This window comes from Nomascus leucogenys, chromosome 17 (assembly GCF_006542625.1).
Source record: "Nomascus leucogenys isolate Asia chromosome 17, Asia_NLE_v1, whole genome shotgun sequence".
NCBI classification, from domain to species: Eukaryota; Metazoa; Chordata; class Mammalia; order Primates; family Hylobatidae; genus Nomascus; species Nomascus leucogenys.
The window spans coordinates 65797814-65919709 of record NC_044397.1 but is presented as its reverse complement, the minus strand read 5'-3'; the positions used below and the strand labels follow the sequence as shown (position 1 = coordinate 65919709).

Here is a 121896-nt window from a genome sequence, read left to right as displayed (position 1 = left end):
CGGGGTTTCACCATGTTGCCCAGGCTAGGCTTGAACTCCTGACCTCAGGTGATCCACCCGCCTGATCCACAAGCGTGAGCCACTGCATGTAGCCTGTAAAGCATATATATAATATATGTGTATATATATATATTATATATATTTTATATATATTTTTTATATATATATATGTAGTAGAGATGGAGTCTTACTCTGTCACCAGGCTGGAGTGCAGTGGCACGATCTTGGCTCACTGCAACCTCCGCCTCCCAGGTTCAAGCAATTCTCCTGCCTCAGCCTCCCAAGTAGCTGGGATTACAGGCATGTGCCACCATGCCCAGCTAATTTCTTTTGTATTTTAGTAGAGATAGGGTTTCAGCATGTTGAAGCACATATTGTTAAAAAGAAACATTCAGACAAGTTTGCCTCTAAAATTTCTACTCTTTTCTGTAAATATTAAAGAGTGAAGCTCCCACCAAGTTCTCAGTCAGGTAGAGAGATTTTCAACTCACTCCTTCACTCAATAAATGTTTATTGAGGGCCTACTGGATGCCTGGCACTGTTGAAAGAGTCAAAGATACAGCAGTGAACCAAAATGCACTTTTAGAGAGAGGGAGAAAGAGGATAAACAAGTAAGTGAATAATATAATATCAGACTCTAATAAGTTGTGAAATAAACAAGACTAGATGGAGAACTGAAGGATTTCTTAAAAACTTTTATGATGGAAAATTGTGAGCATATATAAAAGTAAAAAAAAAAAAAAAGTCTAATGAGCCATATAGATCCACTATCCAGTTCCTACAATGATCAAATCAAGACCTGTCTTCCGTATCCCCACCCACCCTCCCACTGTAGACTATTTTACAGCAGATCCTAGACATCATATCATTTGCTTATAAATCTTTTGGCATGAATCTCTAAAAGAAAGGGAATGCTATGTAGGTAAGGTAGTCAAGGAAGGTGGCTCTAAGGAGGTGATCTGGGAGAATGGGAAAAAGAGTTCTGGTGGAAACAGCAAAGCAAACAGCTGAGGTAGTTGAGGATCTGCAAAAAGGCCAGTCGGAATACCCTAGAGGGAATGAGGAGGAGAGGGGACTCAATCCTAAAACAGCAATATGACCAGAAGTTCCTGGAAGGAATACAATTATTACAGCAAAACTTATATGGGGCTTATTATATGGCAGGAGCTCTTCTAGTATTTTGCCTATATTAACTCATACATTCTTCACAACCACGCTACAATGTCATTACCACTATTATAATCCCATTTTACTACAACTAAAGAAACAGACACAGAGATGTGCAGCTAACTACGGGCAGCCTCAGAATTGGCACCGAGACAATCTAGTTCCATATTTCAAGTTCTTAATCGTTTCACTGTGCTGCTTCCACTTTCAATGTAGAATGGTGCATTAATTGCAAGACACATTTCTGAGCAGCTCTGCGCTGCCTCTTCCAGATCTCTCTAAACCATCACCCCTTCTCCCACTGACCCCTAACCCCAGGTTGCCGCCCCCTCCAGGTCTGGATACTGCTTCCTGGCCAGCTTATTTTTTCCTACTTCCCTTCTCTTCCCAGCCAAATCTTTTTCCCTGCTAACTATACTCCCTATGAGGGTGGAGAACATGTCAGCCTGTCATTCGCACTGTATCCCCTCACACAAGGCCCAAAACATAGTGGGTACTGAATAAATGCTTGGTCCCACAAGACTGACCCCCACTTCAGCTGCCTGTTGCAAGTAGGGGGTCCCCAGATTACCCACACTTCTGTCCAACTTGGCTACAAATTGGAGATTCCCACCATTCCCTCCTCATGCACAATAATTTGCTATAATGGGTCACAGAATACAAGGAAACATGATTATCAGTTTATTATAAAGGATACAAATGAGTGATCAAATGAAGAGACACATAAAGCAGGGTCTGGGTTGGGCCCAGTGGCTCACACCTATAATCCCAGCACTTCAGAAGGCTGAGACAGGAGGATCACTGGAGCCCAGGAGTTTGAGACCAGGCTGGGCAATGTAGCAAGACCCTATGGCTACAAAATCAGAAAAAGGCAGGAGGGGTGGCATGAACCTATAGTCCCACGTACTCGGGAGGCTGAGGTGGGAGGATGGCTTCAGCCCCAGAGTTCGAGGCCGCAGTGAATTATGACTGGAGCACAGGACTCCAGCCTGGGCAACAAAGGGAGACCCTGTCTCAAGAATGTAAAAAAGAAAGAAAGAGAGAGAGAGAGAGAGAAAGAGAAGAAAGAAAGAGAAGAAAGAAAGAAGAAAGAAAGAAGAAAGAAAGAAAGAAAGAAAGAAAGAAAGAAAGAAAGAAAGAAAGAAAGAAAGAGAAAGAGAGAAAGAAAGAAAGAGAAAAGAAAGGTCTCAAGGGGTCCAGAGTGCAGGAGCTTCTGTCACCAGGGAGTTTGGTGTGTACCACCCTCCCAGCCCATGGATACATTTACCAACCAGAAACTCTCCAAATCTGTTGTATAGGGTTCCATTATGAAGGCATGATTGCTGAAATCATTGGCCATTGGTGATTAGCTCAATCCCCAGCCTCTCTTCCCTCTCCTTCGTTCGGGAGTGGGGCTGCAAGTTCTATCCCCGTAGTCATAGGGTTTGGCTACTCTACCAGCCAGGTTGAATTCTCCTAGAGCCACCTCATTAGCATAAACTTGGGTGTGGTTGAAAGAGGGCTTCTTAAGAATAATAAAAGATGTTTTTCTTACCCCTATTACTCAGAAATTCCAAGGGTTTAGGAGTTCTGTGTCAGGAACCAAGGATGAAGACAAAAATATATATTTCTTATTATGTCACAAAATGATATGTTCCACCCAGATCCCCTGGAATCCCTCTTTTTCCATGAGTTGCCCCCACACCTTGGGCTTTCAATGACCTGCATCTGAAGGCTTTCTTCCAAGGACTCCCTCGGGCTCCAGGATCCATTTGACCCCAAGAGCAAAGGGCCAGCAGTGCCTGAGCATTGCCAACCCTCATCTTCACCCCACAGGCTGTTAACCAAGGACTGTCAGGTATAGGGTATGACAGCCCAGCTTCCTTCCCATAGGATGGGACAACGCTGAGACCCTACAAACACTCCAGAGCCTCGCGCTGGGTCAGGTTTCCTCTCTTCCCTTTTCTGTTTCTGGGAAAACTGACCAAAAACCTTAGGTTACCTTAAAAATTCCTCTGTTAGCCAATATGGCTGTATATTGGAACACTCATAGAAAATTACTATACTTCCAATTTTACCATTAAATAAAAATAAAATATAATTAATTCTGAAACTATACCAAAATCATGGAATTTTACATTGGTGAGTCAAAGTGTTGTAGGACTATCTCCTTAGTTCAGCTAAAGATGGGGTCTTTGTCATACAGCCATGAAAAATTAGGACCACAGACAATTTGAAGGGTGAGATAAATAGGATTTATTGGGCAAAAGGGGAAACAGGGACTCTCTGCAATGCCAGAGTCCCTGCTGGTGCACTTCCCGAATGAATCCCAGCTTCCACCCAGGAAGAGGAGGGGCCAGGCTCCTCCCTGCTGCAAACAGCGTGGATTTCTGTGGCTCCACCCCAGTGCACATTCTTCCCAGTGCGCAGGCTGGTTGGTGTTTCTCTGAGGACCCCTTTCCACCTGGCTGTCTCAAAAGGTATTTTAGGATGTTGCAGTGCCTCAGAGGCATCTCTCAATCTCAAGCTCCCCAGCCCCAAAAATCTCTCAGCAATGGTCAATGGTCAGACCTCCAGTCGGTTGGCAGAGAGTGGGAAGGTCAGCATCTAGCACACTGCCACCACTACAGGGAAGGGTGGGCAGACAGTGAGCAGCAAATCCTGGCTCAATACTGGAACTCACAAAACTGGTTTTCTGACTGTTAGGAGGGTATTGTTATAACACAACAATAATGATGAGACCCGGGGGAAAAATTTAGTAGGATAAAACACACATCAAGCATGTTGTTGAGATAAATATGGTCACTCTTCCAATATTTGTCTACTGATAATTTCTTGACCTTTTAAGAGAACACTTGAGGGTAAGATGTGGAAGTACTGATTTGGTTAGAAGAATCCCAAGGAACCAAGAGACACTTTTTCATACATATAGGAAAAGTCGAGGTCCTAATGCATGTAAATGAACTCAAAAACTGTATTTGCCCTGCTGTTTCTAGGCATCCACGGCCAAGTCATTTCAAACCTTAAATGAGGAGTGAATAGTGATGAATGCGTTTATGAATATCCTCATTTGGAAACAAATGGCACCACAGTTCCAGGGTTCTAAATTGAAAAGTTAGTAGCAAAAAAGAGCTGCTCCAAAATCCATACTCTATAAAATCCACATAGTTCATGAGGAGAATGATAGAACTATAGATCATGGGCAATTATGCTCCAAAGAAAGGTTTTGAGGCAGCTGCATTCATAAGTCCCTCTTAGAATAAAGACATAAACATAGCAATATAATATCATAGCTAAATTGCCTCATCATGCTGCCGTATTTTTGTAAATGAGATTTATAATAATAGAATCATATAATCAGCCCATTTGCATGAAAAGTATTATGACTACTAATGTTCAGATTTAAGGAAACTGAATTCTTTCCAGGATGCAAACTATGCATCTTTCAGAGAAAGAGAATATGCGACATGGCTTAGAGAAAAACTTTCTTCCATCATATGATATTATCTATGGTGACATCCATATGACATCATCTAAGGCTGCTCCCTGGGGAGACTTCATCAAAGCTTTTTTTTTCATCACCATTTGGTGTACACAGACAGCAAGGAGATGCACAAAGTATATAGATTTGGAAATATGGATTTATTCTCATTATGAGATGAGCACCAAATACCCACATTGATATGTAGTCATAGAAATAAATCACTGTAAATCTTAAAGGAATTTTTTTTTTTTTGCAAATCTTTTTCCTGCATTCCCTCACTGTCAAATCAGCAACTGTGAGATGGACTCATTCACGATATTTTGACCTGAGGCAGGAATTAAACTCCAAAATGGGTGCCCTTATGGAAACCTAACCAATGTTGCAAACTAAAGATGAGGAAAACATACTATAAATAAGGTAATGTCTTCTCTTGCTGTCACCCACTGACCCTGGCTTCAGACTCTAAGCACTACTTTCTCTATAGATGAGCTAATCCCATCAAATAGGACAGGCCCAAGACAAGCAGATGAAGCCCTGTTTTAAATACTTTTTGCTTATGCTCTCTACTCTAAAATACTTTTACACATTCTTCAAGCTGATATTTTAAGAAAAAAAGTAAAATAAAATTGCCCTAAAAATAGGGAATAGTTACACTTGTTCATATTATTTTCAAAGAAAAAAGATATTTATAGAGGTGAGTTCTAATTCTAAGTTGATTAATTCAAAATCTTCATGCACAGTATAAACCATCAGAACATTAGCTAGCATTTATTAAGAAAATAATGTATGCTACGTATTATTCTAAAACTTTTGAATGCATTATCTCATTTAATTCTCATCCTAACCCTGTGTGTGATATTCTTTTTGTACCCATTTTACCCATAAGAAAATGAAGTGTGGTTTACTTAAAGTCACAAACCAAGGCAGTCTGTTTTCAGAGCTGATGCCCTCAGCTGCATTAATGGGTGAGCAGAGAATGTGAGGCTTGGAGCCTTTCCTCACTGGCATAAAACTACTTTAAAAAATTATTCTGTTGTTGTATTCTCTAAAATTCCAGGGAGGAGAAAACTGTCTTAAGATATCAATGCTTCTCCTAGTGGGTTTTTAGACTCCAGGAGTAGAACTTGATGTATTCAAGACCCAGAATCCATTTGTGTATAACATAAGAACTCTAGCCCTCTGCAAATCCTTCCTTTAGAAAGCTTCCACATTTATCAACAAGCATACACCAGAATTCATCATGTCTTTTAAGCTAGTCTGTTGAAAACAAGACCATGTATTACAGTCAGACTTCATTTGGGCCATCCTTTGCTGGTTAGGTACATTGGCAATGAAAGATCTGAAGGCATAAACTTGGCAGCAGCTTCAAAATATCCAGTTGGTCCCGGAACAATAACATGCTCATTATGTGCATTTATTGTTCCTGGGTTCCCTGCTGTCCAAATCTACCCGGAGTCTCCAATCGAGAAATATTGATATGAGCAGTGCTAACATGATATGACTGGGGACAATACAGAGTGACATGACCTGAGGTGATGAGAAGAACATGTGTGGTTTCCTGACCACCCCCTCCACTTCCCTGCACATATTTTCATGCATATTACATCCCTGCCTTGGCAGTCACAGAGAGAGAAGCCAAAAGATATGTATGTATAAGGGTTGCATCCATCAACACCACCAATGGTCCTCCTGGAATGCTGTCAGCTTACAGATTGGCTTGCACCCACTGTCTGTGCACACCACACTCCGTGACTGTGGTTCTAGCTCTAGTTCTACAGGGACAGCAGGGCATCTCCCCAGAACCCAGACAACTTCCACAAAGACCTACTGGAATGCCGGTAGGAAGTAAAAGAGTCATCTGAGTTGGCATTTGCTTCATTAAGAGGGAAAGGCAGCAAAAAGAGGACCAAATTAGATTTTAAGCTAGGACTAGAATACAGAGGAAATAAACATTGAAAATAAGCCAAACCTATATATTTGTGGTTGCCAAGGCAGCCATCCAAAGCAGTTGAAATATACCCATTTCTGACCCGAAAACACAAAAGCTCAGGAGCCCACTTTTAAGTAGAGACTTTGTTTTGTATTCAGAATAATTGTTTATCCTTTATGCAATACCTGATTTTGCAGCAAACTGCATGGGACTATATCTGAACAACACACTAGTGTCCTAAATGTAGGAAATTCTCAATCTAAGCTATTTTGTATCCAGAGGATAATTCTATAATTTCCTATATGAATTTTTGATCAACATAGTATTAGGGAAATGCCTTGCAATTAATAAAAATATTTTCTTTTCATTAAATATAAACAATTGCCTATCTTGTTCAGAGAGCATTCTGTATGTAGATACTTAAATTGTTCACCCAGAATTGATGGACCAAATCCATAGTCAACACTAATATCCAACTGAACATAATTTAATCATTTGTTGAGGATGAAGAAGCTTATTTTGAGATATTCCTGAAACTCAAGAATTTCATTATGATTTCAACTTGTATTGCATGAAAGAAATGCAAACATGGCAATTGATAGATGGCCTAAAAATATTGTGCCAATGGGCAGTGTCTGTACCGGCAGTTTGGAGACAGTACTTCCCAAGCAGTCTTCTCACTTCAGAAGTTAAAAAAAAAAAAAAAAAAAAAAAAAAAGAACACATTATGAACTCTTCACACTTCAGGTAGCCTACAAACAAGGAGGGTTATGTCTGGATGCATAGTTACCCCATCTATCCTTTAAAGACATACTCCAAAAATCAAAATCAAGACCAACCTGAATTTTAAATCCCATGGTGGTAATCTGGGATAAGACAGGGTTTCTCTTTAGGCTGATGAGTGAGAATTTTTTTCTCCTTAAAAAGAAAATCATTATTGTCTTTTAGGAGAGAGATAAAGGCAAAAGACATAAAGTAATCAACTTAAAATGGATTCTCATTTTAAAAACAAATGTGCTGGGTCAGCAGAATTACTAAAGAACAGTTATGTGAAATTTAGTTATAAATGAATAAAGAAACCGATAAGATAAAGATATCACATAAATGAAAAAATAATTATTAAATTCCTGTCCTTTTTGATGTTTTCTCTGATAATTAATATTTCCTTCTTCATAAGATAGTATAATCTCTAGGCAAATTTCCAAAGAAATTAAGAAATAAAATATGATTTGAAGGGAAGAAGGAAAAGAGAGAGAGAAGAGAGACTGAGACAGAAAATGAAGAAAGGAAAGTTTTAAAAGTGGCATTTTTAGAAGAGCTTCCAAGACTTGAATTAGGTATGGCATTAATTTTTTTCCACCAAATCTTAGTCTTGGCAGGTTTCTGAAAAAATGCAGGAATTTCATGGATGTGGGAACTGGTGATGGAAAATGCATTATTTCCAACACAACAATTGTTGTACTTGAGAGAAACTATATGGGAAAAAAATAACACCCTAGAATAAATACAAATGAAATTCATGTATCAAAACCAATACTGTGAAAATAGTTTAAATGTTTCTTGAATTTATATCTAGTCATTAGCCTAAATGCAGATTTTAGTTGAAGCCACACTTCTGCCTCATGGTCAGAAGGCCTGAAAACCTGTGGCGTGGAAAATTGGCAGGAAGGAGAATATTGAATTGGTCTCCATGGAAAAACAGATTTTGGCAGCCATAACCTCCTCCCCGGCAGGTCTCTCTCCCCCTCTCTCTTTCTTCCTCCCTGTTTCACTCTTGTCCAGGAAAGAGGCTGAGGAAAGACCATATATCAGCTACAACAGCAAGCAGTTGTCAATCTGACCATTCATCGAACAACCTTTCTCATTGGCCTTGAATCCTGTGGTTAGGTTAAAGCCCCAAAATTGTCGCAGCCCTAGACTCACCCTCTGAGAGCACAGAGGCCATAAATTTCCATTTCTACTGGCTTTGGTTTCCTTCTCCCCTCAAACAAGAAAGTGGGGTGGAACACCTGCCTCGCTCGATGTCCCTGAAAGAAACTGCAATTCACAAATGGAAATGATAACTTCATTCGCAGAAATCCTAAAAATCTATTCCTCTCTTTCCCCGACCCCATCCTGTTTACTCCCCTATTCTGTCTGGTTACCTCAGGGAAAGCAGATATTTCCTGAGTTTTATTTAGTCTAGAGGGCTTCTGCGAAATCATTTCTCCACCCCAGAAGGTCCTAACAGCCCACCTCACCCCTGAAGTTCAGGCTCGTTCCCTCCTGGGCTAGCCCTAAACCCAGGCTCCATCAAGCTGCCCAACATTTTCCTTCCAGCCTCGTTTCCGTCATCCCCCTACCCCAGAGCTTCCGGGGGAATGTTCGCCACGCCCCTCCAGTGGGTTCCAGGCCCCTTTGCATGAGCCAGTTGAGGCGAGAACTACCTCCCCACAGTCAATGTTGTGTCCGTGTGCTGTGCCTGTGCCTCTCGGTGGTTTTCACGGTGATCTTTTCTCTCTTTGCAGCTGGTTAATAATCCACTAGCAAGTCAGGCTGCAGCGGCTGCAGCAGCCATGAGCTCCATAGCAAGCTCACAGGCCTTTGGCAATGCCCTCTCCAGTCTTCAGGGGGTCACAGGTCAACTAGTTACTAATGCACAAGGACAGGTGAGTGGGAGATGGGAACAAGAGTGCATTTTTATGGCAGATTGAACTCGGAAAGGAAATGAATTTCTTTTGCATGACAGCGATATGTAACCGCATCTATTCGAGGCAAATAAATAATGTTTACTAGCAATATCAAGAATAGGAGAAGGGTTGGGAGGTGTTTCTATATTTTAGAAGCAAGATTTTTTTCCTACCTCTAGTTTGTCAAAGTTTTATTTTGTTTTTATCTCTGTACTATGACTCATGTCACCTTATATGAAGAAGTTACTTTGCATTACAGGGGCATTCTTTCAAAAAAAAAAAAAAGTTACATCTTAAAAATAAAATGTCAGTTTTGCTTTTTTTTACTTTTCACTTAAGGAAAAACTTGGATAATGAGGGAAACTGATCAGTTTCCTTCCATAATTGCTGTGAGATATCAAAATTAGTCTTAACAAAGCCAATTTTTGAATGTATGGGAAGGTGATGAAGAAGTCTTATAAAAGCAACAAAGAAAAGGGGTGAGTTAGAATGAAGCCAATTGCAAGTCAGCCCCATGGCCCCCAGCCTCCTGACAATTCCCATGGAAGCCAGGCAACCTCTGGCATGCTTGTTGATTTATTTCAGTATGTCAGGTGTAGTAAACCTTCCTCATGTCATGAGAGAGGGTCTGTCCCCTCACTGCTAATGTGCCACGTAATGTTCATACAAGATCCTAGAAGATCTTCAGATGACCCAATAAACCCAAAAGCTGCAAAAAAAGCAAATGAGATGAAGCTGATAATGTCGGGGTACCCTCCATCCGAAGGCCTGTCTCAGAGCCCAGTGGTTAGGACACTTGGTTCTCCAGTGTAACCGATCATGAAATCCAAGGGAGAAGAAGCTAGCATTCTCACAAAGACTTTTCCCCCCAGCCTTATTTATTTGCCCGGCAATGTGTTTGCATATTCCCTGCTTGGCCTGTTCTGTGGAGAGCAGGCATTTCGATGTCTTGAACCCTGTTTTTATTTTACATAAAGAGTAAACAAAGATGCATTATAAGCTAAATCGTCTCTGTCTACGTCCCATGGAAAAAAAGCTGACCTTGTTTTATTTCCTGGGCGGGTGCAGGATTGTCCCGTCAGAACCCCGAGGGCTGAACGATGGAGCTTGTCAAAGAGAGGCCCCATGTAATGAATCATCTTATCACAGGTGCACACCGCACATATTAAAGGAGGGTTGTATGAACACTGTGCCCTCTACAGTAACCTTTCAATGTCTGCTTTAACCCTTGTTCCAATCCCTTTTCATCAAAGGATCATTTTATGCAGCTGGCTCTAAATGGAGGCTCTCAAAAGCCTATTAAGATTTCTGGAGGGACGGGGTATTGGTGTAGAGGAAAAGTTGGTTTTAATATCTATAACTCGTACTTACATCAGGTCACTGCTTCCTAGAGCTGTGCCCAGAAATAGGACTCCCTGCCTCACTACTGCCAGGGAGCTGGCCCTTGAGATGTAAATTTTAGGAGTTCAAGATAGAAACCATATCCACCGACAGATATTTCCTCTGATTTTTTTGTTCCTACATCTAAGTAAAATACACTGATATCCTCCATCACTTGAATACTTGTGATGCAGAAAATCCATTATTGTTTAGAAGGAATTATTAGGAGTTTATTCTTCTGATGATTTAAGGGCTGATTACTTTGCCAGTTATATATTCTCAGGGGCTGGAGTTACTACCTTTGCTTTTTTAGGCCTTTGCCAAACCCCAGGGATAGCTTTCCCAGTCCATAAGTACCCATTAGAAAATGATCTTCCAAGTAGAAGATTGATTGGTACTGTGCATACATTGAATAAGAGTTGACTTTAAAATATCTTATTTTAGAAACTGTGGTATGATCGTTTATTTGATGTGGTACACAAACCTCCTAAAGTGGAAAAAAAAATTACATTCACAGAGAAATCAATAATGCCTACTCACGAAATCTCAAGTTTTAACACATGTGCCCAATGGGGTCATGTCTTCCACCTAGTGCAGAAGGAGTTCAAGAGTTAAAATACTCAAACTTCCAGTGGATAATTGGCCATATTCATGTAGCGATATGGTTGGTTTTGTTTGTTTGTTTTTTGTTGTTTTTCTGATGTTTAGAATATAAACCCGGTTATCTTCCCAGGAAAAGGTGCATGTCCTACAACTGTTGGCACAGAGATACTTGTGTGGCCCTGTGAAGTGAGGTGAACAGCCTATGGTCAAATTACACCAAAAGAGATAGGCAAAAATTATGTGTTTTTTGTTTGTGTGTGTGCGTATTCCTTTGGCTTATGTTAACGTGGCACAAGAGGTAGCAATACATTGGAACCAGATTCTTACAATTAGCCTTGCTCAAAATACCATGTAAAGTAGGGTTACTCCACCCAGCCCATTTTCAATTTCTTAAAAATCTCCATAGCACTTTCCCAGAAAAGGTACAAAGAGAAAACTCTGAATATATTTGAAGATTCTTTCACTTGAGTTCTTGGCATCAACTATTGTTTACATTTGGAAGTTCACCCAGGAGTAATCACATTAAAACCTAAACCTAAGTGTGGAAAGCATGTTTTACTCTACTGATAGTTTGGTGAGGTTAGGTCTGTTGAGAAAGGGTGGGGTGAGGTGGGGGTTCTATTATCAAAAATGTTCTGATCCTCCCCTCCTGCTAGATTCTTTGGGCTACCCGGAAACAAAAGACAAGATTCAGTAGTTAAGACTTTGAATTTAGACCTACCTGGGATTGAGTTTAGGCTCCACCTCTTTCTAGTTTTATGATCTTGGAGCCATGACTTAACCTACCTAAGCCATAGTTTCATTCTTAACATTCAAATGGAACCTATATGAGGCAGCTGTGAGACATACCCAGTGTCTCACAGGGCCCATAGCCTATGCCAGTGGTGCACTTTTGCAGGGCAAGCAGTCCCAAGGCTGCCTCCTCGGCTGGGCAGATGCCCACCCCACGTGGGGAGACATGCCAGAATCTTCTGTCAGGCTCTTGGCTCTCAACTCTCAACAGAAAGAAATCCCCCCACCTGGGACTTGGCAGTTTTGCTTCCCTATCTTGGCATCTGAGTCTGTTTCTATTAACTGGATATCAGTAAATTTAAAGAGATAGGAAATCTCCATATATTGAAGAATTTTATTCCTGCTCCTTTTTTCCCCTGACCAGTAGCTATTATGAGCAAACATGGAGGAAAAACTTCGGTTGTTTTTATAACTTTCTAACCCCACCCATTCGTGTGTCATTAATTCAAAGAACAGACACTATTCAATAGAGTTATGAATTTGAACAGAAATACTGCATTCTAAAGTCATAGAGTAGAGGCCAGGCATGGTGGCTAATGCCTATAATCCCAGCACTGTGGGAGGCCAAGGCAGGTGGATCGCTTGAGTGCAGGAGTTTGAGATCAGCTTGGACAACATGATGAAACTGTGTCTCTACAAAAAAATTAGCTGAGTCTGGTGGCAGGCACCTGTAGTCCCAGCTACTTAGGAGGCAGAGGTTGCAGTGAGCCAAGATTGTGCCACTGCACTCCAGCCTGGGTGACAGAGTGAGACCCTGTTTCCAAAATAAATAAATAAAATCATAAAGTACATATCTTACCCAGGGATGTTAAAGGCTCTAGAGTTACATCATACCCAACTTCACTCTGAGGTGGGAAGGTAGCATGTGTCCTCCTGAAATTAGTAGTCGTGAAATTGAGCATGACTATGGCATTGCTGAGAAAAACATCCTAGTTCTCTTTGTTTACTCGATCTGGAAATCACGCAAGTGTGGCAGGTGGGCAATGGAATGGGTGCTAGCTATGGACTTGTTTGAATTCCAGGTTGGCCCATAACTGGCTCTGTGACCTTGGGCAAATTACTTGAGCTCTCTGAGCCTCAGTTTTGCCAATTATAAAGTAAGGATAATAAAACTAAGCTCCTAGGTTGTGAAGATTAAATGAGATAATGTGTGGGGAAAGCCTACCACAATGACTGAGTACACAGGTATTCTCAATAAATGATTGCATAATTATTACCATCATCATTGTTAAGAGTTTTGTCTCATAGTTTCTGGAAACCTATATTTGATCTGGACATGCAGCAAGAGGCAGTACAGTGTACAAGCAAAAAGAAAGGGTTCTGGAGCCAGACTGCCATCCACCAGCTGTGAGACTGGGCAGTTTCCCTATGCTGTGCTTCAATTTCTTCATCTGAAAAATGGAGATAATAATAACACCAGGTCCTAGGATTAAAGTCCTGAGAATGGCATCAGACACATAATCATCACTCAATAATGCTATCGCCCAATAAATGCTACCTATTAATCAAGATGGCATGTGTTTTCAGTTCATAACTGTGCACAAAAACCCATGCTGAAGTCTGTATATGTGTGAGGAGTTTGAGAATGTGAAAATCTTAGTAGTAGGATCTTAAGTTATTTTAAGGAAATCTTACCCTTCTCTTGGATAGTTCAGTAGGGAGGAGGGAATGTGTGAGTGTATATACGTGCTCTCAACACTTATTCAGTGGGTATGTTCAAGATTTGGCAAGTAGATTTACTATCGATTTGTTCAGCTATAGAATTGGCTTCCCTGGTGCCCCTGGCAATATCTCCTTATTGGCGTTATTGCAGAAAAGTAAAAGCAAATGAAATTTTATTTTATACTGGAGCTAAAGAAAGCATTCTACATTTTAACTGAAGCTCAGAATGTTTCCTGATGAAATTAAGTCCTAGACCACTGTGAAATTTTCTTAAGTGGCAGCAAGTAAAGTCAAACACATTGGTTCTTAAGAAGCAAATCAAGGGGGGGAAATCAACTAAACATTACTATTTCAATGTATTAAAAAGAAGGAAAAGTAAAGGACTTACCTAGTCAGGTTACTCAAGAATGCACATACTACTGTATGACAGCTGAGCAGAGTTGGTTTGGTGAGATTTGGAAGGATTTGCTGGATCAGTGTAGGATGGGGGCTGCCTCCTAAAATGACCACAAGGCCGTGATGAAAGAAAAGCAATCAAATGGTTCTAACGGTAGCCTATGCATTATGACTTAGAGGATATGCCTTTGATTCTACAAAACCATTGATTGCCACTCAACTCTATTCAAAAGCTCTGGGCTGCAGAGGGGTGGATGGAGAGGCAGGAACACCACCACCATCATGGATGTACGCATCAACTGGAAGGCCATCCCAATGTCATCACTTTCAAACATGGTTAAAAATACGTATCTTAGAATTGAAGCAACATGATGTTCAGATGGGGATGTTGCTCTGAGTTGTAATAAGATAAATAACATCTCCAGAGAGCAAGAGAGTAGCTAAAAGCATGGACTTTTATTGGAACCCAAACACTCTTAGTTGTGTGGACCTTGGATAAGTTATAAAACTTTTTTCCGGCCGTCTGTTTCCTCATCAGTAAAACAGGAATGATAGGCTTCTCACATATATTTGTTGTAGGGTTAAATGTGGTAGAAAAAGTGCTTGGCACAGGGCCTGATATATGCCATAAGCATTTAATAAATCATGGCTATTCTCTTAGGATGAAAAACCAGCAATTGACCCTGAACTGTGGGTTGCTAAAGTAATTAGCCCATCATTTAAATACATGAGAATCTTTTAAAGCAAAACACTACAAAATAAATGAAAATAAAGTTGCAGTAAATGCAAGTCTCAGCCAAAGGATTGAGATATAATGAATTTATTCAGTGAGTGTTGAGTCCCTCTCTAGGTTTTATTAGATCTACCAAGAAGAACTAACAAAGCCATAGCTGAACACATTTGTAAAATTATTTTCAAACCCTGTGGAAAAGAAATATGTGTAATTCTGACCATGTGACTAAATAAATGAGGTGCATTAGAAATATCCTGCCAAAGCCAGTTGATCAGGAGTTTAGGGAGATTCACAAATATTACTTTATTTCATTTTAAACAATCAAACATGTTAAATGTATAGAAAATAATTTTTGCAAAACAATGCAAAAGGCACTCTTGCTTAACCACCTAGTTATTAACATTTTTTCCGTATTAGTTTCAGTTTTCTTGCTTTTTTTTTTTTTTTTTTGAGATGGAGTCTTGCTTGTTGCCCAGGCTGGAGTGCAGTGACATGATCTCGGCTCACTGCAAGCTCCGCCTCCCAGGTGCACGCCATTCTCCTGCCTCAGCCTCCCGAGTAGCTGGGACTACAAGTGCCCACCACCACACCCGGCTAATTTTTTTTTGTATTTTTTAGTAGAGACAGGGTTTCACCGTGTTAGCCAGGATGGTCTCAATCTCCTGACTTCATGATCCGCCTGCCTCGACCTCCCAAAGTGCTGGGATTACAGGCGTGAGCCACCGCGCCCGGACTTCTTGCTTATTTTTAAAAGAAACAGAGGGGTAGGAGTGGTGGGAAGCAGCCACAAAAAAAAAATAATAATAATTAATTAATTTAAAAAAATTTTAAGAAAAAATAAGAAACAAAACATGACAGACACAGCTGAAACCATGGCACCTTCTTCTCCCATTTCCAAGGTGATTACCATGATAAAATGAACACTTTCCATGCACGTTCTGCGTTTTTACTCCAAAATATTCATTGAAGAAGCAAGATACGAAATAATATGTACAGAATAATACCATTTTTAAATACAAAAAAGACAAAAGAATATATTGTTTCTATATTTTGCATAAATAAGAATCAAACATGTTTTGTTGAAAATTCAGAGTTGGTGTCTGTATGTTTTCTCACAAATATTATGAACAGAGCAATCTATTCATATTACATTGCTTAACTAATGGTTTTGGCCATCTTTTATAAACCAAAAAAAAATCTGAAAAAAGCTTGTATTTTGGCCATCTTTTATAAACCAAAAAAAAACTGAAAAAAGCTCATTTGCAATGTCATTATAGGAAATTTTATTTTAAAAGGTGTAAAAATTAAGTCATATTATGTGAACTATATTTCAAGTTGCATTTTTTTAAATCGAATAAGATTTCTTAAATCAGCTCTTTCTAGAGACTGGGAAATATATATGTTCATGGGATTAGTAACATTATAGGAATTTTACCCTGACTTCATCTGAGTTATAAAGATAAAACAATAAACAACCTCAATCTTTCTACTAACATATCAAATTTCCCCTTAGAGCCCAGTTGAGAGCTTCAGTTCCTCATTTCAGAGGCAGTTGCATTAATGCCGTTTTTCCCTAAATGTGCGCTTCGGGAAAATAACGAGCCCCTCAAGATGCCCCACAAACTAGGGTCCCCTGGTCCGCGGAGCCGGGCAGCGCCGCGCAGCCGTCTCGCGTGGGACCCACCCGCGGGCGGAGCCAGGCGGCAGGGCTGCCCCACCGAGCTTCACCCCAGCAACCCTTTTAACTTTCTTAGCCCTGTTTTCCCCAACCGAACACTTCCTAGAGTTCACGCTGGCAGAGCCCACTTCAAAAAATGCTGCAGGAAGCCATTCACACTCATTCCTATCCACGTTTTTAAAAATGCGAAATAGTGATTTAAATCAGAAAAGAACCTCTTCCAATGGGTATTTCCTTTGCAGCCGGGGTTTCGCGGTGATTTCTGTGCTGTTTTGAGGGCACACGCATACATAACACGTTTGCAGAGATAAGGGATCTCAAACTGTTCCCCAAAATCCCAAGGAGTCGTAATATGCAAACCGAAGGCAAATGAACGTGGGATGATCCGAGGCGCTCGCCGAAGGGGCTCTCCTGAAGTGCCCAGGCAGAGGGGGAGTGGAGGGGGCGGCAGTGGAGTGAAGGGCGGAAGTGTCCTCGCTGTCCTGAGGCCTGGGACCCTGTTGATGGTAAATGGCGCTGTTGAGCCCCGATGCGCAGGGACTCCGCGGGTGGCGGACTTGACAGGAAGCTTTGCTGCGGGGAGGCCCAGCTGCCGACACGCGGGACGTCAGGACCCCAGCAGAAGCGCCAGGCTGTGCCTCCTTAGGACTGCGGGTGCGGCCCCGCCCAAGGTTGCCCCGCCCTCCATCCTTCTACCCCCCCCCCCCCCACCATATTTCTGAAATGAAAGAGTTATCAATCGCTTTAGGGTTAACTTAAAGAACTGAAAGGAAAGCCCTCTCTGAACTCTTTCTAACTTCCTTCCCCAGCAAAACTCAGCAGTGCAAGCTGCCATGTACCATAAAAGGGGTGTGCAGGAATGCACAGTGAGAAATCTAGTTTGCAGGATTCTCTCTGAAGATTGAGCTAGAGAGGACCAAGGTCTCTCTCACCTAAAGCAGAACTGGGGTGCTGTCACTTTTCCCACTTCTGGCTGCTGCAGCGTTTTATCTTTTTAATTTTTTTGTTTGTTTTTGTTTTTTGAGAGGGAGCTTAACTCTTGTTGCCTAGGCTGGAGTGCAATGGCATAATCTCGGCTCACTGCAACGTCCACCTCCTGGGTTCGAGCTATTCTCCTGCTTCAGCCTCCCGAGTAGCTGGGATTACAGGCACACACCACCACGCCCAGCTAATTTTTGTATTTTTAGTAGAGACGGGGTTCACCATGTTGGCCAGGGTGGCCTCGAACTTCTGACCTCAGGAGATCCACCTGCCTCAGCCTCCCAAAATGCTGCGATTACAGGCGTGAGCCATCGCTCCTGCCCCATCCTTTTAATTTTTATCCATGAGTATTTCGTTTTTCTGGGAATTGGGAAATGTTTTCTTGTGGAGGCTCCTAAATCTAGTCTGTTGGCACATCCTGTCTGTCTAAAGGATAGGAGAGGACCAATTAACTAATGAAGGAACCTAAATAACAGCTATAATTCTAAACAGGTACTACGTTACAAGATGCCATTTACAAACAGCTCCCTCAGAGCTAGTCTGACATATTAGATCTTTCTTTCATGAGCATAGTTTACATTCCAATTAGTGCCCCCTTATGGCAAAATACTATAACGAATGTTCACATGACTTCTTACTGTGTGCAAAGCTCTTTATCTGGCTTAATTCTTAGAGGAGTGCTAGGCTTTAGCTGAATGTTCCTTTGGGCCAAGTGACTTCTAGAAAAGAACAATGAAAATAATATCTCCCATGCATTAAGCCTTCACCCTGGGGCTGGTATAATCTATAATCCTAACAGAGCAGTTCATGGTAGGTTTGATTATCTCAGCTGCACAAATGAGCAAACTCTCAAGACATCAAGGATTAAGTGACTCCCTGGGATAACATCTTTTGGAAGTGGCAGAACTGAGATTTGTGTTCCAAGTCCATTCCCGTCCTTCCATATCACCCTGATTTTCTCGGGTTCAGAGATCTGGTTCATTTCCTGGCTGTTCCGTAGACATGTCACAAACTCCAGAACCTTCATTTCTCCATCTGCAAATGGGAATTGTAATTCTTGCTCTGTCAACCTCACAGAGTTCTCTTGAAGGCATACAGACACACACACACACACACACACACACACACACACACACTAGAAAACTGTAAAGAGATGTAAATCTCACCGAATAAATACAGAGTATTTTAACTGGTATTCTTACTATGATTATTTTTGCTAATCAAAGAAACTGGACAGGTAGTGTCAGGGAATTGTCTAAAGCAATGAGACATTCTTGAAAAGTCTGTATCAGATCTTCACTTCTTGCCAGAGAAAATCGCCTTAAGGTGTCCGTAGGTGTCCTGCCTTCCAGTGAGGCAACCTAGCAATGAGGAAAGAAATGCATGGTGAGTGCTTCGTATCGGCACTCATCAAATGAGCCTTTCAGAGCTCAGTAGAAAACCCTATCCCAGTGAATCTTCTGTTGGGCTGAAGATTGCAGCTGAAGATTGTTGTCCCACGCAGCACAGTGATGTTAGAATTGATTGAGCTCCTAATGTGGCAAGACCCCACACATTTCTAGATCCACCCAGAATGAGGTAAACCCTTCCAAAGAAAAAGAGAAATATCGAATGCTGTATTTTGAGTCTTCTTACTCTGTGAGATTGATAGAGCAAGCATTACAAGAATTGTTTTCAGTCTAAGACACCACTGATTTTAAATTACACTTAAAGTCATACCACTGATTTTTGGAGAAGAGGAAAGAAAATACCACATTTAACAAATACATCGATTGTTAGAGGTAGCCTAATTTCAAAAATGTTAAAAATGTAAAAAAAAAAAAAAAGAAGTGATCATTGAAATGTTATAATTGAGGGGGATACTATAATTAAGGAAATATGTTATTGATATCCTGAACCAATTCCAGTATCAGTAAGACCATACAATGGGCTGTTGATGATGGCTCCTTTTTAGTATTTAACAAAAAGTCAGGGATGGGAGTGGAAGCCATTTATATCTCAGCTTTTCCAACTATAGAATGAAAATTAAACTTGATTTGAGTAGAAGGAGGGCAGACAAGAAAAGGAAGAACTGCTGAATTTTGATTTGGCATCCTAGAACAACATCAGCTCCATCTGCAAACTATGTTTATAGTTAAGATGAGCATTATCAGAGAGGAGAAAACATTAAATTCACATGTGAGCAACATTAAACTTTCAAATAAACATTCAGTATATCATTTACCACACCATACGCCCAATAATGCACCCAACTTTCTTGTTGGTCTGTGAGTTGTTGACATGATGAATACTCTTAAAGATGTCATCAACCCACAGAGCCAATAAGAAAGAAATGAGAAATAAATCAGAGTTAGGTAAGAATGGAAAAGTCACAACTCACAACAGTGAGAGGAGCCAGATTAAGTTCAAATGTAGGCCTTTGAATGACCCAACTGAATTTAGTGCACTAGCCATTACTCCAAATTGCCATTTATCTCATCAACTAAGCTTTCCTACCTGTATAACTAACAATATAAATAGATCCTGAGAAGATGTTATCAGGTGGAGGGTTCAGAATACTACAGTGAAGTCAAGATGTGATGCAGCTTTATATTTGTAAGTAAATGCTATTAATCAAACAACACACAGATACACAAACAGGAAAAAAAAATGTTGCACACTCCCTAGATGAGATACTTGCCAATAGATACAATAAACCAATCTCCTTAGAGTAACAGAGATGAACAGTGCAAATGTCCATGTACTCACATGAAAGGTGGCCCAGGATAAAGAACATGGACTTTCAAATCAGACAAATCTGAATCCTGACTTCATCTGCAAGCAGCTCTGCACCCCCTGGCAAGATATTTAATCTTCCTCAGCTAAAGTTATCTCTTCCATGAAATGACACCAATATATTCCTCTCAAGTTTGTTAGGAGGATTAGTATTAATAGCAATAATTAATGTTTTGCTGCCACTAATTGAGCACTATTTATGTGCCAAGCAGCTATTTATGTGCCAAGCACTTGATATATTACTTTGTCTTTACTACCACACACAATATGGTTTATTCCCATTATACAGGTTAAGAAACTTCCAATATCACCCAACTAGAAATGGCTGGATTCAAACTCAGTTATGTCTAATAGAGATTGCTTTTAATCACTGTACTGTAATAATAATTTAAAGCATTTTGTTTTGTTCACTGCAGCTAGAACCAAGTGGCTAGAATGGCATCTGGCACATAAAGACCATAAATACAGTAATAAAATCTGTGGCCTGAATGGAGTATTTCATATATGCTAATATGCTATTCAATAAGCATTTTTGCATAAATTCATCATTTCATTCTCACAGTGGTTTTTGCACTATCGTCTCTAATTTACAGCTGAGGAACTGAAGGCTCAGAAAAGTTAAACAGGTCAGGCACGGTGGCTCACGCCTGTAATGCCACCATTTTGAGAGGCTGAGGCAGGCAGATCACTTCAGGTCAGGAATTCGAGACCAGCCTGGCCAACGTTGTGAAACTGTGTCTCTACTAAAAACACAAAAATCAGCCAGGTATAGAGGCAGGCACCTGTAGTCCCAGCTACTTGGGAGGCTGAGGCAAGAGAATCGCTTGAACCCAGGAGGCAGAGGTTGCAGTGAGCTGAGATTGCACCATTGCACTCCAGCCTGGGTGACAGAGTGAGACTCTGTTTCAGAAAAAAAAAAAAAAAGAAAGAAAAAGAAAGAAAAGTTAACCAACTTTCCAGAGCCATACAGTAAATTATAGAGCCTGGATTTGAGCCCAGATCTGGCTGCTTTGAAGCCCAGCTTTCCTCTGAAGCAAAGCTGCTTTCAGCATAACATATATAAGTGCCTAATACAGTGCCTGCCATATAGTAGTCATTTCATAAATATACTGCTCTCTTCATGTATATATATGTATATTTTTAACCTACTCAGGGTGGCTGATCTAAAGTACAGTCTGTTTGGGTTTTTTGTTTGTTTTTTGGGAGTGAATCTCACTTTGTCGCCCAGGTTGGAGTGTAGTGTCACCATCTCTGCTCGCTGCAACCTCTGCCTCCTGGGTTCAAGCGATTCTCCTACCTCAGTCTCCTGAGTAGCTGGGATTACAGGCACGCACCATCATGGCCCACTAATTTTCGTATTTTTTAGTAGAGGTGGAGTTTCACCATGTTGGCTAGGCTGGTGTCAAATGCCTGACCTCAAGTGATCTGCCCACCTCAGCCTCTCAAAGTGCTGGGGTTACGGGAGTGAGCCATCGTGCCTGGCCTAAAGTAGGGTCTGCTTAATATATCGAAGTTTTATGTGGATATGCTTTTAAGTGGGTCATCCAGCATTACTATATCTGATGAAAATGGCAATTGTTTATTTAATTAACTCACTTCAATTGTTTTAACAGCTAACATTTTGGGGTTGTTGTAAAAAGTAAAAGTAACAAAGGATGTTAAATCCTTGGCACTCACATCTGTCTTGAGGTCCCACCAGCATGCAGAGAAGACCAGTTTGATGGTTTTGAGTCAGCTGCCCACACATTAGTGACCGGGTAGGCTGGACAACTTGTTTTCTTCAGATTAGCAGCAGCAGCAACAGGCTAGGCGATGCCTAGCTTGCCTCTATGACATGACTATATGGCTGCTAGATATAATAGCATTCACTTTTCTCCATAACAAAATGTTGTACTTTATTTAATCAAAAGTCAGGGCCACAAGAGATATTACCTGCTAGGCTCATTTAACAACTGTTAATTTCCTCTGATGGTCTAGAATGAAAACATTCCCATCTGCCTTCAGTAAATCTGCAAGTAATGTCAGCAAACTATCCTAGATAACCAAAAGGAAGGAGCAAATAACATGGACAAAACCAAAAATCTGTTTTAAATTCACATGGAATTTGAAGATTTTCTTGCAAGTTTAGAATGGAAGCCTTCTTAATATGAGGATCTTCTCAGTATTATTGGGTTATAAAAGAACTATTTAGGATTTTTAATACAAAGGGTAACATTAGTGAAAGAAAGAATGTTTATGTTTAAAAGGTGATACACAAATTCCTTAAATGAACACAAAAGGAAATGACATAGTGTGCTACTCCAGACTCTGAGAATTCATTTTGATTTCTGAGACTACAAAATCATACACATTTCTAAATATTTGAAAAGTGGAGTTTCTGCCCCTCTAGGCTCACATGGAAATAAGGCAGTAGAAATGGGAATAGTATCTGTGGTTTTGCACATCTAGACTGGTTCCCGAATCCAGAACATAGGTGAATCAGAAAGTACTAAAAACTTACCTTCTCAGAAACCAAATATGATACTACAAACATTGCTTAAAATGCTCCAATTTTTTTTAGCAAAGTTAAATAGATTTTTTTTTAATTCTGAGTTATGGATTAAGTTAATGGTTTTGTAGCTAAACATGTCAATGGATCTTTGATGTAAGTATCACTATTCCAGCTTTTCCATTACTTAATAATATATATGGCTAGTCTGTGAATGACATCTTCTGGCAAGGCTGTGAGACATGTTCCTGACAAGGCTGTACTTCAAAACTAACTTTTGAAATTAAAAATGCCAAAATTCATGCTATCAGCACAAATTATAAATTATCGAGCTTAAAACAGGACAGTCAGAAAATCATTACATTTATTGATTGGTTTATTAGCAATAATAAATCATATTTCACCAGGACCAAATTTGAAGTGCCTTCCAAATACTCTTTTTCTGAGGGACATTTAAAGTAGGAATTAGAAAACTACGAGAAACCACAATTGGAAGAGTATATCCAGCCCTCTTTGCATACATCTATCAACAACTGCCTAATCATTAGGGATAAGGCTGCAGATTGGTCACCTATGAAAATGGGGATGCAATTTTACGAGAAAAACTCATCAGCATAATTCTAATGAGTTATGGTCTTTGTTGTGAGAAATGAGAAATTCTGTGGTCTCATCCTAAAGAATATTTAAAAAAATTACTAACAGGAAATTGAAAAAGTAATATATGTTTGAGTGATGAGGACAACTTTTTTCTGATTGAATAGATAGATAAATATTGCATGCAAGTATCAAAATACATTTAATTTTGCCACAACAATGGATATTCTCTTCACAGAAAGCATATGAATCATCTTGGACTCATGAAACTGAGTGGTGATAAACAGATGCATCTTTAATGGCACTTGGCATGCTTCGTTCCCCACCCTCTTTTTTTCCTAGAGGCTTGTTTTGTTGTTTATCGTAATTTAAACTCAGCTTTACAGCTTGTGTGTGCTCACTGAGTATAAACACAGCACAAAGGGATGCTAAATTTGTACAGTGTTTTCTTAAAGCAATTGCCAAACATTTTCTTCACCAATTCCTATTGCTCCAAAAAACCTGGAATATTGGAGATCGCTGGTCCAAATTTAGGGTTTTGTTGTTGTTGTTTGTTTATTTGTTTGCTACCACTGCTGTAGCTCTTTTTTTTTCTCATTTGGGAAGAAAAATAATATAAACATTTCATAGGTCCAGTGGTTTATTTAGGAATGTTTACTAAAGCTTCTAAGGACTAAAGCTGAGTGAAACTAACAGGTGTTCTCCCAAGCAATAAATAACTTTAATCTGATTTGGTCACTTAATCTGGCATCAACAGGCAGAAGCAGAAATACTTCTGTAAATTCTAGATATTTTTGCTGGTATTAAAACTCAAAGTTTTAGGCAAAGCCATATAAAGGCTCATAAAGTTGGCCTTTCTGCAAAATGATGGCTTCACCACAGTTGTGCTTCTCTTTTAAGGGGGAAAAAATGTTTTAGCAATTTGACAGTGTTGGCAGCTACCAAGAAAATGAAAAGAAACCATAGTTTAATTTGTAGTCACTGGGGAAAAAGGGAAAGAATGATGAAAAGAAATGTTTCCAGTTTATCCATAAAAATTTGTCTTTGTTTTCTAGTACCTGGAACATTCTTAAACCTTCTAGTGGACAAATATAATCAAAATGTAAAACCACTAAGAAGAATTGGAAATTGAAGCATTAGATCATATTTACAAATATATCCATTTCCTCCCACTGAATAAGTAATATTCAAATAAATAAATAAGTGAGGAAAAAAGAATAAGTAATGTAAGATGCTAGAAATGGAAACCAAGGCCACAGGGGCTTGAAGGAATTCATTTTTATGCGATATCTCATGTGCCCTTGTTACAAATAACTGTGGGTGGAAATGTCCATTCACTTTTATTCAAATTAGAATTCTACAGATAGGAAAATTAAAATATATCCATAGATGGGAATTTTGGGGAGCATGATGGAGCTGTGCCATTGTTTACAAGTGAGAAATGCATAGGATCCTTGTGATGGACTCAAGATGTGCAGAGGTTATGACTGTGGTGTGGCCACTGAGGAGGAGCATTGTGCTATGCAAAGTTGAGGTCATTTTCCACCGTGTGCCTGCCATGTCTACTCTCCAGTGGGAAATCAGTGGCTTCAATTTATGTCCTTAGAGACCAGAAGTCCCAGTAGATTGACTTCCCACCTACCCCCCATAAAGTAACTCAGTCCGGATTGTTACCTGACTTACATAGGCATTTTGGTCATTTTCCTACCTACAGAGTGGCTTTAAAATGAAATTTAGAATAGTCAGATATTTCTCGGACTCTCAAGATCTAGAAAACTGCCTGACAGTGCCATCAACAATGGTGCAGCACCATCATCTTCCCAAAAAGTTCCCATCTATGGATATATTTTAATTTCCATATCTGTAGAATTCTAATTGGAATAAAAATGAATAGACATTTCAATCCACAGAATAAGGTCATATTTCAACAAAGGGTGAACTCGGCTGTCCAGCAACAAACACATCTGAGTATGTAATTGGTCTTCAAAAAGAGAAACTTTGGGAGATCACCTAAAGTCATTGACAGTTGCAGCAGTTTCCAGGAAAAAGAACCTATTGAACTCTTGTCAACAGTGTGAGTTTCAGTTTTATGTAAATTGCTGCCATCTTGACTGTCCCGCCTACAGGGAGCCTAGGTTTTCTTCTCCACCGGTGGGTTGCTGGTGTCTTAAGAGAGGATTTACAGAATACTCCTACTAATCCAAAAGAGTGTTTACACAAATTCAGATGGCTGGGTAACATCCTGGTCTTCTATAGTGGGAACTAGTACAATGTGGTATGCCCTGCTCCCATGCCAGGCACACAGGAGGCCCTCAGAAAGGATTTGCTGAGTGAGTGAGTGAGTGAGTGAGTGAGTGAGTGATGAATTTATACATGAGCAAATGCATGAATAAAACAGCCTCTTAGTTTTGAAGCCATCACAGAATAAAGCAGAGGGGTTCTGCCAATGAAAATGCTGCCACTGTCTATATTGGCATATGTTTTATATGTAATTATTAATATTTGTACAAACATAACCAAGCTTATATACTTAAAGCTTCGAGTATATGTCAACCATAAGCAATACATTTCCCAGGAGAAGACAGGCATGAAACACAATGGCAAGTTCTCTGTCCATTTCCAAAAAGATGCCTGAAATTCCACTTCCCTTGCCCAAACAGAATTGCATATAGTGCTGAGCATCTTGCTTATCTGGGCCCTTCTGGGAGAACTACTTTGTATCCCTAAGTATTTCCCCTTAGTTACAGAGAAGGCCAGTTAACTTTGATTCCAACGTCATGCCTGTCTTGGTCTGTTCTGGCTGCTATAACAGAATATGGTAGACTGGATGGCTTACAAACAACAGAAATATATTTTTCATAGTTCTAGAGGCTGAGAAATTCAAGATCACAGTGCCAGCAGATTCAGTGTTCAGTGAGGACCCGCTCCCTGGTCACAGACAGCTATCTTCTTGCTGTGTCCTTACATAGTGGAAGGGACCAGGGAACTCTCTGGGGTCTCTTTTATATGGACACTAATCCCATTTGACCTAATCACTTTCCAAAGGCCTCACTTCAAATACCATCACACTGGACTTGAGGTTTCAACATGTGAAGTTGGGGGGAACATAAATCCTCAGTGCATAGCAATGCCCAGCTGAACCTTGACAATAGCTGGAGGAACATTTTGCACAATCGACTCCCCCACCTCCTGTTTTCATCGTCCTACTTTCTAGTTGAGTAAAAAGTATTCGGAGCAGTAGAAGGAAGAAAGTACCGTAGAGAAATCAATTAGCCTTAAGTAATCCAGAACTTTCCAGTATGCTTTTCATTATGCTGATATATAATTCAGATATAATTTTAAAACGTGTTCGTGGCAGGCACCTATACTGTGTTCGAAAAAAGGATACATTTCCTAGACACCGATTGCTGCCCACCAATCACTCCAGGAACAGACCACGAAGGTGGTTACAATGACTCCTCACTTAATTCTCATCTCAATGTAATATAATCTTGTGTAAATTTAATTTACTCTTTTGATTATATTCAGGATCAAATCCTTTTTCTATCAATGTTTCCTAAAGCTCGAATGGAAACCCAGGTAAAAGAGAACAGGGCAAATCTCATAATTACAGTAAAATATGTAACCCCAGATATTATGCTGCATCTTAAAATTAAAAATTTGAGGAAAAACAAGCACACACACACACACAAAAACACACCTGCCTCCAGAGTGTGGAGTGTGCCAGATTCAGTTGTAATATTATTGTAGTAGGAACTGTCAACTGTTCAGAATGGGGCCGAGGCTGCTAACTTTATTTTGCCAAAGGACCCGAGAAATGTTCAAGTCCAATAAGAATGATCATTGTATCCACTGAGTTGACTCCTACCTAGGAGACCTGTCAGTTCCCTGAGATGTGGACTTTCTTCTGCGAGGTTTGCTGCTCATGGGCTGCATAACTAGGGCTCAGGCCACACTCTGTATGCAAATTTTTCCCGTAAAGCACTTTTGGAATTGGCATTATTAATCCTGTCTTACATCATTAAGATCTAATAGAATCTCTTCTCCCTGCTTCATCATTTGTGATTGGAAAACACAGGCAGACATACCAGATTTCTTCTTCCCCGATAACTACACAAACAAAAGACTGTTCAAGAGCGTGTTTGGGAGTTTGGTGTTTAATTAAACATAACAGAGGAAATGAAGAGCCACAAAAGCACATCCTTGTTATACATTGTAAATATTTCTGGTTACTAATGGGAATAACCTTGCTAACCTAACTGTCAATGACCATGTCAAAACTTCTCCTGACTCTTCTGATCTTTTTTTAGATATCGTAACTATTGTCCCTGTTGGTAGGCATTGACTGTTCCTGTTATAAGTTTAAGGTTTCAAAATCTTCAGAGGAACTTCAGCAACTAATGCATTCGAATAGTATACATGTTTAAGTCAGCTGAAACTTCAACAATCAGTATTATAAATAGCAGCCGCTACCTCTCAGAAATAAACCAAATTCATAGTTTATGGGAAAATATATTCTGCTCACAATTTAAAATGATATACCTCTGCTAGCTTCTTAAATTTTCTCTTCTCTTTTCCCTTGTCTCCTTCTTGCCTTCATTTCTCCTCTGTTTTTCAAGCATTCTTAGTTGACAAAGTCCTGATGTTCATTATGACTCATAAAATGTCTTTTCTGTGTATTATTGACCTTAATATTTGAGAGCAAGGCAGCCCCTTTCAGCCTTCTCAGTGGTGATGTTCCTCTGCCCCAGAACAAAAGCTCAGTGGCTTCTTGCTTCTTGACTTCTCTGGGCATCTCAGGTAACACAATCTTGTATAGCCATTTTAAATTGCAAATAAGATGTCAAGTTCCCTGACAACAGTCCCAACTGCAACCCTAACTTAAAACGCCATTAGCAGCCCCACTGGGGCCTCCTTCCTGCTTCCTGCTGCTGTGGGAAAGGGTAGCTGGCCCCTCCTGCTCTCCCTGTTGGAATGGTTCCCATCCTGCTCCAGCTTGCTAGTGATGCTCTCAACCAGTCAGGTTGAGGTGAGGAAAGGAGAGACCAGCGGATAAGAACAGCAGAAGGCTTCCTGCTCTCTGGACCAGCCAATGGCTCAGGCCAACTCTTGGGGGCACTTTCATGAGTTCTTTTGAGGCCCAGCTGGGACCTTTCATTGTTATGGGCACCATGTTTTCTTCCAGCTGCCCCCTTCCTGCTCAGAGCTTGGTTTTCTCCAGATCTACTCTTCAAAGCCCTCTCTGGTTTTGTCCCAGTGCCCATTCCCCAAGGGGTCCTCTGGGACAGGATTTTAAATCATTCAGACCCATGATATTGAGCCCAGAGAAACACTCACACATCCTTACTCCTGCTATCACGGGAGAGTAGCTAGGGTCAATGGCAGGCAGTGATCTTTCTCACTCTCTTTGTCTCTCCCTCCCTCTTCTTCTCCTCCCTCTTCTTCTCTCTCCCTCTCTCTCACCCTCCCTTTTTCTCTCTCCTCCCTCCTCAGCTCAAAAGCCATAGCTTCTCAGCTTTTCATTCCTCAAGAATGTTTCCCCCAAATTTGAGAGCACAATATTTATTCAGCCACTTTCATTATCCTTGAGGTAAGGAAAAAGCTCCCCATGCTCCACCTCTGGAAGTGAGGAAGACACAGATTTTTCAAAAATTCTGTGTCTATCCTCGTTGTCAAGGTCTGAGTTCCAGAACTGTCTAGCTGGTTTTCAGTAACCTCCTCTAAATCCAGCACATAGTCTAGTCCCTCCGCTGGAATGCAGCACCAATTGGGTCTTGGTGCCCCCATGGAAACTTCCAATGTAGCATTCTATTATAAAACAGGGAAGATTAAATTATATTTCATAATAAGTTATTATCTTCTATTCATCATGGTAAACAATTTCCACTGTAAAAAATATAACATTCAGAAGAATTCAAAAGAGCTTTTGCAATTTAGTGTAAATGCCCAGGAGTTACCACACAAGCATGTAAATAAAATTAAGCTACAAATGACCATTTATTATTGAACACTTATTTGGCTGGTAAACCACAGTGTTGAGTGCTTTGCATAGATTATCTTAGTTCTCACAGTAAACTTATGAAGTGGACATTACTATTCCTGTTTTACAGATGAGTAGACTGAGATCCTAAGCCGTAAAGTAATTCACCAATGATCTCCTACTAGTTAGTGGCAAAGCCTGGTCTTAAATCCAGCCAGTGGGGAATATTTTTTTCCTTGGTACACATCGTAAACTCTGTTAAGGAGAATTACCTTTAATGGCTTTTAAGAAGCTTCTAGGGGAGGGGATTGTTTTTATTATTGTTATTGCTGTTTAAATAACATCAGTTTTCCTGCAAATTATTCCTCTCTTAGTGTGACAGAAAGTGCCATTTTAAGGATCCTGACACCTCCAGTTCTTTACTCTTGTCTGTGAGTGTGTTTCTAAAGTTGATACCAAACAGTAGAGCACCAAGCAAGGATTCTAATTCTAACTGACAAGGAAAAGCATCAAGTAGGTGGGTATTCCCAGGGGTAGAGTACCTATTGGTACCCCTAATAAAAGCATTAAAGAGAGAAATCCTTTCTCACAGTTGCTCATCAAACAAATACATGTCATCCATTTCTTGCAGGTTGGTCTAAGGTAATTTGTCTCATATCCCAGGCTGTAGTGATACCATCTTGGAATACACTGCCATTCCTATTCCCATACCCATGCCAGACATTGTCAATCAGTCATGGGAATGAAGAAACTGTTTCTTCCCAAACCCTGGAACCTCCAAAGCTCCAGAAAGCCATGGCCAGAGGATTGGCATTTCCTGCAAGATTAAACCCATTTGCTCTTTGGCTAGTGTCTTCCTCTGATTAGATGCCTTCATCTGCTTGTCTTTATGCCTTTACATTCTCTGATTTAGATTCTCTGCTAAATCCTCTCTCTATATTCATGCTTCTCTTTTTCCCCATCTTGGACATAGCCAAATGCAATAAGGCACTAGTTTGCATCTTGGAAAAATTCCTTTTGTTTGAGAAATAATAGTATTTTCCTACCTTTCCAGAACCACCATCCTAATCAGAGTTGCCAAAATAATTCTAAGAGAGTTTAACCTTAACTTTGGGAGTACAGTGAGCCTAGGATGAATATACTATATAAGGAAGACAAAATCATCACTTAGAGGAAGAGAGAATAGTTGTGGCCAGACCAGAAAGAAAGGAGAAGGTAATTGGCTGCTTCAGTTTGGAAATCACTCACCACCATCTCCCTGGCTCTCAAATGTTATAAGCTCTTTGTTCAAGAATGGACAGAATGATGCTAGTGTTAACAAAAATCTCTTGACCAAAATGTGCTGAGATTGTACAAATATTTGGGAAAGAATTGTCTCTGCTGATGGATTGAAAGACCTGAGGAAGTCACTGATTTACAGCATTGATAGGTCTCCTTTTCTTACATATATGGGCAACAAGATTACTTGTCAATTTGGCAATCACATTCTCCATAACAGAGTTTAACAACATATCATTGGCTATAATAATATGTGGTCTATCAGATGACTTGTCTGAATGCCCTGGGCTTCTGTGACAGAACCCTCAGACTGCTGCTGATGACATGAACCCATCAGCAGGGAAAACATTCAGGACACTTTACCCACCATCAGTCATGATTCATCTCTATTGACTACCTCAACTAGACTGATGCACATGAGGGCAGTGTAAGGATAACCTCATGACCCAAAGGTGCTCCAGAGCCCTGAATTGCTGGGGTTTGCTACAATTGCAAGCTAATCTTCATTATGGCTTAAGTTATAATAGCTGCTGAATTAGTGATAGTCACATTTGGGCATAAGTCACTCAAGTTCTTATGGAAGTGGGGATCTTTCAAATTCGTGTGCTAGCAAACAGTACTATTTGAATGATTTTTTTTAGTTGCTCTTACAATATGAACTTTATTCCTCTTTTGTGACTTATGCTCTTAACTCATTTAAGGAAAGAGATAGATGGACATTGACAGCAACAATCAAGTAAGTCCTGTTTCAGAGAAGCCAGAACCCTTTTAGGTCACAAATTATTACTACAATACTGGTATGGGCCTTGGCCTGGTTAAAGCATTTTTCAGAGATGAATCATTACTGGTGGAGAATCGGGGCAAAGACATAGAGGATCATTGCAAACAATGCCTGAGCTATTTGCTGTGAGATTTACAGGGCAATAACTTAACTGAAAAATTTCTAATGTTGCAACCTAGGCATAGAGTAGGCCATGCTTTTTGAATTGAAGCAAAAGTTAGTGAATCAAGAAAATCCTATGCCAAGGAGTCACTGAGGCATTTTGCTTCACACTTGGACACTACAGCAGCATCCTAGGTCTACAACTGATTTCCAGATCTGTAGTCCCTCACCACTTGAGTCCATTCTGTCTATACAGTGACATTCACACAGAATAGCCCCATTTCAGCACTCCCCTACACTCCCGTCAAAACTCACTCATCAAGTTCATGTCCTTTGTAGGGACATGGATGAAGCTGGAAACCATCATTCTCAGCAAACTATGGCAAGGACAGAAAACCAAACACCGCATGTTCTCAGTCATAGGTGGGAATTGAACAATGAGAACACTTAGACACAGGGTGGCGAACATCACACACCCAGGGCCTGTCGTAAGGTCGGGGGAGGGAGGAGGGATAGCATTAGGAGATATACCTAACGTAAATGATGAGTTAATGGGTGCAGCACACCAACATGGCAGATGTACACAATGTTAGAAACCTGTACATTGTGCACATGTACCCTAGAACTTAAAGTATAATAATAATAATTTAAAAACTCACTCATCGGAACCCCTTGGCTGGATGGAATTTGACCCTCCCAGGCTAACCTGTCTCAACCTTTTCTTGCATCCAACTCCCCATCCCCCATGTTTCTCACCTTTAGGCTGATCTCTTGTTTAGAATGGTTTCTCTGCCTTCCCCAAATCGTACCCAACCTCCACACCCTGCTTGGCCCCCATTTCTTCTGCGAAGGCGTCTTGGACCATCCCCACGCTTCTTCCTCCGAAGTAACTCATTCATTCCCAATAGTCTTTTGTACACTCACCACGTGGGTATAGAGATTTTTCTCAAAGAGTACTTGCTACTCATTTGGTGCTCATCATTTCCACCCTTGGATTGTTGGAATCTCTGCATTCAAGGTACCTGTCTTGTTTATCCCTCCCCTGCCCCAGTTGCATCTTCTTGGCATCCTTCATGGCACCTGACACAGTGTTTATAGAGAGAAGGATCTACAGGTGTTAGGCTGCTCTGCAGGAATCCTTGGCATTTCAGGAGAACATAAATCTGTCTGATACATTGAGTGGCTTGAACAGGAGTCACAGCCTAGTTGTCCGTGTGCTCAGTGGCAAATCCTTCCATCAGGACTTCTCCTAGCAGTAAATCTTAGCTTCTGGGAGCTAGGAAGTCAAACTCCAAAAGCTAGTTTTAGGACTGCAAGTGTCCCAAAAGCATTCTCTTTCTACCTTTACTCTCAAATAAGAGATTCCCCTGCAGCCTTGTCAAACCTCCATTTTCATTTCCCAATTTAGTTGAAACATATGTAGATGCAAATACTTCCCTTGAATATCAAAAGGCCTTTAATTTAAAATATGATTTCCACAGGTGAAATGGACAACTTCTCGTGAGTACAGAGAGTCTCAGATCTTTGCCATCTCAGCTCTCCCGGTTCCCTTCTTGCGACCTCTGTAAAGTCAAAGTCCATGGAGAAGTTCTGATTAGATCTGTGGCCGTGCTAAGAGGAATCAGAGACAGCCTAGGCAAAATAGGCACATCAGAGAATATTTAGATGACACAGTGTGTGACCATCTTTACCCTTCAATGAATGGGAGCCAATTGAAACCAACATATTGTGATACATTCGGGAATATGACGAAATTCCCCATAATGCACTACTGAGTTTTTGACATATTGAGATGGTGACCCCAATGCCCCTGAAAGGGGAACAAAAATAAGAAACGCATAGTGTCACCAAAGGCTTCCTGACTTTAGAACTGCTCCTGACTCCCCACCTCCACCTCGAAGGCAGACTCTCTTTGTTAAAGGCACCAATAGTCAGGTCATTACAGATTCCTCTGGCTCTGACACTACTGTTATCCTATCCTTGATAAGTGATGCTCAGGCCTAGAAAAGAAGAGTGGACAGGGTGGGGAGGAACATAGGCAGCGCCATGTTTTAGTAATGTGCTGGCACACAGTTGAAAATGAGGTTGTGCTTAAGGAAGAGGCTGATGACTTGTTTGCATTTGCCTTTCTTCTTCTTTCCACCCAGGAAGCAGGCAGAGTATTTCATTACTGCAGAGGCAAGCACAGGCTGGTGTCAATCTTCCCAGGACAGAACACCTCTCTCTTCATCACAGTGTGTTCTGTAACTGTCGTGTGCTGTGCTCACCCTGAACCATTCTCTCAGGCTACTTGCTCCTACTGGCTCTTAATCGCACCCACACCCTGCCCCAAACAGGACCCACAGCCCTGCCCCATAGATGCATCCAGCTTCCACAGGCTTTCAGCTCAGGCCAGTAGGATGAAACAAGGCTGCAAAGGCCTAAGACACTGGAGAAGGCTAGAGTGGGTAGGTCAGTCGCTGAGTTTTCATTGTGCATGTGTGGAAAGGGGAGTTATCCAACATAGGCTGAAGATGGGAGGCCTATTTCTGGGCCTCTCTTACGTTGCCTGTGGGGTCACAGGAGCCAGCCTTTGAATCCTGGCTGTTTAATGCAAGACCACTCATCAATAAAGTACTTATGCGCTATGATCTATTGATGTGGACGCCTCCTGACCTTGCCCACACTGATGGGATGTGCTCACTGCTGATGCTGCGGGCCAGGCATTGCGGGCTTGCTCAGTGAGACTGCAGCCCTGCCACACTCCCTAGGGGACAGCTGACCACTCTCACAGTAATTACTTGACCTTTATCGGCCTCCATTGACAAATGCCATTGATACTTGATATCCGCACAGGTCCTCCATTAGTGCCATCCCACAGGGGCTTTTGTGGTGGAAGCAATGGCCTAGGGATGAGGAGGCTTTCTCCAGCACGATCTGTCACTGAATGGCATGGTCTTGCAGTTCTCCTGTGGTTCCAGCTGCATCTGGAGTCCCAGTGACAGCTGAATCTAGAAATCACTCAGTCAAAAAACATTTACTGAGAAACTATGTTCAAAGCACTGCTCAGGGTATTGTGTGGGTAGAAAGCAGTATCATTTACAAACCCAGCCCACCGGCAGCCTTTCATGTAGTGGGAAATTGCAAACAAGACACACAGTGTGTTTTCTAAGAGCTGGCACCCTCCAAGGTCCTCCATGCTGTGGGAGCTAGGGGGAAGGATGGAAAAGCGAGCGCTTGGGGTCAGCCGGACCTGGACTGTAGCCCCAGATTGTCCCTTACAAATGCCTCTGCGAAGAGACTCAGCTGAGTTGCTTGGCCTTCCTGTGCCCCTGTGTCTTGTCTAGTAAGCAGAGGCATGACAAATATTACTTCACAGAGGTGTTGTAAGAATATAGAATGCAGAAGAATCATATGTGTGAAAACACTTCCTGAGATCTTATTACTGTGTCCTGGTGGCCCCCAGGCCAGGTCACCAGATTTCACCTCTGGGAGCCGGAGCCCTTGAAGGCGACCGGAAAGCAGAGCTAGGTAACCATCCTAACGTGTGTGGAGGCAGAAAAGCATCCAAACTGCCAGTGCCACGTCGCTTCTCAGGAGATGCCACCACAGTTGGAAATAGAGATCATGTTTTAGGTTTTTACAGATTACATCTGTCACTAACAGTGTGTCCCTAACAATATAGTCTCTATGTCCAGATTCTATGGACACCCAGTCTGTCCATTTGCTGTTTCTATTCATGGTGCCTTTCTCCTTGGCACAGTAATTGGATCTGGCCAGGCCCCTCCTACAGTCAGTCCCCACGGTCCCTCGTTGAAGCCAGAAGCCACTGGATTTAGAGAAAAGTCTCCCCTGCCACCTGCCACAGAAGCCCCAAGCTTCTCACCTTTAGGCCCTGGCTTTAAAACACATCATTGAAAAGGCACTTTCTTTCTGATTTCAGTCCTCAGTAGTCATTTCACCTTTATTTTAAGAGTTTCAGAAGCTTGTTTGTAATCTCAATTCTCTCAATCCTTCAGAAAGCTTAGGTCCCTTGACAAATGTGCCACAGTCCGTAAGTGGCACAACTGGGAATGGAATCCTGTCACTCTGTCTCCAGAGCCCAGACTCTCCACCACTGTGAACACCAGGGTGTGTGAGGCCCCTAATCCTGCGGGGGGTATTGGGGAGCCCCTTCCCCGACCTTGGGAGAGGAGCTGGATATCGGTGGAGGGAAGGAGGCAGAGGAAAGAATGTCAGAGGATCCCCTTTAGTTCAGGAAGTGTGGAGCCCCCCAGGGTTGGGGGGTGGTGGGGATGCAGCTTCCCAGGTGGAAGAGGGCCTTGAGTGCTGTGAGAAGCCCATCCTCCCTCTGGTTCTGAGAAAAAGCAGATGTCAGACCTGCCCTGGCAAAAACTGCATGTTTATACCTTAACAGATGCTTGATTTTATTTTTAAATAAGATGTTTCTCCCTTCCATCCCATAAACTCAGTTCGTGTGTACTTATCTCTTCTTTAGATGCCTGCCCCTGCCCCTTTCTTCCACCGTGCGCCCCCTCCAGAGCTGCTTGCAGATTCTGAGTTGGCTCCCAGGGAGCATCCTACAGAGACTAGGCACTGCGTGGTCTTCAGTTGCATGTGCAGACCCTTCACGGAGCCAGCTCCTCACCTTTGGGCCTGTCTCTTGCAGATTATCGGGACCATTCCACTGATGCCTAATCCGGGGCCATCGAGCCAAGCAGCGAGCGGCACTCAGGGCTTGCAAGTGCAGCCAGTCACCCCCCAGCTCCTAACAAACGCCCAGGGCCAGATCATCGCCACAGTCATTGGGAACCAGATCCTGCCCGTGATCAACACCCAGGGCATCACGCTGTCACCCATCAAGCCCGGCCAGCAGGTAAATGTTCCAGGCCAAGGCAGCCATGGCTCAGGACACTCTCCTTACCCAGCTTCTCCTCTTTGGTCTCAGTCAATGAAAAGTAATTTTCACATTACAAAATATTTGATCTCACTCATCTGAACATATCAATACTTATAAAATGGCATGTAACTCTTGTTTTTCATTCTTAATGAATATGGGTGATAACTAAATGCCTCTTTAATGTAAAAATAAGAATATATTAAATTACAAACAGAGAGAGTGCCCTAAAATTCAATAGGGATGTATTCTTATTAATCTGTGCTCAAGATACTTAATTTTCAGATTTTCAAAATGAGGTCAAAAAGAAACCAAGAACACTCATGCCTTAACTGTGAATGAAAAAATTATTAAATATTAAGAGATCCCAAGGTGCTGCTGCTGAAACCACTGCCTACAAATGAGGAAATGAAAACTAGGAAGTTCTGCTTGGTTGAATTTCACAAAACCATGACGATCCAGTTAATTTTTCCATTCAAATATCAATTGAGAGCTTCCTATGTGTTTGTGCTAGAGATTGGGTCCACAGCACAGAAGAAAGTTGTGGTCCCTGACCTCAGGGAGTGTCTGTTTAATTGGCTCTTTCAACAAACATTTTTTGATAATCTACTGTATAGCAGGCCCCTGATAAATGTGAAGAAACAGAAATAAAGGAGAGATGCTTTCTGATTTTAGGGAGCTCATCACCCTGTAGAGGACACAGATATATAAGCAGAATCTGTTGTGTAGTAAAGCAGAGACTGTCCTGTGACAGGGCAGGTGTCACCAGAGTTGGAAGTGACCAACTCTGCCCGGAAAGTTTTTAGTCCTCCCAGAGGTAATGGCTTGGGAATGGCGTCTGGACAGTTGGGTATGAGTTAATAAAGTAAACGAAGGGTTAACAACATTCCAAGCAGAGGGAACAGCAGGCACAAAGGCAGGGAAATGGGAAAGAGGATGCAGTGTTGAGAAACAGGAGAAAGGCTCATGTGATTGGAGCAGAGAGGAGGCGGAGGACATTCATGGAAGGGCTCTATAAACAATCTAAAAAGGATGGACTTTTTCTCTGTGTGATCTTGAACACACTACATATCATCTTTGTGCCCCCGTTACCTCATTTGTAAAGTGGGGATACACCAGTAGCTACCTCACAGGGTGGTTATGAGGATTAAATGAGATAATATACATATGAAGTGGTCAGAATTGTGCCTGGCATACAGTAAGCACTAACATAGTCGTGATGACAGTGATGATGATGGTGATGGTGATGATGATGGTGATGGTGATGATGATGGTGATGATTTACTCTGCAGCCAAGCCCTGGAGATCTATGAGAGGTTTGTTTTGGGTTTTTTTTTTTAACTCCTTCTAAAAAAAAGCAAAAACAAAAACAAAAAACACAAAACACAAAAAAACACACACAAAAAAACGAGATTCATGTGCAGAACATGCAGGTTTGTTACATAAGTATATGTGTGCCATGGTGTTTGCTGCATTTATTGACCCGTCCTCTAAGTTCCCTCCTCACACCCCACCCCCAACAGGCCCTGGTGTGTGTTGTTCCCCTCTCTGTGTCCATCTGTTCTCAATGTTCAACTCCCCATTATGAGTGAGAACATGAAGTCTTTGGTTTTCTGTTCCTGTGTTAGATTGCTGAGGATGATGGCTTCCAGCTTCATCCATATCCCTGCAAAGGACATGACCTGATTCCTTTTTATGGCAGCATAGTATTCCATGGTGTATATGTACCACATTTTCCTTATCCAGTCTATCATTGATGGGCATTTGGGTTGGTTACATGTCTTTGCTATTGTAAATAGTGCTGCAATAAATATACATGTGCATATGTCTTTACAGTAGAAAGATTTATATTCTTTTGGGTATATACCCAGTAATGGGATTGCGGGGTCAAATGATATTGCAGGTTCTAGATCCTTGAGGAATCGCCATACTGTCTTCCACAATGGTTGAACTAATTTACATTCCCACCAACAGTGTAAATGTGTTCTTATTTTCTCCACAGTCTCTCCAGCATCTATTGTTTCCTGACTTTTTAATAATCACCATTCTGATTGGCATGAGATGGTATCTCATTGTGGTTTTCATTTGCATTTCTCTGATGATCAGTGTTGTTGAGCTTTTTTTCATATGTTTGTTGGCTGTGTAAATGTCTTCTTTTGAGAAGTCTATTCATATCCTTTGCCCACTTTTTGATGGGATTTTTTTTCTTGTAAATTTGTTTAAGTTCCTCGTAAATTCTGGATATTAGACCTTTGTCAGATGGATAGATTGCAAAAATGTTCTCCCATTCTGTAGGTTGCCTGTTTACTCTGATGCTAGTTTCTTTTGCTGTGCAGAAGCTCTTTAGTTTAATTAGATCTCATTTGTCAATTTTGGCATTTCTTGCCATTGCTTTTGGCATTTTTGTCATGAAGTCTTTGCCCATGCCTATGTCCTGAGTGGTATTGCCTAGGTTTTCTTCTAGGGTTTTTATGGTTTGGGGTTTTACATTTAAGTCTAATCCATCTTGAGTTAATTTTTGTATAAGGTGTAAGGAAGGGGTTCAGTTGTAGTTTTCTGCATATGGCTAGCCAGTTTTCCCAGCACCATTTATTAAATAGGGAATCCTTTCCCCATTGTTTTTGTCAGGTTTGTCCAAGATCAGATAGTTTTAGATGTGTGGTGTTATTTCTGAGGTCTCTATTATGCTCCATTGGTCTATATATCTGTTTTGGTGCCAGTACCACCCTATTTTGTTTACTGTAGCCTTGTAGTATAGTTTGAAGTCAGGCAGAGTGATGCCTCCAGCTTTGTTCTTTTTGCTTAGGATTGTCTTGGCTATATGGGGTCTTCTTTGATTCCATATGAAATTTAAAATAGTTTTTTCTAATTCTGTGAAGAATGTCAGTGGTAGTTTGATGGGTATAACATTGAATCTATAAATTACTCTGGGCAGTATGGCCATTTTCACAATATTGACTCTTCCTATCCAAAAGGATGGAATGTTTTTCCATTTGTTTGCATCCTCTCTTATTTCCTTGAGCAGAGGTTTGTAGTTCTCCTTGAAAAGATCCTTCACATCCCATGTTAGCTGTATTCCTAGGTATTTTATTCTCTTTGTAGTGATTGTGAATGGGAGTTCATCATGATTTGGCTCTCTGCTTGTCTATTGTTTGTGTAAAAGAATGCTTGTGATTTTTGCACATTGATTTTGTATCCTGAGACTTTGCTGAACTTGCTTATCAGTTAAAGGAGTTTTTGGGCCGAGGTGATGGGGTTTTCTAAATATAAAATCATGTTGTCTGCAAACAGAGACAATTTGACTTCCTTTTTTCCCATATGAATACCCTTTATTTTCCTCTCTCACCTGATTGCCCTGGCCAGAACTTCCAATACTATGTTGAATAGGAGTGGTGAGAGAGGGCATCCTTGTCTTGTACCAGTTTTCAAAGGGAATGCTTCCAGCTTTTGCCCATTCAATATGATATTGGCTGTGGGTTTGTCATAAATAGGTCTTAATATTTTGAGATGTGTTCCATCAGTACCTAGTTTATTGAGAGCTTTTAACATGAAGGGATGTTGAATTTTATCAAGGCTTTTTGTGCATCTATTGAGATAATCATGTGGTTTTTTTCTTTGATTCTGTTTATATGATGGATTACTCTTATTGATTTGCATATGTTGAACCAGCCTTGTATCCCAGGGATGAAGCCGACTTGATCATGGTGGATAAGTTTTGATCTGCTGCTGGATTTGGTTTGCCAGTATTTTATTGAGGATTTTTGCAACTACGTTCATCAGGAATATTGGCCTGAAGTTTTCTTTTTTTGTTGTGTCTCTTCCCGGTTGTGGTATCAGGATGATGCTGGCTTCATAAAATTAGTTATGGAGGAGTGCCTCCTTTTCAATTGTTTGGAATAGTTCCAGAAGCAATGATACCAGCTCCTTTTTGTATTTCTGGTAGAATTCAGCTGTGACTCCATCTGGTCCTGGGCTTTTTTTTTGGTTGGTAGGCTATTAATTACTGCCTCAATTTCAGAATTTGTTATTGGTCTATTCAGGGATTTGACTTCTTCCTGGTTTAGTCTTGGGAGGGTGTATGTGTCCAGGAATTTATTCATTTCTTCGAGATTTTCTAGTTTATTTGTGTAGAGATGTTTATAGTGTTACCTGGTGGTAGTTTGTATTTCTGTGAGATCAGTGGTGATATCCCCTTTATCACACTTTTTATTGTGTCTATTTGATTCTTCTCTCTTTTCTTCTTTGTTAGTCTAGCTAGTGGTCTATCTATTTTGTTAATTTTTTTCAAAAAACCAGCTCCTGGATTCATTAATTTTTTGGAGGGTTTTTCTTCTCTCTATCTCCTTCAATTCTTCTCTGATCTTAGTTATTTCTTGTCTTCTGCTAGCTTTTGGATTAGTTTGCTCTTGCCTCTCTAGTTCTTAATTGTGATGTTAGGGTGTCGATTTGAGAACTTTCTAGCTTTCTGATGTGAGCATTTAGTGGTATAAATTTCCCTCTTAACACTGCCTTAGCTGTGTCCCAGAGATTCTGGTAAGTTGTGTCTTTGTTCTCATTAGTTTCAAAGAACTTCTTAATTTCCGCCTTAATTTCATTATTTACCCAGGAGTCATCTAGGAGCCAGTTGTTCAATTTCCATGTAATCATATGGTTTTGAGTGAGTTTCTTTTTTTTATTATTATTATACTTTAAGTTCTAGGGTACGTGTGCACAACGTGCAGGTCTGTTCCATATGTATACATGTGCCATGTTGGTGTGCTGCACCCATTAACTCGTCATTTACATTAGGTATATCTCCTAATGCTATCCCTCCCCCCTCCCCCCACCCCATGACAGGCCCTGGTGTGTGATGTTCCCCTTTCTGTGTCCAAGTGTTCTCATTGTTCAATTCCCACCTATGAGTGAGAACATGCGATGTTTGGTTTTTTGTCCTTGTGATAATTTGCTGAGAATGATGGTTTCCAGCTTCATCCATGTCCCTACAAAGGACATGAACTCATCCTTTTTATGGCTGCATAGTATTCCATGGTGTATATGTGCCACATTTTCTTAATCCAGTCTATCATTGATGGACATTTGGGTTGGTTCCAAGTATTTGCTATTGTGAGTAGTGCCACAATAAACATACGTGTGCATGTGTCTTTATAGCAGCATGATTATAATCCTTTGGGTATATACACAGTAATGGGATGGCTGGGCTGAAATGCAAATCAAAACCACAGTGAAGATACCATCTCACACCAGTTAGAATGGCGATCATTAAAAAATCAGGAAACAACAGGTGCTGGAGAGGATGTGGAGAAATAGGAACACTTTTACACTGCTGGTGGGACTGTAAACTAGTTCAACCATTGTGGAAGACAGTGTGGCGATTCCTCAAGGATGTAGAACTAGAATGAGCTTCTTAATCCTGAGTTCTAATTTGGTCACACTGTGGTCTGAGAGACTGGTATGATTTCAGTTCTTTCACATTTGATGAGGAGTGTTTTACTTCTAATTATGTGGTTGATTTTAGAATAAGTGCCATGTGGCACAGAGAAGAATGTATGTTCTGTTGATTTGGGGTGGAGAGTTTTGTTAGGTCTATTAGGTCCACTTGATCCAGAGCTGAGTTCAAGTTCTGAATATCCTTGTTAATCTTATGTCTCATTGATCTGTCTAATACCGACATTAGGGTGTTAAAGTCTCCCACTATTATTGTATGGGAGTCTAAGTCTCTTTATAGGTCTCTAAGAGCTTGTTTTATGAATCTGGGTGCTCCTGTATTGGGTACATATATGTTTAGAATAGTTAGCTCTTCTCGTTGAATTGTTCCCTTTACCATTGCGTCATCCCCTTTTTTGTCTTTTTTGATCTTTGCTGGTTTAAAGTCTATTTTATCAGAGACTAGGATTGCAACCCCTGCTTTTTTTTGCTTTCCATTTGCTTGGTAAATTTTCCTCCATCCCTTTATTTTGAGCCTACGTGTGTCTTTGCATATGAGCTGGGTCTCCTGAATACAACACACCAATGGGTCTTGACTCTTTATCCAATCTGCCAGTCTGTGTCTTTTAATTGGGGCATTTAGCCCATTTACATTTAAGGTCAGTATTGTTATGTATGAATTTGATTCTGTCATCATGCTGCTATTTTGTTATTTTGCACACTAGTTGATGCGGTTTCTTCATAGTGTCATTGGTCTTTATATTTTGGTGTTTTTTGTTTTTGTTTTGTTTTTTGAAATGGATTTTCACTCTTGTCGCCCAGGCTGGTGTGCAATGGCACTATCTCAGCTCACTGTAACCTCCGCCTCCTAGGTTCAACTGATTGTCCTGCCTCAGCCTCCCAAGTAGCTGGGATTACAGGTGTGCACCACCACGCCCGGCTATTTTTTGTATTTTTAGTAGAGACAGAGTTTTGCCATGTTGGCCAGGCTGGTCTCAAACCCTGACCTTAGATGATCCACTCACCTAGGCCTCCCAAAGTGCTGGGATTACAGGCATGAGCCACCACACCCGGGCTTTTCGGTGTGTTTTTGCAGTGGCTGGTGCCAGTTTTTCCTTTCCATATTTAGTGCTTCTCTCAGGAACTCTTGCAGGGCAGGTATGGTGGTAACAAAATCCCTCAGCATTTGCTTGTCTGGAAATGATTTTATTTCTCCTTCACTTATGAAGCTTAGTTTGGCTGGATATGAAATTCTAGATTGAAAATTCTTTTCTTTAAGAATGTTAAATATTGGCCCCCAATCTCTTCTGGCTTGTAGAGTTTCTGCTGAGAGGTCCACTGTTAGTCTGATGGGCTTCCCTTTGTAGGTGACCTGGCCTTTCTCTCGGGCTGCCCTTAACAGCTTTTCCTTCATTTTGCCCTCGGAGAATCTAATGATTGTGTGTCTTGGGGTTGATCTTCTCATGGAATATCTTAATGGTATTCTCTGTATTTCCTGAATTTGCATGTTGGCCTTTCTTGCTAGGTTGGGGAAGTTCTCCTGGATAACATCCTGAAGTGTGTTTTCCAGCTTGTTTCCATTCTCCCTATCACATTTTGGTACTCCAATCAATCATAGGTTTGGTCTTTTGATGAAGTCCCATATTTCTTGGAGGCTTTGTTCATTCCTTTTCTTTCTTTTTTTCTCTAGTCTTGTCTGCATGCCTTATTTCAGCATAATGGTCTTCAAATTCTGATATCCTTTCTTCCACTTGATCGATTTGGCTATTGATACTTGTGTATGCTTCACGAAGTTCTTGTGCAGTGTTTTTCAGTTCCATGAGGTCATGTATCTTCCTCTCTAAACTGGTTATGCTAGTTAGCAATTCCTCAAACCTTTTATCAAGTTTCTTAGCTTCTTTGCATTGGGTTAGAACATGCTCCTTTAGCTCATCATAGTTTTTATTGCTTATCTTCTGATACTTCTGTCAATTAGTTCATCTGATCCTCCATCCAGTTCTGTGCCCTTGTTGGAGAGACGTTGTGATCATTTGGAGGAGAAGAGGCACTCTGGTCTTTTGGGTTTTCAGCATTTTTTCGTTGATTCTTTCTCATCTTTGTGAGTTTATCTAGTTTCAGTCTTTGAGGCTGCTGATCCTTGGATGGGGTTTTTGTAGGGGCTTGTTGTTTTTGTTGATGATGATGCTGTTGTTGTTGCTTTCTGCTTGTTTTCCTTTCAGTGGTCAAGTCCCTCTTCTGTAGGGCTGCTGCAGTTTGCTGGGAGTTCACTTCAGGCCCTCCTCATCTGATTCGCTCCTGTGCCTGGATATGTCATCCAAGGAGGCTGGAGAACAGCAAAGATGGGTGCCTCTTCCTTCTTCTGGGACCTCTGACCTCAAGGGGCACCAACCTGATGCCAGTAGGATCACTCCTATATAGGGTGTCTGACAACCCCTGTTGGAGGGACTCACCCAGTTGGGTGGCATGGGAAACAGGACCTGTTAAACGTGTAAAAGGTATTTTAAAAGCTTAGCTTTTTTTTTTTTTCGAGAAAATAACTCTGATAGCACTACAGAGGTTGGACTGAAGTAAACCATCTACTGTGAGCAAACCATTTAGGAGTCTATAGCAAAACATAAAGAAGAATTAATGAGAGCATGTACTTGGAGTTGAGTCATGAGTACATGGGAGTCAAGTCATGAGTACATTTGTTGTAGCTGAAAACAAATGAGACACCAGAGAAAGCAAGAGGAGCAAGGGAAGAAAAAAAATCAGAAAAAATATAAGAAGCAAGGGAAGGAAGACCAAGAGTCCCTCTTGGGAAACATCAGCATTTAAGAATGGAAGAGGAAAAATGAGAGAAGAAATCGTTGGGTAACTAAAAGAGAAACCCAGAGTGTGGTGATCTAGCATCCAAGTGTTTCAAAAAAGTAGGAAGTGGACGAGCATCAAATGCTGCAGAAATAAAATTAGGTAAAGCAATGAAGAAACATCAATTCCTCTGTTTCTCTGTTACAACGTTTTAAAGTCTGGATTGTGCCTGTTTGAAACATGTTGAAATGAGCTCCTTAACTGAGTTAAGAAGTAAGAGGTGGGCAAGGCTAAGACCCAGAGTTAAAGCTGGAGCATACACTAACAAAAGAAAGATGGTGGACAGGAATGATGAAGACTAAGAGTGAGTGTATGACCGAGCACATGGCTTTATGTGAAGTCAGAAGGCTGTATAATGTAAAGCAGTTAGCAAGGAAATAAAATATAAAGAGAAGGGAAGAAGAAAGTCCCAGTATTATCGTTTATCTACAACAATGCAGAAATATCTTTCCAGATACCTCAGCCATTGCCTCCATTTGGCTCCTGATCCAACCATGAAAACAAGCCGATTCTTGGTGGCTCTCAGAGACTATGCTTGGAAAATCCAGTTGCTTGTTCAATGAGTACAAAAAAATCTACTTAATGGAAATATTTATTGACCACCTGCCGCGTGTCTGGCATTGGTACCAGGAAGCTAGGCTGTGTTGGTGGGCAAGACAGATGCCATGAGCTCTTCCTTCATGGAGCTTATGGTGTAGTGAGGAAGATGTACATTCACCAAAGACTTATACAAATATTTCGCTAAGGCAGCAGTAAGTGCCATGAGGGAGAAGTGAAGGGATCTATTAGAGTGTTCAGCAAGGGAACTTCACCCAGCGAGGGAGCCAACACCAGGAGAATCCCAGTGAGATCTGAATCCGTACACTTTCTGGAGATAGAGACTTTGTCTTCTCACTCAAAATCTAAAATCTGTAGCCTGGGGAGCCATCTCTTCTTCCTCAGCTTTATTCCAAGCAGTCTCTGCCAGTCTTATCATTAACAACTTTTCTTCCCCCCATCTCTCAGCTGGTTTATTTATTTCACTATTTACTATTTACACTATTTCCATTTGATTCTCTACCTTCTAAGTGGTTCCTCAAATAAGGCAAGGTTCTCTATCTTTCATTAGCCTTTTAAACCCTAGTTTCATCTGTTCCAACTATGTTCAAAATTATCTCTGGGGGAAAAGATGGAGAAATTGGCCTCTTTTTCTACAATCTGCTAAAAACCTTTTTTGTCAGCAAAGCCACTTGTAAATTGCCAAAAAGGTGATGAATTAGTTAGAAATCATTAACATTTAATATAAAGTAGCTCTCACTCTCACCTTGAATTTCAAAGGTGAGTGTGGGTGATAGACTACAGCTCTGACACAAAATTGCGGCTCTAGATTGGGAGTAGTACAGTTCTGATCTAGGAGAAAGGCCTAACCAAGGAATGGCAAATAAGAGACAGGAATGGTGCCACTCCTAACCCCTTGCTCACAGCAGATATCGGTAATCCATTTCCACAGTCTCTCTCACAGGCCCAGACACACCTCAGGAGCCTTCTCATGCAGCATCTGTCAGCCCCGGAATGAAACCTTGTTCCTACTGCGGCAACATATCGTCAGTCCTCTGCTAGTCTAACCACCACCACTGTCCTCTTCACTGCAGGATTGGAGATTAGCAACTGGAAAAAACAGCCAGCTTCTTGGGGATGTACCTTGCAAATCCAACAAAGTACACCCCAACCAACATGTCAGCTACAGCCAGCATCCCAAAGAGCGGGCTCCCTTCACCAGTACACATATGTGCACCTCTCAGGTATGTGCACGCTGAGAGAACATGTGAGCACAGCTGAAAAGAGCAATGCGGGAACCATCTCAAATACCCAAGTCACAGCAGGCACCGATGGGCCTGCCTCTCTTGCTCAAGGCATGTGCCGGTGGTCTGTCCTAGTCCTGGGAATATCCAGAAAACTGATGGTGAACCTGGTCAGAAATACCAGGGAAATGGTAGAAATAAATGAATGACTTTATTTCTTGGCATTGGCTCCAGTTGAGACACCGTGAGAACATGCAATCAAGCTAACAAGTTGGGCAAATTGACAGGAGACGCACAAGTGTGAGTCCCAGATGTAAAAGCTGCGATTCTGAGGCTCGCCAATCATAAAAGCCCCTGAGTCAAAAAGTTAAAAGCTCAAAAGATATAAGGATAGTGGTCTTCAATGTTTTTCTTTAAATATTACCCTTTACATTGAAGAAATATAATATGGACAACCACTAAAAAAGAAAGGATTTCTGTCATACAGTAGAGAAGTTTCTCAATTTATTTTTTCATGTGATTTATGACAAACGTGTGATCTCACAAGAGCATAGTTCTGATGGTAAAATATGTCATAAATTACAGGAACAGAGAGTTCCCTAATTCATACTCAGAAGGAAGTCCACTTTCATGAAGTAAAGTATAGGACTGTTAGACCAGATGACCTGGAATGATTTGTTTTAATTTAATAAAAGTAATGACATCTTTAATTTAATTTTCACATCTGCCTACCATTAATTAAAAGAGCCTGAATCTAAGAATGTAGTATCCAACACACTGATGATTATTCATTCCAATGATGAGAGAAGAACATGCGAAGTTATCATCTGAAATATAAACAGTATTTTTTTAAAAAAACACCAGTATTTGACAGCCCTAAATATAACTTCCACAGTATTACATCAGAAATCCTTGGTGAGCAATACCAGAAAATAAAAGTCAGAAAAAAAACAGATGAAGGCCGGGTGCAGTGGCTCGCACCTGTAATCCCAGCCCTTTGGGAGGCCGAGGCAGGCAGATCGCCTGAGCTCAGGAGTTCGAGACCACCCTGGGTAACATGGTGAAACCCCGTCTCTACTAAAATACAAAAAGTTAGCTGCACATGGTGGCGCATGCCCGTAGTCCCAGCTACTTGGGAGGCTGAGGCACGAGAATCACTTGAGCCCGGGAGGCAGAGGTTGCAGTGACCTGAGATCACACCACTGCACTCCAGCTTGGGCTACAGCGTGAGACTCTGTCTCAAACAAACAACCAGATGAAAATAAGAGAGTGATGAGAATCTTTGCGTGCATGAAAAAAAAAGTTATAATACAAAAATATTTAGTGGAGCTCAGAAGCAAACTTTTGCTTCCTCCAGGGGATTCTACAGCTGCTGTGGCATATGGTGAACACCTCCCAAAGTCAGGGTCCAGAGGGCCCTGGTTTTCTTTCCCCTGATTGCCCCATGCCTATGAATTAGTAGTTTCTTCATAAGCCACACAGACATTATTTTTGTGTAGATTTGTTCTCCTTTTGACTAAATCCAGACAAAAGTTAACAGGACTTTTTAGTATCATTAAGGTGGGGAGAGACGAATGAAAGGACAAAAAATCTGCAACTTGAAAAATCAAAGCATCAAGATTTTTCAAAAATTAAATACCATAGCTATAATACTTGAAGACTACCATCCATGAAGGCACTCAATTTTTCCTCAAAAGGTAATCTTGGTACTAACAGAAAACCAATGAGAGACAGCCTATTCAAATTAGCTCTCTTAAAATGCCATGCAATTGTCAAAATCCATCCATTATTTTTCAAGTAAATAAAAAAATGTATTCACTGACTGATTTTCAAAAAAATCAACGTTCCTTCCTAGCCCTGGCCTGAATCACTGATTCTCAATTTTTTCTCAAGCCACCCAGAATGAGATAGAAATGAGGCATTCCCACTCACAAGGGATCTAAAATAGAGTAAGGGTTTGCCTAGATGGGTGAAATCTATATGGGTGGTCCCAATGCAGAGCAGCCCTTTGACCTTCCGGTCATGTATCTGGATAGCTAACTTCTCTGGTCTCACCTTCTCACTCCCTGTCAGGTTCGGCTGACACAGTTCATTCATACTTTCTGTGCATTCTGTGCCCCTGGCCTGGAACTTCTTCCCACCTTCCCTGTCTGGCAATCTCCTGCTCATCCATTCTTTGGGATCTGGATCCACTCTCCCTCCTCTGTCCTAAATCCCTCCCTCCTCTGTAAAGCCTCTCTGAATGCCAAAAGGATGACTTCCTCCTCTTTTCAAATTTTCCACAAAGATAGCTAAAATCTCCCTTGTATCATGTTCCAGGTCCTCCAAATGTTTTAAGGTAGCTCATCCTCATGTCAACTCTAAATCTCTCAGCAAATTTAATTTGTGCTCTTGTCCTGTCCACAGTAGAATGAACTCCTCAGTAAGGCTCAGGCATTCATTATACCCTCCTAGTTAATCAAAGTTCTTATTATGTCTGGGCTCTGGCTTCTTTTATCTAGACATAACAGGTCCACTTGCTCTAACTCTTTTTCCAAGAGAAGCTCCTTCCAAAATCTGTGTGGTCCTCCAACCCACAGTAGCAGCATCACCTGAAAACTTGTTAGATATGCAAATTCTTGAGCCCCAACCCAGGCTTACTAAATTAGAAAGTCAGGGTGGAGCCCAGTGATCTGTGCTCCAACAGCCCTCCAGGTGATTCTGATGCAACTAAATCTTGAGAACCACTGATTTAATTTCTCTTCAAGCTATTCCAAGGTACACATTATTCAGAAAAATGCCAACTAGGGCAGGCAGGGAGGGCAAGTAACGATGCCCTTCCCACATACTCTGGCTTCTGCGAGACCCCTCTGGGTTGTATTCACTGCCTCCACTGTAGCACAGGGAGGGTTCAGCCTGCGGTTCACTATGGCTCTCTGACATCTTTGTAGAAGGCCAGCCCTCCTTCATTTTGCCTTTGCAGATTTAGAGAGATTTTTCCTCCCCAAGTGAGTTTCTTTATATTTAATCCCATTTGAATTTTCTGTTTATATGCATTCACTTTTCCAACTTGCCTAGTACATTCTGCATTTTATTCCGTTTTCCAAGACACTTGCCACCCCACTTATTTTAATATCAATGACACATTTAATTAGAAGATGATTTATTCCAGAAACTAAAACATTATTAAGGATATACCACATAACACACAGAGGATACCTGGGGATCAGTGGCACAGAAAATCAAGAAAGCCTTTACAGTGTGCTATTATTTCAATCTATTTTTGGTGAATATATTAAACACCCTGGCAGTGTCAACCAATAAAAACAAACCAAGAGAGCAAGCCTGTGAGAGCCAGCAGGACGTAGAAAGCTTCTCAGACACTGCATCCTGTGCTCCATTTGTCATTCTGTGTGGGATGGACATCCAGTCCTCCTCCTCTGGAAAATGCACAGCCACAGGCTCATATGAGCTGTTCCTTTGCTCTTCTTTCTTGCAGATTCTCCATGATCTCAGCCTATTTACACCTGCCTCACAGCTCAAAAAGGGCAAGAAAGTGATTATGTAAACTCAGACGGAGAGAAACTCAAGCTCCTTTAGGCAGTCTACTAACAATATGGTGAATAAATAGAAAATATGATCATATAAACAGGATACAGTACTGAGAGGAGTAAGTTTGGGGGTAGTACAGATAACCAAAATTATACCAAGCAAAGAACAATCTGTAGGCAACTGCATCTGAGATGTGTCCCCAAACTGCACTAAAATCATAACATTATTTTTGGATAATCTTCTAGCCACCTGAGAGTACCATGTTTTCTTTCAAACATGATATTTTTAATAGGGAACTGCAGACAATAATTCTTAAACCAGAAAAATATTTGAAATTTTATATTAGGGAAAAGAAACACATTAATAGATCATGATGATCTACACTATGGCTGATCAGCTTGAATGTGTAGCTCACCGTGATCTATCAGTTTGAACATACCTCATTTGTTCCCACACTTCCCAGCTCTCTGCTGTTTCGCTGACCTGTAACTGCTCATCTCCAATGATCATGGAGTTGAGAGGCAGCGGGGCATAGTGGAAGGAGTGCTGGCTCTTGAGTCAGACTTACATGGATTCAAAGCTTACTTATACCATCTGTGTAATCCCAAGTAAGTCATTTCATGTTTTTAAGTCTCTGTTTCCTCTTCTGTAATGATATCACCAATATCTAAAAAGGAGGACTATTGCCAGGATTTTAAATAATATATACAAAAACAGGTAGGAAGCATCCAGTAAACATTACTCATATATTTGGCCTTTCAAAAATTAAGATAATGTAATAAAACATCTGCCTTTATAGAAGCATCTAAGTTTCCCTTTCCCTCCAGGAAGGAAAGGAAAGAAACTTTTTCTTCTGCTTTTAATTATTCCCCAACTCCCTGCATTTTCTTTTGGTAAATTATTCGAATTTTTGTGTCCAGTTATGTTTTAATACTTAAATGTCTATTTCTTTTGCCAATAGTTATGCAATACAAGTATATATGATTTTTACACTTAAGTCAGTGTCCAAAACAACATAATTAAGTCAAATTAAGTAACATATTCCTAATGTTGCCTATTTAGCATATATTAAATTTTTATATTGAACCCCAGAGCTGTTTCATAAAGTAGTTTAAATCTCTGCTTTGTCTTTTCTTATTTCATAAATATATTTTAAGCATAAAATTTCTAAAGATTAATACACCAAAAACATTAAACTAAGAATCCCAATGACATAGTGCTATATTTCATAGTTTATCTGAAAGAATTACAGTTTTAGAGATGGAAGGTCACAGAAGTGGTACTTCCAAAGTCCTGTTTTTCTAAGGAAAGACGTTATGAAGGCGAGAGGTTAGTATCTGGGCTGATTTTGACATGTACAGAAGGCTATTTTATCTGAGCTTGCAAATGATTCTAGAATTAACAGATACACATTTACACTGGCAATTGGAATGAAACCTATGGGCTCCATTGAGATGCCACTGCTTATATAATCTTCTTGATCCTTGACAAGTAAGAAATTTGAAGAATTTGTATTGGTTTTTCTGAACTGTTTGGTTGAACTCTAGAGGTAAGCAGGACCCCAATGTCCTAAAAGAAATGATTATTTACTTTGGAAGAAAAATATCTTTCTTAGATTCTTAGACATCTTAGATTCCTTTTGACTCTCCTTTTGACTGTATGGACATGGAACAAGTTCTTAAAATAATTATTTTATTTTCATCTCAAATTTCTTCTCTTGCATAGCTTAATGCATAAGCCCTATCTTGTTCTAGTGACTCTTAAGCAAGAATGCAGCCTAGTACTTTTTTCTTTACTGTGTTGTGTCTGAGGAAGAAATATTTAAATTGGTGTCTTTTCCAGTTCCTTGATGGTTCCTTACCACACCCAGGGCCAATAAAATATTGATGCAATGGTAAAACTGAAGACAATCTAATGATTCAGTAATTCTAAACTGTAAAAAGCTTTTGCCAAGTAACAGTATTTAGAAGGACAACTCAATACGTTATAGGGGGTAGATTGACATGCAAATATCCATCACACTTTATTAAGCAAATTAAAAATAGATTTAATCTTTAATATGTGTCCCTACAGTATAAAATTTACTGGATTCAATTGTTGATTATGTGCTCAGCAGTTTGGCTAATTACCTTTGGCAGATGCTTGATGCATATTAATTTGGGATCCCATGTCAATTGTAACTGTCTGTGGTTTGTAATCTAGCCTCTACTTCGCATAGCTGAGCAACAATGCGGGTGTTCACTTGAAATGTAACTGCAGGCAATTCTGTAGGAGGCACAAAGTGGTTTCCTGGGAAGATCCCTGCGTTATGGGGTGGGAGCCTGGATTCTAATGTTCAGCAGCCACGTAGGCTGGTTATTTACTTCACATAATCCTGCCAGGCACATCGCTACATAGGAATGCCATGTGAGTAGGAGCGCCATTATTAATTATTACCACAGGGGACCAGAAGGAGAAGTAGCTCCTTAAGCACATTTCTAGAGTAGCCCCTAACAATTGTTTGAAGGAAAAATATTAATTTGATAAAAACACTTTAGGGAATTAAAAAGCATGATGATCCTAAATGTTAGCGAGAATGTGAAGCAACTGGAATTCTCATACATTGCTGGTGGGAACATAAAATGGTACAACCACTTTGGAAATCAGTTTGAGAGGTTCTAAGAAAGTTAAACATGCATTTACAGTATGATCCAATAGTTCCACTCCTAGGTATTTACATTAGAGAAACAAAAACACAAGTAGACAGACAGCCTTGTTCATAAATGTTTATATAACACCTTTATCCATCATAGCCCCAGACTGGAAACAACTCAAATACCCACCAACAGATGAATTCATAAACAATATACCATATTTGTATATGATATGGAAGGGAATACTATCCAGCAATTAAAAAAAACTGAACTACCAAGGCATGCAACAAAATGAATGAATCTCAAAAACAGTATGCCAAGCAAAAGTAGCCAGATACAAAAAGAGTACATACTGTATGATTCCATTTCTGGACTCAGACAAATGAATCCAGAGTGACAGAAATCAGGGTAGTGGCTGTCTAGGGCAGGGAGTTGAGTGGAAATTGATGACAAAGGAGAGGAGGGAACATTGTGGAATGATAAGAAGTTTCTATATCTTGATTGTGGTGGTGGCTTCACATGTGTACACATTTGACAAAACTCATCAAACTCTATGTTTAAAACGGGTTTTTTTTATTATGTGTAAATTATATCTCAATAAAGTTGAATGAAAAAATAAACACACACACACTGGGAAAGCAGTGACAAATATGAAGTTGAAACTCCCCAGGCTGGCTCTTAGGTGCTAACAAGGTGGTAGACCTTCTCAGATTGGTGCCTGTTTTGGGGGTAGCTCTCCCTCCCACCAGAGTTGAGGTCCTGACCTAATTCTACTCACAGGCTGATTCCATTTTACAAAAGCCTTGCTACACCTCTGTGAGAATGAAGATGGATATGAAAGCATTTACAAACCAAAAAGTGCTATGTCCAATCAACAAAGGTGGCTAATGCTGAGGTTCCTTGTCTACCTGCTTGGGGTCCTGGCCTGCCCTTATGGCAGCTTTCCAGGAGAAAAAAAAAAATGATGGAGAGACATCCCTCCTGGGCCTCCAAGTAGACCTAGAACCTGCAAGCATTCCCCTTCCCTCTCTCCTTTCTCTCCTCAGCTGAGCTCCTCTCACCTCTCAGAGCAACAGTCCTTTGACAACCTGTAGAGGAATCATGAATAAATGGATATAAAGACAACCTTCCTTAACACACACACAATTTTTAAAATTAAATTAATTCTTCCTTGTGGCATCATAACTAAGAGCTCGGGTCCCAGGGTCAGACTTCATGTGTCCAGAGACCAGCTCCTCTGCACTTGCTGGCTGAACCTATAAAATCCTTTAGCTTCTCTGTGCCTCAGCTTCCCTGTTTGTGAGAGAGGGGTGGAAATAGTACCCACACCACAGGCTGATAGGAAAACTAGTCAATGTCCTTAATACAGTGGCCGGCCCAGAGTAAGAAAGTAACGACTGAGAACTAGAAATCTTATGGGATATTTTTGTTCTGACTCCCCGTCTTCTTTCTGAATTTTCCTTAGGATATCAGACAGCCTTTTATCAACTCCACAGAAACCCATCCAGACTCTAGAGTCTGTAAGAGGAGGAAGTTCCCACACACACTCAGCCTACATTGGAACTTTTCTAAAAATACCAGTTACATAGGATAAAATGGTGGGGTACAGCCACACCTTTAAGTTTTAGTTTCCCAATCTGAGTTGATGGTGTTATATTTTATCTATACTTACTTGAGAAGCCTGTCAAGTGTGCTGTAATTGTATGAATAGACAGAAAGGTCCAGCCACATGCCAGGGTCTAGAAATGTAGAAAACTGGGTGCTCTAACAAGCCAAGTGGGGAATTAATAATATATTTAGAATTACTAATAAAATGCCTGTCAAGCAAGTGGCAATATGTGCTCTACAAAAAAAAAAAAAAATGCCTGCCTGCTGTGTAGGGTGTGCACTCTTCCTGAGAAGTATATATTCTTGGAAATAAAATGATTCACCCCCAGATGAAACTTCTGTTCCCTGGCATTTTCCCCCTAATTTTTCATTCATTTGTGTATTTTTTTTACATCCCCTCATGTAGCTCCACCAACCCTCCCAGACGTCAGTGGGTCAAGCAGCCTCCCAAGGCAACCTTCTGCACCTGGCTCACAGCCAAGCATCCATGTCTCAAAGTCCCGTCCGGCAGGCTTCCTCTTCTTCCTCCTCATCCTCCTCTTCTTCAGCTTTAAGCGTGGGCCAGTTAGTCAGCAGTAAGTATCCTTTCTGGCTCGGTTTAAATCATGGTGGCCTTCTTGTTGCCTATTTGCAATGTCTTCCTTCTTGTCTCTCTCTCACTCTCTCTTGCTCTCTCTTTCTCTCAACCCTGCACAGGAATTTCCTGGCACTGCTAGGTCAATATTGAGATGAAGTCCGCCCCAGGACCAGATGGTTCCTTAGGGAAGCAGGTCCCCAAAGCACACTCCCTGAATTAGTGGCTATCAAGGACCGGGTTCCATCTTAAGTGGTTGCTGATGTGCTGAGTCAGTCCTGCCACTTCAGAAGGTAGCAACTGATCAGCTTTCAGGGCATGAGCCACATAGCTCACAACTGAAATAACCAACAACAGACACTCAGCTGGCAGGTCAAGCTGCTTTTCTGTGTGTTTGAAGTCCCCTGCCGTTCTATTTGTAGGTGTCAGAGGAAATAAAAGAGAGCATGCCTGTGGGCGGGTGGGTGTGTGCGTACAATAAGCCACCTCAAGTGGCATGTGGGGGAAGCAGCATGGGCCGGAATCAGATGAGAAATCTCTGAACAACCATTCATAAAATAGGATAAACCTGCAAGTCTGTCTCCCTAAATAGCCTATATATATGTATATATAGTTTTTAGAATGGTATTTGGCCCTAGGGATAGATAGTATATTTATCACATGCAAATAACAGCATGTTAAGATGGATGGGACAATGGTCTGATTTAATGTCAGTCACCTTTAATGCAGTTTTTACTTATATATAAAACTATGGAACATGTGCATAGATTGCAATTCACCAGGGACCAAAAATCCAGTAGCTATGGATGCCTGCATAGGCATCTGTGCCATAAAATGAGGACACGTGAGGATCTGTGTTTGGTCAAGTGTCATGAATGACCTGTTACATCAGGAACAGTAGGATCCTCACATATCATGGGGCAATTCTTAAAACAAAATGGATGGTTGCCATGACCTCCCCGACAAGTAATCCTCCTCAAAAAAGAAAAATAATTACATACATATATGTCTATATTCAATTATACTGATAATTAAGGCAAGAAAGATGCTTGTGGGTAGGGAAGAAAATGGAATGAGGCATTATGGAAAGATGTTAAAATGCCCAGGTAGGCCGGGCACAGTGGCTCATGCCTGTAATCCCAGCACTTTGGGAGGCCAAGGCGGGCAGATCACCTGAGGTCAGGAGTTCGAGACCAGCCTGACCAATATGATGAAAGCCAGTTTCTACTAAAATACAAAAATTAGCCGGGCATGGTGGCATGTGCCTGTAATCCCAGCTACTCAGGACGCTGAGACAGAAGAACCGCTTGAACCTGGGAGGCGGAGGTTGCAGTGAGCCGAGATCGCACCACTGCACTCCAGCCTGGGCAACAACAGCGAAACTCCATCTCAAAAAAAGAAAAAATGCCCAGGCACTTCACCAGACTAGCCTGGATGCTGTTGATCTTAAAGATGGGTCAACACCAGAGTTTCAGGATACATATGCATTTTCCATCAACTGTATTTTAGGTTGTTTAGATATACAACCCTCTCCAGAAACTCTAGTCTGACTTGCATAAAGTTAAGGATAAAGTGAATTTAATTATAGCCAGATTTCCCCTAATTAAAAAAAAAAAAACTTTTCCTAGGGAAGAGTAAAACTTTGTTACAATTCAATATTCTGTATAAGTTTCTGCAAAATACTCCATTTTTAAATGGCAGCAAGGTCATAAATTTAGGATAAACTGTTAAGCTTTGGTCCTGAAAGAAAAGGAACCAAAGTTAAGCATCTTACAGAGAAGAAATAAGTTAAATATGAAAAAGAAGTACGAACAACCTCCTACTAATACAGTGTTTCGCACAAGGTAAATAGTTAATATGTGTAAGATGGACAGAAAGATGAATGAGTGGATGGGCAGACAGCAGACAGTCAGATGGATAGAACTGGGTTCTCTCTAGTCACTTGTCACAGCTGGGCAGTGAAGGATTAGCCTTTTTCGGAAATCACTAACAGAGATACTTTAATGGGCCAGATGGAACTTTCATTGCACAGTAGCCAGTGGGACATATAAGTTCTAGGTTTATGACGAGTGAACCATATTACATATCCTTGGTATGAAATATATAGACCTGGGAAAGAGAGACTCTTTTACCATATGCAATTGAAGCCGGAAACTTCAAACCCACATGCAGAAACTGAATGACACCATGCTAGCTCCACAGTTTTCTCTGCAGGCCAGCAGAGTCTAACAGTACCACTAGGGGTCGCACTTTGCCCTAACCCCTTGCTGGACGTAGAGTTGCCACAAATTTTGAGCATGTTGTTTAGTTAAATCCCTTCTGTCTCAAAACCAACTACAGAATGAATAGTACATGAATCATATCACTCTGGTTCCATAATTTGCTATGATGGCTCACAGAACTCAGAGAAATACATCTACTGGTTTACTATAAAGGATATGATAAAGAATACAGATGAACAGCTAAATGAAGAGGTACACAGGGCAAGGTCTGGAAGGATTCCAAATGCAGGAATTTCTGTCCCTATAGAGTTGGAGTGCACCACTCTCTCGGAATGTGGATGTTTTCACCAACTTGGAAGCTCTCCGAATTCCATACCTTAGTGATTTTTGTGGCAGCTGCATCATGTAGACATGATTGATTATTAACTCAATCTCCAGCCCCTCTTCTCTCCCTAAAGAATGGAGGTGGGGCTAAAAGCTTCAAGCTTCTAATCATGGCTTTGTCTTTCTGATGACCAGCCACTACCATGAAGCTATCCAGGAGCCCCTAAGAGTCACCTCATTAGAACAAAAGATGCTCCTATCATCCAGGACATTCCAAAGGATTTAGGAACTCTGTGTCAGGAAGTGGGGTCAAAGACTAAATATTAGAACAGAAGATGCTCCTAGCACCCCTATTTGTTAGGAAATTATAAAAGTCTTATGAGCTCTGTGCCAGGAACCAAGGATGAAGACCAGGGATATATATATATATCTTATTACATCACAATATCACCAAAACTTTGGTCAAAACCATGGCCAATGACTCCTCCATGTCGTTGTCAAAGACTGTCATCCTAGTGTTGGCTAACCTGCCATATGCCAGATGAACTAGAGTAGGTGGATCATACAAAAGTCTTGCCCACTACAAGCAAGAGAATGCTGGGTTAATACCTTAGTAATGATACAAGATGTTCATATGCAAAGAACAGCACGTCTGGGCTCAGAATTACCAAAGATGCATACTTATTAGAAAATCTGCACAATACTTATTTATAGCACCTACACACCTTGCCTTGTGTTAAATCTTGCTCAGTCTCCATAATCATCAGAGGTGGATATAGTTCTTATAATCAGGGTTTTTAGAAAGAAGAAAAGTCAAACAAGTACTTGACAAATGTCCCAATTAGGTTTAAGATTTGCAGTGCACTGCTTAGAAATAGGTAGATTTAGGGTTCTGATTACTTGCTGGATTTTTTTCCAGTATACATTTTCTAAACACCTAAGCTTGATCCTTAGACACCAAATGACTTATAGTTAGTTCCAGAGAAAAAAACAAAACTATAAAGTGAACTTAAAGTTGCATGCTGATGGCATATAGCACAGTGAAACCCCTGATTCACAATCCATGCCATTTTCTACATCCCAAAGAGGTCACCATATTGCAAAAATCCTGTTCTCCCAAATTGCATTGCAGACTCCCAGATGGCTTCCTATTTCTCAGAAATATGTGGTAAATATGCCCATTATTTGCTGTGAGAATAGCACTAAAAAGCAGACAGCTATTTACTAAGATAGTTAATTAATTCATACCTTTGGAAGCTTCTTTAAAGGTGTATATTACTCTCATAACAATCCCACAAATCAGGAATCATAGAAAGATGATGTTGATGCATGGTGACTATTCAACCCATTTAGCAGCACCTTACATTGATGCCCGGGCTAAGAGTGGGAAGGAGCTAAATTTAAACAACAAACAAACAGCAAAATAAAGCAAAACTCTGATGCATCCTGAGCATTCAATTCAGTATGTACCCAGTGACCACGCAACCAGATTCTACAAAGCAGGTTTGTTTTCACACAGTTTGCATTTAGCACCCATGAAAATCTTTTTTACTTTCAGTCCATGCATCCCAGGCTTGATTTTGGAAACATCATCATTATATTTATGAGTCACTGCCAATTTTCAATGCCATGTTAGCCTAAGTCCCCAGGCCAGTTAATTCCTCTATAAGTTGATCAAGTGTCGGACTCAGGGTGGACCCTGGCCATCATTGCTATTACTTTCTGGCCCTGTCTTTAATATATCAGGCTCATATAATCTGGAGCAAGCTTCTATAAAAGATGTCATTTCCTCCACCCTCCACAGAAACCCAAGATTGAGTTTCCCTAGAGCTGGTTAAAAGTGCTGGATTCACCTTGTAAGAGATCTGAGGACTTTACCTGAAGTTCCCATCAAGGTGGCCTTCAGATTCATCCTTAAAATGAACCCAACCTCCCCAGAGCCAGGAGAATAGATGACAGAAAGCCAGATTGACCTATCCCAGGACAGAATGTGAAATTCTGAGCTGAGGGAGCATTCCAGGGAGGACTCTATTTATCACAGTCACCTCTTATTTCTCCTTTTCAAGCCAAAAAGTATATATTCCTTAAGGAAGGGAAACTATTCTCCCAGGGAAACAACCTCAAGAGTTTAGGACAGAAACTTCGGGATTAAAAAAAGAGCATTAGTCTTTTGATGAATTCAAAACATCTTACATACAGCATCTAATGAATTCTCCCAAAGTGTGAAGACAAGTCCCACATGTAGTAATCAGGGTAAAGCTAATGTTTATCTAGAAGTGGACCCCATTTTGAACGGGAAGACTTTTATAGTCTTAGAACCCATGGAGCAAAACGGTAACAATAATATTTTGCCATCTGAGTTTTATGGATAAGAACACTAACATAAAGAAATCTGAGTGTTCACCTCTGGCAATCAACAAATTTTGCAGAGAGATGCTACTTTGTCCAATAGACCATCACCCTGTTTAAATTTCATAAGAATTTCTATTTTATCACGGAGCTAAGTAGAACCAGGAGAAAATACAAGAGTGGAAACTGTCAGAGGAAGAAGAAGGAATTCAATTTCCTGGTGGAATAACTCTTTCTTGGGGGCCTCATGGAAGATACTGGGCTCAGCAGCCCAGGCTTCCATCCCTCTGAGCTTTAAAGTGAAAGTTTGATAATCCACACAACACCATCAATGCACACAGGCTAAAAGTTCACAGCTTCCTTTTCAACTCTGGTTATTGTCAGTGATCTGACAAAAAGCAGCCTGCATGATCACACATACAGATTTAGTTGATAGTCTCAAGGAACTAGTAAGGACACGTAAACAATAGAGACAGCAGAGTAAGGGAAGAAAGATGAGAGGACACATTTACATAAAATGTCATCCCAAGTCATTGGGCTGCCCAATCCTGTGCCACTGTCTGGTGGCAACATAGGCCTTGGTAGACCATGGAAACCCTTCCAGATTAAAGACCTGCCCCTCACATACTGGTTAATCCAACTGAATCTAGCTGATCTAGAGATGGGGCTAATAAAGGCAAAAATTTTACTTTCCCAGCCCGCTGATTCCCAGATCTTGGCCACTTGCCATAACTAGTGACAGTCGGGTAAGGAAAGGGCCAGGGTGGGATGCCTGCTCCGGAGCCCCTCCTCAACAGACCTGTCTGGCCCATCAGTCCTATACAGGTGAGAGAGCAAGTTTTCTATGCAGTGAAGCCTGCTGAATAATGGTAAAGGATCAGTAAAGACAATGGCACACAGAGGGCGCCACACTCAGACTTGGTCAAGCCAGGGCCAAAAGGAGGATTTCTTTCTGTAGTTGTTAGCAGATCCCCTGCATCAGAATCGCTTGTGTTACTTGTTAAAAATGCACATCCCTGGGCCCAAAGCGGTAACTCTTATACCTGCCAAATTAAGAAAATCACAGTCCTAAAAGTGATATTGTTACATGGAACGTCTCTGGCTTTCCATTTTTTCAGTTTCAAACCTCCATGCTCACACCCTTGCAAGACTGCCAAACCCTTCTTCCCTCTCTCAGAGAGGCCAGACCCCTCTCTCACTATACCATTCTGTACTCTCTGCTCTAAACCAGAGTTTCTCAGCTATTGTTTTATTATCACCCCACTCCCCCTGCAAGGAGCATTTTTAGGTGTTTTGTTTTGTTTTGTTTTGTTTTTATCTTAATTGCCCTCCTTCCTCCCCACCCCACGCCCCCCATAACATTTGAATACCACAGATATATTGCACATCTGCTCTGTTAATGTACTATGGCCCTTTGGGGGACCACACCATTGTACTAAGACTTTTCCTGCCTCCCCCTCAGAACCAATATCAGCCTCATTGGAAACGCATGCTTTAAACGCAGGGTCACAAAACGGGCTGAGCAGGCAGCAGGTTGGAGGCTGGGTGGTGTGAACATGAGGAGGAGCTGAAAGAGCAGCCAGAATCAGTTCCAGCCCATTGGACATTACCAAGTGCAAATGTACATCCGGGGCAGCCAAATCTTCTAACATTTCAGAAGAATTTGGGAAATGAAGATTTTCCTTTAGAAATAAATGTTTACATGTTAGCAAGTAATTTTTTTTTATGTAAACACTAGGAAAGCTGGGTTTTATTTGCGCACTGCTCATTTGCAACTTTTGCTCTAGGGATTTTTTTCACGGGGAAAGAAAAAAAGGGCTCGAGACTGCGACTGCCGAAGTGAGCTCCCACAATCCTTAGCGAGCCCGGAAGCAGCTCCAGGCTGATGTGCTCGTGGGGTTTGGAATCCAGAGCGCAGCCTCCGCTAGGGACAACCCGAACAAATCTCATTAGCCAAGGGTTGCCTGCCTTCTAGGAGTAGTTTTGGGAGAAAAAAACAGGATTTCCATTCATCTTAACAGTCAAACCAGTTTTCTAGTCACTGCCCACCCCTGCCCCGCCCGTGCTCATAGATTCTCAATGTGCTACACTGAAATATTCACTACTCCTAGCACGAACTCCTGCTTCACCCTACCAACCTTACAGGTCCCCACGGTGCCCTGCTCTTCCCTGCATTTCTGCCTGTGTGCACGCTGTCACCACTGACCAGACTATATGGCTCCTTCATTCTCTGAAAGCTGCCCATTGGGAAGACCTAGATGAATCCTCCCTCCTCTCCTCTCTCCTGTCTCTGCACACCCGGTGTGGATGTCATATCATTAGTTCTTGATGATACTCTGCCTGATACTTTTCTCTAATTGTTTCTTCTGCATTAACGTTGGATGCCAACCCCCTATAAACTGTAAACTCCATAGAGGCTGGAACTGTTTCTGATATTGCCCCTCCCTCCACTCCAGACTCCCAGAAGTTATTTTTCAAAAATACTTAAGACTGATTGCAGTAGTTGTACCACTTTCCAATCTTTCTACAACAAAATTATGAGTAATGACATTCTACAGGACTTTTGTTGTTGTTGTTTTAATGTGAAGATAAAAGACAATCTATACCTGTTTTGCTGATTCTGTTGACAGAGTCCATTTTCCTTAGGCTGGAGAAGATTCCTCCCCAGTAATGAGAAAATCTGTACATGAAGCTCCAAGCTGCCCACAGATATTAACATCTTTATTTAAAAGTCCTTGAAAATGAGCCTTTGGCATGCAAATGTTCTGGTTTTGTGGGTTTTGTTTTGTTTTGTTTTGTTTCACGACAACTAGAGTTTCCATAGTTCTCAGCCCAGAAGAGTAATATAGTCTGCCACAGTCCTTGGACAAGTACTCAAATTTACTGAAATTGATGGGCTATTGTGCAGAAAAGGGAAGAGAAAAACTTTTCACCTAAGTCCGAGGAATGAGGTGAAGAACAATAGAGTGAGCTCACAGGGAGAATGGCTTCACTACAGGCAGGATTGAGTAGCAGTTTGAAATCTTCCACCATCCCCAACCCGTGCTGTCTCCAGCTTGGTGTACGCTTTCATTTATCCAGGGATCAGTAGCCAGGGGGGGAAAAGTTTCATTCTCCAGCTGTTGTGTCATTTCCCTTGATAAGTCCTAAATTGATCGCGTTATCCGGCACCAAAGGAGCTTTCCTGTGGTAGGCATTTTTTATTATGTGCCCTTTCAGGGGACAAAGGTGTCTGTGTCAGTAAACTGCTATGGGGGGGAAAAAGACAATATCATTCTCGCAGTTTCATAAGCATGCCCTTCTGAGGGACTAATGTGAACGTAAGAAATTAGGCAACATTATCATCTGTTAGCCTAGCTGTTAGCCTGGCTGCTTTGGCGATCAGATGAAAGAAAAATACAAAATACTATTTTCTTCAAGAGCAATTTTTAGCATTAAATATACTAATTAAAACATTTCAAATGGAAACCTTTCCCTTTTTATATTTTTGCACAATATTTGAACATATTTGTGGGCAAAATGGAGTCGCATCCCCATAGCAAGTGCCTCCCAGTGCTGGCTGTTATTTGTTAAGCCCTAAGGAACATGCTCTGGTATTGGGGAAGTGGCAGTGTGAACAAGCTGTGGTTTTATCTGGGACAGAAACATCTTGAAGGATGATTTGTGGAGGTGTAATGAGTTGAGGATGGAGTCTTGGGTGTCTCACCTGGGAGACAAAGAGAACATTCTCTGAGGTTGGTTTCCTCACTGCTCTGCTGTTAAAGAGAGCCACTTTCTTATAAACCGTAATAAACAGATATTGCTCGGCTGTGTGTTGACGTATTGATCCTATTTTTAAAAACATCTCCACAGATCCTCAAACGGCAGCGGGTGAGGTGGATGGGGTTAATCTGGAGGAGATCCGAGAATTTGCCAAAGCTTTTAAAATCCGGCGCCTGTCCCTTGGCCTGACCCAGACTCAGGTGGGACAGGCTCTCAGTGCTACAGAGGGCCCCGCGTACAGCCAGTCGGCCATCTGCAGGTAACCCGCGCCTGCATGCTGTCACCTCTTCTAGCAGACCTGGGCCTCATTTGTTCTTGCGGTTCAGCTTTTCTTCGTCGGGTGGGCAAAGCTGGAGGGGCAGAGAGTGGGAATAAAGTTTGGGGGCAGCTTTATGTTGGGATTGGTGATCTTGATGCAAACGACGCTGCTGAAGCATATTTGGGGGTCCTGGCTTGATAACTCCTGTCAACTCACAAAGAACTTCCAAGGCAGTCTCATTGGAAATACACTACCCTGGGGTCAGGGGCCTTCCTGCTGGGCCCACACTCCTATGCAGCTGAGAACCACCGACTTTGTCTGCACATAGATATTCTGAGCAAATGTTGTAAAGCTGCCATTCCTAATTTGTGTTAACGCCTTCGCTATTTCTGCCCAGAGATGGCTATCAGGATTTTCCAAGAAAACACACATTTAAAAAAAAAATTAACTATCTTGTGACCTTGAAGGTTTTAACTTGCCTTCCCAGACACAGCTTTAAAGGCACATTTATAAGAAATAAAAAATAAAATAAAAAAAGCGGTGGCTGCTTTAAATGGCTCAGAAAAGGGTAGTGAGAATCTGGCCTAACCTTGCTCATCTCCCGCAAATTAAATAAATGAATAACAGAATCTGGCCTTGGTTGTGTTCAAGTTGATCTGGGTTAAGTGGTCAGAAGCAGGCCCCGTGCATGCATGTGTGTGTTGCACTAATCCCATGTTTATGCATGAGGTAACAAAGGCACTTTGGTAAGAGCTTTTTCCTCTTGGGCAATACCTTATGAGTCCTCCTCCATCAGGAAAAGCCAAGAAACCAACTCTAAACTTATTTAAGTGGATTTTATTCTTGGTGATCCATGAAATGCTGTCTTTTTATCTGCTCTTTATACTTCTAATGTATTCCCCAAAGGACGGAAGTGTACTTTTCCTGCAGTTTAAGACTAAGGTTATAAATAACATCAGTATGGGGTAGTAGCTTGCAGCTCACATTTTGCTCAATGATTTTCCATAAAACCCATTGATTGTTGTTAAATACAAAAAGCACCATAGGATCCTCTCACTTCTATGGCCTCCCCTACTGTTTTTTCTTATAAGATACCTCCCTGTAGAAAATAACCTTTATTCAGTCTGTACAAGGATACTACTGCTGGGAAATTTGTTTCAAGGCTTGTATATGTTATTCCAAACAACATGTACAGAAGCATCAACACTAACAAACAGCATCCATGATATGAATACCATTGCTCCCTGTTGGGAAACGTTAATTTTGTTTCATCTTGACAGCCTTGGGATAAAGGCAGCCACAGGTTTTTAAGTTGTTGCCAATTTTCTATTGGTGGTAAATTCCTGTTTAGCTTATTTTTAGTCCTAAAACTAAAATTTCCTTTTATTGATATAAGTGCTGGCTAATGTTTAATTCATACACTTAGCACTTCTTGGGCATTCCCAATCAAGTATGTTGATTTCTAAAGTCTACCTCAGAGAGAGGTCAAAAAAGCTATGGCTGAAATGTGGAGACTTTGGGAATTCCTAGTATAATAGAACATGTCTGATGCCTTGACTTTTGGGCCTTTCTCTAGCTTCCAGTATTTCAGTGAGGTCATTTTAGGAGCTATCTACCAAGAAAAGAAAGAAAGACCGAGATCTTATATTGGAACAATTAAAGTGAATTCAAAGGGTGGTGAGGAACCTGCTTTGGAGCCTGCACACTCAGGCATCGCTTGTCCCTCATTAGCTGCAGTGACTCCTAGGAGCTGCTTTAAATCCCTCCTTATCAGAGGCACAGAGAAAAAAGCATTACCAATACACTGATCAGCCCTATCACAACCTCTGTCCCCTCGTGCCTTGACACTGTAAAGCCTGTTGTCACGCTATCAAATATTGAAGCTTTGGGGATTTTATGGCAAACGATGGCAAAATGTGGTATGTGGCAAATTAACACAACAATGAGAGCTTTTGAGGAGCTTGCCATAAAGGACAAGTTCATTAAATAACATTAATGATCAGTTCACTCTGTACTGAAAGCAAATGTACTCCTTCCCTCCTTGACCAGTACTGGAAGCTGGGTTTTTCAAAAATAAACAAATAACCCTTGAGTTCTACATGGAAGGGAATGCTATGGAAATTGAATTAAAATTTGATTCTGTTTGTGCTGCTTATCACATTATAAGAGATCTAAAATGTGCTGCCAAAAATAAGATTGTGGCACATAAAGAAAGCCTATCCTTTTCTGTCCTTTTACAAGCATCCTTACAAAACATATTCTGAGTAACATGGGCTCAGTTTAGCTCTATGAGAACAAACCATTGTAATAAAATACACTCTGTAGTCGGAAGTTTTTCAACAGCATGGGACACTGTAAAAGGGAGAGGAGAATTCTGTGTATCCAAAGCTGTCATACTGGAGAGTTGTGAATTTGGATTTAGAATAAACAAACAAATGAATAAAAGGAATTCCTACTTTTTTTGTACTTCATTGAGAGTGAGTGTGAGTTTGGTACCAGGGCAACTTCTTAAAACACTCTATGTAATTTTGTCCGAGACGCTTCATATTTTTTAAAGTCAATGTAGCAAAGAATTGCTGACGGCAGTTGATATATAGAAGACCTCATTTACAGAAAATGATATCATTCAAGTACCGTTTGCAGATATCACACATTAAACACAGCTTGGTGCCCTGGTGCAAAAGTACACCATTACGCCGGATGGTGTTTGGAAGGCAGGAGGAGGCCTTAGCACACCCAGAGGTGGGGTGTTTTATAGTAATTACAATGTGTCCAGCTGTTTGAGCCAGAACAGGAAAGTAGCAATGGGTTATGTTTTACCTGGAAAAAGGGCATGTTGTTAACTTACATATGGTGAAAATTGTTTGTTCCCAGAGAGAGAAAAAGAGAGAAGTCAAAATGAGACACAAAAGAGAGATAAAAAGAGAGCCATAAAAAAGTCCCAATGGCCATCAGTGACTATGATAATAGCAATAACATTTTTATAACCAAGTCAATGGGGGTAATTTAAAGAAAGCCAAATGGAAAACCTGTAAAGAATCATTTTAAATGAAATAATGTGACAACTGTCATCTTTGATGTCACTTCCTAGTGTTAATTGTTGCCTTCAGGAGTCTGAGGACTGGAGAAACGGAGCTGGTACTATTAAAATAAATGCTTAGATCTCAGAGTTTATAGGGAAAAGGTCTGTGAGTTGTTTGCGTGCCTATGATATGTTATGATAGCTCATGCATCCTGCTGTCTCTGCTTCTCCTCACCCCTGTCTGTGCACCTGTGTGGTTTGCATGGTCTGGCATGGAGCACGCTGGGAGGGTGGGCGCTGGCTTGGGCAGGGCTGGCTACCTTGCAGCTGGCTATTAACCTGCAGTGAATTCGCCCTGCCAGGCAGTCAGGCAGGCAGGCAGGAGGCCCACCCTGGCAGAGGACTCAGTGTAAGACTGTTCTTTCTCAATTTTCCCCCCCAGACACACCATCCTGAGAAGCCACTTTTTCCTACCACAGGAAGCCCAAGAGAACACTATAGCTAGCAGTCTGACAGCCAAACTGAACCCTGGCCTTTTGTATCCTGCCAGGTTTGAAAAGCTGGACATCACCCCTAAAAGTGCCCAGAAGATCAAGCCGGTGCTTGAGCGGTGGATGGCTGAGGCTGAGGCCCGCCATCGAGCAGGTATGCAGAACCTGACCGAGTTTATCGGGAGTGAACCATCCAAAAAGCGCAAGCGGCGCACCTCCTTCACACCCCAGGCCCTTGAGATCCTCAATGCCCACTTTGAGAAGAACACACATCCCTCTGGGCAGGAAATGACCGAAATTGCTGAGAAGCTGAACTATGACCGAGAAGTAGTTAGAGTTTGGTTCTGCAATAAGAGGCAAGCCCTGAAGAACACAATCAAACGCTTAAAACAGCACGAGCCGGCCACGGCAGTCCCTTTGGAGCCCTTAACAGACTCTCTGGAAGAAAACTCCTAAAGAGATGCCCACCCATAATCAGAAGCAAAATTCACAGAAACTAAACTCCACCCTTGGGACTCCACAACAACAAAATTTAATTTAATTTAAAAATAGCCCCAGTCATCATCACCCTTGTAAGTAAAAGACTAAGAAAACTACCAAGTGGACAGAATGGTTTCTACTTGTCCGTTGGTTTTCCAAAAAGGAAAAAAGAAAATTTTTTGAAAATTTTTAAACAAGGAATACACCACACTGAAGGTGTGTGTGGTCGGATAGTTCCCTTCCCCCACCTGTCTCCCCCAAAGCCACTTTTTTAATGGACTTAAAGCAAACCAAATAACCATGTACTTTTTTCTGTATATTATGAAAATGTGAACACATTTTAAGGAAAAAGAAAAAAAAAAAAACTAAACCAAAAACCAACAACGAAGGAACAAAAACTTTGACCTGTTCAAAGCGAATACAAGCCTGCCACCTGGAGGAAGGACTGCACCCCTTCAGGTACTAAGTGCTGATTCACTATGAAACCTATTAACCAAAGTCAGAAACATGGCATTGCAACGCGATCGTTCGTCTACGCTTCTCCGCGCGTAAAGTTGTGTTACAAATTTTTACATTTGTACTAACAGAACAATAGGAAGCCTGATTTCTCCCATCTTTCCCATCTATTGTCTCCACCCATGGGGTGGGCACCATTGTTGAAGCCATTCTGTGAGGCTCACTGTTGGGTTTTTTTTGTGGGGGTGGTGGGGAGGGTGGTCTTTTTTCTTTGTCTTTCTTTTTGACAGGAGGGCATCCTGGATCGTGTGCCAAAGCATTTGTTGCTTTTTTCTCACTATGACTTGTGGGTTTGAGAAAAGAAAATGGAGCTCGCATTTCTCTCTTTTCCTCCATTTCTCCATCTCCCTCGTGCGTGGCTCCCAGGGTCTGCTGGAAGGCCACAGAAGTGGGGAGGAGCAGTGTCTTTTCCACTCAGATCCTAGTGAAATGCAAGAGAGACTCCAAAATAACTAGGGCTTTGCTCCATGAACTGTCAACACTGGCATAAGCTGTAATTGTGCTCACTGTCCACACCAGAGCTTGGGATTTTTCTCAGTCTGTTGGCCACGTACATGGAGAGCTGACCAAAACTAATTTTGTAATATAAACATAAGCTGCACATTTGGTTCAATACTTACATCTATGTTATGCTTCTGTGCAAAGCAATTTCTCTCAGAAGTCTGATAGCCAAAGAAATGTCTCAAGATTTCAGTCAAATACACACATGGCATGCACACACCCATAAACACACAAAGAAACAGGCTAAAAAGAAAGTGATAGCAACTGGATCATTAAAGGCCATCGTGTATCCTGTTAATCTCATCTTTTCTGCTACTTCTTTCACTCCAATAGCGATGGCAGACTTTTTTCAGGGGGAATAATTACTCTTCGGGATATATAAATGGAGCAGAAAGGTGGTGGGCAAATTTAAACAACTGGAATTAGGGGCCAGGTCCTTCAGGGGAAAGGAAGTTTGAAGAAGCTTCCACCAAAAGAAAAAAATATAGAAGGGGCTTATCTAACACATCAGAATAGCCTACAATATGAGAACTAGAGGATTATTTCCTTTAAAAAAAATAGCTTAAAAGATCTGTGGGCCACAATAACCTAATAGGCAAGAAGGACATGTTGAGATGTGAGGACGGCTGTGCAGGTGAGCACTTGGCACCTGCCACTGGTGTTTTCACCCAGGTACAGGCAGATGGTGTTCCATTAAAGGAGCAGGCAAAAGAGAGCTGTCAATTTGCTTGCTGTTGAAATGTAAATATTTATGCATAATTTATAATCATGCTAATGTATTATCTAGAAGTAAGTTGTGACATAAAAAGAGAAACCCAATCTCAAGTTGCCCAACTGATTAGAAATGCCATCTCCTTCCCCTAATACACTTCCTCTCCCCGGGGGGCTTGAGTTTCTTCTGTTGGCTCCTTTGCTGTTTGTGTAAATGCTACAGTATAATTGTCCCCTCCGATGATTCATGCAGCAATCAAAAGACTACCAGCAAGGAAACTCTAAAAGGAATCCTGGAAGTGGAACAAGTCACTCGTAAAGGTGTTTCCATTTTACCAGTCGATGCTAACTGGACCACAGCTAACTTGATCTTCAATGCCAACATCACAGAGCCCCTTTCACCACCTCAAAAACTGCACAAATATGGACAACCCAGAAACCCAAAACTTTATTGATTAAAACAGATTTTGGATTCTCCTAGGACCTGCTCCAAATTCCATCAAGAAAAGCTCCCTGCGAAGAGAAGTTAACAAGATAACATATGACGGATGCTAAATATTTAAATATATGCCGGCAGTGGTTACATAAGGCCTGCTCAGTTCTGAGATCTATAATTGGGAGGGTCTAACTAGGACAGGGAAAATATAAAATAAAAGTAATCTTCCAGAGTGGAACAAAAAAGAAATATATTCATCCCACAGTCGTAACACCATTCATGTGCAGTGATTTTTTTATAGTTTTATAATTTTGTATTGTTTTATAAATTATTTATAAGGTGTTGTAATGCTTCTTATATTAATTTTTTTACAGATAAATTTTTTGCTACAAGGCATAAAAAGGTGCCTGAACAGATTCTTAGGAATATAAATTATACCGTGTAACTCATAAGTCTTTGGGACCACACCTACTGCTTAATTTTATGATGACATTTCTCATGTCTACTTGTAAACAACTTCATATGCCAATAGCGTTTAAGTGTCTTTTATGTTTCCATGAACTGAAGGTTAAGGTTGCCACCCACAAAAAATAAAAGCCACTTTGGGCATATGTGATTGTATTTCAAGCTTCAGTATTTTTCTCACATAATTTTTAATTATTGTCATCTGCATTTTCTTCATTACTTCATAAAAAAATGACAGTGGATATTACATTTTACACTTGTTTATAGATTTTCTTTCTTTTTCAACCAAGAAAATATTTTGAACAGTTGAAACTTTTAATTGCATTTGCAAGGTTTTGGCTTCTTTATGTTGTCATCACACAGATGCACACACACATACACATACAACACAAAAGAAAGAACAAAAAAGCAAAAGGAGCTAGGAAAAAAACAAAACAAAACAAGTAGAGGCGTATCAAAGAACTCAAGCTATAACCAAAAAGAAATCATAAAATGCCTTTGCTCGTTTCTCTACGCTGGACCAAAGCTCAATATTTGTAGGTATATGCACATTGTATAGACATGGCTAAATGTTGCTGACAATCTCGCAATACTAAACTGTTCCTATTTTAAGAAAAAAAAAAAAGAAATACAAACTGTTCATCAATGTTTTACCTCAGCACTCTACTTGTACCCAGTTAATGACCAAGCTTAAAAAAAATTGAGATAAAGGAAATTGATTTTCATTTCAATATTTGACTGTAAAATCTGTTTGGATAACATTTTGTAATGAGCTTTTTGTCATGTGATTTGCTTGTCTTCAACTTGAAATTATGTGAGGCACATTTGTTTATTTGTTGTTAAGAAAGTGATTTTTTTTTTTGTCCTATGTGCTGTGATCTAGACTGGTCACCAGGGTCACTTATGAGGCACCACAAAGAGATCTGCTTCTCCGTGCCCGGAGAAGGCAGCAGGAGGGAGGGCAGGAAACAGGACTGGGTTGCTTTGGAAAAATCATCATGACAAGAAGTTGACATGATAGACTTGTGACCAAGAAGCCAAACTGAATATTTAAAAGCTCCTTACTTGCTCTGACATTGAAACCAAAGCTGATTTTATCTGCACAGGTTGCTTAATGTTTAAAAAAAAAAAAAACTGTACTTAATCTAGAGCAATATCTGTATGGTCAGTAAAGCTGCACTTTGTGTATTTCTTAACAGCTTCAGATCTGTCACTTTTAATTTGTACCATAAAAAATAAATAATTGTTTGACATGAGCTTCTAGGCTAAGTGTGTCTCACACTCAGATATGTCATTTAAGTTGTCAGCATTTTAAAAACTGTACGTTACAACCCCAAACGTTAAGGAAAGGAAGGGGTTCCAGACAGATTGGTTAATATCATGATTATTTTAACTTTTCAAATGACATATTGTATTCATTGGGACTCTTTTGGTTGCAAGTTATAGAAATCCAGCTGAAACTTGCCTACACATAAAGAAACTGTGTTGTTTGACTTACTGGGAAGTTCCGTTGTGGACCTGAAGCACAGCTGGATTCAGTGGCTTCAAAGATGTCATCAGCCTGTCCTGCCTGGCTTCCTTCTCAGATGGATTCTCTAACCATTGACTCTAGGGCTTTGAATCATGCGCCCTTCTCTAAACTAAGCACTGGTGCTGCAAGGTGGTGCACAAAAATTCATGGTCACAGGCTCATTCCTGTCTGTGGGGGGAGGTTTGGGGCCTCACTCTGACGACCCTGTGGGACCACAAGGATTGAAAGAGGAATACACGTAAGAACTGGAAGACAAAAAAATAGAGCCATGGCAATGAGCAGACAAAACCCAGAGCCACCACATTCTACGACTAACACCCAGCTGTGTGCCAGGTGTCGTAGAGAGTTCTGTTGGTGAAGAGTGATCTGCTAGTCTTAAGTAATGTCTGTAATGGCATGTTCTGGAAAATTTGGACATTTGGCATATGTTCCTGCCTGAAGTTTAGTGTGGATAGGAGGGGCGAGTGAATGTTGTTATATAATTCACTAATTCAAAAAATAGGATCATCTTGCTAAAAGTACCAGTAAAAAAAATTTAGAGTCATAATCGCCATACTTTCAGTGACCTTTAGCAAACATTTTTTATGCTACATGGAAATCTGTGTATCAACTTCATATTGTGATTGATAAGAAGTGCTTTGGAGTGAGCAACAAAACCAAAAATCCAAATGACCGTGCATTATAAATGAGCCATGAAGGGGCCAGGAAGCTCCAAGCCTGACTTTAAAAGGGGCAAAAAAAAAAAAAAAAAGAAAATGCTGATACTTCTGCCTTGATGGGTGGGGAAAAAACAAAAAATAAAGTCATTTTCAATGGCTTTCTTTCCATATTTAATATTCTACAAATATTATTGGCAAAGGTCTTGCCTATGATTATGCCTATTTATAAAATGTGTTTGACCTAGGAAACTCTAAAATGTCTTCTTTAAAAAGGACAGCCATCATTTACATTTAATCATTCCATATTCCACAAATATCTGCTAAGTATTTCATATGTGTCAGAAAATCCTGTGTGCTGAGGACTCAGAAATAAACAAAAAGAATCTTTGCCTTCAAAAAACTCATATTCATTTATTCATTGTGCAAAAACCAGTGATATTTCTCCAGAAAGTAAAATAATTCCTTGTTTCCTTTTTTTTTTTGAGACAGAGTCTCGCTCTGTCGCCCAGGCTGGACTGCAGTGGCGCAATCTCAGCTCACTGCAAGCTCCGCCTCCCGGGTTCACGCCATTCTCCTGCCTCAGCCTCTCCGAGTAGCTGGGACTACAGGTGCCCGCCACCACACCCGGCTAATTTTTTGTATTTTTAGTAGAGACGGGGCTTCACTGTGGTCTCAATCTGCTGACCTCGTGATCCGCCCCGCCTCAGCCTCCCAAAGTGCTGGGATTACAAGTGTGAGCCACCGTGCCCGGCCAATTCCTTGTTTCTTATACTATAATATTTCAAAAATAAATTTCAAAACTAAAATGATAGGAAGCAATTCTGAGGCTGACTTCAAAACTGAAAATTAATGGGTAGGAACAGCCTAAGCTTAGAATACAATCACAAGTATCTTTTAAATGATTCCAAAAGCTGTTCCGATAACAATTTTCTACTAAACCAACCATATGCATACAATATATTCAGTGTAGCAGGACAACGGGTGATGAGTTTAATAAAGAATCTATGCTTGGAAAGAGTTCAGAAGCAACATGTAGATAAAACCAACACCTAACAAAGACAAGTCTGAGCTCCTCACCCATTGTTCTGCACTTCGAAAGGAGTCCAACCAAATGCACCCATTTGTCTTACCTACCAGACATTGAGGAAAGCCATGGTCAAGGGAAGAAGATGACACCTAAGGAGAACTTCAGTGCACTGCATGAAAACCTTTCTAAAACATGTGAAATATTTCCCTGTTTTCTTAAAACAATTATGAACATCACTTATCCTCTTCAGGACCTTTCTCCTATTTGCTTTATCCTTGTTAATGGCTCCATCCATCAGCCATCCAAAGCAGAAGTCTAGAAGTCATCCCAACCCCTTTATACACACACACACACACACACACACACACACACACACACCCTAACTCACTAAAGTTCTGGCAATTCTGCCTCATGAATTCCTTTTGAATCTGTCTCCTGGTCTCCATCCCCCACTTCCGCTACTTAGTTCAGACTCACCTGCCTTTCACCTGGATCACCATGATATGCTCCTCCTAGCCTCTACGTCCATCATATGTTTACCCCAGAGTAGTCAAAAGGCCAGTATAAATAAATTTATCTTTTGTTTAAAATCTTTCCAACGTTATCTTCAGAAAGAGAAACAGACTCCAGCACAGAACACAATACCTTTTGCAACCTGGTCCTTGCCTACTTCTTTAGCCTGATCTCTCATCAATTCCTAGTTCATAGAGTTATGTCCCTGCCACACCAAACTTCCTAAAATTTCTCCAATGCCCAAAGTACTTTTGATGCAATACCCTCCGCTTGGAATGTCCACCCACAGTATTGTTGACCTATCTAATTTCTACTCATTCTTTAAGGCTCAATTATGTTCAATTCCACAAATAGTTATGTGCCAGACATTGTGCTTCCTTCATTAGAACATTTATCAAGTTTGCATGTTTATTAGCCACCTCTGAAATGTTAAAAAAATCACTGCCATTGATCTCTGAGTGGCCTGTGGACTTGGCTTACAGATAAGTGTAGTTGGCAATAAGTTCTTTTAACTAGTTGTCATTTGCATGTGACAGATCTTCCTTGTTTAATAAGAGTAACAGTCATATTTGTATCCTTTTCAAAGCTCTCTCATATACATTATTTTTTTCGCTCCTAACATAAACCCAAAGAAGAGTGGTGATTCCTGTTTTATACATGAGAACTAAGAATCATAAAAGTTAATAGTCTTCACCAAGATCCCAGAGTTCATAGAGCTGGTTCTTCAATACACTAGGAACTAGAATATTCACCAAGGTGAGTACACATTGAAACACAGTAAACTCTGATACAGCCATGTCTTTGAAGTGTCAATGAAAACTACCGTATCTGATACATGGTAGCAGTTCAGGAAAGGCTTACTGCTGTGGATAATTACCAGTTATCTAATTAGCAAGTCCACTATGATTTGGGTGAACTTAGTCTGAATGCTTACTGCTTGGCAGAAATAGTAAAGGACACATAAAGGGAAATTAGACATGTCTATATACATTGTATCCTTTTATTATCACTGAGATTTAGGGTCTCCAGATAAGAAAACAATTCCAATGATTCCAAAGGCAAATGAGTTAAAACCAATTGAAAGTGAAAGAGAAAATCAGTGGGCCCTGGTCACTAATCCCACTAGCAAGTAAAGACCATGCAATGCGTGTAGAAATAGGAAGCCGGCCTGGGACCTGGGCTGGAAGGTCCATTCCAGAACTTTCTTTGATACTCTCATGTCACTTTTAAGAGTTTTAGTTGGCTGGGAGTGGTAGCTCATGCCTGTAATCTCAGCACTTTGGGAGGCCAAGGCAGGTGGATCACCTGAGGTCAGGAGTTTGAGACCAGCCTGGCCAACATAGTGAAACCCCATCTCTACTAAAAATACAAACATTAACCGGGCATGGTGGCGGGTTCCCGTAATCCCAGCTACTTGGGCGGCTGAGGCAGGGGAATCGCTTGAACCCCAGGAGGTGGAGGTTGCAGTGAGCCAAGATCACGCCAATGAACTCCAGCCTGGGTGACAGAGCAAGACTCTGTCTCAAAAAAAAAAGGAGTTTTAGTTGTGCTCCTGACCATTTGCCAGACCTGAGATGGTCATTTAGGAAGAAATCACACTCTTCCCATTGCCTTATCTATAACACTGAAGTCTGGGATCTGTGTAAAAGGGTCAGTATGGGTTAATGGGCTTTGTTACTGAGGTCACTGGGGCATCACCTCTGAAAGAGGGGACGTTTCCAGGGTGTTTGACTATTTGCACATATGCAATGGTAGGAGAGCCAATATAACAAAAAAGATCCAGAACTGAAGTAGTTCCAAACAATGAACTTCAGTCAAAGAGCAAGAAACTCATATGCAATAATAACACTCATGGTGAACTATAATATTGAACCCCATCTCTTATTAAGATGCTAGATAAAAGAAGCAGAAAAGAGGCTGGCATTTCCTGGATACCTACCATATGTAGGTATTACTGTCCTCATTTTCAAATCCTGCACTATTATCTGAGATTTGAGGCCTGCTTAGATATACTTACGCTACTAATAAATGTTCTCATAAAGGAAGATTCACTAAGACTTACTTACATTTAGACTGACTAAACTCCTGAACTAATGCATCATTGAAGTGGATCACTGGACCTCAGACAATGGACTTTTGATCCATGGATCTGGTCACAACTTGGGCCACATCTGTGACCACAGATGAAGGAAAAGAGATCATTTGCGAAACAGTTTTGTTTCTTTTACCTTCCAGTTTTTGTTATTGTTGAAATCTTTTATTGTATAAGTAATCTATTTTTATTACAGAAAAATCAGAATATACAAAGAAACAAGATGTTTTCATTATAAATTATTATAATTCAGCTGTTTTTCTTTATATTGCTCTTTTAACATTCATGGGCTGCTTTAATTGTTTGTCTTGAACTTCAGAGATAGAGGGTAAATTAGAAAATCAAAAATAGAACTCACATATCTTGAAATCCCATTTCTGTGAAATGCCACAGCTGTTCGGGTTGCCAAAACTCAGTCATTATTTACCCAGAATCTTAACTTGACCCACCATGCAGTTAATCCTGGAGGAAAACACCATAGCCCCTGGTTGTCTGTGGGGGAGACACGAGGCCCGAGATCATTTCCACACAGGCTTTGCTAACCAATCAAGAGGTATGAGTGAAGAAAAATGGATTTCAGTCATGGAAACATGTACCCCTAGGTATTGGCAGGCTCATACTGGCTGGCATGATGATCTCTTACTTAAAGTGAGACCCTCCACTTTACATTCAAAGAATGGTTTTATCTTCATATAAGTCCGAACCATACCAAGGCCTTCAATAGCCAATACCATGCACACAGTGAGCACTGTACACAGGTCCTTTCAGGGAGCCAGTCTGTAATACAAAGGCTCGGGGAAATGACTTAAACCAACCAAAATCATTCTCTGCCATCAAATTTGATAAAACACACCCTGACGTAAACACGCGTTGAACATTTTTATTGCTTCTTTCCAACAGCACAAGCTTCACTCTTACTTTTTAACACACTCCTACTGTGTCCTGAGTGTTCAAATTCTTACTTTTGGGTTTTTTGCTGCTTTGAATAGAGGGGAAGAGTCCACACAGGCTCTTGGTTCTGTTCCTGGGAGGTCACAATACAACCAGTCCTTGAAAAACATAATGTGTGCTCAAGCACTTGCATGTGTGTATTCTTTATTTCTGCTTCTAGAACCATCAGACTCCCCAGGAGGAACAAAAATCAGAAAAATTAATGTATCTGCAGTCTCCCAAGAGTATAAGAGCCTGTTTCTCCATTTTTTCTCTTCATAGGAAGCATTCAACTCTGAAGGGGTCCATTTAAACTTCCTGAAGAGAGCAAAATACTTGGGGACACATCAGTGCCACCTGCCCGTCCCTTGGCAAAGCAACTGCCCCATCCCTTATTCTCCTCCTGCAAGTCCTTTATTTTCTGCTTCTCTCCTTTAAACTTACTTTGCCCTTATTTTCCCCAAAACTGGAAGGGTGAGAAGCATCCTCAAGTTAGCCAGACAAGACCATTCAATATTTTGTGGGTGCACCCCCTCAACTTCCTCAGCCAGGAAACTCTACTTATACTTTGTGTTCTCTTGGCCTGTTGCTCCTCCCTTTCCTGACCTCCAAACTCTGTTCAGCCTCCAAGATCCAGATGAAAGGCCTAAGACCTAATAGCATAACAGTGAAACACTGTTTAGAGTTGAGGTCAAGATGAAGATCTATCACAGGGGCTGGCAAATAGTCAGACTTTGAGGACCATACTCTGCTGTTGTAGCACAAAAACAGCCATAGGCAGCATGTAAACAAATGGTAGTAGCTGTATTCCAATAAAACTTTAATAACAAAAACTGACAGTTGGCTGAATTTGGCCCAGAGACTATAGTTTACAGACCCCTGCTCTATTGGGCTAAGCTGGTTTGGGGCCACACAGTCCCCATAAGTCTTCCATGGACTCTGGGCACGGGCCCACCTCCTAGCCATCCATAGTGATGCTGTCAGGGCTCCACCCAGAACCCCTAGGATTCTTTCACCCCACTTCTGTGTACCCTGCCACCTGCTTCAAAAAGCTTTGGCCCCCAAATTTTGCACCTTCTGGAGGACTTCTCCAGCTACTAAGTCACTTTTGTCTGCAAGAGCACAGAGCCCCAGGTGCCTGGAAGTTTATGTCCCCAAATCCCTACCCTCAGAGCTAAGAGGATGACTTCCCCCACCCCCACAGCTCCTGGCCTGGGTACTTACTTCCAAGGCTCATGCATATTCCAGATGGAGGGACCAGGCTGCAGCCGCCCACCCTGGAAAATGACCTGGAATCGCTCCCTCACCTACCTTGCATCTCCACTCCCTTCCCAGGTTTTCCCAAAGTCCTTCCTTAATAAATCGCTTACACCTAAATCCTCATCTCTGGGGAAGCTGACCTCAGGCACCATCTCAAAATGTTCTAAAAACCTCTTTCTTGCCTCCCTGAAGTGTTTGAAGATCCTGGAACAGATGCTCAAACACATCCCTAGATTTATCTGGGGCCCAGGAACCCTGTGGGAAAGACCTCAAACCCGGCCCTCAATTGAGGTTCAAACACTTGCAGAAGGTTGAGATTAGAGTTCCCTGCAGGGACACAGATTAGAGGGAAAGGGGCTTTTGAGGGAAGATGGCTCTGAGTGGGGGGATCAGCAGAGCCCTGAACAACCATGACTGGGAAATCCTGTGAGTGCTGAGAAGGGAAGAGGCAGGAGAGAGCTGGGGCATTCCAGATTAAATAGCTCAGCACCCTTAGAAGCAGGGCCAGGCCTGGGTGATGCAAGCAAGGCCCACAAAGGACAAAATTTTTTAAGAAGTCATTCAGATATGCATAAAATTTAAATATGACATCCTAGCACCTCACCCTTGTCATGGCCCTTCTCCAGGGGCTGGTTCCAAAATGGGGAAGGAGACTTCCTCCTGGCCAGAGAAGAGCTCCAGAAGGTCAGCTGCCTGGCAGAAGTTGGCAGCTTGAAAGTAACAGCAAGGGCAGTGGCTCCTGGGAAAAGGCTGCTCATCTGGTTGTGCCCCTCATGGGATGCTAGTGGATTCAACCTCCTGGCTTTTTCTGGTGCCCTTCCTGGGTCATCAGCTTTTCTTGAACTGTATCCTTTGCCCAGAAAGCTCCTACTCCCTGGCCTTCTTGAAGTCTTTGCTCAAATCTCATCTTTTAAGTGGCTTACAAGGGCCACCCTAATTAATATTGCTATCTGCACCACCACCTCCTAGCACTTCCTAAACCTATAACCTACTCAACATTTTTTATAGCACTTGTAATCATCTTATATGCTACATAGTTTAACTAATATATTTGTTGTTTATTATCTGCCTCTTCCTAATTAGAATATAACCCCTTCAAAGTCAGCAATCCTTGTTTGATTTATTTTTCATAAGCCCCCAAAACAGTGCCTGGCCCAATAAACATTTGTTGCCTGAATGAATGAATGAATGAATGCAGTTTTGGAACATACTGGTGTAGGGTTGCCAGATTTAGCAAATAAAAACACAGGACACCCAGTTGAATTTGAATTTCAGATGAATATTTCATGCAATATTTCAGGAATATTTATAATAAAAATTTTTCATTGTTCATCTGAAATTCAAATATAATCGGGAATCTTGTTTTTTACCTGGCAACCCTATGCTGGTTGCAACTACAACAATAATAGTTACCATTTGTTGACTGCACAATTGCAACAGGCCAGGCACTGTGTAAAGGGTATTGCCCACATTTAACCTATAAAACAACTCCAGAAGATACTAGCTTCTTTCTTTTGCAGAAAAGGCAACTGAAGCAGACCGAGTGTAAGTCCGTAGCCCAAAGTCTCACAGCTAGCAAGAAGGTGAATGAAGATACAAGACCATGTCTGTCTGGGCTGCAAGGCCTAAGAGCAGGTTCTCCTGGATCTAAGTGCCCATGGCATTGCCCAGGCACTCCTCTTGTGATACTTCTCCCTCTTTCTTCCCAGCATCACTGTGTTTCTCGCAGCACCTGCCACAGTGGCTTTTTACCCTTCCAGTCTAATCCCAGTGGAACAAAGCATGAGAACCCAAATTATAAGTGGAAACCCTGGAGCTGCCACCGTGCTTCCTTCAGCTGCAGATGCTCATGGCCAGTCCCTCCCTGCCCAGACCTCTAAGAGAAAGGAGGCACCTGGCCAGCTTGAGAGATGATGAATGTCCAGAATCCAAAGGATGACAATTTTTCTCAGAAAAACTATCATAAATGATACCAAAATGGTTCAGCCTTCCTCTCTAGACCAAAGAGAGTAAGAAGGAAATTTTGATCCCTTGTCTATGATTTGGAGGCTCCCCATGTTGTTGCAAGACTTTTCTTTACTTCAGCTAAAGACTGGGTCCTTGCCCCATGGCCATGAAAATTTAGGCTCACAGATGATTTGAAGGGTGAGAATAATGGGATTTATTAGGCAAAAATGAAAAAAGGGGGAACAGAGACTCTCTGCAAGGCCAGAGTTCCTGCTAGTGTAGGCTTCCTGCCTCACAGATTAAATTCCAGGTACCACCCAGGAAGAGGAGGGGCCAAGCTCCTCCCCACTGCAAATGGCGTGAACTTCTGTGGCTCCACGCCAATGTGCATTCCTCCCAGTGCACAGGTTGGTCAGAGGCTCTGCCAGGGAGCCCTTTCCACCTGGCTGTCTCAATGTGAGATGAAATGTTTATTTTGGTACACTTTGGATGAGGTGTTGTCAAGGACAATGGGAACAAACTTGACTTCCATTAAATATCAATAAATAAAAAATTAAAATTTAATTATTCATTGATGCAAAAATCCTCAATAAAATACTGGCAAACCAAATCCAGCAGCACATCAAAAAGCTTATCCACCACGATTAAGTCGGCTTCATCTCTGGGATGCAAGGCTGGTTCAACATACGCAAATCAATAAATGTAATCCATCACATAAACAGAAGCAATGACAAAAACCATACGATTATCTCAATAGATGCAGAAAAGGCCTTTGACAAAATTCAACAACGCTTCATGCTAAAAACTCTCAATAAGTATTGATGGGACATATCTCAAAATAATAAGAGCTATTTATAACAAACCCACAGCCAATATCATACTGAATGGGCAAAAACTGAAAGCATTCCCTTTAAAAACCAGCACAAGACAAGGATGCCCTCTCTCACCACTCCTATTCAACATAGTGTTGGAAGTTCTGGCCAGGGCAATCAGGCAAGAGAAAGAAATAAAGGAGGCTGGGCGTGGTGGCTCATGCCTGTAATCCTAGCACTTTGGGAGGCTGAGGCAGGCAGATTACCTGAGGTCGGGAGTTCGAGACCAGCCTGACCAACATGGAGAAACCCCATCTCTACTAAAAATACAAAATTAGCCAGGCATGGTGGCACATGCCCATAATCCCAGCTACTCGGGAGGCTGAGGTGGGAGAATTGCTTGAACCCAGGAGGCAGAAGTTGCAGTGAGCCGAGATCACACCATTGCACTCCAGCCTGGGTAACAAGAACAAAACTCCATCTCAAAAAATAAAAAAAAATTTTAAAAAAGAAATAAAGGGTATTAAATTAGGAAAAAAGGAAGTCAAATTGTCTCTGTTTGCAGATGACATGATTGTATATTTAGAAAACCCCATCATCTCAGCCCAAAATCTCCTTAAGCTGATAAGCAACTTCAGCAAAGTCTCAGGATACAAAATCAATGTGCAAAAATCACAAGCATTCCAATACACCAATAACAGACAAACAGCCAAATCATGAGTGAACTCCCATTCACAATTGCTACAAAGAAAATAAAATACCTAGGAATACAACTTACAAGAGATGTGAAGGACCTCTTCAAGGAGAACTACAAACCTCTGCTCAAGGAAATAAGAGAGGACACAAACAAATGGAAAAACATTCCATGCTCATGGATAGAAAGAATCAGTATCGTGAAAATGGCCATACCACCCAAAGTAATTTATAGATTCAATGCTATCCCCATCAAGCTACCACTGACTTTCTTCACAGAATTGGAAAAAAACTCCTTTAAATTTCATATGGAACCAAAAAAGAGCCCGCATAGCCAAGACAATCCTAAGCAAAAAGAACAAAGCTGGAGGCATCACGCTACCTGACTTCAAACTATACTACCAGGCTACAGTAACTAAAACAGCATGGTACTGGTACCAAAACAGATATATAGACCAATGGAACAGAACAGAGGCCTCAGAAATAACACCACACATCTACAACCATCTGATCTTTGACAAATCTGACAAAAACAAACAATGAGGAAAGGATTCCCTATTTAATAAATGGTGTTGGGAAAACTGGCTAGCCATATGCAGAAAGCCAAAACTGGATCCCTTCCTTACACCTTTTACAAAAATTAACTCAAGATGGATTAAAGACTTCAACGTAAGACCTAAAACCATAAAAACCCTAAAAGAAAACCTAGGCAATACCATTCAGGACATAGGCATGGGCAAAGACTTCATGACTAAAACACCAAAAGCAATGGCAAGAAATGCCAAAATTGACAAATGGGATCTAATTAAACTAAAGAGCTTCTGCACAGCAAAAGAAACTACCATCAAAGTGAACAGGCAACCTACAGAATGGGATAAAATTTTTGCAATCTATCCATCTGACAAAGGGCTAATATCCAGAATCTACAAAGAACTTAAACCAATGTACAAGAAAAAAAAAACCATCAAAATGTGGGTGAAGGCTATGAACAGACATTTCTCAAAAGAAGACATTTATGCAGCCAACAAATGTGAAAAAAAAGCTCATTCTCACTGGCCATTAGAGAAATGCAAATCAAAACCACAATGAGATAACATCTCATGCCAGTTAGAATGGCAATCATTAAAAAGTCAGGAAACAACAGATGCTGGAGAGGATGTGGAGAAATAGGAACTCTTTTACACTGTTGGTGGGAGTGTAAATTAGCTCACCATTGTGGAAGACAGTATGGCGATTCCTCAAGGATCTAGAAATAGAAATACCATTTGACCCAGCAATCCCTTTACTGGGTATATACCCAAAGGATTATAAATCATTCTACTATAAAGACACATGCATGTATATGTTTATTGCAGCACTGTTCACAATAGCAAAGACTTGGAACCAACCCAAATGCCCATCAATGATAGACTGGATAAAGAAAATGTGGCACACACTCACCATAGAATACTATATAGCCATAAATAGGGATGAGTTCATGTCCTTTGCAGGAACATAGATGAAGCTGGAAACCATCATTCTCAGCAAACTAACACAAGAACAGAAAACCGAACACTGCATGCTCTTACTCATAAGTGGGAGTTGAACAATAAGAACACATGGACACGGGGAGGGGGATATCACACACTGGGGCCTGTTGGGGTGTGGGGGCTGGGGGAGGGATAGCATTAGGAGAAATACCTAATGTGGATGACAGGTTGATGAGGGCAACAAATCATCATGGCACGTATATACCTATGTAACAAACGTGCATGTTCTGCACATGTACCCCAGAACCTAAAGTATAAGTTAAAAAAAATCAATCAATAAATAAAATTTAATTATTCATTAATTATTTAAGTAAATATTTATTAATTGATTGTTTAATTAATAAAAATAAATTTATGATTTATCAGTATTTATAACTATTTATGAGTATTTTATGTTACTCATTTGACTCTTATTTATATATTGCTTTTTGTGAAAAGTAAAGTTTAATAGTGATTATAAACTCAAACGCTCACAAGGCTGGAAAGTAATGTATATGAGAAAAATGGACCCAGGAGAACACTATAAACACAAGGATAAAAAGTACCTGACACTTGGCCTCAATGTCAGAGACAATAGGGAGTGGTGGAGAATGTAGTGAACAGGAGAATGCATGCCTTATCGAAAGGACATAGCTGTGGCTCAGCTCTGACCTATTGTTGCCGTGTAGGAAGGTACAGCCAGTGCTGTCCGACGTTCTAGCTTTCCCAGAGAGGCTGAAAATCTTTATTTTTGTGTGAATTCTCCTAATTTATAAATATTGGCAACAGTTTTTTAAATTTAAATAAACAGAAGAAAATCTATCTATCTAAACACTACTGGTTTTTAACCTGTGAATATAAAAACTAGACAATTCATAACTCATGACATCCAGCATCCTTTAAGTAAATTGTTTATATGTCCATGGGCTCAACTCTGTGGTGGCAGAGACCATGTCTTACTCATTTTTTGCTGTCCAGCACCTACACTGGGTATATGCTAATGATCAACAAATGCTAACTGAGTTGAAGTACAATACAATCATCAGGGTTGGTCCTTTAGTGCCCATGGTTCTTGGGGACTACTAGGAAAAAATCCATGGGCATGGACTCCAGATATGTGGGAAAATCTGCTGACCTCATAATGCACACCACCACCCCAGGGGAGCTTAAGTGGCATCTCAATTCCAGCTCAGGATCTTCTCTAACTCTTTCCAATTTAACCCCCTTACCCACAACTTCTAATATCAGTGACATCAGTCTTGCATAATTATCAGAGCCTTTATCAAGAAGAGGAAAAGGGAAGACCTGGACATCTTATTATTGACAGATTAGGAACATTTACTAATACACATTAATACACCTTTTGGTATATTTAGGCCATTCACATTTAAAGTTATTATTGACAGGTGGATTAGTATTGACCACATTGGTAACTGTTTTTGGTAACTGTTTTTGATAACTGTTTTCTATATTACTCTTGTTCTTTGTTTCTTTTCTTTTTTTTTTGTCTTCCCCTCTTTTTCTGCCTCCTCTAGTTTTAACTGACCATTTTATACAATTCCATTTTCTCTCCTGTCTTAGCATACGAATTATACTTCTTTGTTTAATTTCTTTAGTGTTTTCCCTAGATTTTATAATATATATTTACAATTAATCCAAGTCTACTTTCAAATAATACTGCTTTACAAATAGTCCAAGTGCCTTATAACTGGGTATTCCCAACTCTTCCCTTCCCTCCCTTATAACATTGCTATCAGTTACTTCACTTATTCATAAGCTATAGGTTGCTGCAAAAGTGATTGTTGTTTTTGCCATTACTTTTAATTATAAGAGTAATTAACTAACAGCAATCACTTGTGCACCAAGATAATATAATAACTGGCTATATTGTTATTATTATTTTGAGGAAATTATTATGTTAGATCAATTAAGAATAAGAAAAATAAAATATTTTATTTTTCCTTCATTATTTTCATTTTCTAATGCTCTTTTGTTATATAGAGTGGAGTTTCTGACCTATGTTATTTTTCTTGTCTCTGAAGAATTATTTCAACATTTCTTGCAAGGCAGGTCTACTGGTGACAAATTCCTTAAATTTTTGTTTGTCTGAGAAAGTTTCTTTCTTTCTTGCAGAGAAAGGATAATTTCACTGCATCAAGAATTCTAGGTTGGTGGTTTTCTCTTTTGACTCTTAAAATATTCATTTCACTCTCTTTTCACTTGCGTCAATTCTGATGAGACTTTTGATATAATCCTTATGTTTGCTCCTCTCTAGGTAAGGTGTTTTTTCCTCTGGTTGCTTTCAAGATTTTCTCTCATGGATTTTCTGAAGTTTGAATACGATTATGGCCACAATGTCAAGGACAATTGATTATGCCTACAGATTTTTAGTATTTATCCTGCTTATGTTTTTAGTTTCCCAGATCTGTGGTTTTCTATTTGTTGTTAATTTTGGAAATTTTTCAGCTATTCTTACTTCAGATTTTTTTTGTTCCTTTCTTTCTTTCCTTCTGATATTCCCATTACACGTGTTGCACCTTTTGTCATTGTCCTACAGTTCTTGGATCCTCTGTTCCATTTTTTTATTCCTTTTTCTCTTTACCTTTCAATTTGAAAAGTGTCTGTTGACATGTCTTCAAACTCACTAATTCTTTCCTCAGCCATGTCCAGTCTACTGACGAGCCCATCAAAGGCATTCTTCATTTCTGTTACAATATGTTTTATTTCTATCACTTTCTATTGATTCTTTGTGTTTCCATTTCTGCTTACATAACCCATCTCTTCTTGCAAGTTATCCACAATTTTTATTAAAGCCCTTAGCATATTCATTATGATTATTTTAAATTCCAGATCTGATAATTCTAAAATATCTGCCATAAGTAAATTTCGTTTTTATACTTACGGTGTGTCTTCTTTGTTTTGTTTTGTTGCCTTTCACCATGGCTTGTAATCTTTTCTTGAAAGCCAGACATGATGTATCACGTAAAAAGAACTGAGGTAAGTGGGCCTTTAGTGTGAGGTTTTGTGTTTTTCTGGCTAGAGTATAGGCAGTATTGACTGTTCGCCATAGCTGTGGTGTCAGAGGCCAAAATTTCCCCCGATGTCCCTGTTTTTGTCTCTCCTGTTGTCTTTATGTTTTCCTGGAGACTGCCTCTTAAATAAAGTCTGAGATCTGTAGTTCTTTCCATTGTGATCTCTTGTTATTATACAGGGGCCTGTTGGAAAAGTGTTCTTTAATCCTACGATTAGATCTCAGTCTTTTAGTGAGCCAGAGTTGAGTTTATCCCTTGTCCCACATTAAAGGCTAGAGGAGGCTGGAATTGGGTATTTGCCTTCCCTTTCCCCTAGTTGGTTAGGGTCTGGTAAAACAGTTTCCCTAGAGGGTAGGCATTGTTAAGGAGAACAAAGATGTCTGAGCTATTTCCAAATGATTGCTCTCCCCATCTCCCAGCAAGAAGCATGAGGGATTTTTCTCCAATCTTCATAGTAGGAATCTACTGGGGATCCTGGAGGTAAAACTCAAGGTAGTATGTCCCCACAAGATTGGGAATTTTTTAACTCTCAAGCTCCTCCATACTGAGCCTCCGGCAATTTATCTATTAAGTGTTCTCACTGATACTGGTTCCACTGCAGGTTCTGCTCTGGTAATTCTCTGTATCCACCTGTCTCTCCAGTTCTCAGAGCAACAATTTTCCCTGTGACCTCAACTCTCTGATGGTTCTTGGGAGAGTTGCTAATTTTCAGTTTCTTCAGCGTTTTTCTTATGAAAATGAGAGTAACAAGTTCCAAGCTCTTTACACGTAGAACTGGAAACTAGAAATCAGTGCACTTCTTATTACAAATCAGTAGAAGTTTCAGATAAACCCAGGACAGCATTTTGACATCAATTCGTAGTCATTCAAATATATTAATGTCATTGACAACATCCAGCATTCAAACATCAATTCCTGAGTTCAATAAATCCCGTATGGTTGATACATATACCTTAATTTCAAATCAAAGGATGATGTTGTGGGATAATATAAGGTTTGAAGTCAGAAGGCTTGAGTTCAAATCCTGGCTCTGTCACATACGGGCTGTGTTACCTTGGGCAAGTATCCTAGCTCACTGAGTTTATTTCCCAATCTGTTAAGTAGAGCCAATAAACAGTAGCTTTACAGATGATAAAATAATAAAATTCATATAAAATCAATATATAAAAATGAAGTACTGTCCTATAAATATCTAATTAATAGAAATAAGGAGTTTTCTTCCTTATTTGTAATCCTCTTTGTAATGTCTCTTTAATCTCACAAAGGTAGATATACGGAGCAGCATTAAACACTGTCAAGGGATTTTAACACAGTTCTTTTTTCTTTGTTTTTTTTTATTATTATTATACTATAAGTTCTAGAGTACATGTGCACAGCGTGCAGGCTCATTACATAGGTATACATGTGCCATGCTGGCCCACCGCACCCATCAACCCGTCATTTACATTAGGTATTTCTCCCCATGCTATCCCTTCCCCCAGACCGCCATGACAGGCCCCAGTGTGTGATGTTCCCCACCCTGTGTCCAAGAAACACAATTCTTTTTTCAAAAACAAAATTGCACAGAATATTAAAGTTAGAAAAACCACAATAGAAGGGAAGATAGTTGAACTTTCTAAAAATTAATTTAGGTCCGCAAGGAAAAAATACACAGAACCAAATAAAAGGCTCCTGGGACCACCTTTTTCCCAAGGATAGTAGTCATGTCACCTCTAGGGATGCCCTCAATGAGCTTTGGTCAAAATAAAACCATAGAACACTGTCACATGAACTGCTGCTAGTCAGCTCGCTACCTCATGAAATTGATTTAAGTGTTTAATCCAAATGCAGATTTTAGTTGGTTTAGGTCCATATCCTAGCCTGCCAAGGTATTTCTCAGTAACGGTTTTGTCAATTAACAAAAACACCTGCTTGCTCTTAAAGTTTGAGGCCAACTTTTTATAGATCCTAAGTAGATGCCTTCAGGCACAAGTTGCAGAAATCATTTCTGACTCTCTTGAGTAAAAAGGGAAAATATATTGAGAGGGAATTAGGAAGTACAGGAAACACAATTATCTTTTAGTAGAAATAGTCAATTTAAGATACTTTCACCACCATCATCCCATGCTACTGCCCTTGCCCCAAGATATTGATACTGCCTCCATCTTGAATCTCTTTGCCTTGTTTGGATTTGCTCAAGAGAGCATCTGATAGGCCAAGACTGCCACATTCCTGGAACTCAGAAAGTAGGGAAAGAAAAAACTCTTCTGATAACCTCTCACCATGAATAGTGAGAGGCTGGATGCTACCCACTATATCATGAAAACCACACATGATGGGGAAGTCTCCTAAAAGAGCAGCTAAAGTTGAACACTGTAAAGTCAAAAAAGATCAAAGTTCACCATAAGGGGGGCATTTTTATTTTTCAAAATGTTTTGGAATAGCATAAAGCAAAATTGATATTCGGAGGCTATATATTGCTACAGGTATATCTGTTGGTTATAACTATCATCTGTTTTGACTGGCCTGTGTTATAAAATATTTTCACTATCAACCTGCATTTAAATGCATACGAAGCAGATTTAATTAAATATGGATGAAAGTGGTAATATAATCTTGGGTCAAATAAAAAAGTGGGATTATGAAACAATGAGACCAATTTTCTGGTGTGATTTATGAATAAGCTGTAAGGGTAATTTCAACAGATGAGTCCAGAATTTTGTTGTTGTTGTTTGTTTGTTTGTTTCAAGATGGAGTCTTGCTCAGTTGCCAAGACTGGAGTTCAATGACACGATCTCAGTTCACTGCAACCTCTGCCTCACAGGTTCAAGTGATTCTTCTGCCTCAGCCTCCCAAGTAGCTGGGACTACAGATGTGCACCATCACGCCCAGCTAATGTTTGTATTTTTAGTAGAGATGGGGTTTCACCATGTTGGCCAGGCTGGTCTCGAACTCCTGACCTCAGGTGATCTGCCCACCTCTCCCTCCCAAAGTCCTGGGATTACAGTCATGAGCCACTGCACCCGGCCCAGAATTTTTTTTTTTTTTTTTTACCGTTGGCAGTAGCATTGGAATAAAGAGGCTATGGTGATGGATAGCTTGGTTTTGGTTTTGGTTTTGGTTGTTGTTGTCTCTAAATGCTGATATATTCGTTTAGGAATCAGTCTTTTTACCTCACAGTCCCAAACGTACCACATATAACAAACCATCCTTCACGTACAAAAACAAAATAACTGCTCCTAGACATGAACTTTCCTAAGAACAGCAACAGGTAACTTGGCGTAGGAAAGTGAGTAAAAGAAAGGTCTCTTTCACAGGGTAGTTATTGTGTTCAAATAGCTGAGCGTCCAAGCCAGCAAGAGAGAGTTTCAAGGAAAAACATCAGAATAAATAACATGGGCACGTATGCAATGAATCAAAAGGATCCACACAAAGAGGAAGACAAACTGGACTTGCAAGACAAAATTTTAAGAAGAGACAACCACAGGCATAGGACGGCAAGGAGAGGAAAGAAATGGAGCAATCAAAATGAGTCAACACAAAATCTACAAAGAAAAGCAGAATTATAGATCTTACGGCTGAAAAAAATGCAACCTCCTAGGGCCATAGAAAGCCCCTGGTGAAGGCAGTACTGCTCACTGCACTAAACCCTTCCATTTTTCATCTGCTTGGCTCTGAACACCAGAAAAGGCCTCTATCTACAAACCTCTTCACACTCCCCACTGTTAGGAAGTTGGATCCTTAGAGCTGGAAAGTTTCCCTGGGTCTGACAAGGCCCATTATCCCTTGCTGTAGTTTTAACCACAGTCAATAACCTGTCCCTTTCCCTTCCGTTATTATTCCTCAGTATTTATAGATGCTTCAATGGTTCCTTTCCTTCAAAATGTGCATATTCAATTCCCTCGATCCCAGCTGCCTTCAAAATGTATGATTTTGAAAAGTGTGGGAAGGAGAGAGAGACAAAAGTTATCTTTATGAAACTTTGCATATCCGCAGCCATCAATGTCTCCTCAATAATAAGAAAGGCCAACCTGGACCAGGCATTTAGTCCCCTAAGTGGGCACATCTATCAGCCTTCCCTACATATTGATTAGTTGATTGATTTTTAAGATTTATAGAAATGCACTCACTGCCAAGTTCTCTGGGCACCTCTACGACAGTAACATTAAGCAACATAAAGAGGTGGACATTCCTTGTCCCAAAAGCTTCCTCTTACCATTCAAGAGTTTTTTTTAATGCATATTAAAAGGTAGACTTTCTGCCATGCACTGAAGGTCATCCAAAAAAGGTTTGCTAAGGGATCAAAAGGAAAAAATTTCCGATGTCATAACAAGCTTAGACAAAAAGCCCTCTCTCCAGCCTTCAGAAAATCAAAGAATCATGATCTTGGGAAAGACCTTAAAAACCATTACCGACAGTTCCCACTACACCCATGGTGTATTGACGGTCTTTCATTGGTCCACATGAAATTAGAAAAAAGAAAAAAGCCAACATAGTAAGTTTTCTTAAAAGCTAACTCAATTTAAGGAATTAATTATTATTCTGAGATAATATCCTTCCTAATTTTGGTATTAAAATATATTTTATTGTATAAAATGATGGTGATAGTAGTTGGTAGTTATTTTAAATGATATCTTTACTTAACAAAGCAACAAATTGGCAAGATACCTATGTTAATTCCCAAAATTCCCTTTGAAATGTTATTGGTCAATGAAATTCAAAATCTAGAAACCACTAGATTTTGTAGATAGGAAAACTGAAGCTCCAGAAGGCTGAGTGACCACGAAGGTCCCCAGCCCATTAGTAAGATGGTGTGCATGAAGAGACAGATCTCCTAACTCCCACTACTCTGTGCTGCCTCTTCCAAAGCTCCAGGGCTCTGAAAAGTCCACCTCAGCCCTCAGTAGTGGATATTCGTCATTTCTTGACACTCCAATTCCAAAATTTTTCCTCTTTGAGGAATTTCTCCTCACCGTTTAGGTCTTGGTGGGAGGTAGATTCTGACGCCTCCATCTAAACCTGACATGCTCAAGATACTGGACGACTACAGTGAGAAAGAAAGAGCTGGCATAGGCACAATAATGCAAAGGATTATGGAAATCTAAGAAATGTGTCTAGAAAGGAATCGTGGGTATGGCAACATGGAACTGAGATAAACCAACATGTGAGAAATGGACATCTCTGTATTGCAATAAAAACTTTATTTACAAAAATAAGTGTAGGCCTGGATTTGGCACACCCGCTGTAGTTTGCTGACTCCTGAACTAGATTTTTAAAAAGCCTAGTAAGCTTTGAGGGCACCAGTACAGCCAAGAAAACCACAGCCCAGACTAGAAAAGTCTGTGACTAACAATTTGAGACATAAAGCAACTCTACCTGCATTGCTGCTCCACAGAGTTCTCCTCTCATTGTGTGTTCTCTCCCTGGTGAGCCTCATCAAAGCTCCTTTGGTTGCAAGAAACAGAACCCACTTGAGTTCCATTGGATGCAAAAAGGAAGAATTAATTACAAGGACACAGGGGAATGCCCCAGAGCTCAAGAGTTAAAAGGAGTTAGGATCTTCATACATTTTTCACTCCCTCTCCCCTGGCCCTATCTCTCCCTCCCGTTCTCTCTGCACATGCTGATTCAGTTCTGCCTCTATGCAAACAGCTTTCTTTGCCCTTTTGTGAATATTCTGGACCATGATCCTTAGGTCTGATCAGCTGTGACTGGCAAAGCACAGTCAACATGACACGAACTTGGATTCTGGGCTCTACCCTTGATGGTGAGGCAGTTTCGTGGTGGCCAGCAGGGACTGAGTTGGGTAGAGAGCTGTGAACATGTCCTATAATACCCCATGGCCCTTCCTGACATAGCCTTTGCCAACCTGGCCAGCCCTCCTTCCCTGCTCTTCTGCAGTCCACTATACTCCAGTCACCCTAAGCTGGCCTTGCCATCCTTTCTCTCTTACCTCAAAGACTTTACCCAAGCTGGTCCTTCTGCCTGGGAGCACACTTGATTCCCCCTTCCCCTGGCTAACTCTTTCTTGCCTCCCAGGTCCCCATGTAAGTGCTGTCTTGGAAAAGTCAGATGCTTGTTTCCAGAAGTCTTGGAAAACTCAGGTGCTTTTCCAAGATGCATTTCCTCCAGCAGTCTTGGAAAAGTCAGATGCTTCTCTTGTCTACTTCTACAGCTCCCTAGACTGTTGTAGTAGTTAGCACTCTATACTATGATTTACCTACCTCTCCAACCTGCCTGCAAACGTCTCAAAGACAGTTTTCCCAGAACCTATGCCTATGCCTGCCCAGCACATTGTCAGTGATCAATAAATACTTGCTAAACAAATGACTCTCTCAACTCCCCTACCCTCCCCTTCCTTCTCTGCACCAGCCAGCTGAGCTTCAAAATCAATCATTCCAACAACAATGTTAGAAACTTTCTCAATCCCCTCACACTCTGTATTACTATGCCTTACCACCCCTGCTCATCCTCATCCCTGATTCAATTCAAACCTCTCTTTTCTTCCTGGGCCGCCCAACACTGCTGGACAAATTGCACACAGATGCTGGACGGTACCATTCCAATCGAAGGGCTCCAGTCTCCAAGGAGCAATGAGTGGCGTTTAGCAATTTTATAACTTTCTCTAGTCTGGTACATTTTCCATTCCCTAAGCAGTTATTCTAAAACTTTCCTAGCATGGAGTTTAACTTAAGTCCTAGTTTGCTGCTGTCATGATCCCATCTGTCTGGAAATGTTGACAGAGCTATTAAGAAAGGGTCCTCTGAAATCTGCTGATATGGTGGCTTGAATTGTGTCCATAGCTGGGGTTTAGACTGCATAGTGAGGGGAATGAGGGAATCTGCAGATCCCTTCAAGCAGAATTATTGTAAGGCACAGCGATGTTGAGCTAATAACAGAGGCTTAATCACTGGAGCATTCTCAGGGATTCCGAGAATAGCAGGTGGCTATTATTCAAATATATCCCTAAGCCAGTCCTTGGGTGCTTGCCTGTATACAAGAGAGAAAGATGCTATGAGTAAAAACTGAAGGAACAGTTTCTCTTCATACTGCAGCCTGTCAAGGCCTGGGTAACATAGCTTTGGACCATGCCGACACAGAAACTCAGAGGGGCCAGGTGGCTGCAGGCCAGAAGGAGCGATGGGAAGGGCTGTGGCCTAGAGGAGCTGAATAGCATCAGAAGAGTGACCTTTGTACCTGGTCATGCAGCAGCCACCCACTCAGGCCACTGGCAGAAACCCATGGTGGGTGTCCAGTGGGCTTCATGGACACCCTGACACCAGAGGTGGAAGGGGGTATGGATGTGTCTCTAGGCATGGAAAGACATTCTGGTAACCCCTGAAACACTCGTGGGGCTTTTTGAGGGGCTGATGAACCTAGTGAAAAAGGAGATACTGAGCTAGAGTGACCTGGATTACAATTTACTACTTTTCTTAATCTTTGCCCTACCTCTGAGCACTGAATTTGCCTCCCACTTCACAGAGCAAATAAAGGCCATTAGACGTAGGCTTCTATAATTTCTTTTCTTTCTTTTTTTTTTTTTTTTTTTGAGACAGAGTCTCACTCAGTTGTCCAGGTTGGAGTGCAGTGGTGTGATCTCGGCTTACTGCAATCTCCACCTGCCAGGTTCAAGGAATTCTCCTGCCTCAGCTTCCCGAGTAGGTGGGATTACAGGTACCCGCCACCATGCCCAGCTAATTTTTGTATTTTTAGTGGAGACAGGGTTTCACCATGTTGCCCAGGCTGGTCTCAAACTCCTGACCTCAGGTGATCCACCTGCCTTGGCCTCCCAAAGTGCTGGGATTACAGGGGTGAGCCACTGTGCCAGGCCTACAATTTCTTATCTCTTCTCCAAATACCTAAGCCTAAGTCCTTGCCTGCATCACTGTGACAGGAGTGATGACCATTAGAAGAGAGAGAGCACACTAGAGCTCCCACAGGGGAGTGAGGGGCAATGCTGATGGGAAGAAGCAAACGTGTAGTGAACGTGTCTGAGGCTAACGCAGACGGTCTCAGGGAAATTCTAAAGAAAATCTAAACTTCATTCTATAGCACCACTGAATCCGTTAAGAATAGTTCCTTCTTGAGAGGAGGAGACATGTCCTAGTAATCTTTGTATTGCCAGTGACAAATACAAGTTTTGGCACCTAGTAAAAGCAAGATGAATAAATGAATGAATAAGTAGAGGAATTAAGGAACCCCCTAACTAGGATGACTTGATGTTTCCTACAGAAAAGAAATTTAAGAATAATAGCTTTCATAGCTGCAGCAATCTGAATGTCCCCCAAAATTTATGTGTTGAAACTTTATTACCAATGTGACAGTATTAAGAGGTAAAGCCTTTAGGAGATAATTAAATCATGAGGGTAGAGTTCTTGTGAATGAGACTAGTGACCTTATAAAAGAGGTGCAAGGAAGCATTTGCCCCTTCACCTTCCAAGGCGCTGTCTTGGAAGCAGAAAGTAGCCCTTACCAGCCTCCAAATTTTCTGGTGCCTTGATCTTGGACTTCTCAGTCTTCAGAACTGTGAGAAATACATTTCTACTCTTTATGAATGACCTAGCCTCTGGTATTTGAGTATAGCAGCACAAACAGAGTAAGACAATAGCTAAAATAATATTCACCCAGGGACTTCATTTAGATCTACGAATATGGATACAAGCAATACAGCCTGGTCTTCAGTGCAGAACCCCAGACTCTTGGGAAGGAAGAAAAGCTCACTCAGATCTGGACTATGTCTACATCAATACTTCACAATATTTTAAAATCATATACCCACCAGGAAAAATCTTACTTGCCACAGTCCTCTGGCATAAGGGTTGAGGGTTGGGAAGGAACGGTCTGCCAAGGGGCGGTGGGCTGGGCTTTGAAAAGTTAGTGAAGGAAGAAGAAGGAACAAAGAAAATGGAAGAAACAGCAGGCTCCACAAACAAAAACCAAGCCACCATGGCAGCTTTAGTTTGGGAGGAGGCTGAAGTCTAACTCAGGAAGGAAGAAGTGGTGCCACCCATTGTAATCTTGTCTGAATATCTTTGCAAGTGGACTGTTGCATCAAAATGCCCTCCCAGAGAATAACTTTCCCCGGTGTATAGGTAAGATGAACTAGAGTTCCTCTTATGTCACGTCAAAAAAAAAAACTTAGATTGGTATGGAAAGGCAATAAACTTAAAAGCAGTAGATCTGTTATGTTTTTCTCCCAAGACTGACATTTATCAATAAATATCAGCTTCTACCTGGCCCAGACATGTGATATTTAGTCATACATGTCACATTTGCAGTGAAAAAGTTCACTGACCAAAAAGATAAAATGAAATAAAATAAAGTAAATCATTTAAATTAAATATTTTCTTTATTAGATTTCATTTTCCAGCTGTTTTAACGTAATAGAATTTTTTTCCTTAATTTCAAACTACATAATGCTTTCTGACTGAACGGTGATTATCTTTCCAGCCCAATGGCCTTTTTCTGTCAATGGCAATTAAATCCACAAAGATGATTTCTTTCTAACATTTGAAATTCTTGTTTTCCCATTGTACAGCAGACATTTCGCTCAAGTCAACCAGATTTTGTTAGGAAATTTTATTTGATAAGACAGGATCCAAAAGTCCCAAATTCAGATGCAAACATCTTAGGGGCATGCCAATGGCAAATGTTTTACTGTGTAATTACTACAGGTCTTTGTGCATATTGATAGAATGAAAACCAGATCTGCTGATCTTGTATTTTCTGTTTTGTTTTCTTTAAGTGTATTTTCTGGATTTCCATCTCTCTTTGTTTCAATAAAGACATCTGCAAAATTTCCTTAAATGTTATTTACTATTGTGGGGCTACATAGTTTTTTACATAAGAATTTAAATCTCATCGCAAATGATCATTGCTTACCACTTAGTGAGCATGGGTGCATCTTTTAGAAAGAGGTGAACGAAATAGACCTCAAAAACAAAAAACCTCTGCATCTTATTTTCAGACCATAAAAAAATAGCCAAGGCACAGTATAATACTAAGCTTTAATTCTTCCTTTTTTCCCCTTCTCTAAACAATGCAAATCAATTCTAACATGCTGATGTGCTTTAAATGGTTTTTATAGTCTCACAACTGCAGCTGGAACCCTTCACTTATTCCTCTGACAATAGATGAAACTCATTGAAACAATCCAATTGATCCTATGCTTTCATCCAGAATGTCATTTTTTTCTACCTGGTTTTTATTCAGCAATCTAAATACAATTAGATTCTGCCAACGACCAATGAGCAGTATTTGATGCAGATGTTTGGAAAGAAAAAAAAATTAAGAAAACTCTTCTAGAGTCAGATCTTTTTCCTAAATGCCCAGATAGGAAAGACAAATCAGCTCACACTCTATTAGGCTTACAGAAGGAACCTGGCCAAGAGGACCTGAAGTGTTGTTTTTCCTCCATTTCGCTTTAACTGAGGATTAGACCTTAGGCAATCATATTTTTTTGTTTGGATTTTTATATTCTATTTGAGTATAACATTATTTATCTGGGCCACTATAGACATTTGAGCAAAGCTATTTAGCTTTAATAAGAATAATAACTGCCACTTATTAAGCTTCCTGCCAGGAACTGAACTAATATCACCAAAAAAATTATGTGTGTATGTATACACATGCATTTGTATGTATTTAATTTTCACAACAACCCCATGAAGGAGATCTTATTACCTCCATTATAAAGATGAGAAAAATAAAGTTTAGAAAGCTTAAGTAACTTACCCAAGAAAATATCAGAGGTAGAAATTAAAGCCATGCCTGTCTGATTAGAGTTCATGACCTGAATCACTCTGCTAAAGGCCATATGGTATTCATTGTATATTCTTCATTCCTAAAATGCTTGTCATCTAAGAACATAGGCCTCTAATCCCAGAATCACTGGTGTAAGGTCTCTAATCCACTTGAAACCCAGAGCAAAACTTCTCCAAATTTTGAGCTTTCAGAAGCTTCTAGGGTTTCCAAAAATATAGATATGCATGGGCAATGAAGATGACATATCATGTGTGCTCTCTGACAATCACTCATACCTGGTAGTCAGGGGAAAACAAATAAAATAATAATAACCTGTGTTTATCTCCCTGCAAACTTCTCCCACCCCGTAGGCTCAGAGGAATAATTAGCTGCTCTAGCTATTTTGAAGACTGGTTCCAAAAGTAGCTTAAATCACAAACATAACAAAATGTTACTATCTTTTGAGAATCAGAAAGTGGTTTCACTCAAATCTAAATATCTTGATGTGCAGGAGAATCACTGATATGTTTTTTAAAGGGAGAAAGTTTGAAATTTACAATCATGAAACCTGCTATTTACCTCCATGGTACTTGCATATAATAGAGCACTTTGTAATTGTGCACAGTGAAGATCATTAAAGCACTTCACTAATGTACAGATGCACTTTGATGGAAAAAAAAAGGTGGCACTCTTTCAACTGAACAGAGTTTTCTTTAATTTGTAAAGAAAAAAAGAGTTCATTCTAGAACGACATCCTGCATAAAGCTGTTGAAATACGCTATTTCAATCACTGTTTCAAACACAAGGGATGTTCTTTTCCTAACAGTTCTTCCTTTAAAAAAAAAAAAAAAGAAAAATTATTCTCATGCCTGTAATCTCAGCACTTTGGGAGGCCGAGGCGGGTGGATCACAAGGTCAAGAGATCGAGACCATCCTGGCTAACATGGTGAAACCCCGTCTCTACTAAAAATACAAAAAATTAGCCAGGCTCCAAGCTACTCAGGAGGCTGAGGCAGGAGAACAGCTTGAACCCAGGTGGCGGAGCTTGCAGTGAGCCGAGATCGCACCACTAAACTCCAGCCTGGGTGACAGAGCGAGACTCCATCTCAAAAAAAAAACACACACACACACAAAATATATTTTTATTTTTCATTTTACTTTCAGTTCTGGGATACATGTGCAGAACGTACAGGTTTGTTACATAGGTATACATGTGCCATGGTGGTTTGCTGCACCTATCAACCTATCATCTAGGTTTTGAGCCCCACATGCATTAGGTATTTGTCCTAATGCTCTTCCTCCCTTTGCCCACCACAACAGGCCCTGGTGTGTGCTGTTTTCCTCCCTGAAACACAAGGGATTTTATATAGCCATTAGTTATAACTTATAGTTTCACTTTCTCAAAACTCATTCTATACTGTTCACTTGTTCAAATGACATTTGATCTGTGTTTTTAATTAAACATTTTGCTATTAAACTGAAATTTTAGAAGACAAGAGAATCAGGCATAATAATTGCAGCTTTCCCCTAGAGGTGAAAAAGCCAGTCTCCCACCCTGAAGGCACTAAGACAGGAAGATGAAGATTTCCAAGAATTTTCAAAACAATAATTGATGTGTTTTGCCCATTTTTGAAAATCCGTAATTTCCAAAAAAATTATTAAATATAAACTTGTATATTCATTGCTCATTTGTGGAACATGTGGATAACTTCTTTATTTTGATAATAGAAGAAAGCAAAGAAAAAAATGAAAGTGAATTGTTAAAAAACAATCTCAATATTAGCAATGACTTTGTCCTCAACCATTTAGAGATTTGGATTTCAAACAGGGCAAATAAACATGACCTGAAATAGTTTAAAACAAAGTCAGTTTTCATTTTTTAGCATCCACCGAAAGAGCTTTTTATATAATAACAAATGCATTCTGATTTAGTGATAAAAACCATAGATTGGTAATAATAATGTTACTGATGATTAAGAATCTACCGAAGGCCAATTACATACTAATTGTATTATAAAAATTATCTCATTTAATTTAATTCTCACTTTACATATGAAGAAACTAATGCTCATGGGGTCACAGCACCAGGCAGCAACCCAGTGTGTTGGTAAGGCCATTTTTTGGCTTGGTAAAGATGTGTAGTTGGCCTAATGGAGTAATTTTGTGATTGCCACCGACAACAACAACCTGATGCATGACCAATGTGGAGAAAGAAAAAAGGCTCAAATCTAAAGGGCAGGATGGCCACTCTTCAGAGTGCAGCATGGCCATGGCCAACCACATGTCATGTTTCATAAGAGCCCCTGGTCAACACAGAATGAGTAATAAAGGAAAATATTGGGAGAGAGAGTTTGCCACTCTTCCCTCCCTTAGATCTACTCCCTTACCTTTGATGAGGACATTTGGGAATGTTTTTACACGAACCCTTCATGAGTTTTCTTCATCAGCAACTCAGACCATTCAGTCCTTTGCTCACTTCAGTGGGACGACCTGTCTACCTCCTCTTTACCAGTCTCTTGCTCCCTCTGGGACCCAGCTCTCAGGTCTCAGAAAGACTCCTCTGACCTGCCACTGCCCGAACTGATCACTCCTCAGTTGCCTTCTTTCCTCACTCTGTACAGTGCTTGCAATCTTCCTTCCCCACCCACAAGTTCTTCAAGGGCCAAAATTCTACTCCCACTTCTCCTGTCTCTCCAAGTGCCTACTAAATTAATGCATTAATAGTAATTTTATTATTATTAGGTTGAAGATTCAGAACCCAGAGGATACGACCTCTAAACCAAACTAATCTGTTAGGGTGCCCATGACTCAGGGACTCACTCAGACTGCTTAATGCATTATTCAGCCAGAGTATTGATTCTGTTTTCCATCAGTAATAAATGTACATGCCCTGTTTCCAAATGATATCTCAGTAAGTATGAGATAATTCAACTTCAGTTAAAACCCACCACTGGTTTCCATAAGCTGCTTAAGCACTACTTTTTATGAGCTCAGTGTCCTGGGTTCATCAAAATTCTTGTCTGTGAATGAGCCTTCTTCATTACATCTCTCTAGATTTTGGTGTCACTCCTCATTATGTAATCCTACCCATCTGTATTAGTTTGGCTAACCAATGCTGTGATATTAAGCAGGCCTAGATTTCTTAGGAGTTTTTTTTGTTTTTTTTTTTGTTCTGAGACTGAGTTTTGCTCTTGTCACCCAGGTTGGAGTGCAATGGCGCGATTTCGGCTCACTGCAACCTCCGCTTCCCGGGTTCAAGCAATTCTCCTGCCTCAGCCTCCTCAGTAGCTGGGATTACAGAGGCCTGCTACCACGCCCAGCTAATTATTGTATTTTTAGTAGAGACAGGTTTAGTAGAGACAGGGTTTCTCCTGACCCCAGGTGATCTACCCACCTCAGCCTCCCAAACTGCTGGGATTACAGACATGAGCCACCACGCACAGCCTTCTTAGGAGTTTTGTAGCATGAAAGTTTGTTTAGCTTCCGCAAGGTCCAGTTTGGACTTCGGAGAGCAAGGTTGTCCTCCATCTAGTCACTGTGGCCAGGGAAGACAGCAGATGAAAGGACAACTGCCTCCACCTAAAAATGACTCCTATGTCTTCCATTCATAGTTCATCAATTAGCCAAAGCTGGTCACATGGTCCCAACCTGCTTGCAAGGAAAATTAGGAAATGCTCCCAGTTCTCACCACCCCACTGGCTCGTGCCCATGTTTTCCGTAATTTATGTTCTGTCATAGATGGAATGTGCGTGTTTTATCCATACTTACCTAACCCTACATTCCTTGAAGTAGGGGCTTTGTCATATCCAGCACAGCTTAAGAATGTTTATTGGGTTCACAAGAATCAGAATGTATCCAAAAGTGTCTCTGAGAAAACAGAAAACAAGAAAAAGAACAACATTTATTGAAATTCAAAGGCAAAAGCCTCTCTTTAGAAAATGCTTCCCGATTTTCTCATGTTTGGTGGGTACAGCAAGATGGCATCACTTGAAAACATTGGCCATAACTGAACAATATATTACAGATTTGTTTAATATTGGCAGTTCTTTAAAAATATTCCTTTGAACAGAATCTCAGCAAAGCGAAGCTTTCCGACCCAGCACTGCTTTAAAAGTTAGGAGGCAGCTTTCTGCCCATTCCAAATCACCAAAAGTAAAGTATCAAGTCATAAATGCCCCCCAGTGACTGACTGAGCTAGCCAGGCTGTTTTTTTCCCTTCTACTTCGCAGAAAGAAAAGACAGTAAAAGTTCCTTCAGCGAGCTGCCAAGGTGCTCCCAGGCCATTGTGCAGAATCATTGTCAGGTTAAATTAGGGAGTACAGACTCCATGAGTGTAAAAAAATCAATACTTGATGGAAGATTGCTCCCCGGAAAATCTGTTTTGATTCTAGGATTAATTCGCGACCAAAGGCTTCTGCAAAATGACATGCCATTAGTCAGAAAATGAACACATTCTATCCTTGAAATTGGATGGAAATATGTCAGCTGATTGACCCATTCTTTCTCCTCACTCTCTGGGCAGAAAGAGTGGGTGTGGTAGCTGTGTGAATTAGTGCCCCCAAACCTGGTCCATTTTCAAAACAGGATAAAAAAATATTTTTTTAAAGTCCAGTGTGAATTGTAAGTAGTCTCTAGGCCATTGTTGGAGAGCTATTGCAAATGTGTTGCATCAAGGCAAATGCATTTGTTTGGAAGGCCCAACTCTCCTGAGTTTTCTATGCCTCAGAATCAACCCTACTAAGAATCTTAAAATAAAACAAGGATTTTCCCCCTCAAAGCAGTGACCTGCAATATTAATGACAATGTAATTTCTTTGTCATATATAAAGTAACACTCCTTGTCTGTTAGGCTTCTTCAACTAAAAACTTTTTGGAAGAAGCAAGTTCCAGCTCTTCAGTTGGGCTAATGTCACAGGTCTTCAGGGCCTCTCCTTGTGCAGTGAGATGGGTAGCAGGGATGAATTTGATTCCACAGACTTTAACACATGTAAAAGTCACTCTCTTTATTTCCTTCAAATCAAAGTCAATCTGATTCTGAGGCTATCAGTCATCATTAGGAGTGTTTCTTCTTCCCCACAATGATGAAAAGGCCCCAGGAGCTTTGACAGAGCAAATGTTCAGGGACACCCTTCACCCTTCTCTTCTTATTATTTACTTATTTATTTATTTTATTTATTTATTTTTTGAGACAGAGTCTCCCTCTGTCACCCAGGCTGGAGGGCAGTAGCATAATCTCAGCTCACTGCAACCTCCACCTCCTGGGTTCAAGCGATTCTCCTACCTCAGTCTCCTGAGTAGCTGGGACCACAGGCACACACCACCATTCCCAGCTAATTTTTGCGTTTTTAGTAGACACGGGGTTTCACCATGTTGGCTAGGCTGGTCTCGAACTCCTGACCTCAAGCAATCTACCTGCCTCGGCCTCCCAAAGTGCTGGGATTACAAGCATGAGCCACTAAACCCGACCACATGCCTTCTCTTCTTCTATCTATTCCAGTCACCACTGATGGCCTCGTGGTCCAAGCCTACAGTCTTTTGGAGGCACGTGGTCCTACTATTTTACTCAGGCACAGAAAACCTTGTCAACCTTGGAGTTCTGGCACCTAGATTCAGACTTCTCTCTCCTCTCCACTTCCACACACCCACCATCTGCTCTAAAAGACACACGTCTCTCTCCTGTTTCTCCTCCTCCAGTCTCCTCAATAAGCTCATCATTGCAAAAACTAACAGAAGAAAAAGAAGTTGTTTTCCAACACCAAGTTATCTGGCCTTTTTGCAAGTGAGCACAAATTCCTTGTTTGCTTTTTGGAATTTGGGAGGGGGAAATTAAAGGAAGATGAAACCCACTTAATATATTAATAATTCATATACCCACAGACACACCCTGAAAGGCGAGTTCTGCAGCATCTCCATCAAAGCTTCCCTGGCTGTCCCTGCCTCTGCCCACTGAGACACAGGCCTCATCTCCTGGCAGAAAAGGACATTTTAATCTACTTGCTGATGTCCTCTGGGCCTGCACCATGGCTGCTAACAGTGTCAAACATGCTGAATATGTGGAACCAGAGGGGGGTCATGACATCAGATGTTTGTATTCATTTCTCTGGGAGAGAATTTGCCAAGGTGAAGCTCACCTCCTTCTCAGAGCCCTTTCCCTGCAAATACCAAAGACAAAGACAGAAATCACACAGCTAACAACCAGGTGGCAGAAACAGTCCCCTCAGGAGAGGACCCACGGGACTCAGCCTCATTACTCATGGTGACTTCATTAGAATCCTTCACTCAGAGTAAATGAAGATGGCAAGAGATTGTCTCAAAACCTGCATTTAAAAAAGAAAAGCTTCAGCATTACTGCGGAGGCACTGGTGCTCCAGAGAACTCCTTGTTATCCCAGCTTAACAGTTGGCCCTCTGGACTATAGTCTGTGTTGACAATATTCCATGTTCAGGGGGGAACTCGAACCTTACAGAAGAAAACAGAAGCCAACACCCAAAGATGGCATATCAGCCAACATAAGGCATGTAATTTCAAGACTTCAATTTGCCAGACCAGCCTGAGCCTTTAGGCACCCGAATTAGTGGCCCCAGGGTGCAATTACAGTGCATGAATCTTCACTCTTTAAAAATGTGTGAATTATTGTGAAATGAAATAAAGTAAATGACTAAACAGTTCTATCAGAAGGTTTTCTCACAGTTGCTTGTAAATGGGAAGAAGAAAGTATCGAAGTCACATTAAACACCAATATGTTCTAGTAACACATGATAATCGTGGTTATTCTTTTGCATGGTTACTGATACGCTAGGATTATCATAAGCCAAAAATAAAACTTCTGAACAAATGGAAAGAAAACTGTCAACATCCAGTCCCCTCTAAACACGAAAAGATCAGTTTCAACTGGAATTAAGACCACATCTCTGAAATCTTTCCCAAGTAAATAGAGATTGAAGAAGTTGGCATTATAATTGACTACACCATAATATTTCCCCTTTCCCACAAGGATCTTAAATATTAATGCTCATTTGTTGAAAATCTCTCTGTTTCTATTTTTGAACATCACAATCTCATACACTAGAAACACACCCAGCCTTTGCGCAGCAGAACATAGGGACTGGAATGCCAGATAAGAAATCCAGAAACTTGGCTTCTTTGGCCAAGTCTTTCATGAGCTCAGAATTTTAGGATCTTCTACAAAGTACAAGACTTTCCTAAATCATAAACAATTGGAAAGATTTTCAGATCATGTTCTCAGAACTCCTGGTATTCTCTTTTGCAGACACATTGAAGAACACACACACGTGTGTGTGTGTGTGTGTGTGTGTGTACACAAGTTAGGGATGTGGTAATTTATGTGTTGAGGAAGAAGCATTTGAAGTAAGTGCTGTGGTATCTCCAAACGTGTGAATGGTAAAATGATTACTGAAAATGATGATTAGCTCCCCTCTGACTTTTTCAACTCTAAGGCGACTTGATGCCACAATGTTTGATTGACGAATAATGTTTCATGACAGAGCTTAAATAACAGTGACTATGCATATCCTTTGTTTATACTCAGATAAACCTGAACCAAACCAGCCTTGAAACTCTGTTGAAAGGGAAAGAAGATATTTGAGATGTATCTGCAACTAATTCAAAAGAGTCTCCTTAGGCTGGGTTCAGTGGCTCACACCTGTTATGGCAGCACTTTTGGAGGCCGAGGTGGGTGGATCACCTGAGGTCAGGAGTTCGAGACCAGCCTGGCCAACATGGTGAAATCCCATCTCTACTAAAATACAAAAATTAGCTGTGCATGATGGCAGGCACCTGTAATCCCAGATACTTGGGAGGCTGAGGCGGGAGAATCACTTGAACCTGGGAGGCAGAGGTTGCAGTGAGCCAAGATTGCGCCATTGCACTCCAGCCTGAGTGACAGAGCAAAGCTCTGTCTCAAAAAAAAAAAAAAAAAGAGTCTCCTTAAACATTCTGAAAGCATAGAGTTCTTGGTTATTCTCGCCAAACTTTACAGTGAAAATGTGGAAGTTTTAGGACTGGAAGATGAAAAGATGGTTTCTAGAGAAAGGTCTTGCCCACTCTTAAGTAATATCCATATGCACCCTCTGAAAAATCCCTGACTTATTTGAATCACTTGTATTCAATCTTTTGAATGACCAACTTCTGCCCAAATAACAGAATCCACAGGGAGGCAGTAAAACTTAGTAAGGCAGCCATAATGACCAGGCGGGCCATTTTCTGGTCTGGAATGTTTTGTCCTTAGCATTGTTTAGTGAGGGGTTAAAGAGATGTAACCCCTAGAGGGTGAGCACAGGCAGAACTGCAGACAGCCCAGAGCTCCATGAGGAGAACCTGCTCTCCTGCCACCTTTTCTTTGTCCTCTGGATTCCTGGTCACACTCAAAAGGCTGGGGGTCATGGAGGCCACCAGAGAGCTGTGAGGGGAGCTGCCACAGAGTCCACTCTAGGTGCACAAATCACTACACACACACAGCCACACACTCTCTCTCTCTCTCTTCCTCTCCTTCTGAGATGCTTTCTCAGCTATGGAAAGCATAGCCATGCCATTGGCGTCAGAGCTCAGTTCAACCCCTGCTATATCGCTCCCGCCTCCACTTTGGCTCACACAGTTCTACTTTTCCTAATTAACTTGACTCAATGTCCTTTCCCTTCTTTCCATCTCAACAGCACTTACCAGGCACACAAACAAACATTGTTCCTTGACAATATTTTTTGGAGGTCTTTGCTCTAAGTTGAAGCATGAAGCATCTCAGGAGACATAAGATTTGACATCAAACTGAACCTGAATCAAGATCTGATTGGGAGACCCTTGGAAAAATTACTTAAACTTGCTCAGCTTAACTTCCTGGCCCATCAGCCATCTGAGAGAGGCCTTTTTCCAAAGATGGTCTTTAGCGCTGCTTCATAACAGGTGCTCAATGCATCTGAACCCTCCCCTTGCATTCTGGACCCTTCTCCATGTGCCTACTCCTTGTCTTTCCAACTATAGTGTGAGCAACTCCAATGGAGTGACCACTCTGTTTCCAGGCACTTCTAAGCGGGCATGGCATGGTTTGATGTTAAAGATAAATGGGTCCAGATCCCAGCTGCCATTCTCTGCCCTTCCTGTGAACGTTGGAACGAGTTATTTGACTTCTTGAAGTCCCAAATTCCTCATCAACTAGGGATGAAATAATCATCATCTCAAAGGGTTGATGTGAAAAATCTGTGACATGAGTACCTAGCACATTAAGGGCACTGAGTAAGTGGCCCATAAAAGAATCATCTTTTTCCTAATAAATGTTCTTTCATTTTATAAACTGTATCTAAATAATGTTTCTGGGCCAGGTGTGGTGGCTCACACCAGTAATCTCAGCACTTTAGGAGTCCGAGGCGAGTGGATCACTTGAGGTCAGGAGTTCAAGACCAGCCTGATAAATGTGGTAAAATCCTGTCTACTAAAAATACAAAAATTAACCAGGCATGGTCATGGGTGCCTGTAGTCTCAGCTACTCAGGAGGCTGAGGCATGAGAATCGCTTGAACCTGGGAAGCGGAGGCTGCAGTGAGCCAAGATTGTGCCACTGCACTCCAGCCTCGGCAACAGAGTGAGACTCTGTCTCAAAAATGAAAGAGAAAGGAAGGAAGGAAGGAAGGAAGGAAGGAAGGAAGGAAGGAAGGAAGGAAGGAAGGAAGGGAGGGAAAGAAAGGAGAGAGAAAGAAAAAGAAAGAGAAAGAAAAAGAAAAAAGAAAGAAAGAAAGAAAGGAAGGAAGGAAGCAGAAAGAGAAGGACAGAAGGAAAGAAGAGGAAAGAAAGAAAGAAAGAAAGGAAGCAGAAAGAGAAGGAAAGAAGGAAAGAAGAGGAAAGAGAAAGAAAGAAAGAAAGAAAGAAAGAAAGAAAGAAAGAAAGAAAGAAAGAAAGAAAGAAAGAAAGAAAGTTTCTGGCTGCCCCTCAATACCAAGAAGGATGAAATTCACTTTTTGAGTTTGTGATTAAAAGTTCTCCCAAAATATGATATCTCCCCATTCCTCAGTCATTGCAGGTCCGTGGCCCAGAGAAGAGCAACTGGACGAAGCATACAGCAGTCTAAACCCAATTCATTGAATCAAAAGACAGCTATTTCAGGATTTATCTTTAACTCCAATTTCTCTCTTTCTCTTCTCCCCAAAGTCATTCTTCTTTATGGATGTAGCAAGAAGTCAACCTTAAGAAAAAGTCCATTCACTCATTCACTGTTCTAAGTGTTGAAAGGGATATACGGATGAATTACAAAAGCAAGAAAAGAAGATTGGCTGGATTACAAAATTCCATAAAGAAAAGCTTGAGTAAATCTTACCCCCAAACTACATTTCCTCTCCAAAGCCAGACCAGTGAAACTTTGGACGATAATAAGATTTCAGCTTTGAAGTTCATTTAAGGCATTTTTTAAAAGAATTAGTTTGTGAGCTTTTCTATTTTGTCTTATAAAAGACAGTGAACTTCATGTGTGACTTTCCATCAGAGTTTGCAGATGTAGCTCATGGGAGTTAATTACTTTTTCTCTTCAATTTCACCTAGCAAGAGAAAACAGAGCTGCCCAAGAGTTTTCCTGTGGCAGGGTGACTGGTCAATACCTTGCTACTTGCTCTGTCAATGCCATCAAAATATTGTTTAATAATTTAGGAACAACCATGTAATTTTCTTCCCTAGCAAGAGCAAATTAGGCACTTACTAAATAATTGACAAAAATACTTAATTCTAGGGATTTCTTGAGAATGTGCTATTATTCAAAAAGAATTTAAAATAAAATTTTCTTTCACCTATTCAACATGTTACTTTCATTTTCATGCTATTTTCATGCCTGATCATATCTTGAAAGCTATATCCGAGTTTGTCCCCCCAGTCCTGATTTCCTTACACCAAGGTCCACAAGTGAACATATCAGGTATGCGTGTGCTGTCCTTGGTCAAGACCACTTGGAAAGGTGGCTGGGACTTAAGTGGGTTAGAGAGACCCCCTCTCCTCTAGGCCTGTCCCAACCAGGGATGCAAACAGGTGCACCAAGAAGTTTGAGTCCTTAGAGTTTTAATCTCAAATCTCAAATGATGAGACATTCTCATCAGGGGTACTCAGACTTGGAACACTTTGCCCGGGCCATCTGCTAAAGTGGCTGCTTACTCATCATCAGGCTCTTGGGCAGAGGTCTATCTGTTCAGTCAGGCATTCTAAATATCCCATTTGCAGACCTTCAGACAGTTTACTTGACATTTAACTACCAAAATGCCCTGGGTACGCTTACAATGCATAGGGCAGCATATTAACCCATGACTCTTTACAAGTTAAAAGGTTGGGGAACGAGTAGTACCAGGTCTTTCTGCCCCTATTTCAACAAACAGTCATTTTCTAGAATGTTCTCTTCTCACTGTATTCTCCCAAAAGATCAAGTCCAATAATAATACTTTATTCAAATAAGAGCCACCTCACTCTCTCTCTCTCTCTCCCTCCCTCCTTCACCCCCCCCCCAGTATATCCCCCATTGACCTACTACTGGGGGAGAGCCTCAGTTTGCCTCCCCAATACCATCTATACCATCTTCCTTCTGCCTGGCTCATGAACACTGCATTCTCCCTAGGAGCTAACATTTCTTCAGTTCTCATTATGTGCTGAGTACTGTCTAGCCCCACTGGCAGCAGAGTGAGGGGTTGTTCCAGAATCCTTAGTTATAGAGACCCAAAAGTAATTCTGTATTATTCTAGGGACTACCCTTATGGAGACTGATACACAAAACCAGAATTTCAGCAGAGGACGGTGTTCTAACAAGGCCTACCTCTTGGGTTGTGAAATCCAGGCTACTTTTTACATAGGGCATCGTGGTCATATATACACATTACTGCAATCAAAATAATTAAAGAGTACTTTCATCTTTTCCTGAATCTCTCAAGGAACATAAACACACCCAATAGCACTTCTTTAAAAGTGTTGTTCTTTTCCCCTCTTATTGTCACACATCTTGTGGCCCTTCAGAAATGTTTCCTCTACAAACCTACAAACCTCTTCCTAATTCCGTGCCCCAGGTGTTCTTGGCATCTGCCCTGTCCAGGCAGTTTTTGTTTTTGTTCCCCTCCCCTTCTCCTTCCCCCTCTCCAATCCACCTACCCTATCACTAAAGCCTGTGAACATGGTTGACAATAAAAGCCTAGAGTGATAAATACGAAACTTGTGTTCTAGTGAAGGAACACAGACAATAAATACATAAGCAGTAAACCAGAATTACCAGATAGAATATGTTTTCTGATGGACATGGTGCCACAAAGGAAACAGAAGATGGTGAAACAAGAGAGCTGGGAGTCGGGGGACAAGGCCACTGCAGATTAGAAGCAGTAAAGACATTTCTGAGGAAGGCACTTGAAAGCTGACATCTACGTGACAGGAGAAGGCTAGTCTTGCAAACATCTGGGAGAAAAGTTTCCTAAGAAGAAGGAACAGCTAGTGTAATGTCCTTAAAGTAGAAATAAGCTTAGCATGATTATACTAATATAGCAGAAGAGGAGAGAGATGCCTGAAACGATTTGGTAGAACTGCCTTCTTCTTTTTTTAGTCTTCTAAAGAGAACCTGGTTTAATATGATTTTAAAAAAGGTGTTCAGACCTTTAAGTGAACAATTAGGACAGTCTATAATATAAGATATATTACTGGGTTTTTCCAGTTGAAAGCTCTGCATGAAATGATAGGCTGGGAGCAGTGGCTCACACCTGTAATCTCAGCACTTTGGGAGATGAGGTGGGTGGATCACTTGAGGTCAGGAGTTTGAGACCAGCCTGACCTACATGGTGAAACCCCGCCTCTACTAAAAATACAAAAAAATTAACCAAGTGTGGTGGTGCACGCCTGTAGTCCCAGCTACTATGGAGGCTGAGGCAAGAGAATCACTTGAATCTGGGAGGCAAAGGTTGCAGTGAGCCAAGATCGTGCCATTGCACTCCAGCCTGGGCAACAAGAGCAAAACTCCTTCAGAAAGAAAGAAAGACAGAAAGAGAGAGAGAGAGAAGAGAGGGAGGAAGGGAGGGAGGGAAAGAGAGAGAAAGGAAGAGAGAGAGAGAGAAAGAAAGAAAAGAAAGAAAGAAGAAAGAAAAAAGAAAGAAAGAAAGAGAAGAGAAGAGAATAGAGGAAAAAGAAAAGAAAGGAAAGGAAAAGAAAAAAGAAAAGAAAAGAAAAAGAAAGAAAGGGAGAAAGGAAGGGAGGGAGAAAGGAAGGGAGGGAGAGAAGGAAATGCTGGTAGTGCTGTGTTCTTGGCTAAATTGTATGCCCCAAAAATTTACATGTTGAAGTTCTAGCCCCCAGTAACCTCAGAATGTTACTGTATTTATAGATTTATAGATAGGGCCTTTAAAGGGGCAATTAAGGTAAAATGAGGTCATATGGGTAGGCCCTAATCCAGTATGGCTGGTGTACTGGAGATTAGGACACAGACACACACAGAGGAAAGATCATGTAAGAACACAGCAAGATGGCCATCTGTACACCAGGGCCACAGAAGAAACCAACCCTGCTGATGCCTTGATCTTGAACTTGCAGCTTCCTGAATTGTGAGAACATGAAGTTCTGTTGTTTAAGCCACCCAGTATGTGCTATTTTGTTATGGCAGTCCTAGCAGACTAATAAGTGATGTTTAATGGAATCATTCAGATCATTTAAAAATCTCTGATGGTCACTTTTCCCCTTGACAGCCAGCCTAATTCATCAGGGAAAAAGAAACGGTTTAATGCATACAATTTGTTTTCTACTACAGTGTACTTATGTGGTGGTGGTAAAAATGATTGAGTACCAAACATAACAAGCACAACTGTATTAGTTATCTATTATCACATAATAAATTCTCTCAAAACTTGCTGGTCTAAAACAGTAATATATGATTATTTCAGTTACTGTGGCTTAGCTGAGTGGTTCTGGCTCAGAGTCTCTCAGGAAGTTACACTCATAGCGTTGGTTCATTCATCCCAAGGCTTGACAGACTTAATGAGGGCTGGAGGGTCCTCTTCCAGGATGGTGCTTTCGCTTGGCTGTTGGCAGGAGGCCTCAGTTCCTCACCACATGGACCTCCTACCAGGGCTGCATGAGTGTTCTCATGACATGGCAGAAGCTGGCTGGCTTCCACCAGAGCAGGCAATTCAAGAGAGCAAGACAGAGTGTCTTGTATGACAGTTTTTGAAGCTGGGAGGTCCAAGGTCAAGGGGACGCATCTGGTGAGAGCCTCCTGGCTGGTAGGGACTCTCTGTGGTGTCATGAGGCAGCAAAGGACACCACATGGTTAGAAGGCTGAGCATGCACCTCTTCCCTCTTTCACCTCCTCCTGTCAATGCCCAGAAGCCTGAAGGCTGAGGTGGAGCCCCCAAAGGAGGGGCTGGAGTAGACCTTACTACTCTTTACCAATGTTCTCTGCCGCACCCTACAGGGGGACTAAACTAGCCACCCCACTGAACTCAGATGCCACCATGTAACTTGTTAGGGCCAATGATGTGTAACATGTGTCACTTCCAGGCAAAAGTTTTACAGTCAAATTCTGCTTCCTCATGTTCTCTTTCCCCTCTGCCAGGTCACCAGCAATGTTCCAGAAAGTGACTGCTCTGTTGGACTGGGTCCTGATGTGAAGAAGGGAATGAAGTGGAACAAAGCCCTTAGCCAACCCACCATGGAAGTAACGTGAACAAGAAATAAGCCTTTGTTGTTTTAACCACTGTGTTCGGGGGTTATTTGTTATTGTGACATAACTTTGCCCAACCTAATAATACAGAGTCCTTGAGCAATACCCTAAGCTGATTTTAATTCTAAATAAAAGCTTTTACCCCACTGGCCCCTCAGAACTCTCACCCTCCAGCCACAATTATCTCTGAGAGGGAATATCACATGTCACCCATCAAGAAGTCCTGTTATGAGGTAGTTACCGCACCGCCCCCGCCCCCCGACTCCACCAATTCCCCCACCCCCCAGCCCCCTTGCCCTCTCTCTCACAGACTCCCTCTACCTTCTCTCTGAGGGATGCTGCCCTCCTGGGGCAACATCTGCAGCAACATCACTTCCCACCAGGCCCTGCACACCGGTGGCTGTTCAGGATTCTGGGACACAGTTAGGAAGAATATAGCACCTTTCTCTCTCTTTTTGTGTTGTCTCTGTTAGAAAGAGTATGAGGCCAGTCATGGTGGCTCACGCCTATAATCCCAGCAGTTTGGGGGGCAGAGGCGGGTAGATCACTTGAGGTCAGGAGTTCGAGACCAGCCTGGCCAACACGGCGAAACCCTGTCTCTACTAAAAATACAAAAGTCAGCCGGGCGTGGTGGTGCACACCTGTAGTCCCAGGTGTTCTACTCAGGAGGCTGAGGCAGGAGCATTGCTTAAACCTCGGAGGTGGAGGTTTGCAGTGAGCTGAGATTGCGCCACTGTACTACGGCCTGAATGACAGAGTGAGACTCCATCTCAAAAAAAAAGAAGAAGAATATGAAAATGGTGCTGCTTGTGTCTTTCAGGAATTTTAGATTAATCAGCTCTTTTGTTTGTTACTTTTGGCTTTCTGGTCTCCTTGTTCCTCCCTGGGACTGGGCCAGGAGGCAGAGCTGAGAGCTAGGTAGGAAGCCCTACTCAGAACTGCTCCCCCATCACAAGTGTGTCTGTGCCTGGCTCATTGGGCCGGACCATCTCTTCCTTTGATGAGTTCTTCCTTAAGAGGCTCTTTTGTCCCTCCTACAAATAGTATTCTAGCAAGCTTGCTCCACTAGAAGAGTCACCCATTGGTGAAGACAACTCAGGCATCAGTTATACCTCACAGATCTTCATATAGGGAGGTTACTGAACCACAAGGACCCCAGCTGCTGTGCTCTGAAATCCTTCATGACTTCAAGGCCATGGCCAAGGTCATGCTTCCTATGGGCTCGCTACCAGCCAACAACTCCATGCAACAGAAATACTAAGGTGGGTCTGTTCCTGGGAGATGTGGAGCTCCCCTAACAAACAACTTTGGCTCAAAGGCACCCAAACAACTGTGCTAAACATTTTCACCCTCCCTTCCTCCTTTCCTTCCCTTCTTCACACAGGATCAGACTTGCTTTGTGGTCTGATGGTTCTCCCAGCTTTATTCAGAGCCTTCTGTTTTCCCTCACACAGGTGTTTCCTCCTGATAAGTCATTATACTTTTAGTGCTTACTTCGCATCTGCTTCTCAAAGCACCTTAAACTAACATGCCCTGCCACAGTACTAAATATTTAGTGACAAAAGTGGAACATCTATCAGTTGACAGAAGCATCACAATATCATTAATTTGAAATTCCCCAACGAATAAAAAATTAACCAGTAATCATTGTTCTAGAAAAACAGACACCATAAACAAGATTCATTGCAACAGAATGCAGACCTTTAGTAATAGAACAAGTGCAGATTAAAACAATCACAAGAAACCTAGTCCCCTCTCAAATTGGCAAAGATGAAAAAAAATCATGATTCAGCGTTTGCACATCTTCAGGGAAATAAGCCCCTCATACACTGCTGTTGGAAGTGTAAACTGACACAACTTTTCTAGAAGGTAACTCATCAACACCCATCAGCCTCTTATAAAGATGTACAACTTAACTTCTAGAAATTATCTTAGGAAAATAATTAAAGGTATATGCAAATATTAATCATAAGATTGGGTAGCTTAAAATGTAGCCATGTTTATGTCATTTGTGAACTATCTGTTCATGTTCTTTGACCATTTTTTATTGTTCCCTTTCTAAATTGTAGCATTTTATAATATTCCCTCTCCCAACACCCCTTATCAAATTAATTTTCATGTTCTTCCTTTGAATAGAGCCAACCATTTGACCACAGTGGCCTGGTTGGTACCTTTAAGTGAAGAAAGCCAACTGGGTGGAGACAGTGACAAAGTAGAGACCTCTACACCTAAAGGGCACAACCTCTCTGCAGGCCTGATTGACTGTGGCCATGCAAAAATGTGACTCAGTGTAACTAGAATCTATGCATGCAAATTTTAGATGAAATTGAAGATTTTTAGGTGCTGAAAACTAATTTTTTAAAAAACAATGTTAAACTATACTCCTAAATAAAACACATTTGTGGGCTATCGATTTAAGCCTAAAGTTCAATACAGTCGTTTTTGTAAGTGATCAAATAAAGTGCATTAGCAAGGCAAATGGGCGGCTTGGATCTTCTGTTGCAAGAAGCATAACTGACTGAGGACCCCAGCAGCTGCACTTCTGGAGCCATCCCCAAGTTGCTAGTGGGGCCACACTTCCCTTAGGCTGCCCCAGCTGATGACTGAGCACAGTGAGGGTATTAATGAAGGTCCACTTCTTGTAAACAGGACTCCTTTAACAGGCGATTTTGGCTCAAGGACTCTCCATCAGGTTGAACAGAACTTTCCTAGAACTGAAACTCTTCCTACCCAATCTTGCTTCCTTCCTCCTCTCTCTCAGATATGACAGACCTGTGTCATACTCTAAAGTCTCTCCCACCTTCTCCTGCTCCTTCCCACTATCCCTCACAGTCATGTCCTAAAATCAATCATTGCACATCTAACTCCATCTTGGTATCTGCTTCTCAGAGAACCAACTAACTCATCAGGCAATAGATAACATCACTTGTCTAAGGTCACAAAACTAATTGTTAACTAGACTAAATTAAAACCCTTACTTGCCAGAATTCCTGTTTCAGTCAGCAATAACTAATATTTCATTCTAACTAACTGGAAAAATAGTAGTGCTGTTAACAAAAATAAGAGAATCAGGAAAAGAAATAGGTGGGGATTGGGTAAGAAAAAATCATGAATTCCAGAAGGTGATATAATTATAATTTTGTTTTTTTATATGTCACAATGGTCTAGACATAAGAAATACTACATGGTGCTGATTGTGTAATATACTTTGAAACTGAAAAAAAGCATTTATATAAATAATTGAATATCATTTCTGCATGTCAAAAAAGGAAACTATCTTTCTTTTTCTGGCTATTGATTTTAAAGTTATCAACAGATACAGAAATTACATTTGACAAAATCTAATACCCATTCCTGATTTCAAAAAAAAAAAAAAACAGAAAAACCTCAACAAACTAGAAATAGAAAGAAACTTCCTCATCCTGATAAAGAACATCTATGAAAAACCTACAGCTTTTTATGATAAAAGACTGAATGCCAGCTGTGTGCAGTGGCTCACGCCTGTAATTTCAACACTTTAGGAGGCCAAGGTGGGAGGATCACTTCAGCCCAGGAGTTTGAGGCCAGCCTGGGCAACACAGTGAAACCCACATGTAATTATCTGGGTGTGGTGGTACACACCTGTAGTCCCAGCTACTCAAGAGGCTGAGACAGGAGGATCACTTGAGCCCAGGAGTTCGAGGCTGCAGTGAGCCCTGATCATGCCACTTCACTGCAGCCTGGGCAATACAGTGAGACCCCGCTCCCTATCCCCCCCCCACACACAGACAAAAAAACAACAAATTAGACTGAATGCCTTCCCTGCTGAGGTCAGAAATAAGAAAAAAATGTCCACTCTCACTATTTCTATTCAATACTGTACTGGAGGTTCTGGCCAGTACAATATGACAAGAAAAATATATGGCACACAGTTTGGAAAAAAATATGTATAATTTATTTTATTTACAGATAAAATGTTTACTTATGTAAAATATCCTATGATATCTACCAAAAACATAAAAGAATTAATAAATGAGTTTAGCAAGGTGGCAAAGTTCCAGAACAATACACAAATCAAATACAAATCAATTGTATTTCTATATGCTAACCATGAACAGTCAGAAATTGACATTCAAAAAATAGTAACATTTACAATAACACCAAAAGGTATAAAATTCTTAGCCATATATCTGACAAAAGCTGTGAAAGACCAGTACACTGAAAACTGTGAACATTATTGAGAAAAAGTGAAGATCTAAATAAATAGAGAGCTATAATATGTTCATGGATCAGAAAACTAAATATTGTTAAGATGTCAATTCTCCCTAAGTAGATCCATAGGTTCCATGCAATTCCAATCAAAATCTCACTAGACTTTTTTTAGAAATTGGCAAACTGATTCTAATATTCATATGAAAGTACAAAGAAACTAGAATAGCCAACAACATTGAAAGAGATGAACAATTTGGAGGACTAATTCCAGCTAATTTTAAGACTTATTATGAAGCTATAGTAATCAAGACAACGTAGCATTGGTGTTAACATCAGCAAATAGATCAATGGGACAGAAGAGAGACTTCATAAACAGACCTTCACATATATGAACAATCGATTTTATTATAAAAGTGCAAAGGTAATTTGATGAAGAAACAATCACTTTTCAACAATTAGTTCTGGAACAATTTGATATCCATATACAAAAAACCATAAACCTAGATCTATACTTCACATTATATTTTAAAAATTAACTCAAAATGAATCAGTGACTTAAATGCAAACCTTAAAACTATAAAACTTCTAAAAGGAAACCTAGGATAAAACTTTTGTAACTCTGAGTTAGGCAAAAAATTTTAAGTTATAACACAAAAGCACAATTTATGAAAAAAGCCAAATTGCTAAACATGTAAACCCTGCTCTTTGAAAGACATTGTTGAGAGAATGAAAAGACAAGTCACAAACTGAGATAAAATACTTGCAAATCATATATTTGATAAAAGACTTGTAGCCAGAAAATATGCCAACAGATAATTATAATACTTAAACTTCTAATAGTTATTGAAATTTTTTAGGGATGGGCACCATGCTAAATGTTTTACATGTTCTTGGTATTTAATCCCCACAACCCTATAAGTTAAGAAATGTTTACCACACTTTACAAAAGAGAAAACTAAGTCTTGGAAAAGTTGGCCTGGATTATCTCATTTAGTTCATCAGAAAAACTCAGAATAGGCTAGGTTTTGCAATAACTGAAACCCACAAAACTCACACTGGCATCACACACACACAGAAGTTTGTTTCCCTTTTACACAGAGTCAGCTGTGGATTCAAGTGACTCTCCAGAGCCACTGCCTGTCCTTCACAAGACAGAGATTCAAAGATCTAGGCATCACCTGGAACATAAAACCTCAAAAGACATGGCAGTCAGGGAAGAGAGTTGGAGATTTTCACACCTGCAATTAAATGCTCTGGCTGCAAAATTATACATGTTGCTTTCACCCATGATGCATTGGCTGGAATTGGTCACGTGGACCCACCTAACTACACGGAGATAAATACTCATCTGTGTGCTCTGAAAGAAAAGAAAGCTGAATGTGGGTGAACATCAGGCATCCCTATATAAACAGGTAATATTTAGGTTGTGTTTTATGTCACAATTTAGAAAAATTGAAAGAAATTGCTTTCTTCCCCAACTAAAATGTTCTTCCTAGAAATATACAATGTTCTTTATAATTTCTTCCTGATGTTTTTATTCAGCATCTAAGAGTAGCATTTGCCAGCAAAGATCCAAGTTTCCAGGGTTTTGGAATATCCTACTCATCTTCTTAACTGATGGGGCCTGAAGACATTGGTAAAAATTTGTCACATTAAACATGAAAGGGCAATTTTGGCTTTTGTTGCCATTGCTTTTGGTGTTTTAGACACGAAGTCCTTGCCCATTGACAAATGGGATCTAATTAAACTAAAGAGCTTCTGCACAGCAAAAGAAACTACCATCAGAGTGAACAGGCAACCTACAGAATGGGAGAAAAATTTTGCAATCTACTCATCTGACAAAGGGCTAATATCCAGAATCTACAAAGAACTCAAACAAATTTACAAGAATAAAACAAACAACCCCATCAAAAAGTGGGTGATGGATATGAACAGACCCTTCTCAAAAGAAGACATTTATGCAGCCAACAGACACAGGAAAAAAGGCTCATCATCACTGGCCATTCCAGAAATGCAAATCAAAACCACAATGCGATACCATCTCGCACCAGTTAGAATGGCCATCATTAAAAAGTCAGGAAACAACAGGTTCTGGAGAGGATGTGGAGAAATAGGAACACCTTTACACTGTTGTTGGGACTGTAAACTGGTTCAACCATTGTGGAAGACAGTGTGGCGATTCCTCAGGGATCTAGAACTAGAAATACCATTTGACCCAGCCATTCCATTACTGGATATACACCCAAAGGATTATAAATCATGCTGCTATAAAGACACATGCACATGTATGTTTATTGCAGCACTATTCACAATAGCAAAGACCTGGAACCAACCCAAATGTCCAACAATGATAGACTGGATTAAGAAAATGTGGCACATATACACCATGGAATACTATGCAGCCATAAAAAATGATGAGTTCATGTCCTTTGTAGGGACATGGATGAAGCTGAAAACCATCATTCTCAGCAAACTATCACAAGGACAAAAAAGCAAACATCGCATATTCTCACTCATAGATGGGAACTGAACAATGAGAACACCTGGACACAGGAAGGCGGACATCACACACCAGGGCCTGTTGTGGGGTAGGGGGAGGGGGGAGGGATAGCATTAGGAGATATACGTAATGTTAAATGATGAGTTAATGGGTGCAGCACACCAACATGGCATATGTATACATATGTAGCAAACCTGCACATTGTACACATGTACCCTAGAACTTTATTATTAAAGTATAATAATAAAAAAATTTAAAAAAAACATGAAAGGGCAAAGAGAGAACAGTGACTGCCACTGTTCATGTATTTGGCTCTTGCAAAAATGTAACATAGCTGTATTAGTCCATTTTCACACTGCTATAAAGAACTGAGACTGGGTTATTTAAAAAGAAAATGAGGTTTAATTGACTCAACAGTTCCACATGACTGGGGAAGCCTCAGGAAACTTACAGTCATGGTGGAAGATGAAGGAGAAAGAAAGCACATCTTACATGGTGGCAGGAGAGAGAGCGTTCCACATGACTGGGGAAGTCTCAGGAAACTTACAGTCATGGTGGAAGATGAAGGAGAAAGCACATCTTACATGGTGGCAGGAGAGACAGCGTGGCAGAGCAAGACTCTGTAAAAAAAAAAAAAAAAAAAAAAACCACCACCAAAACAACAAAAATCCAAAACACCATTGTTTAATAAATAAATTTCTTGGGACACAATATTTTCTTTTTTTTTTTGAGAAAGAGTCTCCCTCTGTTGCCCAGGCTGGAGTGCAATGGCGTGATCTCCGCTCACTGCAACCTCCACCTCTTGGGTTCAAGTGATTCTCCTGCTTCAGCCTCCCACGTACCTGGGATTACAGGTGCGTGCCACCACACCTGGCTAATTTTTGTATTTTTAGTAGAGACAGGTTTCACCATTTTGGCCAAGCTGGTCTCGAACTCCTGACCTCGTGATCTGCCCGCCTCAGCCTCCCAAAGTGCTGGGATTACAGGCATGAGCCACCGTGCCTGGCCGGGATGCAATATTTTTAATTTTTGTGTTTGTTTGAGACAGGGTCTCATTCTGTTGCCCAGGCTGGAGTGCAGTGGTGCAATCATAGCTCACTGCAACCTCCAGCTCCACTCAAGCAGTCCTCTGGCCATGGCCTCCCAAACTGCTGAGATTATAGGTGTGAGCCACTATACCTGGCCTATATTTTACAATTTGAATATAGACTTTCCAGAAATATTTCACTATGAAAGAGAATGACTATTAAGGGCCCACAATTGCTCCAGAGTGGAAATGCAATTCAGATTCTTAAGCCATAAATATTAGGGTAAGTCTTTCATCTGGTATGCTTATACTGACATTCACAAGAAAAAGCAGAAATACAGTATTTGGGTTATAATTTTGTCTAAGGTGGCTGCACAGCTGAAGACTAGCAATGTAGACCAATGTCCTCATCACTAACCTGGGAAAATGACAAGCCTCTGTACCTCCATCTTCTAATCCACAAAACAGAGAGCATCACAAGCACTCCAACCACCTTACAGGTTCTACACAGAAGAATCATACACTGGTCGGTCAAGTTTATCTATGATTCCCCAGCCCCCAGGAGTTGTCCCAAACACAAAGTTTTTATTTGTTTGAAAGCTTCGCTAATGAGGCCAGGTACAGTGGCTCACACCTGTAATCCCAGCACTTTGGGAGGCCGAGCCGAGCGGATCACTTGAGGTCAGAAGTTGGAGACCGGCCTGGCCAACACAGCAAAACTCTGTCTGCTAAAAATACAAAAAATTAGCCTGTCATGGGGTGCATGCCCGTAATCCCAGCTACTTGGGAGGCTGAGGCATGAGAATCACTTGAACCTGGGAGGCAGAAGCTACAGTGAGACGAGATCGCGCCACTCACTGCACTCCAGCCTGGGAAACAGTAAGACTCTGTCCCCACTACCCCCCCCCAAAAAAAAGAAGAAGAAGAAAATAAAATAAAATAAGCTTTACTAATGAAGGAGAATAGTGAAAGTTAAAACAGAAGGAAGTTATAAATAATAGTAATAAATAATAAAAATAATAAAATAATAAAAAATAATAAAAATAATAAAAACATCATACTTCTTATTTCCCTATCTTACCCAGAAGAATAAAATATTTAATTACTAATTTAACACCCAGACTGAGATATGTGGCTCTGAAAGACTGCAGGCACGTGCAAAGTCTCATTTGTTAATGAAACAGCATCTGGCAAGGGTGCCACCATGGGATTAAAGGTCCAGGGATGCTTACCTTCTGGCTGGTGTCTGAGCTGCAGAAAAGAATCTCTGCATCTCCAAAAAGAAAAAAAAAGGAGTTATAAAAATAAAGTCACCATTACAAGAGGGCTGAACAAATATCCTAGTCGGGTACCTGCCCCTGGCTCTGAATGAAAGAATGCAATATATATCCCAGCAACTCCACAGTGCTGGCTTGGGCCCTCTCTCCCATTGCAAGTGATTATGACTACCCTCCACTTCACGGCTGCCCCAGTCCCACCCACCACACTCACACTCACACTCATACTCACACTTTCTATTCCAAAAGACCTGAGCAGGGTAGTCATTAAACCAAGCAACATTCAGAAATAGCTTCAAAATCAAGTTTAATATCTTTTTCCTTGGATACCCCTGGCATGGCTACATAAAATACCTTATACAGATATGGAGGTGCCTGGAGAGAGCAGAACTTTCATATTTGAGTGATGATAGGTGCAGTATTAAATTAAAAAAAAAAAAACAATCTTGATGGTTCAGCTAATACAGTCACAGCAGTAAGCCCATATCACACCAGAGGGGACTAAGATTACTAAGAGAGAAGTAAAATGCCTCAGGATTAAGCAAAGCTCTAGTTGTTTTGTTCTGCTAGGAAAATCTCAATGGAGCTGCATGTTTTAACTTCAAAAATTACTCAACAAAAACAAGTAAGGATGAAGGGAGAGAGAGTGGGGAGAGAGGGAGAGAGACAGAATTTGATCACAAAAAGAGTTGGAAAAATAGTTGAAGATAGTTGCACAGAATTAGAGGCACAGGACCCATTTTTCTACCTACGAATGAAGTGCTGTTATTACCCATATATATTCAGCAATGCCAGAGAATTTGCCAATATTTTGGATAATCACAAAAGGGTGTCCCATCTTTCTCACTCTCTATCATGGTGGAAATTATAAAGTTTATGTGGTGTTCTAAATCATCACTTAATTTTTAATCAAGGTATGTTTACAATATAAAGTTTATTCATAAGCAGTATAAATGGAGTTTGATTCTCACAAAGAAAATGGCAATTAATCATTAAGTCTCTTTTGCTTACATAGGTGAGAACTAAGAGTGATTTTTGCATTTTGCATGCTAGCTTCACACCTCACTTTGTTGTTTTCCTATTCTCATTTTGTAAGCCCTGATTCCAATTGCTTTTTCTTTTTTTTTTCACACTTTTTTACAAGAAGTAGAGAGAGGATCTCACTGTGGTGCCCAGGCTGGTCTTGGACTCCTGGGCTCAAGCAATCCATCCACCTCAGCCTCCCAAAGTGCTAGGATTACAGGC

The 121896-nt window shown here is 40.8% G+C and overlaps 1 protein-coding gene and 1 long non-coding RNA gene across 2 annotated transcripts; one reads left to right on the top strand and one right to left on the bottom strand.

The window, feature by feature from the left end:
- Positions 1 to 7054: 7054 nt before the first annotated feature.
- On the bottom strand, positions 7055 to 8813 carry LOC105737769. The gene is made up of 4 exons (XR_001113452.1): positions 8801 to 8813; positions 8484 to 8587; positions 7400 to 7478; positions 7055 to 7240 (listed from the first exon to the last, which is right to left on the bottom strand). It is a non-coding gene; the product is annotated as an uncharacterized LOC105737769 (long non-coding RNA).
- Positions 8814 to 16853: 8040 nt separating this feature from the next.
- Positions 16854 to 68156, top strand: LOC115830827 (POU domain, class 6, transcription factor 2-like). The gene is made up of 8 exons (XM_030795617.1): positions 16854 to 17127; positions 33738 to 33846; positions 34898 to 35042; positions 36101 to 36307; positions 46234 to 46383; positions 54562 to 54730; positions 63477 to 63645; positions 67110 to 68156. Exons 1-8 carry the CDS (start codon positions 16854 to 16856, stop codon positions 67612 to 67614), a joined length of 1728 nt encoding a protein of 575 aa, XP_030651477.1. The 3' UTR covers positions 67615 to 68156.
- Positions 68157 to 121896: the final 53740 nt, after the last annotated feature.

Coding starts and splice junctions, on each gene's coding strand:
- LOC115830827 (XM_030795617.1), top strand. CDS start 16,854: ATGATCCGAGGCGCTCGCCGAAGGGGCTCTCCTGAAGTGCCCAGGCAG. Junction 35,043..36,100: donor TCTCAGGAGATGCCACCACA/GTTGGAAATAGA, acceptor TGTCTCTTGCAG/ATTATCGGGACCATTCCACT. Junction 63,646..67,109: donor AGCCAGTCGGCCATCTGCAG/GTAACCCGCGCC, acceptor TTTCCCCCCCAG/ACACACCATCCTGAGAAGCC.